General features: G+C 36.8%; 6 protein-coding genes and 1 long non-coding RNA gene across 7 annotated transcripts; 1 reads left to right on the top strand and 6 right to left on the bottom strand.

The window, feature by feature from the left end:
* Positions 1-10,552: 10,552 nt before the first annotated feature.
* On the bottom strand, positions 10,553-13,637 carry LOC140154719 (uncharacterized). The gene is made up of 2 exons (XM_072177286.1): positions 12,270-13,637; positions 10,553-10,669 (listed from the first exon to the last, which is right to left on the bottom strand). The coding sequence occupies exons 1-2, from the start codon at positions 13,635-13,637 to the stop codon at positions 10,553-10,555; spliced, it is 1,485 nt and encodes a 494-aa protein (XP_072033387.1).
* Positions 13,638-14,988: 1,351 nt separating this feature from the next.
* On the bottom strand, positions 14,989-15,957 carry LOC140154718 (melatonin receptor type 1B-B-like). Its single transcript, XM_072177285.1, has one exon. The coding sequence runs from the start codon at positions 15,955-15,957 to the stop codon at positions 14,989-14,991; it is 969 nt and encodes a 322-aa protein (XP_072033386.1).
* Positions 15,958-27,137: 11,180 nt separating this feature from the next.
* On the bottom strand, positions 27,138-31,993 carry LOC140154321 (alkaline ceramidase 3-like). The gene is made up of 5 exons (XM_072176892.1): positions 31,961-31,993; positions 29,602-29,703; positions 29,336-29,440; positions 27,778-27,823; positions 27,138-27,654 (listed from the first exon to the last, which is right to left on the bottom strand). Exons 1-5 carry the CDS (start codon positions 31,978-31,980, stop codon positions 27,595-27,597), a joined length of 333 nt encoding a protein of 110 aa, XP_072032993.1. The 5' UTR covers positions 31,981-31,993; the 3' UTR covers positions 27,138-27,594.
* Positions 31,994-33,836: 1,843 nt separating this feature from the next.
* Positions 33,837-49,363, bottom strand: LOC140154717 (alkaline ceramidase 3-like). The gene is made up of 5 exons (XM_072177283.1): positions 49,237-49,363; positions 37,261-37,371; positions 36,879-36,931; positions 34,785-34,837; positions 33,837-33,999 (listed from the first exon to the last, which is right to left on the bottom strand). Exons 1-5 carry the CDS (start codon positions 49,361-49,363, stop codon positions 33,837-33,839), a joined length of 507 nt encoding a protein of 168 aa, XP_072033384.1.
* An 11,793-nt stretch (positions 49,364-61,156) lies between these two features.
* On the top strand, positions 61,157-62,959 carry LOC140154320 (uncharacterized). Its single transcript, XR_011859306.1, has 3 exons — positions 61,157-61,239; positions 61,497-61,604; positions 62,915-62,959. It is a non-coding gene; the product is annotated as an uncharacterized lncRNA (long non-coding RNA).
* A 1,730-nt stretch (positions 62,960-64,689) lies between these two features.
* LOC140155896 (alkaline ceramidase 3-like) lies at positions 64,690-105,185 on the bottom strand. The gene is made up of 11 exons (XM_072178899.1): positions 104,546-105,185; positions 103,989-104,297; positions 90,237-90,347; positions 87,149-87,201; positions 78,612-78,664; positions 76,541-76,658; positions 75,704-75,759; positions 74,626-74,727; positions 72,611-72,715; positions 71,534-71,579; positions 64,690-69,622 (listed from the first exon to the last, which is right to left on the bottom strand). The coding sequence occupies exons 2-11, from the start codon at positions 104,092-104,094 to the stop codon at positions 69,563-69,565; spliced, it is 810 nt and encodes a 269-aa protein (XP_072035000.1). The 5' UTR covers positions 104,095-104,297; positions 104,546-105,185; the 3' UTR covers positions 64,690-69,562.
* A 5,850-nt stretch (positions 105,186-111,035) lies between these two features.
* LOC140155894 (thialysine N-epsilon-acetyltransferase-like) lies at positions 111,036-126,616 on the bottom strand. The gene is made up of 5 exons (XM_072178897.1): positions 126,503-126,616; positions 123,404-123,547; positions 121,488-121,700; positions 118,480-118,520; positions 111,036-113,358 (listed from the first exon to the last, which is right to left on the bottom strand). The coding sequence occupies exons 1-5, from the start codon at positions 126,507-126,509 to the stop codon at positions 113,149-113,151; spliced, it is 615 nt and encodes a 204-aa protein (XP_072034998.1). The 5' UTR covers positions 126,510-126,616; the 3' UTR covers positions 111,036-113,148.
* Positions 126,617-128,926: the final 2,310 nt, after the last annotated feature.

Genomic DNA, 128,926 nt, shown 5'->3' with positions numbered 1-128,926 from the left:
ATTATAGGCCTACATCATAGTAGTAGGCCTACATGATTGTGAGGCAGTCTTATTCGTCTTACACACGGTGATGGTAAACCTGACACGAAGGCCATCACATTACCTCATTAATATTCATAACCTGCTCTACGTGGTGCCGAAAAGTGCTTCCCGTCCTTGGTGGAGCCCGAGGGAATGGGTTCCCCCTGGAGTTGAGAAAATTGGGCAAAAATGTATGTCGAAATCGCCCATTTTTACAATACCTGATAATTTTCTTCTGTATATGCTTTATTTACCAGTCCAGGGGAGGAGTTGCCTGAGGGTTCCCCTGGGAGTCAAAAATGTCAAAATCGCCCATTTTCACAATACTAGTATTTAATTTCTGTACTCGTGGTAAAAATTCTTGTTTTTCGAAGTTAATTAACTGAAATTAATTTAATTGGAAAGGGACACAATAAGACAAATTGTACAGACCTCCAATTTGTTTCTACTTTCACTTGAAATAACAACATGTGTGCACCTATACCATTATACTCTCTTAACCCTATTAAAGGGCATATCTATTGCAAAAATAAGTTTAACCCATTCGAAGAGAATAATTATTAACATTACAAGTTGACACTCGTTGTAATTTTTTTTATTCGTATTTCTCCTGAAAAAAGAGAATTTGTGTTGGTAAAAATAATGCTCGCTCGTACGGGGAGCCCTGATTTTTTTTTTATCCCTCTGAAGGGGGGGGGGGGCTCGTAGAATTTGATTTTACACTATTTTCATGACCCCATATTGTCTTTTTATATTATATTATACCGAACACCCCTTACTGTGAAAGTGTCTGTCCTCCAATGTGGGTCCTCTCGCTATTCCGAAGATCCGCTATTCCGAAGATTCGCTATTCCGAAGGTTCGCTTTTCCGAACGTGTAATTTTACCATTCGCTATTCCGAATGTAATTAAAGGTTCGCTATTCCGAAAAAACGGTTCTCTATTCCGAAGGTTCTCTATTCCGAAAATTCCCAAAACACAAACAGGTTCTCTATTCCGAAAACAGAAAGGTTCTCTATTCCAAATATTCCGAATATTCAAATGTGTGTTCGCTATTCTAAAAACGAATAAAGTTTCATTATTCCGAAACAAGTCACCGTGTTCTCTACTCCGAATATGAAAAATGGTTCTCTATTCCGAATATGTTATATGCAGTGGAATTCGTAACATTATGGCTAACAAAAAAACTTTACTTGGTTTCTTTTAGGGCCTTTTCCTCCGTCAAACAATCATTATGTCAAGGCTAACTACAAAGGCCCTAGAGTCCAATAGGGCCCGTTAGTGTACCACATATTATGTGGTACACTAACGGGCCCTACCCCGTAGATTTATCCATTGCCCGTCTTGGCCCCAGAGGTCAAAGGTCACGGGCCCCAGATTTCGGAATGGAGAACCTTTTTTTCATATTCGGAATAGAGAACCTTTTTCATTTTCGGAGTAGAGAACACGGTGGCTTATATCGGAATAAAGAATCTTCTTTCGTTTTCGGAATAGAGAACCCATTTTTTCATATTCGGAATAGAGAACCCTTTTTCATATTCGGAATAGAGAACCTTTTCCGTTTTCGGAATAGAGAACCTTCGTAATAGAGAACTTTTTTGATTTCCGGAATTTCAAGTAGGGGCCTATACATAATTCTTGGCAACACTGATTACTAGTGATTAATGTATTCTACGCTGGGCTATTTTCACGAGCTACTCCCGCCTATGCTGAAGTACCTCTACACCCGGGGGGGCACTCAACTTTAGAAGTGACGGGTATGTGCCTACCGGAGTCGCGAAGTAGGGGCCTATCGGGTACAAAACGTTATTTTAAAAAAGGGGGTCATTGGGTACAAACAAAATAAATTTTGAAAAAGGGGGGTCATTGAGTATAATATTTCAAAAAGAGGGTCATCGGGTAGAAACATTTGAAAAATGGAGCAAAATTTTGAAAATTTCGGCATAATTTTGAAAAAATGGAGCAAAATTTGAAAGTTTCGGCATTTTTTGTTGCATTTTGATGTTGCATTTCTAGAAAATCTAGAAAAATAGGGGGTCATTGGGTAGCCGCAACTAAAAAAAAGGGGGTCATCGGGTATAGTCGACTTCAAAAGAGGGGGCCCATTGACAGGCACATACCGTCGCTTCCAAAGATGAGAGCCCCCCGGGCTCTAATAATAATAATAATAATAATAGCGACAAGGCACATATCCACTCAATTAAGAGCGCTCAAGGCACTAAAACAAAAACAAACAAACAAAAACTAACAAGACAAAGAAAACTGGAACTAAATTAAGAAACATAACTTAAGAATTACAGAATGTCTCTGACATAAGATGAGTTTTTAACAACTTTTTAAACACAGTTACATTTTTAGCAGTTCTGATATAAATGGGCAGTTCATTCCATAGACGTGGAGCTGCGATTGCAAATGATCTGTCACCCCATGTGCGGTTGGATTTTCTTTCTTGAAGAAGTTGCATGTTTCCAGATCGAAGCGTACGGGTGGGAACATAATGTAAAAGGAGTTCAGATAAATATAACGGAGCAATATCATTAATACATTTATATACAATCAACATAAGTTTAAAAACAATTCTTTGTGTGACAGGAAGCCAATGCAGTTCCTTTAGGATTGGCGTGATATGGCAATATTTTCTGGTGAAAGTAAGAATTCGAGCGGCAGTGTTTTGAATTTTCTGAAGGCGATAGAGTTGGTTTGCTGGTAATCCATAAAGAAGTGCATTGTTGTTATCCAAACGAGAAGAGATGAATGAGTGAATAATTTGCTCAGTAGCATCGCGACTTAGGTATTTGCGGATCCGGCTGATGTTACGTAGTTGAAGCGCTGAACAACGAATGACATTAGAGATATGAGGTTGCATGGTCATGTGAGTGTCAAAAAATGCACCTAAATTGCGTGCTTTGGAAGATAAGGCAATTGCAGAGTCACCGATGCAAACATTTTCAATGTTGATTTTAGAGAGCTGTTGGTGGGATCCAAACAGAAGAAATTCTGTTTTATCATCATTTAATTTCAAGAAGTTTGATTTCATCCAATTACGGATTTCACTGATACAGATTTCAAGAGAAGCAATTGCAGAATTAGCACTATGTTGAGAAGATTCAAATGATAAATAAAGTTGCGTGTCGTCCGCATAAACATGATAATTCAATTGATGGCGAAGAATGATATTCCGTACAGAGTAGGTGTAAATGGTAAACCACTGAGGTCCAAGTACAGAGCCTTGAGGCACAGAATAATCAAGAATGGTAGAATGAGAAGTAGCATTGCCAATGCGAACATATTGCGGCCTATTTGTAAGGTATGATTTACACCAGTCCAGGGCAAGATCTTGAATGCCAAGATAATAGTGAAGACGGGAAAGAAGAATATTGTGGTCAACAGTGTCAAATGCAGCACTTAAATCGAGAAGAATCAAAGCTGTGATTTGGCCATTGTCAAGTGATGTGAGAATGTCATTATTAACTCGAAGAAGTTTTCTGTTCCATGGTAGTGTTTATAAGCTGATTGATAGGGATCTGATAGGGAAAATTTATTGATATGGTTTGAAATTCTGTTAGAAACAATTCTTTCAATTGTCTTTCCAAGAAATTTGATATAGGTCGGTAGTTTTTGAAGATTTCTTTATCCAAAGTAGGTTTTTTAATAAGAGGACGAACATAAGCAGTTTTTTGACTTTGTGGAAAAATTCCTGTAAGAAGCGATTTGTTGACAATGTCTACACCCAACGCAAGTCAATTGAAGCCGTACAATTTATCGCGAATTTACGACCGTAAATATTTAGACACTTCTTAATTCTTTTGTCTAGATTAGCATCAACCCTCTCATCTCCCGTTTTTCATGTCAGAAATTAACATAACTCCCGAAACCGACAGAAGTTATCTTCGTTCAACTTTTCTGTAGGCAACAAAATACTAGAATAAAAGGATTGTTCACACACTCATAGAAATTGTTCGTTGGCATTACTCAGTAAGTTGATGTAAGTCGTTGCGTCAACTTTCCGAGTAATGCCAACGCGTACAATTTTGAGTAACGCTGACTCGATATCATTATGTTGGTCGCACTCATTTGCACTTACTTTATTGAGTTGTTATAACTCAGAAAATAAAACTAGGTTAGCATAATTTTCTAGAGGTGTGCTATAGTATACAAAATTTTGCACTGATTACAAAAAATAAATATTTGAATACTGCTAATTGTGCAGAAAATGATCCAATTACGTGAATTAAGTAACAAAGTACTAAATTGGAATAACTCAAAACAGTAAGTACCAGTAACTTAATATGAACGAGTTACATCAACTTACATGTTGAGTTACAATAACTCAACTAATTGGTTCTTTGAACCTTGTTTATTTTCTAAGTTCCCTGAACTTGAATTCAGAAGTTGGCATTACTTAAAAAGTTGACGCAACGACTTACATCAACTTTTTCAGTAATGCCAACAAAGTTGATTTGTTGACGGAACTTTTGAGCTTTTTCAGCATTTTTAAGTTCGGATAACTAAAATGAATTTTGTTTTGGCAACTTTTACACTATTTTTGAGTTGTCCAAACTTACTCCTTTTGAATTGCGCCAACAAGGCGAACAAGTCATTTCTATGAGTGCACGTACCATGCTAACACTTCAAAATAACAATGAGATCCAAAACCGAAAACTGAAACCGAAACAGAAACCGAAAAGATAAAACGACGGTAAGTGTAGTCAGTAAACTAATGCGCTTGTCGACAAATTTCAATGCGTCGTAGAAATGTGGAATGTGCGTTCCTGAGTGAATAAGATGCTGTCGTTGAGAAGGGGTCACACACTTTCACAATTACTTAAGTATTTCAGCCGGGAAAGAAGGATTTCAATCCGCAAAAAAGGGCTAACTCCTCCCGCTCCATTATTCCGAATAGCGAAGGTCATGTGCGCAAGATACAAAAGAGGTGCGTGGGGAAGGGGTCCGACATTCCCTCCCATGCGTATATTTGATGCAAAATGATTGAAATTGAGTTTAAACGACAGCAATGGGGGGAGGGGGGGGTCAATTTACAGGGGCGGGCAACCGGGGGAAAATCCAGCCATATTTTGACATGGGGGGATTCATGTTGAATATAATATTGTGTATATTTTCCCTCAAAAGTGGAAACTTTTCCTCAAGACTGAGTTGGCAAATAGCTGCAAATGCCCATTCCACCAAGGCTTTGTGTTTCCCCTATTTAAAAGGGGACTCTTGCGTCAAAGTCCATAAATGAGAGACACTACCCCATTGTCTCCTTCGTTCCGTCCCTATTTGACAGTGCATGAGGGTACTGGGGTAAGCCCAAGACATTCGTGATTTCCGAAAATTGTCATATATAATAGAATTGACAGGGGCAACTGGCGGCAAAGCTCAAGACCGTGGAGGGGGGATACCCCGATGCCCCTTCGTGTTCTTTTCTTTCTTTCCTTGGATAGTTGCCGGGGCAGCTGATCCCTTGCAATCCCTGGATCCACCACTAAATCTATAGAATCATCTAAACTTGATATGGTGAATAAAAAATTAACCAAAGCATAAACAGAAGGTCCCTTACAAGACAATGTATGCCTATATTTTTCACTTATTGCATATGTACATGAATTTCGTATTTTGTATACGTGTATAAATACTAATAAAAGAAGTGTTTGTCTTTTTCTTTCATACAAGCACAACTTTAAATTTCCATACGTATCCGCGGTGGTAGGGAATATTCCGTTGTAATAGTTGTTCCATATCTGAGCATTCAAAATATCCAGATTGATTACCAGGAATGAGACCGATTAAATTGGGTACTAAACGACTGGTAATAAAGACTAAGTACTACTCAAAATACTGAAATTCAATAAGTGTAAGTCTGCAGAAAAGTTATAAGATGTTTAAAATGGTTCTCTTCGCATGATCGCATCTTTCTGCTTGCCGTTACATATTAAGTGCTAACACTCTTACGTTTCTTTTCTGAAAAACTGTTACTTTCGTCAGAAATTTATTTACGCAAATACCGGTATTTTATACGGGTGCATGGCGAGATGATGATAATATTATTTATCTCACCATGTCAACTTCCTGGCCTTTTCAAGTCGACAAGGAGAGTTATTTATAATGTTCTCTTTTCAAAATGAGGATGTCGTTATGTTGATGTCAGAAAAGTGATCGTTAAAAAAAAGGGGTCGTTTTCAAAGTTACACGACAAGCTAGACTACCCGCGAATACACGGAGTAAAATATTATCATATGAAAAAAAAGCTTAAGGGATCTGATAGCAACTTTAACACAGTATTTTGTGGGACCTGAGAGCACATTAGACACAGCAAATTGCATTTTAAAAACGAGGAATGTCCTTCTGATGTCAAATAATTCCTTGAAGTAAACGTTAAAAAACAAATGACATAGAGTATGTAGTTGGGAAGAAACCCGAAAATTTTGACGCTTTCAAGTATTGAAGTTGAAGATATAGCTTTTCCCCCCAAAAGACCTAAAATTGTCGGTGTAGAAAAGTGTATTATTTTTGTTAATATAAAAATTTTCTAATGTCTAAAAAATGGTGTCAAAAGACTGCCTGACACGTGATCGGTGTAGAAAAGTGGATTTTAGATCGAAATCCTGCGGAATAACGAATGTCTAATTTCTAATCTCGAATGTCTAAAAATGCAATTTTTTGGATCAAAAATTTTAAGAAGGTCAAAAATGGTGTCATATTACTCCAGGACACGTGATCTGTGTAGAAAAGTGGTTTTTAGATCGAAATTCTGCGAAATAACGACAGGGCCGGATTTACCATAGGGCCAGATGGGCCCGGGCCCAGGGCCCCCAAATTTTGGGGGCCCCCAAAATTGCCCTGTGCAGAGTGCATCTTCCATTTTAGCCGAAAAACACCATGTTTTGGGCCAAAATAGCCTCCAAAAATTGCACAATTTTGCTCGCTTCGCGCGCACTGGCCTGTAATATAGCAATATTCACCTTGAATTCGGACTAAAACAGTCTAAAATTGAATTTTTTCGCGCTTCGCGGGCAAACATCCTAGTAGAATCTCAAAACTTGGCCACTTTAGTGCATAATGCCTTCTACACGATGCGTTTGGGGTCTCCAAATTTTGGCCTGGCCCGGGGCCCCAAAAAGGTAAATCCGTCCCTGAATAACGAATGTCTCAAATTTGAGAATTTTTGGTCAAAATTGTTGGAATGTCTAAAGTGGTGTCGAATGTCTAAAAATGATGTCAAATGACTCCATGACACGTGATCGGTGTTGAAAAATGGATTTTAGATCGAAATTCTGCGGAATAACGAATGTCTAATTTCTAATCTCGAATGTCTAAAAATTAAATTTTTTGGGTCCAAAATTTTTTGATGTCAAAAAGTGGTGTCAGATGACTCCATGGCACTTGATCGGTGTAGAAAAGTGGTTTTTATATGACAATTTTCGGAAATCACGAATGTCTAATTTCTAATCTCGAATGTCTAAAAACAATTTTTTGGGTAAAAAATTTTCAGGAAGGTCAAAAATGGTGTCATATTACTCCAGGACACGTGATCTGTATAGAAAAGTGGTTTTCAGATCGAAATTCTGCGAAATAACGAATATCTAAAAATTGAGATTTTTTGGTCAAAATTTTTGGAATGTCTAAAGTGGTGTCGAATGTCTAAAAAATGTCATATGACTCCATGACACGTGATCGGTGTTGAAAAGTGGATTTTAGATCGAAATTCTGCAGAATAACGAATGTCTAATTTCTAATTTTGAATGTCTAAAAATTAAATTTTTTGGGTCAAAAATTTTTTGATGTCAAAAAGTGGTGTCAGATGACTCCATGGCACTTGATCGGTATAGAAAAGTGGTTTTTATATGACAATTTTCGGAAATCACGAATGTCTAATTTCTAATCTCGAATGTCTAAAAATGCAATTTTTTGGGTCAAAAATTTTTTGATGTCAAAAAGTGGTGTCAGATGACTCCATGGCACTTGATCGGTGTAGAAAAGCGGTTTTTATATGACAATTTTTGGAAATCACGAATGTCTAATTTCTAATCTCGAATGTCTCAAAATGCAATTTTTGGGGTCAACAATTTTCAGGAAGGTCAAACATGGTGTCATATTACTCCAGGACACGTGATCTGTGTCTAATCTCGAACGTCTAAAAATGCAATTTTTTTGGCTCAAAAATGTTTTGATGTCAAAAAATAACGAAGTTGCAAAATTGAAATTTTTTGCCAAATTTTTCGGATGTCCAAAAATGGGGTCACAAGATTGTAGAAGACTTTAACTATACATAAGAGTTGTTTTAGGTCGAAATTTGGCCAAATAACGAAGATACAAAATTATGATATTTTTGGCCAATTTTTTTTAATGCTCCAAAATGGTGTCAAAAGACTTAAGAAGACTTTTAAACTACACACAATTTGGCCAGATTACGAAGATCCAAAATTTTGAGTATTTTGGCCAACATTTTCGGATGTCCAAAACTGGTGTCAAAATAATTTAGAAGACTTAAACTATACATAAGAGTTGTTTTAGGTAGAAATTTGGCCAAATAACGAAGATATAATATTTTGAATTTTCCCCCAAATTTTTTGAATACTTCAAAGAGTGTGTCAAAAGACTTAAGAAGACTTAAACTATACATAACAGTTGTTTTTAGGTCAAAATTTGGCCAGATAAGGAAGATACAAAATTTATTTTGGCCAAATTTTCGGATGTCCAAAAATGGTGTCAAAAGATTGTAGAAGACTTAAACTATACATAACAGTTGATTTGAGGTCGAAATTTGGCCAAATAAAGAAGATCCAAAATTTTGAATATTTTGGTAAAAATTTCCGATGTTCAAAAATAGTGTCAAAAAATTGTAGAAGACTTGAACTATACATGACAGTTGTTTTTAGGTCGAAATTTGGCCAGATAACGAAGACACAAAATTTTGAGTATTTTGGCCAAAATTTTCGGATGTCCAAAAATGGTGTCAAAAGACTTAAGAAGACTTGAGCTATACATAACAATTGTTTTTAGGTCGAAATTTGGCCAGTTAACGAAGATACAAAATGTTGAGTATTTTGGCCAAAATTTTCGGATGTCCAAAAATGGTGTCAAAAGACTTAAGAAGACTTAAACTATACATAACAGTTGTTTTTAGATCGAAATTTGGTCAGATAACGAAGATACAAAATTTTGACATTTTTGGCCAAATTTTTCGGATGTCCAAAAATGGTGTCAAAAGATTGTAGACTTAAACTATACATATAAGTTGATTTGAGGTCGAAATTTGGCCAAATAACGAAGATCCAAAATTTTGAATATTTTGGCAAAAATTTTCCGATGTCCAAAAATAGTGTCAAAACATTGTAGAAGACTTGAACTATACATGACAGTTGTTTTTAGGTCGAAATTTGGCCAGATAACGAAGATACAAAATTTTGAGTATTTTGGCCAAAAATTTCGGATGTCCAAAAATGGTGTCAAAAGACTTAAGAAGACTTGTATTATACATAACAGTTGTTTTTAGATCGAAATTTGGTCAGATAACGAAGATACAAAATTTTGACATTTTTGGCCAAATTTTTCGGATGTCCAAAAATGGTGTCAAAAGATTGTAGAAGACTTAAACTATACATATAAGTTGATTTGAGGTCGAAATTTGACCAAATAACGAAGATCTAAAATTTTGAATATTTATTTTGGCAAAAATTTTCCAATGTCCAAAAAATAGTGTCAAAAAACTGTAGAAGACTTGAACTATACATATAAGTTGTTTTTAGGTCGAAATTCATAAAAATAACGAATTTCAAAAACTTTATATTCAACGTATAGAATTATTCAATTGCGAATGTCTAATCTCTAATCTCTAATATCGAGCCAACTTCACCTCGCTACTGAATTCCGATCTGGTGAATAAAAGAACCATAAGAAATAGATTCATTGTGTACCAAGAACTACGCTTGGGGAAGAAGATCCATTAGCCCCACGATTCAGAGTCAAGTAGGATAATATATTGTATGCATGGATATCAGATTAAATACTAACACACCCCACCGACTTTGTACACACCTTCAGATATATCGCAAACGCAAATTAAGCGTAGATTTATATGGAAATCAAGTTTAACCCCAGAGTTTACCATGAACTCCACAATCGCAAACTGTTCTCAAAAATATGTATAATAATGTGGATTCAGGTCAAAACATCGATCTCATTCGATGGGTTGTATCTCAAAAGTTGGCATTGACTATACTATGTTTTAAAATCTTTTATGACTACCACGATCTTGTATTTTAGAGAATATACTTTAGTATACATGTACATTTGAATCAACCAGTTGCTTTATAGCTGAGAAAATTAAATTTGAATGCATGGCTGCCTTTTTACGCAGTGACGTATAGGGCAATGTATTTGTGGTGTGGACTTTCAGAGTATTTTAAAATGTACCCATCTTCAAGAAAGGAAGCCGCTCAACTGCTTCAAACTACAGACCAATCACACGCACATCAATCCTCAGCAAGCGTTTGGAGTACATCGTCCACTTCCATTTCATCCGCCATCTGTCAGAAAATAACATCCACACCGACGCCCGACAGATTGGCCAGATCTTGTTTGACTACGCCAAGGTCTCCCATCGCCATCTTCTCCTGAAGGCTGAGTACTACGGTATACGGGATACCCTATTAGAGTGGACAAGAGACGTCCTGAGTGAACGCACACAAGAATTTCTGCTTGAAGGCCAGACAAGTTCAACGTCCAAAGTAACATCACGTATGCCACAGGGCAGTGTGCTTGAACCTCTGCTGTTTTTGATCTTTATAAATGACATGCTGGAATGTGCTACCAGATCCACTATCATTGCCGACGATAGTGTCTTGTACAAGCGCATCTCAATCCACCCACTGACAGCAAACATCTTCAGGAGGATCTTGGCTCCTTAGTAAACTGGGAAACCCGCTGGTTGATGCACGTCAATGCTTCTAAGTATCGGGTGTTATGAATCACCAACAAGCAAGCGGAAACAATCCTGGCTTCATATACCATCCATGGCCACGAGCTGGAGCTTGACGACTCTGCCAGGTATCTTGGAGTCCACCTCGACTCGAAGCCGAACTTCAACATGCATGTTGACACTGTGGCAAAGAAAGCCAATTCAACCAGAGCCTTCCTTACTATAAATATCGGCCAAAAACGGTCACCTGATGAAGTGTAGACTGATTATAGCGGTAATTAGTATCTTAGTAGGGCTAATAATAGCTATTTTGAAAAATTAACACAGGTTTTGTGTTTAAATCTCAAAATAATTTTAACAATAAGCTTACTATATCCTTATTGTGTACTGTGTGATATTTACCCTGCTCCGAAGTTGCAACTGAACTTCAATGAAATAAATATGGCAAATGTTATAAAACGATTCATCACTTTCAAATAGCAACAGTTGATTTCAAGAGATATTATGATACTATAATTTAATGATTATCTTATTGTATGGTACTCATTTTTCTTTGGGCAAATATATTTACTGGGTTGGCATTTTTGGGCAATGTGCATGTTGAATTTGCTGAGTGTGCAAAATAATTGACCGGGTGGTTAATTAACCACCAGTTGACCTGTTATTGTGCGCGAAGCACGCGAACATTTTGGACGGGGTGCAGAATTGATATATAGGGGTGCTGGATTTGTCGACTCTAAGACGGCCCCAGGGTACGTGCCCTCCCTTGCCGCCCTAGTTACGCCACCGCCTGAAAGTGAATGTGAATTCTCTACTGCATATATTTTGAGCACGGATATTTAATCTCATCAGGGATCTCACTGCACGAACGTGCAGGAGTATCACGTTAAAGTAGCCACTGGGGGTTATACAGTTTCTAAAAGTGTTGCTAGAATGAAATTGAATAACACTGATCGTTAAAAAAATATATATAACCTTTATACCATTATAGAAAAACCCACAGACAGACCATTTTTAACCAGTATACATGTAGAAGGTTTGCTATAGAATAAAAGTATAGAACAACCGGTCGAAGAAATACAGCATTGCAGATTGTTAATGTTAATGAGAAAAATAGGATCTGTCATTTGATATCAATTTATTGTATGATCATGATGACTATCATTAATATAAACAATGTAGACTACCAATTCAAACTTTTTAGCTTGACAAATCCATTAAATGAGTACTCACGACTTTAGCTTTCGCGGAAGTGAAGATGTTTTTGTTTTGAGCAATGGATCGTACACGTGATCGAGAGATACGAGACCTTCGTCGCGGTTGATTGCTTTGGCCCCCTTTTTGCGAATGAAGATTGCTTCCCTAATTCTCCTGCTGAAGGCATTTGAGTCCTTGTCGAGTATAGACGCCCCCTCCCATTCTATGATATGGTTTTCTTGTGATATGTGGTCTGTAATGGCTGATTTGTGCTGTTCTGAGGTGGATTCTTTTCTGTTTGCTCTCGTGAACTTTCTTTCTGCAATAGTTTCAGAGTCCTTTTTATGCTCTTTTAGCCTTGTACCAAACTGTCGCCCAGTCTCCCCTACATAAGACTTGTCGCATCCTTTGCACGGAATATTATATACCACATCACTAGTCTGCTCAATGTCCTTCTTGTCCTTTGGGTGGACCAGCAGACTTTTCAGAGTGTTGGTGGGTCTCATGGCTGTGGAAATATTATGTTTCCTGAAAATTCTTTGTATTTGCTCCGCCAAGCCTTCTACGTAGGGTATGACAACCATGCCTTTAGATGGTGTGGCATCCTTCTTTTTCTGTCTAACTTTCGGCTGTTTGTCATTCATTTGCTGCTTCACTCTGTCCAGCGACCATTTGGGGTAACCACATTCACTTAGCGCTTTCCTGATCTTATTCTCCTCCTCTTTCTTATCTTCTTCCTCTGTAACTATGTTCTCCATTCTATCCATCAATGTTCGGATGACCCCAAGTTTTTGGTGCAAGGGGTGCTGTGACTGAAAATTCAAATACTGGTCCGTGTGTGTTTTTTTGCGGTATACCAGCAGTTTTACGGAGCCGTCTTCTTTGCGCACGATTAGCGTGTCCAGGAACGGGATCTTGCCCTGATCTTCTTCCTCAAACGTAAATTTGATATTTCCAGTCGTGTCAACTGAATTCAAGTGGTCTGTGAGTTTTTGAGTGCTGTCTCTCTGTATTATCTCTAGAACATCATCGACGTATCTTCCACACATCTTCGGTTTGCAATCAAGAGGTGCTGTAGCTACCGCTTCCTTCTCTAGCCACTCCATAAACAAATTGGCGACGATTGCGCTGACTGGGCTGCCCATTGCAGCCCCAAAAATCTGCTTGTAAATTTGTCCCCTAAAACTGAAGTATGTCGTGGTGAGGACAAACCGAAGAAGCTGGATGATGTCGTCAGCGCTCAATTTTGTCCTATCTTTAAGAGATTTGTCACTTTCAAGTCTGGATTTGATAATGTCGAGTGATTTGTCGATTGGGGTGTTTGTGAAGAGGGATACGACATCGTGGGAGTTCAAAATATCACCATCATCTATCATAACTGCCGTCATCTCCTCTGCCAATGCCTTAGAATTAATCACATGATGTTCGGACTTGCCGACTAACGGAGCGAGTATTTCTGCGAGAGCCTTGGAGTATTTCTGCGAGAGCCTTGGAGGCATTTGAGTCCTTGTGTATACTCGACAAGGATTCAAATGCCTTCAGCAGGAGAATTAGGGAAGCAATCTACATTCGCAAAACGGGGGCCAAAGCAATCAACCGCGACGAAGGTCTCGTATCTCTCGATCACGTGTACGATCCACTGCTCAAAACAAAAATATCTTCACTTCCGGGAAATGTCAACAAGCCGTTTCGCGGGAAAAGCAGTGGACCAATTCACTTGTGATCAAGCCATCAGCCCTGATGGCGAAAGCTAAAGTCGTGAGTACTCATTTAATGGATTTGTCAAGCTAAAAAGTTTGAATTATTTATCTACAATCCTACAAATGCATCTATTTAATGTAGACTACCAGTTTTACGCTGTATTAAATGTCAGTAATTCCATAAAGAATTAGTCGCATTTACAAGGAACATTTACATGATCTTTTTGCATGATGTTTGAAAGGGACAGCAAGTTTTAAAGCATTTGATTTTCCAAATATATCAGGTCTCCTTTCTTTAATTGGAATGATATTTTTACTTTTTTGGCACATTAAATATAAAATTATATTTATGTAGCCAACTTTGGAAAATAAACCCGCATGTCTGGAATTCATTTATAAAAGCGAACTTGATAACTCTTCTTGAGCAGTATTAATATGCGTTATTGATTGCTACAAAATACAGTATCAACAATAACAATAATGGAATCTGGATGATTGAACGTGCAGAATTGTACATGCGCTATTTATTGGAAATACAAATTTTATTTATACATTTTAATATTTACACTTTCAGGTATAAAGTGAACATGTAATATACAGTAGTTAGCATTCGTTATTTTCCAAATTAAACTTTAAGATGAGACAAAAACGTCACGACTATGATATGATTATATTTGATTACCGTTACAGCTACGTATATAATTACTAATAAATGAGCAAGAAAGTTCGACATAACTTGTTATAACTACAGTAACCTTTTCATTTATGTACGTTCCTGAAGTCGAAATGTTGGCCATTTACCTCTGGTATTTAGTAGAAAGAGACTGTTCATAAATTATAGTCGACAGTCAAAAGAAAATATAATGAGTAAGCACTATAATGATCGAGCAAGACAATTCTAACTATTTTACAGTCACCATTTCCCTTATCTACATAACAATCTCGAAATCGAACTATTTGCCATTTGCAATGTCTTATTATTTACACAGCACTTCTGGTAGATTCTGCTTTTAACACAGAGAGATTGTTCATCAATAAATGTACATCGAATGTGCAGCACGAACAATAAAAAAATATATTCACATAGCAAGTTGTTTTATACAGTAACATTTTCATTGACCTACAATCCCGGAGTTGTAATGTTTACGGTTTACGATGGTCTCGACTCAACAGAAACAGATTGCTCATCAATAGTCGACAGCGTTAACGATTTACGCATCGCCAACTTAAATTCCTTATTTCGCAAAGACAAAATCATTGGATTCCAAACCGAATTACTCCACATGGACACCCCAATCAGACTGTGTACATACGTTGGAATGATTTCTTGATTGCCGTCCATAGCTTGTGCTATTGCATATGGTATGGTACAAAAACAAAAGACACCGTACATGACAAACAGATCTTTGGTCAGTTTTATATCAGCCTTTCTTCGGCCTTTGTCGGGTCCCCCAGGCTGTCCTGTTGTTTCTTGTTGTACCTTCAAACGTGCAGCACGAACAACCAAGAAAATCTTGACATAGCAATACAAAGTAACAAATTGTGGTATTATAATTCCAAAGGCAAGAAGCACCAAGTAACCTTGAGATGATAATTTGTCAGTAGGTACAAACATACACGCATTGAGGCCTTCGTTGTAGCCCAGTTCTCCGAATCCAACGAGAGGAGGTACTATAAATACAAGACCCCACATCCATGAAAGCAGCAGCATCAATCCTGTGTTCAGTGGTGTAAAAATGCGTCGAGATGTTGGGACTCCTCGTACTATCAAACAGTACCTGTTCAAACCAATGAAAGTCATGCAGATGTTAGATACCATCACTGAAGAACTAACCACAACGGCAAGAAATACGCAAAATGTGTGACCTAACGTCCAACCACCTTTGTAAGAACTATGTATCAAGAAAGCACCGTAGATGCCAGTCACGATGATATCGGCGAAGGCGAGATTGAGCACAAAGACGTTGTAAGTTTTGTGAAGACGTTTTACACGTAAAATGGTGACAATTACAAGACCATTGACCACTGTTCCTAAGCTCGATAGAATAATTAGGATTGGCATGAAAATAATGTTAAGGTTGATTGGTGAAACTGGTGCATTGGTAGTGTTGTAATCCATAATGTTTGCGGAGTCTGAAACATTCATGTGTGCCCGTCAAATTCAATGTGTAAATGCTGAAATCGTTGAAACGTAACAAAAGGTATGCAATGCTACCAATATATCAGCAGCAACAACTCACTCCTACGAGCTACAGTCACTGACGACCAATGTAATAAATACACAAATTGAAATTCTTCTTCGTATACTTATTATGCATTAAATTGAGAATTGAGATTAGAATGGAGGTAGTCTCCAAGCATGGTTGTGTGACGTGTAATGCATTCTGGGATATGCGGGGGTGAAAAGTGAACTGCAAACTAACTTTATTGGATTCGTTATAAGTTTGGAGTACATCAGGAGAGGGTGGGGTTTTGGTAAGGATTTGTACACGTTCGGAGGAGGTTAGGTTGGGCATTGTGGTAATTTTTGGAGGAGGATGGGCATTCCGGCAATTTTAGGCACTCAATTATGGAAACATTACTTCGCTATACCATTTTCACCCTGATTTGATTTGATTTGAGTTTATTCAGCATATCATCATACACAAAATGTGTGACCTAACGTACAATCACCTTTGTAAGTACTATGTTTCAAGAAAGAATATTACATTAGCATGTAGGCAAATATCACCAATATTGCCACAAGATTACAAGGTAAGATTTTCATAACAAACTGTTAATGCTTTCCCAGTGGCAGTGACGTCAGTGCGAATTTCTTTGGGCGCAGGGTCAAATTGCTAGAGTTCTCGCAAAGCGCTGGCGTATACAAGTACGCGCTTAAAAGACGTCGCATAGATGCGCGGGCGAAACAGTTGCCTCAACGAGTTCACTGCCACATCAGAGCGAAAAGTGGTATAGTGCCAATCGATATATACACCAATCCGAGAAGCGTTTACTGTATTTGGCCCTCTATTGACGGAACCACAATTGTACCAGTGCGGGAGATTTAATTTGTTCAATCAATTCATGGTCGTGTATTGAAAATTACTGTTGTGTACAATTCTGTATAGCACACTAACAAGTAATTGATTGAACCCCCGACCTTGGGACACCGCAGTTTTACGTCGGGGACACCGCAGGAATGGCCTAGTCGGATTGGTGTATATTGTTTTCTGTTAATAGTACTCAAGTTCTTTACAAGGTTTGTCGTTTTCCACATTACTCCTCAACAGCGTGTTGGCAAAAGGACACACTCGTTCGAATTATTCGGTATTGATACGCAATTTTAATTTACTACATTAATTTAGATAATTAAGCAACATCGGAATTTGCTTAGCAGCATCGATATAACAACTTACAAGGCTTGCTGAAATTTACATTCGTGTAAAAAACCACAAAAAAACCAAAACAAAAAGAAAAAAAACCATGTCGCTCACTGTCTAGTAAAAAGGATGTACTCAGCCAGCAATCTTGAGATAAAGAATGTGTCTCCCCTGGGGCCAGGGTTTATCCAGCTTGCAAATTCTACGGATCACGTTTGAACCTGGCTTCAGTTGGGAATTGTGTAATGCTTTGTCCTTCGTTTTATTTGACAAGACGATGAGACGAGATGTTGTCATGGAGATATTGAGACTTCTATTGTATTTTATTTCATTGTTTACCATGTTTACTATTAATGAAACCATTCATATTCCGGTCGATGGTGAGTTTTAGTATATTAGGGCCCCTAGGGAAGGATCAAATGGGGGTGGGGGAGACGGTGGCAAGATTATTTTGGCAATCAGATAGGGGCAATCAATTTTCAGCATGCCGAGAGATAAGCAGTATTTTGGCATGCCATTTGGCATTTTAACCCACCGGGCTCATAATTATTGACAGTCCCTTAGCATATCGACTGGCAAAAATACGAAATTCGAGGCCCTTTAGATCACAGACAATCAAAGAGATGGAATGAAGGAGTGAATAAATTTCAACGCCCGAAATGACTTCTTTTGCATGATTCAATCACAAGTTCTTCAGATATTTCAATATAGATGGTAAATCTTTACATTATAACACGCACCTTCTTGACATTTGAGTTGAAGCAATAAATACAGGCAATGTGATAATCAGAGGCTTATTCTTGCCATGCATACTTTATTGTTCCCATTGAGGATTACCAACATTTAAAATTTTTATGAACTCTGTTTATTGGATGAAATTGACAAAAGGCCTTCAAAATTCGATTCTAAATCAAATTAAATTATTCAATCTATTTATTGTGAATAGTGTTGGCAAGAGACCTGTATTTATTAATATTCGTTCCCGGTACTATACCGTATATAATATTTCAAAATTTAATTTAAGAAATAACAATAAAGTTTTTGATCAAGGACAGTCTGCAAAATATTTTTGTATGGGTGGTGCTTCTTGTTGGTTGGCCTAAAGATTTATATCTTTTTTCACCTTTGCATCAATTCGAGACTGAAATAATCAGATAAAATAAATAATTCAGTATTTAAAACATTGTGTCGTTCGAGCACATGGAAGATGGTTTCTACATATTTCTATCGCCCTAAAATGTATGATATACTACTGTGTTAAATGCAGGAAGAACAGAAAAAAGAGTAAATGCGTATTCCAAAATCAGGATACTTCTCTAAAGAAAGATTTTAAATAGTCTCAAGAAGCATACAAACATCCTTAGACAAACGTTGTTATGTTGTGTTACATCAAAAACAATACGGTGTAAAGCTTACACACTTTTGAGTGACTAAAAAAATTATCAGAGATCCAACCAAGAATCATCAAGCCAATTAATCAAATTACTCAAGGATTTCAAAAAATCTGGTAACTTGAGTGAAGCGGAGTAGTACCAACTGTACCCCACATTCTGCTGCATACCTCATTTCTACTGGCTATCAAAGTGACTCTAGCTGGAAAGGGAAAACAAATTTTAAGTAGTTGAACTGTCAGACCTCTACCTTAATAGCCCCTACTTGCAGGCCAAAGCACAAATCTACCAACAAAGCGAGTGTTGTACCAATCTGTTTATCAATTCCCATCGCCCGGTCTCTCGTAGACTTGGGGTTGTTGTCAGAACATTGGCACGTGGAGCTCAGGCAGCCGTCGCTGGTCAGCAGGAAGGATTTCACATTGGAGGTGCTCTGGGAGGCTGCAGTTATCGTCGGTGGCCGGTAGTCAGGGAGGGCCTTCTTCCTTTCATTGATGGTCTGTCGTAGAAACTACAACGCGTTTTCCGGGGTATCAACATCCTTTAATCACTGTAATGTGTTCTGTAACCGCGTCCACCAAGGGCAGTAGATCTGTGTTTTTAACATTGCCCCAGCCGCCCAGTTTGCCCTATGTAAGACCCTGGGCAGTCAGTACAATTGATTTGATACACACAACCTACCCGTGAAAGAAATACCATTTTTTTAGATTGTCACTGCGCAAGAAGTTAAGTGTTTGGAGAACTACGCAACGAGTTAAATATTTGGAGAACGACGCAAGGAGTTAACTGTTTAGAGAACGGCGCAAGGAATCAAGTGTTTGGAGAAAGCAGCACCATTTTTTTGTGCGAGGATTTTATACGCAAAGGATTATAAATGCAAATGTACAGTGGACTTCGCTGAACAGTGATTTTCGCAGAACAAGTGATTAAGGCTATATACATCAGCCGTCCAGAACATTGCAACAGAACTCTATGATCACCAAGAAGAAGACTGCTGGTTAAGTACTGATTAGTTAAAGCTGTGATTGTGTGATTATATTGTATGTGCAATTGTTGCCATGTACCAAGCATATTTTACTTTCAATTAAAGACTTAAATACAGTGTATTTTTGTTGTGCATTCGGGTGAATTCGGGTAAAAGGTGATTTTGGCCTTGAGTCATTACAACTCGTAACAATGTATTTTCGACATGTCCAAAAGAAAACGTCAGCAGTACTCTTACGCCGACGACTCAGCAGTCGGAGTAGCCCATCATTCTTTTGAAGCTATTGAGGCATTCCTTGAGAAGGAACGCAACAAGTTAGTCAGCTACTTCCACCGATGGCACCTTAAGCTCGGCATGCCAAAGACCGTCTGCTCAGTTTTCCATCTTGCGAATTGCACTTTGACCCAACGCCGGAGTACATTGGTGTCACGCTTGACCGCATCTTGTCTCACCATATGAAGAACGTTGCTGCTAAGACCAAAGCCCGAGTGAACCTTTTCAAAAACAATTGCTGGCAATGATGGAGCTACAGCGCCACAGTGACATCGTCTATATGTCGTCCTCAATGATGCTATGAAACTCATCAGTGGTACATCCCTCCAGCAAAGCTGAGAAGAGATCTACAGACCCTGAAGCTAGCCCAGAGCGTGACCAGGATGATAGCCTTGTACCCCAATCCATCACCCACCGTCCTTGTAGATAAACGGCCTCCTAGAAGACACTTTGCAACGCAAGTCGCAAATCTGGAGCGGAGTTACCTCCTTCCAGCCAATGCTTCTGAATGTTCCACCACCCTGAAATCATTCATCACTGAGTCCTTTTCTAATCCAAGTGGTTGACGTTGGGGCCTTCCAAGGAAGGCCTGGGTGAAACATGGAGTCGGACGCACCAAGTACTTATTACACACGATTGGCGCAACGTCATCGCCCAACTGATGTGAATGGTGAAACTCAATCGATGGAGCACACCATCGATGTCTTAATTTTTAAAAACTAGATAAAAATATCTAGGAGCCGTTTTTTTATTTTTTTGAATTTTGACCAACTTCCTCAAAAATATTTTAAATTTGGGCGAAAATCTGGCTTTTTTATGATTTTTTTGAAAATTCAGCATTTTTTGACCATTTTTGGTGCAAATTTCTCGAAGTTGGTCGAAATTAAAAAAAACGGCTCCTAGATATTTTCGCTAATGTACTAGTATACCTTTATACAGAGTTTGTTTTTTAAAATCCCATGCCATCCCCTGGAAAATCTAATGGTCTAGCATTGAAGAAGCCTCAGAGCAAGGCTGGGGACAACAAGTATAATGGTATCTTGGGCATGTTTTTGAGAGTTTGTAAATTACCTGATGAAAGGTGTCTTTAATAAATAATTGCTTCAAAATGTTGAGTGTGAATATAATTTATATAAACACTCAATACACTATAATAATTTCTATGAAAGACACAGTAATATATTATGCAACTGAAATAACGAGTATATTGATCTGGCAGTGCAGATTGAAAATGAAGTTGCTTTTACTTGTGCTAAGGGCTTGATTATTGCAGTTCAAAATTCTAATGAAATTACGACTATTTCTCATATAGCCATACGTGAATGCCCGGCACGAATGATTGGTATCTACGAAGATGGAATAAATTGGAATCAAATTACAAATTACACTCAGGAGTACGTGATAATTGTACAATTGTCGCGAAAAAGCATTACTTGTGTCTAGACATAAATTAAAATCGATTTTCATTATCAAAAGCAATTTAGAAAATGCTCGAGAGAAACTGTTCAGTTCACGATGATTTGTTTTTGCCAGGGTTGTCCCCCACCATTTCCGATCTTGGGGTCTAAAGAACTCATCAGCCGTTATTCCTTCATGTAATTTTACACGAAATTAGGGTTAGGGTTAGGGTTAAGGTTAGGGTTAGTTTAGGGTTAGGATTAGGGTTAGGATTAACTGGGTGGGCATTTGCCCAGTAAATTATTTTTGCCCAAGCCGGTAAATGAATTTACTAGCAACTTTACCCTGAATTATTGACCTATTTCAAAACTATAATTAACATATTTATTTCACCAATATTTTTATATTAAAGTATATACATAGGTTCAAATGTTGCACAAAATAATAGAGACCCATGTAGATTCACAGTCGCAAGGTGTAAAAAGTAATAAACATCTCCAAAAAAGTAACAAACCCCCTCTAAATAATGGCCATTATTCAAAAAGGGGCTATTATATTACAAACCTGTAAAATGCGTTGGAAGCGAAATTTATTTCTGCGCATTTTGACACCTCATTTGATACGATAGCTCAGAAAACAATAAAACACCGGTCAATTTAATGTAGTGAGGTCCAGAATTGAAAGTTACACTTACATACAATTCAAAAACACTCAGATATCATTACACAGATTTCCTTACATTTTTACTGAATACTAAATCAATACAATTTACTGCAACTTTCAAATCTTGGGTTACATTGATTTAAATGTAAGCTGTGACGTCAATATTTAGCCAATTGCTACAAATGAGGTGTCAAAATGTGCAGAAATAAATTCTGCTTCCAACGCATTTTACATTTTGTGAATAATGGCCATTATTTAAGGGGGTTAGTTACTTATTTGAGATGTTTACATTAACCAACGATAGCCAATTAGTCGCATAGAACTTGCTTAGGAGTGTAAAGTTAGGTATGACTAGCATGTTTTGCTTTAATATTGATATCTGAGGTATATTGAGTAAAAATATAAGGGATGCCCAGTGGACACCCTTGAGCATTCCGAGAAATTCAGGGTCAAAACTCAAAATTGTTCCGATTTTGTTAAAACCTATTACAAAATATTCCCCATATTACAAGGATTTAGAAAATACATACAGCCTGTCTCAAAAAAATTGTGCAAGTGAAAATCACCCTCTATGGCAATTAGAAAATACCGTTGTGACATGATGCTTAAATCAACGTCAGGGGCGCAGTCTTAACTCTCAAATGCCGTTTGTTCTGTTCAATTTGCTTGTTTTAATCTCGAGATATGTTTAGCTAACAACGATTGTGCCACATTTACTAAGGAAGAGGGCTGCACATGTAAATCAATGATAGCTGATGTTGATGCGTCTAATGCACTCCCCCTTCGGGGCTCGTGCATAAGACGCATCAACATCAGCGCGCATGCATTATTTTGTCTAATTTCTCTCCAACAAATAATACGCGTTCATTACCCTATAAGTTTGCAATATTTGTTTGTCTTTTAACATGTCGTGAGTGACAAAGAAAACAGTATCAGTATTAACCATGATAAAATCATTGACATCCACAATGTGGATGTCAATGATTTTATCACGTGGATTCCACATGTATTTAATTTTACAGCAGAATGTGAAATATCTATTTCTCTTTTATTCTGTTTTAAGTGGGAAAAGAGAATCATATATAAAACAGTAAAAACTATTTTTCATGAAAGTTCATCTGTGTTGGTATAAATCATGATTTTGATTTAAACTTTTGATCCAAACACAAAGAATTAATTCCTATCTCGGAAAATCACGACCTGATACAGTCACTCACTCGATGGTGAAAGATGGAGTACGTACCATCTGAAAAGTCCGAGGAATTCTTTGTGTTTGGATGAAAAGTTTAAATCAAAATCAAAAACTATTTTTATTGTTGTATAATTGATGCGTTCTTTTTCACGAAGGAACTCTTAATAAACTTGATGCTATCATTGATTTACATGTACAGTCCTCTTGATCGTCCCTAGTAAAAGTGGCACAATTGTGATTTTACCCTTTCGTTTTTAACTAAACATATCTCGAGATTAAAACAAGCAAATTGAACAGAACAAACGGCATTTGTGAGCTAAGACTACGCCCTTGACGTTGATGTAAGCATCATGTCACAACGGTATTTTCGAATTGCCATAGAGGGTGATTTTCACTTGCACAATTTTATTTGAGACAGGCTGTAGTTTGACCTATAGTAGGTCATGGTAATTACAGAGGTGTGAATACTGATGTGATAAGACTGATATGGCTCATACTGCAGTTACTGTCCGTTTTCCTATACACAATACACAGTGCTCTCACCATTGACGCGTGACCCCTACAAATGATGTACGTTGCAAGAATGGGCACATGCCTAGTTAACATCACTGTGTGAAAAATAACCAGCCAATATGTTAGGTATTCTCCAAACTTCTAGCAAATATATTTCTCTAACATGACCTAAAATTACAGCTAGGTTAGATGTTCAGAAATAGTCGCACTTTTGTAAAATATGAGTGAGGGCAAGGCATAGCTAGCCAACTCCCCGTGTTAATTGAATGGAGATTTGACCGAAAATATTGGTATCGGACCGCTCACTTCTGAAGTATGCCACAAAAAAACGGTACAAGCTACATCTTAACTATTCTCTGGCAATCATTATGATGAGTTTCTTATATAGTATGCCGAAATTGGGTACTGTAGGTGATTGACAAAGGGTCGCACTTTTCTGATAAATAAGTGACAGTGAACATGAAATATCAGCGCCCATAAACCCAAGTTAGTAGCTAGTTAGTGGAGGCCGTCACGGGACTGATTATTGATTATTGAAGTGCCTTATTAATAGATACGCACGATTTAGGGCAAGAAAAACAAACCGGGACACTTTTGGAGACATCATCATCATCATCATCATCATCATCATCATCATCATCATCATCGACATCATCATCATCATCACTTTCTACATTTTTCTAAACAACATAGGGCCTACCGTTTTAATAAGATTTTTTCTTGAAATGCATGTAACTATAATTATTGTTTAGAGCGTGATGAAATAAAACATCACGATTTTCATCACAAAACAAATATAATGCATAAGAAATCGTTTGTTTTAGAGCGTGATGATGAAATAAAACATCACGATTTTCATCCCGAAACAAAGTAATACATAAGAAATCAATTTTTCGTGAGTGATGAAATAAAACATCAAAATTGTCATCACGAAACAAAGTAATACATGAGAAATCGTTTGTTTTAAAGCGTGATGAAATAAAACATCACGATTTCCATCACAAAACAAAGTAATAGGCCTACAAAAGAAATACATTTTTCGAGAGTGATTAAATAAAACATCACGATTTTCATCACGGAACAAAGTAATACATAAGACATCGTTTGTTTGATTGCTATCAACCGCGACAGTTCGTCTCACACACATAACAATGCACTGCGATCAAATAGGTTGATGACAACATTTGATTGAATGGACTGCACTGCGCCATGATTACGTGCACCGGTTCAAATCCTTTGTTTGGAGCCAATCAATAATTTCACATACAGCCTCTATGCAAATTAGAGTTTACACACGCTGCAGCTGGGGTAATCGACCGAAGCTGGTTGCCGTTAGTGATCGAATGCATGAGCTTATTTGCTTTACTGAATCGATTTACTGGATTAATTTCCTGTTAACTGGGTTTAATGCCACAAAGGTCGAATCGCCTTTGCCATGGACCATGACTGCATCATGTTACCACAAATCCCCTTTGAGACACTGACCAATTAACAGCCCTCTTGGCATACAAGGCAAGTTTATCAGTGAGAGGGGGGTTAGTGACACTGGGATTATACCCAGCAGTGAATCTGGCCAGGAGGGCTATTATCAATTAGTGAGCGATTACTGGTTTCTGCTTTCATAGACTGGACCTACTATACTTACGACGACTCAGTCTGGAGTTATTGGCGAAAAGGTCAAAGGTTGGATTTGGGCTCCATAGGGGTCAAACATAAAAGTTTTCCAATTTTGATGAAAATGGTCTTAAAATGTTTTTACTGTTATAATGATTCAGAATAGAAATAGTTTGCACTATCTACAATGTTTCGTTACTATGGTAACACACCAGAAGGAGTTACTGCCCATTGAGTCTAATCTAATTGAAGTTGACGTATTTTCCCGCGTTTACCTTGGTAACGAAATGTACATATTGAAAACTATTCTTTTTCTGAATTATTATAATCAGACAAACATTTTGAGACCATTTTTTTAAATCAAAATCGGATAAACAAATTTGAACTTTTGACCTTTTCGCTAATAACTCCAGACTGATTTGTCGTAGGTAGGTCAAACTATATATTTTCTGAAACCTTGTGACCTGAGGAATATTGAGGTTTGAGTTTTGACCCCTGTATAACCTTTGACCTCGTATTTCTGTTATTGCTCAAGAGTTCCCACTGTGCACCTGTAATTTTTGACCTCTCAGCATGTTACCCAGCAAACACAAAACGTTTTCGACATCATTCGCAAAAGGTTATAAAAGGTTGTCAGAAAACGTTTAAATGTCGGGTTATATAAAGGGTATATTAAGAGTATAAAACGTTTTCATAACCTTAATAAAAATTGTTTGATAATATACTGCTAAGCAAACAAAAATGTTTTATAGAAAACGTTTAAATGTCGGGTTATATAAAGGGTATAAAAACGATTTAATAACATTCCAAAAACATTCTTGAAAACTTGATACAAAACATTCTAAACAGAATGTTATTTTGGGGTTGAAAAAATATTTTGCGAAAAATGTTTGCCTAAAATATTTTCAATGTTTTAAAAACGTTTTCATGACATTTATATAACCCGACATTTAAATGTTATTAAAAGGTTTTGAAAAAAACATTTTAAGAACATTTCTGTGTTTGCTGGGTTCAAATATTTTAACATAATGTTATTTAAGTATTGACACAATATTTGGCAAAAATGTTTGCAAAAATAGTTTACAATAACATTTTTGGAAACATTTAAAAATATTGTTGTAGTGTGGTTTTCATACAAAACGTTTTAAAACGTTATCGTGACCTTTATATAACCCGACATTTTAATGTTATTAAAACGTTTTACCTAAACCAAAAGCCAAAATATAACTTATTTAAAACGTTTTTAAAACGTTTTTGTGTTTGCTGGTAGGCATCAACTTTAAACAAGAAAATGTTAGTCATACTCAACTTTACACTAAACATGCTAAAGGAAGAAGAACAAAAGGCATCTAATCGACTAAATGTAATCATAACCTTCAACATTTATAATGTAGATTGATTGCAGAATAAACTGTTATAATTATTCTTCCCGCAAAAGGTTCAAATTTGGGGAGAATCAGGGAGGGGTAAAGTAAACTACATTTTAGAAAATCTAAACGTCGGAATGCATGCCATTAATCAAAGAGCTGCTCACCCAGTAAATTATTTTCCCTGATTTGAGGGCAAAAATAAATTTATTTGCCATCCCAGTAAATTATCCTTATTTACCTCCCTCCGCCGCTTATGACCAATGATGTCCATGTCAATTGCTCCTCTCGTCATCAGGATTCAGATAGTTTCACCTGTATAAATTATCGTTGATGATGACCTACCGGTACTAATGAATGGTTACCTAGGTAACGAGTTATCACAGATAGTTATAACTGTATATTATTTATTAGAATTAAGACAACAGTACCAACAATGAGATAATTTTCATCAAAATTGGAGCATTTGATGCGGGCATTTGATCTATTTCAGCCCCTGTTGACATTTTAGCTTATAACTCCGGAGGAAGGTCACACTATATATTTTCTGAATCCTCATGATCTGAGGAACATTATAGATGAGTTTTAAAAGAAATTGAGCAGTTTTGAATTTTGACCATAAACTTTGGAATATTCTGACCTTGGAAATCTTGAATTTCGCAGGGGAGATAATTCTACACCCCCATAATCTCACGTATAGCATCTATAGAATAATAATCAGTGAAGAAAAACATTTAAACTGGAAGAATCTAATCTGATAAAACAATTTTACAGCCGGACTATAATGGGGGCAATGGATGAACCCACAAGAAGCTTTGTATATCATTACAGAAATTACAGGTAATCTTAGCGTTTGAAAGCGACGTACGGTTAATTAATCTTGTTGAGACCATTAAAGCTTTTAGTCTTTTTCCTCTTCATGTTGATATCTCTATATATTGTTAGATTGGTCCCATCTGAGCATTTGTATTCAATGTGGATTGTAATAGAAGCTGTCCCTACGGCATATCCTTTTGTGTAACGTCGACTTCCATGTATGGAAACAGACCCCATTTCAGCTGCAAAGTAAGTAAATAACGATGAAGTAAATACTACAATAGTAAGAGAGTGACAACACACTTTTTGAAGAGCCATATAACAGTAAAAGTGACGAACTGATTCATCAAAACGTAAAGGTTTACCTTAGATTTAGTTTTATGACGTAGGTAGCGACTCCTCATATCGTACCTAAACAGATAAATAAATTAAACAAGGATGTCATGAGTTAACCTATTAATAACAAGGGGAATCTGTTTTGAACATTCCCTTACTTTTATAAACACTTCATTTGCAATCAATCTACTAATTGATTAAATTTTACATCAAAAATTAAAAGAATTAAAAACTCACACAACTTCTTCAATGTCACAATGGTCACTTTGAACTTTTCTTGATAACTGCTTTATTTTAAATATTGTCATAATTCCATATGTGGCTTTAATGGACCCAATCCTTTACAAAGCTATATACCCTGTAGCTCCCTGTCCTTCTATGTTGCATTGCAAAGACGGAGGGAAGTGAGACATCCCTGTCCTTATAGGAATGATCCGAGTACTCAATACCCAACCCCGACTAGCATGACTAGAAATTGCGTCGAATGAATCAGGTGTAGCTCTAGGGTCCACAACAAAGTATCCCCCTAATACTTTTAAAATAATGTATGTTTTACACATGTGGACCAATTTATAGCTTCACGCATCATTGCGTTCAATCACAATGGTCAATTGTGTCAGAAAAGAGGCCGTTTTAAAAGTCCATAGCACACAGCGTCAACACCCATGTTATAAATATTTTTCATACAGGATCCATACTCCGTTGGTGAAATCAATATTCTATTATTGACATAGATAAAGAAAGTTTACATATGCATTGTGATATACACGTGTGATCGAATATTATAATACAAGCACCTGTATTTTAGGTGAATGGGCTAAATGTGTTCCTTTATAATAATTGTAATTCTCAAAATTAAATATATCACAATTTTAACTTACGATTTAAAAATCGTTACGCCAAAAATGCAGTAAAAATGTATCCAGAGCAAACAGCAATGGCCGCTAATTAGTGTATTTAATTTCAAGTTAGTGTATTTAAAAACAAAACCTGGGTTTACCTGAAAACAAATCGAATTTCCTCGTAATAGCAACACCATATGGGATACTAGAGCATGCGCAAATCGTATATAACGTGTAGAATAGAACTTGGCCGTATCTCATATGATAGTCGTACTATGCTTAGCCTGAGTCGCTCCTATCTCGAACAAAATCGCCATGCGTAGCTATTGAAAAACGAGAGGATTCGCCGTACTATCACGGCAATTTTTGACACGAAGATATAGGGATGATGACGCTGTGTAGCAGTCAGGTTTTCTTTATCAAACACACGAATAGACCTGGCCTACTGTATTGTTTGAGAGTTGACTCCTACAGACTCAGATGCAACTTTCAGCACTGTTTAAAACAGTCTCTTTATTTTATAGAATGAATCATTGTGACCGAGTCCATATGTGTAAAACAAATAAGGCTACCCATACCTTTTTACACATTTCCACGCCGTCGTATTTTAGAAAGTATCTAGGGGCAACTTTAAAGTTGTGGACCTATTATTATGTTTGCAGCATTAACAACATTACCATGATTATAGCGATTTTTTTTGTGTCTGATACCAGGATCAGGAAATATCTCAAAAATAGATACTCACATAAACAAAATACAAAAAGCGCAACCAAGGTTTGAGAAGATGTGCCACCATGCGTGAAACTGTAGTAAGAATTGGATGTTACGTGGTAGTCCATAACGGACAGATCTGAAATAAATGCAAAATCAAAGGCGTCATTGAATTTGATCAAGCTATACTTATTCATCAAATTAACAAATAATTTTGAATACTTTCTAATTCTAAAAGTATAACGGGTATGTGGTGAACTTCCTTATGATATTGTGTCGGTAATTTAGTTTGTTGCCTACCTTAATTCAGGACAATAGTTTCTGTCCACGATCCACACAGAATATGCCATCAGCAGCCAGAAACCTGCTAGCTTTAGATACCGAGGATTGCAATCTTTAGTCCTGAAAAAAATATTTGTTTGAAGGTATTCTTAACTTTCAAAATAAACAAACAAAACACTCCACCAACCATCTAAACAACAACATGAAGAAAACACCACCACCAACATCAAACAAGAAAGAGCAAAAATCAAACAAACAAAAGACGAATAAACAACCAAAGACTCCTAAACAAACAAACAAAAAGCAACAACACAAAAATAACAGTTACATAAATAAAAATGTAAAATGATATGTAAAAACCTCCCATAAATTCTTCAGCGATAGTTTTGTGAGGAGGTATTCTAGATTAGAAGAGTATGAAAAAGGTCTTGGTAATTTGAACCTCAACAAGTGTGTGCGCGCGAGTTTATAGGTTGTGCACGTCTGCAAATGAGGGGTAGTTCATTGATAGATCACCAGCGGTCATCTTCGGAGTCTAATTTCACCCTTCTTAAGATGAGCACTCCTGGTGTAGTTCTCTCTTGGAAGATGACAAAATTGGAAAATCACCTTGTTGCAGTCTAACTAACAAACAAACAAAATCAGCTTGTACTTAAGCCTATGAATAACACGAATAACAGGGCTTAAGCTACACTAGCAAGTGCCACACCGTTGCAACGGTCCACCTGGGGTGATGTAAGGCAGCAGGCAGGACTAGTGTATAGCTATGAAAAGTGTCGTTGAGGAATGGTCGTTGGTAAAACATCAACACCATCGAAGCCTATTTTCACAGTACAGTGTGCACTGGGGTCTCTGGACTTAGGACCAGACTTTGGCGGGTTAACCGGTTTATGAGCTCAACCTTCCCCATTCCCCCAGTGCATATCGATGGTGTTGGTATAAACTCTATCTGTCGGAATGCCTTTGTATTTCTGCATAGCCAGATGATGATGTAGCTGGCTTTCAGAGCTCTTTTGGAGGTAGTGTCTAGGATTGGTTTTCTTTGGTTGGTTGACTCCTAAGGCAGTTAAACACTTGATTAATGATGTGTTGTAGAAGCCTCTGCTTCCCACTTCTACTGGGAAGTAAAACACAGTCCATCCTCTGTTTTCACATTTGGCTACCAGGTCGTCATATTTACACTTTTTCCTGGCGTACGCATTGGCTAGGTTCTCCTCCGATGGTACTGTCAATTCTATGGTGGTGGCTGAATAGATCGTAATATCAGGCCGCTTGGCAGTTTCTGCTATTTCTGGAGGGAACACTATTGGCTTGTGCTCCTCATCCATCAGGAAGGTTCAGTCTCTAGCCTTTTTCAGGATGTTTTATTTTTTACTTCTGTCTTTGGAGTACGTAGAGCTGGATTCCTGTATATTGTGCCATCGACTGTACGGAAAGCAGTGGTAGGGATGAAGTCTGGAGTATACTCTTTGTTTTGCTGTCTGTTGTTAGCCTCATCAATATATGGTGACAGGCCCTTGCTCTTAGTGTTTGGTCATGGCGCCAGTTGTACCTTCCATTCTCAAGCGAGTAGCTGCAACAATTCAGGATGTGGAGCAGAGTACAGTTACGGTAGTTGCAGAATTGGCACAGTCCAAGATTGGTCCCCCCCCCCCCAGTTTCAGATTAGCAGGTGAAGGAAGTTGGTCATGGATTGCATTGATATGGAAAGACAGGAGCTCTCAGTGTCCAGACATATAGGAGCTTCTTTCATGAGGTGTCAGTCTACATGGCGGAGTCCCATCTCAACCACTGTCCTTGTTTAGCACATCCGTAGAGGTAAACCAGCATATCTTCTTCATTCACTTCCTTCACCAGATTAGTGAGGCATTTTCTGTGCTCTTTCTGGCTCATGTCCTTAATAAGCTTTTGGGTTTTCTTGAAACCCCAACCTGCCCGGTCAGTTTGACCTCGGCCCATCTCATTTAAGATGAGGTGGCGCTCTCTCTTTCGAGCTCTTTAACTCCATTCCACCTCTTCTTGGTTTTGGGTCTTTCCATCTCTGGAGTATTTGTTCAGCTAGTATTTGATGACCTGCATGCATTTGACAGCAGTGGTGAGCTTTTTCAACTGTAGGCCATGATTTCCTTTACTTCTTTACTTTATTACTTATAATAATCTCCTTAGATTTATTTCCATCTTGAACATGTTGACAGAATATACTGTAAGCTTAGGAATTATAACATCGTACATTGAATGTGTACTGGAATTTAGACACTACTTAAATTGTACCGGCGGATTCAAAGCAGTAGACAGCTATGGGCTACAGTCATATTCAAGTGTCATATGTAAAACGTTGGTGAAAATTATCCAGGTCAAACAACTTTGATATACTCACATAACAGCATGAACACTCATCAGCAAAAAGGTAGACATGTAGATGCCAAATATTATCTGTAGGAATATGAAAGGAATATATAGATCAAGTCAGATTTTTTTGATCGACAAATCCTAAAATTATTCACATACTTTAGACTTTCGCCATCGTGGTTGATTGCTTCTTCAGAATGGCCACTGGTGATCTACTTTAGTTCCCGGCGATTTTCGCATCCGTCGTTTGCTGAATTCTTATGAGTGAATCACAATCATATACGTGATCAAGAGAGTAACTACCGGGAGTAACTACCGATGTCCTGGTTGACTGTGTTGTCCCTCCCCCCCCGCCTTCTAATCCAAATTGATCGTATACGATCCACTCATACGAACTAAGCAACCGAGGGATGCGAACATTGCCGGAAGTAGCGGCCAATTCCGCAGGAAAAGTGGATCCCCAGTGGTCATTCTGAAGAAGCCATCAGCCAAGATGGCGAAAGTCTAAAATTTGTAAGTAATTTTTGGATTTGAACAATCAAAAAATCCAACCTGATTTAATCTAGGCTTACAATCCTACAAATGCATATATTTCAGGAATAGATAAAGTTTCACTGCTTACACTGCAAACTTCTCAGAACACCTCAAACGCGTTCAGGATTCGTCCGTAGTGTTCAAGAGGAAAATCATCTAATGTCGATTTTATAATCGAGCTCAGCAGGAATCAGCAACTTATTTGACGTAAGTCTTTGTGGGTTGCGGAGTCTGCAGGGACTAGAAAATACCACCGATGTTTGAATAAATGTTTCCAAAGACGATAAAAACAACAAAAACACAAAACTTACACACAAATACACCCCCACAAAAAAAAACCCACACACCCAAAAACACCCCACAAGCACAAAAAAAACCCAAAACGACCCAAAAAACAGTACGCGTCCGACGTGTTCAAATGTAACATTTAACACCTCCAGAACGCGTCCCATGTGTTAAAAATCTGTTGCATAATTGAACACATCGGACGCGATCTGGTTTTTTTTTTATCGTCTTTGGAAACATTTACCTAGACATTTGTAGTATTTATCTAGACATTCCACCATCGAAACCCGTGATTCACCTCTTGTTGAATGTACAGTTAAACTTAAAAGTTTTTAAAACCATGGCGACATTTTTAACATGGCGACTTTTTGCGAGCAGTTTACATTGTACTGCTGCATGTGCCCCAGTAATTAAAATGCAACATATTGGTTCTAAGAATGAGGTCAAAAACCTGATCGGCAATTCGCACGTAGCCCAATATGAACTGAACGTCGGACTTGGTTTTTATCGACAATAAAAGCATGCTAACATGTACAAAATACATATGGGCAGTAAAAGAAAAAGAAACATGTTATTATAACGAATACATATCATGATATCTCACACTACTAGGGTCCACAACTTATAAGTTACCCCCTAATACTTTTTAAAATAAGTCGAAAAATATTTTACGAAATGTAAAAATGTAAAAAGGTTGCGTTCAGTCACAATGGTTAATTATGTAAGAAAAGAGGCCGTTTTAAATGTTGTACCTGAGTCCATCTAAGCAGGGACGTTTTCTTTAACAAACACATGAATAGACATGGCCTACTGTATTGTTTGAGAATTTACTCCTATGGACTCAGATCATGAGATGCAACACTGTTTAAAACGAGCTCTTTTTTACATAATGAACCATTGTGACAGAACGCAATGACGTGTGACGCTATAATTTGGTTCATATTATGTATAAAACAAATAAGGCTACACATATCCAATACACGTACACGTTTGCATTTCGTCAAATATTTTCGATTTATTTAAAAAGTATATTGTGGAACCTATAGTATTACATTTCCATGGCAAATCTATCGTGAACTACTTTCCTACATCAGTTCAAGTTCAAATACAACAGCGTTCATTCTACTCACTTGGAAATATATAACTTTGGCGAACAATAAAGTTGCTATTGATGCTCCTGTTGTAGCAATTAGTAGCGACATAAAAACAGCGACATTCAATTTCCTGGGGGAGGCATTTACTTCCCAGCTAGCAAAAAAATCAATATTACAAGAGTCAATCAAAAGAAAATATTGTTATACATGTTTATACTGGGGTTATACATTCGATGTTTGATTGGCATGTTTGATTGTTATGATAAAACCTGTGGCCAAATTCATACATTTCTTGATATTCCTTAAAGGGTTTAACCAAATCGATTTAACAAAAAATGTAACAATAAAAGAAATTATTAAAACAGAAAGAAAAAAGAAAGAACAATAATAACAACAAACAACAAAACCACCATAAAGCTTCTACATTAGCTATATTTTCCTGTTGGTTATTATTAAGTTATACGAAATTAGAAAATGACCTCTCTTATTTTTAAAAGGGAAACAATAGAAAACTGCAACAATTGAATACCTGAATACAAAACCCACCCAAGTCCATACTTTGAACAAATTCAGTTAAGCATGGAAAACCCGAGAGCAAAGGGTAAAGAATATACTAACTATGTGCTTCTAAAAACAACGCAAGTCCGACATACAATATGAAACCCCACAAAGTCCACGAAATGCTAATCGTCATACCTCACATAGTTTAACCCACTCATTTGCATGTAAAACTTGCCCTATTTACCAGGTAAACCTAACTGAAGGAATTAAAATGAGGTATTTTTTTAGTTTTCTCAAAACCACTTTCCATGGACTTGGGTGGGTTTTGTATTCATAATATTTAATTACCAATAATAAAATCAACAATTACAACACGATATTATGTAAGCGGACGATTTAAAATTGACAAATCACAGATCCCGGCTCTACTAAACTTACATTGAATAGATACCTACAGCCGCCAGCCATAACATTGGAATCTCATCCGCCATCTATAGGTACACACGGTAAAATTTTGTTAACAGATACTAAAAGATATAATACAATCGTCACAAAAGAAATAAGAATTGTATTTATTAATAAGTAAAATAATGATCAAAGTAGTTGCCATATTCTAGTGTTCTTCTCTGAATAAAACGTAAACGAGTGAAATTAAGAGTGAAATTATGTATTGCATACAATGCATACAGTCATCACTCTAATAGAGTGTTCCAGGGTGAAATTGCACTCTTTTATGTATTGCATACAGTGATCACTCTAATAGAGTGTACCAGGGTGAAATTGCACTCTTTTATGTATTGCATACAGTGATCACTCCAATAGAGTGTACCAGGGTGAAATTATTGCATACAGTGATCTCTCCGAATTTCATTCTTGTCATTTCTCTCCATTACAACGTGATCATTTCAGGCAATCTTTTATCACTCGTTTACTATTGTTTACCCTTTTTATTTTCATTTAGAGAGTTATTAAAAGGCATTGATGTGACAAATGTAAACTCACATGCATCGTATAACGGAGAGTCATATGGTAACCCCATGATCCAACTCCAACGGCTAAACAGTAAAGAACGAAATATACCAAGTTTGTTTTGCAAATAATGTTATATAAGGATGCACACATGCAGGATCACGTTTTGGCAGGAAATTGACTTCATTATCACCATTATATTTTAATGCGACAAAGATATGAAAGGAATACTTGGTAATGGAAAGAATGCAACTTTAACTTTAGGGGCTGTGCAATAATTATGAGCCGGGGGATAAATCCTCCTCGTCTGCTTCCTGTTGGAGCTTGACGCTGGTGGTGCTGTTTTGGGCTATAGGAGCTGGTCATAGATATGCGGCATGAAGCGATTTCCTTCATCTCGGTTTAGTGTGTTGGGCCCCAATTTTTCCGTATCCAAATCGCTTCTTTTATGTCTATTCTGTTTCTATTATGTTTTCTGTCTTGGATACTCGCGTCTTCCCAGCCAATGACATGATTGTCCTGCGCCACGTGATTCTTAATGGCCAATTTATAGACCTTTCCGGTTACCGAGGCTCTGTAGCCTTAGTGGAGGCTTTTTCCACTTCGGTTTTATATCTTTTAATCGCGTACCAAGTAGGTCATCACAATAAATGCGACATGGGATCTCAGCCGTTTGTAATGCATGGCGTTTGTTCTTCGGATGGACCAGAATGTTTTTTAGTGTCTGATGTTTGAATGCCATGCTTATTAAATATCCTCCTGGCACGCTGCAAAAGCCCCTCTTTGTAGGGGAGGACTACCATACCTCTGGTGATTGACTGTGATTGTTCCTGTTTTGAGATTTCTTTTTACTCACGTCTTTGTAACACCATCCCGGGTACCCATACAATTTCAGGGCTTTCTTGATTTCGCTTTCTTCCATACGCTCATTGTCTTCCTCCTCCTCTGTGATGACTTTATCCTTTCTATCTATTGAAGTTCGAATGACGCTGAGTTTATGCTGAAGTGGATGATATGAATGAAAGTGGAGATACTGATCTGTGTGTGTCATTTCCGGGTACACTAACAGTTTGATGGAGCTATCCGGTTTCTTCACAATGAGGGTGTCAAGGAACGCGATTGGTTGGTTTTCCTCTTCTTCACAAGAGAATTTGATGTTGCCGGGACCGTGGCAATGAATTCTTTTTTCGAGCCATGCAATATACAGGTTAGCAATTATTGGGCTAACCGGGGAGCCCATCGCGGTACCAAATTTACGGTTAAAATCACTTCCTGTCGCACATCTATGACCAGCTTCTAAAGCCCAAGAAAGCTCCACCAACGTGAAGTTCCAACAGGAAACAGACGAGGAGGATTGGGAGAATTGGTCAGTCGATTTGAGAAAGTTCTACGATGTAGCACGAAACGTCATTGTAGTATGTTTAACGTCATTTTACCCAATATTCACTTGGATTTGTTTACTTATTTATGTCTTTGTTACTTTAAAATAGTTAATGAAAATAAAGTTTTCCCGTCAAACGCGATCAATAGTGCATCCTGAAATAGAAAATAATAATAACTCACTTGTAATGTATGTCGAAGTGTCATGTGGAATAACCAAGACCCAATTCCAACGGCTACAAAAATCAAATTATGCATTTTTAAATGAAAATATTTGTCATGTTTAATTCAATGATTTGATCAGTATCTAAAAGTATTATCTGTATTATTTTGTTTGTTTACAAAGAAGACTCTTTCCGCGCGGACATTTTTGCATGTGTATACCTTTCTCATAATTATTCAATTCAGAGGAATTCAATTTCATGGGATAGGGTATATTGTCATCACCGCAAACGCGTGCAACAATATGCATAATATTTGAAAAATCAGACAGAAATTCAACAGATGATACCTGTTCATGTTTATTGGCGATACATTTTGAAATATGTGATTTCCAGGTATTTACCAAGCAGAGTAAGGTAGATGTTAAAATTCCTCCTTTCAGATCGGTCTTTGTACGTTTGTCTCAATCCAATGAGTGCATTAATGATGAAAGTAATGTTGGTAATGGTGTTCCCTAGAAAACAAACAAAGAAAGAAAAAATACAATCCTGTCTAGGCTAATGTTCTTTACTAGTATACTAAAGGTCCCGGGTTCCAATCTCAACAATGGTCAGTACATATATGCCTACTCCCTGATTGGCTGACACCTGTATAAGGGAAGATAAAAATATCTTCATGGTTCAATCAACACCATCAAATTGAGAGTTTGATATTAGTGGAAAGCAATCTTTTCCCTGTGAAAATGTAAGGGCGTAAATGTTGGTATAAGCCAAAAATATGTCAGTGGTATTCTATATGGCTACAACTATAAATTTTGTCTCTCATATCAAAAGGGATTGAAATACCAGAATGAAACTTCATATGTGACTCGCTGAGTGGGGGTTAAGGTCATCCTCTGATCACCCCCTTTTATATGAAGCAAGGGTGCCCTCGGAGTCACAAACACCCATTTTCCCTCTATTTTATCGCAATTTTTAAACTTCACCTAGGATTATTGGGGGGCTGAAAGGTATTCCAGCCCCGCACCAAAATGATTGAGGGGGCTGAGCCCCCAAAGCCCACCGGTTCCTAAGCCGATGCCAATATTTCAAACTTTTGAAAAGTAACGACATAATAATAAGACTGAATCAATGATTTCCTTCAAGAACCATCCCATGATCCTAACTAATTCGGGATTGAACAAATTCATCAAGATCGGTGGAGTAAACTCAGTAAACAATGTTCGTTGTATCTGATCCAGTAAATGCACTTACTTGTGTATGTTTTAGCAAACACTGTTGCCTCTGTCACTTGATGAGGAGTGACTGCATCTTAGACTCATTCCAATCAGCCGTCTACACTTCGCATGTACAGTGTATGCTCCAGACGGTTGACGACTGAGGGCAGCAGTCTAGACTGCATCTACTGACAACCAGGCGGTGATGGAAGCGATATCGCCAATTTTGAGGTCGCCATTGGATTAACACATAATCATGAAATCTTCACAAACAATTCTAAATTTGTTATGTGGTGTCAAAGCAAAATGATCTTACTATAAAACCGTCGGGGTTCTGCAAAGTACCCCACTGCAAGTATGTTAATTTTCCATTTGTAATTGCTAACCGTGTATTTTGAATGGGGCTGTCAGCCCTGTATCTTCGTCAGCCTCGTCCCGGAGCCTCGTACGTCACGGTGGGTGCACTACACTAAATCCTTCCGCATTTGGTGTAACCCTTGATAGTTCCGGTAAAAAATAGCACCTATGCGAAATATATCGGCGTCCCGAGGGCATAGGGCCTGCACTTTGGCTCGTTTTTTGCAGGTTTACATGGTCCAATAATCACAAGATGACTGACATGTGGTAACAAAGGAAGCAGTCACTGCAATTTGATTATGTCCCATATGATTGGCCATTCAAGACACCCCTGTGAATATACTATAGCGGCCTTTTCAAAATATAATACCTGTTTGCTTGACTGCATTGACAATACCCGGGAACAATACACACAGTATATGCATTGGACAAACTTTTTACAATAAGCATGATAAGTGATAATGTGACCTCCAGATTTATACATCGTTCGTCTCGCACACTGACAACATTTGATTGAATGGACTGTAGGCTACTGCGCCGTGATTACGGTGAAGGACACAGGTTCAAATCCTTTGTTTGGAGCCAATCGATAAAAGCATGCAGGGCCTCTATACCCATGTACAGTTTATCCCTACATAACCTATGTCTTGAATACGCTGGCAAAGTTATGTAATAATCGGATTAATGCTATATAGCAGTAGGTAAAAACAAGTTTTGAATAATCCGCGCTATAAAGTCCCATTCAGTGATCCCAGCGAAAAAAAAAAAAAAATCAAATTGTTACGTTTGTAAATTTTTTTAATGAAAAACAAATGGCAAAAAAACAAAACAGGAAAACGACAGTATTGACGAAGTTGAAGCCCCATTCAAATACATGTAGCTAATTTATATACTGTCAGTACCGGTATATAAATTACAGACTCACGTAAATGCATTATTTTTGTCTTAGACACACGGCTTTCGGCTGAACCACTGCACTAGCAAGCTATGTTAGCACATCTATGACAATGACGAAAGGTACAAAATCAGCCATAGGCCTTTAGATAGCAGAAGACACCAAAGTGGTGTTTTATGACCTTTGACATTCTTTTGTGGCGAGTGACATGGTCTTTCAATTCACGCCGAGTGTCCTTGACAGGTTTGACTATGATTCAGTGGTCATGAAAGAATTCAAAAGATAACCTCTGCCCCAATAATCCCAAGCAATTGTCTGAAACTGCTCCTCGGATCATAAGAACTCAGTCCTCAAATGATAGTCATAATAATGTCCAAAATATAAAAATTACTGACTATCATTGAAGACTGAGTTCCGCAGTCTAGTATCCAAAATCTGAATTTTGATGATTTTTACGATCGCCGGGATGAAAAAAAATCAAAAAATCACTGAATGGGCCTTTAGTTCCTCCTCTCCTTACCCTGGCAATATAAATCAAAGAAAAATAAAGAAAGAAAAAAATAAAACAAGAAAAGAAAAAAAAAGACAGAAAATTAACCAAATTAAGGGATCTGGAATGAGCGTTTTGAGCGTTTCGATAGTATTTTTTTGTGGGACATGAGAGCACATCAGACATATCGAATTGCATTCTGAATACGAAGAATGTCTTTCTGATATCAAATAAATTTCATTGTTTGAAATTCACGATATAATACAAATTTTATGACAAATTATTAAAATTTGATATTTTTCACATTTTTGATATATAACAGTCCTCGAAGTAAATATCATAAATCTAATGTTATATTCTTAAACAGTCCTTGGCATACCATACATGTATAGGCCTATGTATAGTAAATTTGTCTGATTTATCTGTTTTGTGCTGTTTAAGCAAATAGTTAAACATAATTTCCATAAAATGTAAGCTTTTACTGTCAGATATGTCCCTTTTAATTTTGAGCAGAACAAGTGAGGTAAAGCAAAGAAAATTGGAATTTACTACTACTAGCGCCAATGAATGTTATACGATTGTAAAACGGTACGATCCTCTGGGGGTGGGTGGGTGTGTGTGTGGGGGGGGGGGGGTGTGTCCTGCACGCGTATTTTTTTCTGCAACTATAACGGGACGCAATACGATACCGGTATGTTATAAGAATCAAACTTACAAGAAAGATGGCTCTTGTCAAATCCTACAATTCTGTCAGAGAAATATGCATATTTGCATTAAATTTTTAATTAATTTACATAATTGATTAACTAATAAATATTTTATTTAATTTACCATAATTCCAAATATGTCAAACAATATGTCAAATTAAAGCTAATGAAATGCTTTATAAATTGGTCAGAGCGCATTTTGCAGAATGCATTTAGTATTTTAGTTACATGATTTTTGCTATACACGCATAGGAGCTGTACTTTTAAAATCCGCGCCTAATCAATAATAATAGTCTTTCACTCCATTGTCAAAGTACTGTGCTCCCTGTAGCATTATGGAGTGACCAGGTCCTAGAGTGTGATGGTTTTGTAGCAGATGACAGTGCTCATTCAAGCCTGTCAAGGTCAGTTAGTAGCCACTTGCTGAATGGATGGCCATTATCAACTATCAAAGAGATGCATTGTGCAGCTGCCAATCACAGTAGAGGTTTGATAACATTTTGTTAAAAACCCAAATGTGATATAAGGACAATGCTGTGCATGTTGGTACTTAATTGTTTGGATTCTTACGTTGAAATTCCCTTGTATTATTATTTTTATGTGTAGTGTATAGTGGTCATAAATTATATAGCTTTTAAATTTTGGGCATTTTTGCTCTGTTGCACTGTACCATTATGGAATTTGAGTAAATCAATTACCGACACAAGCAGGTATACAGTGTATTATTTTATTTTTATTTCGTATCTCAGGAGCACAGCTCACTTGGTAAGGCATCAGAATTTGGTACACTAGCGCTTCGAACTTTAAATCGGAAGGTGGTGAGTTCGAGCCTCATCACGGTCACATTAATTTTATAAACCAAATATTTTCATATTTGTTTTTCTTTTATTGTTTCTTTTCTTTGTCTTTTTTTTCTTTTCTTGTTTTCTTTTTTTTTTCTTTTTTTTTCTTTGATTCATATTGCCAGTGTAAGGAGAGGAGGGAACTAACGGCCCATTCAGTGATTTTTTTTCATCCGGACGATCGTAAAAATCATCAAAATTCAGATTTTGTACAAGACTGCGGAACTCAGTCTTCAATGATATAGTCAGTAATAATCTTTTGGTCATTATATGACTATCATCATTTGACGACTGAGTTCTGCTCCGAAGAGCAGTTTCAGCCAATTGCTTGGGATAGTTGGGGCAGAGGTTATCTTTTGAATTCTTTCATGACCACTGAAGCAGAGTTAAACCTGTCAAGGACACTCGGCGTGAATTGAACTGACCATGTCACTCGCCACAAAAGAATGTCAAAGGTCATAAAACATCAACTTGGTGTCTTCTTACAGTGGTTCAGCCCTAAGCCGTGTAGGCCTATTTAAGACAAAAATAATGCATTTACGTGAATCTGTAATTTATATACTGACAGTATATAAATTAGCTACATGTATTTGAATGGGGCTTCAACTTCAACTTCGTCGATACTGCCGTTTTCTTGGGTTTTTGCCAATTGTTTTCATTAAATTTTTTTATAAAAGTAACAATTTGATTTTTTTTTCACTTTCGCTGGGATCACTGAATGGGGCTTTGCAACGCGATATATTCAAAACTTGTATTCACCTACTGTTATAGCATTAATCCGATTATTACACAACCTCGCCAGCGTATTCAAGACATCCAATGCAAATAATCACCTAGATTGTGACGTATCATACCGTAAATATGGCGGAGTACTCAAATTCATTCAACAAAAGCATGATTACAAGCTATTGCAATCTACCGCGACAGCTCGTCTCACACACATAACAAATGCACTATACGATCAAATAGGTTGACGAAAACGTTTGATTGAATGCACTGCATTGTGCCATGATTACGGTGAAGGACACCGGTTCAATTCCTTTGTATGGAGCCAATCAATAATTTCACGCACATCCTCTATTATTGCCCAATTATTTCCCGGGATGATTGCACACTGTAAAAAGAGCTATTGTTATAATGTTTGATGAAATCGTGTTTAACTACCGTATTTGCTTAAGAACGGCACAATACAGATAAAGCAGGCAGATTTACTACATGTGGTACATGTATATACATAGAGCGTGTTTATAGTGGTGTACGGTATTTATACGGTATCCTTATACGCATATGGGATTAGGATGGAATGTGACTTATCCGTTATCTCGGCTGTTTATAGTGGCAACCAATAGCGCTATTCTGAATCCGAGGTGGTTGAACTCTGCGTGTTCGAGGTCACCGCAATGCAATGTGGGAGGCACAAATATTTTCCCAGTTTCAAATAGTTTGCCGTCGAAACGATACCGGCCTATTTTTTATCATTATTGCTACAGTACTGTACCATATTTGTAGGTGATGTGTAATTACAGTGACAAATTGAGCTGGGAGAGTTATATAACCCTGCTCCACTTCCTTTAATAACGGTATCGTTAATCCCTGTCTGTTTATAGTGGCCGTATACGGAATGAATATACTGCAATATCCATCGATATCGAAGGATATCAGTTCCGTATAATATGTGCGGCAAATAGCGCTATTGGTCTGTTTATAGTGGCGACCAATACCGTATAAGATGTACTTATACGCTAAATACCGGATAATCTGGCTCACTATAAACACGCTCATAGGGAATGTGAGTCGAGTATTACCTAATTATAATTGGGGCGTATCCAAAAATGAATTCACGCCCCTTTCAAATGTCGAGCCAAAGTGCAGGCCCTATGAACCAAATTTGAGTGACTCTTGGTTGTTTTGATAAAAAAGATAGAATAGGAGCTCAACATTACATATCTGTTCAGAAAATTGTCTGAATCGAATGTGCATGGATAGGCCCTCGGAACAATATCATGGCCGGAACTGGTAAGGAGGCGAGCGTGTCGGCTGAAATTCGGGATGGCGCTGTTCAGGAGTTCGTATCTCTCAAGTTTGTCTTAACTTGTCCCAAAAAATTAAATTTAAATAAAAGTTTAATCTTTATTTAAGACGTTGATTCGATCAAAATATTAAAAATGTTGTTACATGGGGTAGAAAAACAAACTTACTTTCTTGTATTTTCCCGTGTATTTCAATGGGACGATTATTTAGTGGTGTGTGCCCTCACGGTCGCGCTTCCTATGGCGCCTGCTGACAACCCGGGCTGACAACCGACGCTAGAGGGATTTTCAGCGTGATTTTTTGGTTTGCCAGTTGGTTTTACTTCTGGAGGGATTTTCTTGATTGCTGTTGCAGAAACTCATTGAAAATGTGGGACTGCAAGCAAAAATATGATCCAAAGTGCCATCAACACCCTAACAGCAGACAAAGTGAAATATTATACGGTGGTGTCAGATAAGGTAGTATATGAGGAGAAAGTTACGATCATGCTCGACGACAAGAAGACGTACGAAGAATTACCGGCTGATCCAACTCCAAAGCACAAGCGAAAACTCGTCTCAGTGTTGTCCAGCTTTAAAAAGGAAGGTAAGATCAGTGAAGTGAAGTACAAACAACTGTACACCTTTGTTTCATAACCACTTAGGTATAGGATTTTTTAAAATTATATTTGTACTTGCTCAAGTTGCATTTTGTGCAAATTTAATTACACAATTTGTTGCCGTTCTTTTTTTATGAGCATTTAAGTGCCTAAAACGGCCTAAAATGAGGTTATAGCGCCCTTTCCAGCCTTCTCTAATATTAATCTCCATAAACTTTACATGTAAAATGAAAAGGTCCATAAAAAGGGCAACAAATTATGTAATAAAATTTGCACAAAATGCTAATTGGGCAAGTACGTATGCAATGCACTAGTTTTCGTGAGGGGCTATACGAAATATTTTTATGTATTGTATGTATGGTTTTTTCAAAAATAAAATGTCCATCTGAAACATAGGTGTGTATCCTACGGCTGAAAACGTACACAGGTTATAATGTACGAAATAAATTCACAAGCCAAACACCCCGTTGCGTCCTAATTTGTTGATTATACGGCGACCATTGGGTATATAGTACTTTCAGATGGATGGCGGATATTTTGGGTGGATTAGTATGCAACACGCAGCATCATGTAAAGAATTCCCAGCATTTATCTGAGAAGCTTGTCAAAGTAATCACCGAGGAAGAGGATATTCTCAACTCTCATGATGTGGTCAGTCTGTTCACAAATACTCACATTGACCAAGTTTTAGACATCGTAAGAAATAGACTTGAGAAAGAGAATGCGCTTCGGGCATACAACAAAAGACATGGTTCAAATTAACCAGTGATGATGTTGTCCAACTGCTTGAATTCATCCTTACGACTACCTATTTTACATTCAGAGGGAAAATCTATCGCCAGCTCTTCGATACAGCCATAGGCAGCCCTGTTTTCCCCGTGGGAACAACATGCGTTTGCTCCGGCTCCACTCGACTGTAGACCGAGTTGTGGCTCCGTTACGTGGATGATGTGTTAGAAGTGATAAACAAAGACAGCATTCAGCAGTTGACTGACCACATCAATCGGTTCGACATTAAAGTCTGGCTCCATCAAGTTTACTCTTGAGCAAGAAACGTAAGGTTCTCTACATTTTCTGGATACATTGATTAGAAGACGGTACTGTCAAGCTTATGGTCTACCGCAAACCAACGCACACTAACCAATACCTCAATTACCAGTCCCATGACCCTTTGTATCAAAAACCTGGGGTCATACGATCATGTACTACAGAAAGGACACCATAGTGACAGAAGAGGCGGATAAAGTGGAAGAAGAAAAGAAAGTCCAGAAAGCCCTCCAAACCTGCGGTTATTCCAATTGGACATTTGAAAACGTGAAAGACCAAGGAAAGTGACTAAAACGACTGAGGAAAACAACAAGAGTAAAGGTATGGTTGTTCTACTTTACATGCCTTGTGTCAAGGGCGTCACGGGGAAAGTCTCCAGAGTGATGAAGAACTATAATATTTCCACAGCTATGTGACCGCATAACACCCTCAGAAAACAACTCGTCCATGTAAAAGATAAGCGCGACTCGCACAACACCAGGTAGTGTATAAAATCCCCTACATGAACTTCAACCTATCTTACATTGGAGAAACAGGCAGGAAATTTGGTACGCGGTTGGAAGAACACAAAAGCGAAGTTGAGAAAGTCAGCAGCCAGCACAGTGGTCACTAGAGCAGGGAGAAAAGAGTCGTTAACTACCACGCACAAGTCGGCTATCACAGATCATGTTGTTGACAAGAATCACGTTATTGGGTGGGGGAAGCTGAGGTCATTGGCACAGAGCAAGATAGATACAAACGCTGGATCAAGGAAGCTGTAGAAATAAGAAAGGGAGGCGTACGACTATGAACAGAGATGAGATTTGTTTCTGCAACAGGGATCAAGAAAATCCCCAGAAGGAAAACCAACTGTCAACCCAAAATATCACGCTAGAAATCCCTCAAGCGTCGGTTGTCATTAGATGCAGTCACTCCTCATTAAGTGTTGACTAAGGCAACAGTGTTTGCTGAAACGTACACAAGTAAGTGCGTTTACTGGATCAGATACAACGAACACTGTTAACTAATTCGGGTATATTTTGTTTTTCATTTATTACCGATTGACACTATCACTTCGCCAAACCATGAAAATTAAACTAAACAAATGAACCGTTGATTTTATTCTTATTCTATACTAGACTAGTCCGGCTGCCAGTGCGCATGGATATTGCTTCTCAAGACCACCAACTTCAAAAATAAGTTTACTGGACCTCTGTCAGCATTGGGCATTTTGAGATATGACAGTTCAAAGTTCATATAGAGGTCAAAATTCAAACTGCTAAATGCTGTTGAAAAGAACTATTGTGGAGAAGACCCCAGGAGAGAGTCCCCGTTGTAGTAATCCACTAATAAATGCAAACTTGTACGTTCTGGCTCGGACCAAGTCGCACCAATTTTGAGGGCCATGTGACCTGTCAGTTTTGAGAATAAGGGCGGTACAGATAGACAGACTCACAGACAGATTACCGGTATTATTTTATAGACTACATGGGCACTGGCTCGAAATATAGCGATAAAATTGACACAAAGTTGTAATGTGCACCTTCCTTTGGCCCTGCTTTCTGCGCATTATTTTGTATTGCCTTTTAAATAAAAAATTTACAGGATTCAAAATATGAAATCCGAAAACCCTGCTGCTTGGTATAGAGAGATCAAGTTCATTACTTCGGGCCAGAAGAGTTCGCCAACTATAGCTCCTCCACCTGGAGTTGACCCCACTAATGTTTCTGCGGTTGCTGACAGCGTCAACCAGCATTTTGCTTCCATCACAAAAGACATTGACGTTTTGGAACGGTCTTCCCTACCAGTGTTTCTTCCAGCGCCGGATTCTTGTCCCACAATTTATGAATGATAATCGCCGGAAAGCAGGGGTCCGGATGGCATTCCTGCGAACCTAATTCGCGAATTCGCCTACGAACTCAGCAAACCGTTAGCTGATCTTCTCAATTGTTCTTACCAGAATGGTGTTGTCCCTATACAATGGAAAAAAACTACTGTAATACCTTGCCTAAAACTTCGCCGCCTTCGGTCTCATTAACTGACCATTTCGCGAAGTTAGCTGAGGGATTTGTCACCGAATGGATTATGTCGGATATTGAACACAATCTTGACCCAAATCAATTTGGTAACCGCAAGGGTGTTTCAACTTCACATTATCTAGTCAAACTGGTTAACAATTTGTGTTCTCATACGGACCAATTGAAATCAAAGTGTTCGGTTGTCATAACCGACTTCAGTAAGGCTTTTGACCTTATCAATCATAATATCGTCATAAAGGACCTTCTTAACTTGGGAACTCGTTCATCAGTGATCCCTTGGGTGTGCAGTTTCTTAGAAGAACGAATGCAGTGTGTTCGTTATCAAAATCACAGTTCTGAATTTGTTACCCTAAAAGGTGGTCTTCCGCAGGGTACCAAGTTTGGCCCTCTTGGTTTTCTGGCCAAATTTAATGAAGCTGTCCGCACAAATGTCACCGATGGCCAGGTTCAGAGTTTAAAGTATGTTGATGACATGACAATTGTTGAGAAAACCCGTATTGGCGATACTGAATCTTTGCAAAATGTTCTTGATGGTTTTTGTGACTGGGCAAAGCAAAATGATATGAAATTAAATCCTGACAAGTGTGTTAACATGAATATTACCTTTATGAGGAACCCACCAGTGCACCTGTTCAAATGTGTTCCGAGAATTTGGCTATTGTGGACAAAGTGAAAATTTTAGATGTTACAATTTCTTCCGACTTGAAATGGGATCTTCATTTGTCTCAAGTCAAGCGTAAGGCTAGCAATAAGTTGTACATGCTTAAAGTGCTTAAGAAATTTAGCCTTTCTGTTGATGATTTGATTACTATTTACAGATGTTATATGCGGCCTTTATTAGAGTATGCCGTACCTGTGTGGAATGCAGGAATAACCGAATCTCAGGTCTTAATGCTAGAGAGGGTGCAAAAAGAGCCATCAGGATCATTCTTGGTCCAGATTATCTGTCGTATGACCATGCTCTTGAACTGTGCAACCTCACCAGCCTTCAGGAAAGGCGTAAAACACTGTGTGTTAAATTTGCAATGGATATCTACAAGTCAGATGAGTTCAGTGCCTGGTTGCCTTTAAAAGCTAAAGTGCAATATTCTCTGAGAAATGCAAACCATTTTAACAAAATCAAGTGCAGAACCAATAGGTTTCAAAATAGTGCAATTCCTTATTTTGTCGATTTGCTCAATGAACTCATGTAATGTGCTCTAATTTTAATCATGTTGCTAGCTAACTGTTTTTATATTGATGTGTTTATTTTTCCAAATTCTTGATATTATATTATTGTATTGTTGTATTGAAAGTATAGGGGGGGGGGGAGGAGAATAGACTATGATATGTGAGTTTTGTTGGTGTGAGGACTCTGATTGTGGTATAATTCAGGATGTGTCTTGTGTCAAGCTGAGTGGTGTGGGTGTGTATCTGTTGTGAGTGGTTATGTGCCCTTCCAGTGTGCTGTAAGTGGCTTGTGCTGTGCAAATGTTGTGTGCTTGTGAGTGTTGGATTTCTTGGGGTGGAATATTAACTTGTTTTGCTTTCGTATGGTTTGTGCTATAGGGTTTGCTGCAATATTTTGTTTATTTATTTTGTTGTTCACTTGCATTTTGTCATAATTCTTTATTGTGTACATTATATATGTCTTTTAATGTAAACTTTGCTGTAATTTAGGGCTACAATGCATTGTGTTAATAAACCATAAATGAATGAATGAATGATCGAATGAATGACATTGTGACTTGTGCACAAATAGGGATAAAGGTTATAAATGACGGAAACGTTTACAATATAATCACAATATTGAACAAAATATACAATTTTGCTGCACAGTAGTCTCCTGTTGTTCCGCCTTTGCATTCAAAGTATAGGAAGACCACCCGCTATGAAGAAGTATTTATTTACTGTTATGGCAGCGCGGAGGTGGTCACGTGCGTATTCATAAAAGCGAATTTATAAATATAACCGAAGTACACTGTTTATATTAAGTTAAATACCCCCAGAACACTCCAAACTTTTGTCCTTATTCACTTCCATGCCCCATTTCACGGTATTGATTTTATCAGGTTTAGGAACAATAACACGAATCTACTCATTATTTTGTCACCATACTGATTAAGTGACCCGTGAGATATATTTTCTAGTTTAAGTACTAAGTACTAATTTTCTAGTAGTACTTAGCTACATACTTACAGAATTCTGCCACATAAAACGTCGTATCATAGTTTTCCTCACACCAATCATTATGTGCAGTCAGAGGAGACCACATTCCTGATGCGTCCTTTGCTTTATCCAAATTCATATTCTGCATGATTCTCATTAGTTTCACAATTTAAAGAAAAACGGTATAAATTACCATTGAAAGCTATTGAATACCAATGCAATATGTGAACGACCTTCCAAATCTGGCTTTCTGTGTTGAACGAACAAGTGGCATATATTTATATACATAGGCCTATATATATCTATCTAGATATATATAATCATAAGCGTGATAACGATTTAAAGTTAATATTGACTGCTACCGATCGACAGCCTCACTCACGATCACTCAACTGAGATTTTGGTATCATTTCCTCATCATCCCCGGTAAAATTTAACCCCCGAGATATGCCTCTTTCTATGTTGTGAACAAAACGCAGGGCTTTGTTAAACACACGTTTTTTTGATTGTTTATCATGTATGATAAACAAGAACTGTCTTTAAAAAAGACAGCGCAGTTTATATTAAAATAAATCTTAATTTAATATTAAAATATTCAATTAAACAGGCATCAGAATTTTCAGGTTACAACTTGAATTCAAGTTTTTTTTGTTGTTGACCAAATCTACGCACCCCCACCAAATCTACGCATTTTTTAACTACTGTAGCGAAGGGGTTAACTACCTATATCATATCTCATGATATCCCAGTGGGCACAACTGACGTTGAAATCACGTTGAAATCAGGTTGAAATTTCGACGTCCAAATCAATTTCGACGTTGAAATCAGGTTGAAATCACGTTGTATTTGCAAATGGACCTCAACCTGATGGACTTCAACCTGATTTCAACCCGATTTCAACCTAGAGGTTAGTTGAAATCAGGTTGAAATTTCAACGTTGTATCAACGTTGAAATTTCAACCGGATTTCAACTAACGTCTAGGTTGAAATCAGGTTGAAATCAGGTTAGGTTGAAACTTCGACGTTGTATCAACGTTGATTCAACGTCGAAATCCTAACCTGTGCCCACTGGGATGTTTGTGGGCCAACTTTCTGAAAAAAATTGAGCGATTTTAATGAATTACATATTAATTTGTACTAAAATTGTTTGAAAAACACGTTTGAAAAGACATTGGTCCACAAACATTTTAAGAGGACATTTTCGATGTATAGTCTAACTGCAACCAATAATGTAAGCCACATGGGACTGAAGTGTAAGGCCAATAGCTCAGGTTAGGGTGTTTACAAACAATCACTACATCTCTGGTATAGTGTACTGGGTTAAGTTTTATGGATTTTCTCTAATACCGCGTATGTCCGAAGGCTTTTATTACGGCGTCTGTGATTGGTCAGTGAAGGAGACTGGTTTATTACAATCTTTTGACCATCTCTAGGAGTACAATGCCCTACTGAACTGGGTCATGTTTTTATGGCTTTTCCCCCAAAATGTCCACATTTAGTAGCCAAATAGTATCAGCTAGTATCCTGCTGCAAATAAACCTAGCATGGTTTGGGAATTTCATCAGCACTCTAGCATGTTTAGTTGGGCGATATATTCCTCTCTCATAGATGCAGATAGTGTAAAATAAATTGACAGTCCAATACACCTTTGAGTGCAATTGGAATTATTAAATCAATGCAATTTGTTTCAAACTACTTCTCATACACAGTAAACTGCGAAAAACGGAACATAAAAAAATCGGAACACGCCTCTTTAATTCTGATGATTCGACCCGACCAGTACCTGGTGGTCGTTGGACCAGGTACAAATCTAGATATATTTTACAACGTTCAAACTAGGTATCCAAGTTTACTTTGGAAACAAAGATAACCATGATAAAAGTTTAATGACCTTGCAAGCTTAAAGATTGAAGTGCAAAGACCTTTTTGCTTGCACTTAATACAATATGTAGGCCAAGGCCTAATTTTACGCACTGTATACATGGTATAAGCTGGTCTAAATCGTGAAAACACCATAACATACGCGTTGTTATCATCATAGCAGAGAAGTTCTTGTGAATCTATCATGGATCTTAGACTAGACAAAGCTAATGACAATACGGGATTTTGGAGCCCTCGAACTTCAGCTGTCGATTGGTGTGAAGAAAATTACTTGGTGTCATTTTACTTCGCCGAATTCTGTAGGTATTGGTGTGGATACGACCGTGTATGCGAGCTTATGCGAGGAGGTGTGGGGTGCGTGTGCTGAGCACTATGTTGTATTAATGGTATAACATGTGTATGGAAGCATAAGTGTATAATTTTAAAGCAAAACCAAAGAACATCGGTCGCTATACCCGGGTTTCGCCAGCCCATTCTTGGGTTTTGCTCCCCAAAGTACTAAGGAACAGCACAGCAAAAATCAATTCTGGTAGCGATTCTAGGGTTTTGCAGTCCATTCCTAAGAATGGGCAGCAATGCCATAGCCCGGTGCCATAGCTTCCGAATCTTGGATTTATCCAGGCAAAACTCAAATACGATCAGCGATTCTAGGGTTTTGAAGCCCATAACTCAAATCGGGAGCAATTCTAGAGTATTGAAGCCCATTCCTAGGACTAGCCCACAAAACCAGGGTATAGCCCCCGAATCTTAGGTTTAGCTCGGTAAAACTCAATCGGGTAGCGCAAAAAAAGAAAGAAAAAAAAAGAGATATGAAAACGTTTTAAAAACGTGATGCAAAACATTCTAACAGAATAACTGTATTGACAAAATATTTTACAATAACGTTTTAAAAACGTGTTCACGATCTTCATCACATACATCGCTGGGTTATCTGAAAGGCTTAAGAACTCTTTCAAGCCCTTCGGCATCACTACATGCTTCAAACCTACTAACATCCTACGGGGGAAGCTCGTCAAGGACAAACCCCCCAGAGATAAACAGTGCAATCTAGTTTATGGCATTACCTGTGCTGCCCCGGACCCCGGCCCCGGACTGTGCATACTGCAGTTACAGTTCATTTTCCTATACATAATACACAGTACTCTCACCATTGACGCGTGACCTCTACAAACAGTGATATAAAATTGGATCGGTTGAGCCCATATTTATTGGTCAAGCTATGAGTTTTAAAATATTGGATGAGACGTAGTCGAGTCCAATATTTTACAACTCATAGCGAGACCAATAAATATTGGGCGTAAAGCATCCAATTTTATCATTATTATGTTTTGGATCCAATATTATCACAACTTGGATCCATCAAAACATAATAATGTATGTTATTGCCTAGTCAACGTCATTGTGTGAAAAATAACCGGCCAACATTTAAAGTACTCTCTGAAATTCTAGAAAATATAGTTTTTTAACATGTCCTAAATTTTTAGCTAATTTAGGTGTTTGGAAATATTCGAAATTTGGTGTTTTAGGAAGGATATGTAAACGACAGATAACAAAAAAAAATATGAAGAAATTATTTCCAAACCGTGTTATGTCTATACACCAATCCGAGAAGCGTTTACTGTATTTGGCCCTCTATTGACGGAACCACAATTGTACCAGTGCGGGAGATTTAATTTGTTCAATCAATTCATGGTCGTGTATTGAAAATTACTGTTGTGTACAATTCTGTATAGCACACTAACAAGTAATTGATGGAACCCCCGACCTTGGGACACCGCAGTTTTACGTCGGGGACACCGCAGGAATGGCCTAGTCGGATTGGTGTATAACCATTATGTTTCTCATTTTCAAGAATGCTGGTTAACAATATGCAGACTATTGTCTCATTTCGGAAACAAAGGCCCACACAGTATTGTTACCTTGCGTTTGTTTATAAACGTTCACCCAACTGAAACTATAATACAAGCTCATTGCAATATCGCACAGGTAAAACAGAAACATGTGTAGTGTGGATTTAACCAGCGAAGATGAGTGTTATCTTGGTTTAATAGCTTTTAATGGGGTTTAAGTCCTGCAAAGGTCGGGATGAATTCTACTGTAGACAAAACTGCATCATGGGAGACTCTTATGTAGGTGAGACAAAACAATCTCTACGAGCGCGCTTGAACCAACACATGCGCCCAAGCTCCAGCGAAGCCCAAAACTCCGCTGTTTATAACCACTGTAACAAGAACACTGAACACTTCTTCAACCCTGAGGAAGCCATTATCCTAGATTAGGAGGAGAGGTGGTTCGAGAGAGGAGTTAGAGAATCCATATGGAAAATCTAAAATTCGATCTCAATGGGCCACACATCGTGCGAAATGCACGCTAATATGTTTTGTACACAGATTTAGGTTAAGTATACGCATCGTAAATTGAAGAAGGTTAACGATGTTACGTACTTTGAGTAATATTGGCGACGCGTCGTAAATTGAACAACGTTTATGATGGATACGTACTTTGAGTAATATAGGCGACGCGTCATAAATTGAAGAACGTTTACGATGGATACGTACTTTGAGTAATATTGGAGACGTGTCGTAAATTGAACGTTTACGATGGATACATACTTTGAGTAATATAGACGACGCGTCGTAAGTGCCAATATGGTTTTGGACTTTGATGATGGGTTAAAAAGTTTTCAGAGGTTTGTAATAAAATAAAATAAAAATGTATATTTGACCCTTGTTTTCGCCAAGGTTTCTGTGACGAATTGCATGAACATGCTTGTGTATAAAAACGTACAGCTCGTTGTGTTGCCCGTGCTTCTCTTTCGTGCGCAACAAAATTTCAGATTTAGATTGAGATATGTTTTCTAGAAATTCACACAAAATTGCAGGACGATACGTGTCAGCCAACGAAAAGGAAGCACTTTTGACTACCGCTATGGAAAATCTAAAATTTGATCTCAATGGGCCACACAACGTGCGAAATGCACGCTAATACGTTTTGTAAACAGATTTAGGACTTGTTCAAGAAATTCACAGAAAATTGCCCGTATTTGTGAGCGAAAGAGAAGGACTTTTTACTATCGCTATGGAATATCTAGACACAGTAAAATTCGAACACACGAAGTAAATTTCTGGGGGTTGTACTACACTTGTTAACTGTATCTGGTTACGTTCACAAAAAAGTGTAAAAATATTGAAAATGTGTGTAGCATTGTTGTCTTTCTGACATTTTGTGAGTTATTACAAAGATATTTGTTTGAATTATTTTTCCAAAATACACATATCTTCTGGAAAGTGATAAACACAAAGCAGTATTTTTATCTCCTGTTATATTTACGTGGCGTGACACCCCAATTAATACCGAGAGTAAAATGTCTCTTTTGCATATTAACAAGAAACAACTTTAATAAGTTGTGGCTTGAAGCAGAGAACGTATCTTACACTATCCCATAATAGGCCTACATTTCTTCCATTTCAATTTTCTGTATCGATTTGCTATGTTGTGCTACATTGGTAGATAGTGACGAAATATATATCAGTGAACAGGGCACATCCAGATCTTGCAAAATATGTTTATTTCTTGACTAGCAACCCATGTTCAGCCAGTCTATTCTTACAATGAAAACAAAGTAATGGGAGCGTCATTTGTTGAAATAAGGGGATTTATTTAATGTGTCTTGATAACACGGGGACGGGAGTTTTTGCGCAAGCGAGCGAAGCAGGTTTCTAAACGACTCTGTCAAAATTTAATTTGTATGATTTTTTAAACCACAGTTCGGGGAAATCTTACAGGATATTTCACCTATAAGAAACCAAATCTAATCTGGAGCTTGTCATTCAAAATTAAAACCACCTTCACAATAGGAAATGGCCCTAGCAACCGACAGACTGGATGTGTTAACATTTTATGACATCCACCCCTGTTCATACAGTTTGTTTGTGTAAGATTCGATGATAATGGCATTACTCCCAATTGTCTGGTATTTTGCCTTCTCGGATACACTGTGTGAAGAGATCAGCTAGCTTACTTATTACAACTGCACCTCCCTCCTTCAACACATCAGTCAGTATCTGATCCTCTCCTGGTGCTTACTTCATCTGTGTTGATGGGTGGTATATTGGGATCGCTGGTTGAGACTAAATGTGGGCCTCCTACTGGGATCTTGCTGCTGTAGAGGTTCTGGTAAAAATGTTCAACTCTGGATACAATTCCATCCCGGTCTGTTATTACTTTCCCATCCTCATCTTGCAGGGCAACCATCTGTGATCTCTCAAGTGTTAATGCTTGTTTTGTCTTTTTGTAGCTTATGCCTGCTTCCAGGGTTTGCTAGCTTTTGCTGTATTCTTTTGACACCGTATTCTCTTAGTTCTGCCTTCATTCGTCAACACTTATATAACATTATGTTAGAATATATGTAGTAGGTTATCAACAAATGTTTTTGAATGATATGAATGATATGAAAACGTTTTATACCCTTTATATGTCCTTTTTATATAACCCCAGCAACCACAAAACGTTTTCGACATCATTCGCAAAAGGTTATAAAAGGTTGTCAGAAAACGTTTAAATGTCGGGTTATATAAAGGGTATATTAAGAGTATAAAACGTTTTCATAACCTTAAAAAACATTTTTTGAGAATCTACTGCTCAGCAAACAAAAATGTTTTACAGAAAACGTTTATTTGTCGGGTTATATAAAGGGTATAAAAACGTTTTAATAACATTCCAAAAACATTCTTGAAAACTTGATACAAAACATTCTAAACAGAATGTTATTTTGGGGTTGAAAAATATTTTGTGAAAAATGTTTGCCCAAAATATTTTCAATAACGTTTTAAAAACGTTTTCATGACCTTTATATAACCCGACATTTAAATGTTATTAAAGGTTTTGAAAAAACATTTTAAGAACATTTCTGTGTTTGCTGGGTTCAAATATTTTAACATAATGTTATTTAAGTATTGACACAATATTTGGCAAAAATGTTTGCAAAAATAGTTTACAATAACATTTTTGAAAACATTTAAAAATATTGTTGTAGTGTGTTTTCATACAAAACATTTTAAAACGTTATCATGACCTTTATATAACCCGACATTTTAATGTTATTAAAACGTTTTTACCTAAACCAAAAGCCAAAATATAACTTATTTAAAACGTTTTTAAAACGTTTTTGTGTTTGCTGGGACCCGACATTTATTTGTTTGCTGGATATTTTTCTAACATATAAGGCATAATGTTGTGCTTGCCGGAGTGTTCCTTTAAAAAGGATACTACTGTTGATAAAACCACATTCTTTGTGTTTTCCATTGGATATTCATCGTTGCAAGTAATTCACCTGTCAAACATCACCGGATCGGCCCAACGTACAAGAAACGGAATCCGATGAACTATTTTAGTAAATCCATTGTTGTGCGTTTTATGTTCTGCTATTATCCACCAAATGCGTTTCGTGTTAGTTGATGTTCGTTGAGTTCGTCGGCAAGTTTTGTGCATGCACAAAACTTGAAACGGAGTGTGCCGAATACATATGTTCGGTAGTTGTCCGATGTGTGTTCGTATTGTCCTGTATATTAACTGAATTTGCTCCGGTACCAATTAGAAACGCCCATTATTGTTTATATACTGATTATGTGCACCAGAATTGTTTTTCTTTCTTTTCAAAATATAAAAGGTTATTCGAATTTCTGATAATGTTCCTCTGTATCTCTCTTTTTTTCAGGGAATACAGTAACTAACTTATTCTTTGTTGTCCTTGGGCTGCATGGAATGATACAAGCTTTGAGAGACAAGGCGGAATTCCGTGCTGTTGTTAGTTATGGCGTTCTAGTATGTAAGTTGCCATGTGTTTTGTCTCCATTGCGATTTTTGACGCTGCAATTTCCCGCTAGTTGAAGATTTATTCTTCTCCCCCAAAGTTTTGGAAAACATTTGTTGCCGCAGCGGGGAAACACCGAGGTTCAAATTGCCGTTGCGTTTTTCACGACAGAAAACCTTCATATTGCTATAGTCACCATTTCAACAGAGCGAATATTTTCAGTGTAGACAAAACGAGAGCCGAAGTGTACTATCTCGGTCTTCTCATCGTTGAATTAGAGCTTGATGTTTATGGCCCACGCTTTGATGTCCTTGATACAGGCTTCAAGACGAATTACAGACACCCTTTCCTGAGGCTTAAGAGGACGTAAAATTTGGTGTCCTCAACTTACATAACGTGCAAGATATTGTGTTTCGCGATAATTTTGCTCAGGGGGCGGTATAGAATGTATACAGAGGTGCCACGCATACCGATCCTTGAGGTACTCCCTATAAACAAGTTGTGATATCTTGATTCAAAGTCTCCAATGGTGACGGATTGTGAGGGCTCTTCAAGGTATGTGGTAAACGTGGTGCCAGAAATAACATTTCTTTTTGGAGATGGATGCATGTGGAATGGATTCTGTCGCAATTAGTGGTTGGTGAATTCATTTGACTGGGCTATAAATGACACCCTCTCTTTCGTTCCCATGGATTAAGGCTAATTTATTACAATAAATCGAATACATTAAAGTGCTGAAACTTGAATGTAAATCGCCTCAAACGGCAAGGCCTGAAGTGCACAAAGTGGGGATGGCCACTTTCTGTCGCTGGAAAAAATAACCTTTACAGTTGTTTCCCCAGAAATCAAGTTCACTTTTATTTTTTTACATGCAATGTATAATGTGTAAATTCCCCAGAAAAAGGGATCCTCCAGAAAAGGAAATCGTACAAAACTGAGAATTATTATAACAATGTTGTAAAAGACAAACCTTACAACATGTATTACAGCCAAGTGTTAAATTCACGCAATTGTATAATAATAAATAATACTAATAGCAACTTAGCAATAGCAATATTCTTGTCTATATCTGATAATCGTGCAACGCAAACGATAATAATAATTATTGGGGTTTTTTCGTTTACAGGTTTAGGAGTGGGCTCTTTTGTCTATCACATGACGCTGTTATTTTCAACACAGGTATATGAATGAGATATTATCACAAATCTAGCATTAATGTAATTGATATAAACATGCAGTAGTCTATAATATATCTGATTGGTTTGTGCTCTCTCTTTCACTCTTTCTTTTGCTATTTTCACACAGATGATGGATCGAGTTCCTATGATGTGGACAATTGTCGTTCTTATTTACTGCGTGTAAGCTATTTATACGTAATACTTTAATACTAATATTGACCACAAAAAATTTCAAATCTTAAGTAAGGTTGGAATAATTTAGTAATCCTGAAAAAAAACCACCCAAAAACCTATTTATAATTGAATATGTGCGATTGCCAATGCGGCGTTGTTGTACTCGCTGCAACATTTTATGAATAAATCATCATTCGAAATGACCTGCCCGGGATGACCTGCAAGTTACATAAGAGTACTTATCCTCTAGGCCAACGATACTTGCACTCCAAGGATCTTCATTGCATAGTATTTCTAATACAATCAGACGAATGTTCATCATGATAACAGTCAATTTCAAAGGCGTATTGTTTTAATCACTATCACATTTTTCCCGCACTTTTGTCGACAAGGTACGTCAGTTTGCATGTTTTCTCAATTGTGTCATTAAAAGGGATGCCTTATCGTGCTTTACACAAACTCAGGCGCCTTTCCGAGTAACATCTGGGGTTATGCGGGGTGACGTTCTTGTCCATCATTATTTGTACATGTGCAGACTATTTCTATACTGAAGAATTCCTCTTCTCGACTCGAGTCTGGACACTGGTCGAGTAAATAAAATAGGGCAACTTTCTGTCGCTGGAAAAAGTAACTTTTAGTGTCCATTTTCATATGCAATACATGCGTAAATTCCCCCAAATAGAGATCCTCTTATCGAACTGTGTATGTATCGATATATCGGAACACCACAATTTACCTTGATTATGAGTAAAAGTAATGCCCAATAGGCCTATTATTCCCCGTGTGTTCTATACCTTTCTTCCAGGTGGGAATCGCAATCGCCACCCCGCTCATCTAATCCAGTAGGTGCTATCATACTATTTGTAGTTATGATGATGTTAACATGGATCACTGCCGATGATGACTTTTATTTTTTCGTAAGTAATTTCTTTATCATTTCCAGGGCAATGTGGTATAGGTACTATATAGCTTCTTTTTGCGGATGAGTCTAATTCTACCTTTTCGTACAGCTGTGTACGTTCGTAGGTACAGGTAACATACTAAAAGAAAATTTTACACTTTCGTCTAAACTCACTAGATTATTTTCCTAGATAATTTCGGGTTGTGGGCAGTGTATGTTCCTCTATGAGTAAGGAGTTACCAGTTGGTTTCTCTAATCTCATTAAACAGTTGTATTATGGAGATAGTTCGTGTCCGATATCCCTGCGAGGTGTTGATTTGGGGTTGCGGGTTACCCCTATAAACATTTTGTGAATCGCTAGGATTCAAACAAAATACGACCGCCACATTGTGGAGATCCAGTTTTACCAACGACATGCAATCTATGAATCTGTTTGAGCCCTGTATGAAACTGTATTAGCCCTTGAATTATCTCCATCCAAAGTCTGGTTTCGCTATGTTGATGACACATTCGTAATATTTCAACGGGAGAATGATGTCGGTCTAAGAACAAAATCGGTCTCTAATTTTAATCTAAAGGGAGATGTAAACAACTATCTATTAATAAAATTAATCTGGCGTCTCAAAAAATAAAGAAATGTTCAAATGCGGTGCTCGGATATCACTGATCCAGTTCGTTCTATGTGGGTAAACAAAGTTTAGGTCACAAAATTGAATATAATACAATAATATTTTTATCCAAATTGCTTTTCAGATTGTATTTGCGCTGTGCTTAATAGTTGGGATATTATTTACCATTGTGTCGTTAAGGTAATTCTGCTTTATTACGTTAACGCTATAAAGAATCTGATACATATCCAAGCCTCAAAATAAGCATGACCAGGAGCCACACATTTGGAAAAGGCAGCTCCTGGTCCTGAGATTATCTAGTGAACCAGGAACCATTTTTAAAGAGCTAAGAGTCATTTAAATTTCAATAGTACAAGGCAGGGAGGTAAAATTTCCAAATCTATCCGCCACTAAAATGACTTTATTGCACTGATAGCCAGAATGGAGTCAAGTGACTCTATAAGTGGAGTAAACTAGCACTGACTCTCCAAACTCCAAAGGAATCACCTGATTATCACGGGAGAGTCAGTTGACTCTACCTGTGGGGTCAATTGACTCTACATTCAGAGTCGTCGACGGAGTCAAGAAATTTATGACTCTTCAAGGGAGTCAGACTCTGTAATTGCTTGGTTCTTGACACCATGGAATGTATATTCTCCCATTCCAAGGGGATGGTGGTCAAGCCAAATTGTCTCCATCGTGTCGTCTGACAATCGCCAATGGCGTGAAACTCAGAGTAAAGTCTCCTATTCCGGTAGGTCTATACTTTTTATCTTGATGTACATCTATGTTGTATCATTATTTTGTCTTTTTTCGGACAATCGGAGTGACTCTATATTAATGAAGTCTGGGTTACTCTAGGAGCAGAGTCCAGCCGCTACGCGACTCTATGTCTAAAATGACTCTATATTGGGAGTAAAATGACTCCTGTGTAGAGTCATCAACAATGACTCTTCAGCGGAGTCAAGAAATTTTGACTCTTCAAGGGAGTCAATGACTCCCAATATGGAGTCATTTTAGACATAGAGTCGCAGAGTGGCTGGACTCTACTTTTAGAGTCACCTAGACTCCAGTTTGGCTTTCAGTGTGGGTCAAATGCCCGAAGGTCGCGAAAATATTCAAATTTTATGCTAAAATGCCTGGGTCAAAATTAGAACTGAAAGCGGACCAAAGGAAGATGCACATTACAACTTTTGGGCAATTTTGTCCCGGAATTTCGAGCCGGGGGGCAACTTGGCCCCTCCCCCTGCCCGATAACTGAGCCTCTGCCCTTGAAGTCCGGTTCAAACCGTTTAATTTGTTAGCCGAAGCCATTAACAGTGTTAACAAAAATAATTTAACTTACATTTAATTTCATTAATACTCTACCACCCACAGTAAATACGATTGCAATCCCTGGTACATGAAGATGGCCTGCTTATTTTACGTGATAGCAGTGTGCTGTTGGTTGACTGACAATTACCAATGCAACACTGTAAGGTTAGTATAACTTAACACATTGATAATATTATAAGTTCCCCAAAATACTTTTTTTTAAATAAATCGAAAAATATTTGACAAAATGCAAACGTGTAAAAAGCAGTTGCAGGTTCCTGTCTATACGCGTCACGTCGTCAATTTGAAAATCCGTGACAAATCAGCAATGGATGTTACACACAATTCTGAGTAGGTCTGTATTTTCAAAAACGTTACTATTCTTCCCTATTTTGTTACTATTTTATTTTCTGCCATTTTAGATCTGTACGTTACCAATTTCCTGTGTTCCTGTGGTGGCCCATATTACAGCTTCATGCATGGTGGCATATATTTACGTCTCTTGCTGCAGCATTTCATATGGTGTTTGTGTAAGTATATTGTTTAGTGGTAATTTTAGGTAAAATGCCACTATGGTAAGAACCAAAATAATGCTTTGATGTAAAGATGGCGGAAAGAAAATACGAAGCCTCCGATACTAAACATCCACTCTGTATTCAGTCTCCCCGTTGCTAGGGCCATTTCCTATTGTGAAGGTGGTGTTTAATATGTGTCATGCAATTTTCTGTGAATTTCTTGAAAACATGTCTCAACCTAAATCTGAAATTGGGAGGAGTATTATAAAAGAGAAAGTGACTTTTGAGGGTTGTTTTCACCACTGTTTCTATGCTCGAATTGAATAGGTTTGTGTATAAAACGTATTCACATGAACACGAATCTCGCTCGTTGTGAGGCGAATTAGGATCGAATTGTAATCATATCATGGTAATGGGTATAGCGGTAGTCATGGTAGTAAAACGTGCTTCTGCTTCGTTCGCAATATCACATCTCCATGCGATTTTCAGTGAACTTCTAGAAAACACGTCTCAACCTAAATCTGAAATTTGGAGGGGCACAATTCAACAAAAAGTGAATTTTCAGCGTTATTTTCGCCAATGTATCTGTGCCGAATTGAACAGGTTTGTGTACAAAACGTACCCGGATGCATTTCGGCAGTTGTGTGGCCGATTGGGATGATTTAAAGTCGGGGTACAGGTTTACGTTGTTGATAATCAAAATTTCAAGGATTTTTTTTATCATTACTTTTTAACCATAGGCCTTCAAAACAAGGCCTATGTTTTAACTTAATTTAGTCCCCAAAATGTATTGCGTGATTGCACTGGTCAGCGTCAAGGGAGCAGGCCAGTTACGTAATCTGATTAAAATGTGCTTAACAACAGGAGACCTTAAAAGGTCTTAGCAACCGGCAGAATGTATTATGCAAACTTTGAGACGGCAACCGCCAACACGGCGTGAACAAAAAGGTGTAAGAGGGCGGCATCACGATTCAAGGTGTCCCCTGTCCAAAGCTTCAATTGTTTCTGGTTCCTTGAAATACTTGACATATTTTTTCGGTTTAAGAACTTTTTATGATTAATTTAATAGGCTTGTTATGTTGTCTTGATTTACTGAGGATTAGACTAGTTAGAAAAGCTCGTTAACCAAAACACAAAACAAAACAAAAAGATAATAAGGGTCAGATAAAGAACCTCTATTTTTATTAAAAGGTTCCTGTATACGAAATTAAACCGTGGGTTTTGAAGTTGAACCTAAGAGTGATCCAATGTTACTGGTATACATGGAAGCAAACTACACATGCAGTTGTCATTTATACATTAGGCCCTATATTTAATATTTGCAGATTGGATATGCGATATCGGTTCCTTCATCGTAACACGACATACATCAAGGTAAGCAAAACATTCACACGCATTTATTGGCTTGAGATTGGACATTCGTTATTCCATTGAATGCAGTGGCGTAGCCACGTTTCAGAGGGGAGGGGAGGCAACTTTCAAGGGGGCTAAAAAGTAAGCTTATACGGTCTACAATTCGTAAATATCTAGGCGGCCAGCACCCGTGGTGGTAGGTGGGACCATAGACCCTAGAAAAGAAGGGTCAAGGGTGGGACAGACTTCTTATGCAGCTCCGGGCCCTGGCTACGACACCGATTGAATGCCATTAATCTTTAAACCATTTTCTGCACTGATCATATAACTTATTAAACCATAGTGCAGTTACGTCCACGGCAAATTCACCGTGACCTTTCCAGCCATAAACCCGCTTATTGAAGATTAAACCGATATAGGCCTATGCAGTACTAAACCATTATATAGTAATCTATTGTCCAATGCAAATTTATTACCACATGATAATATTAATCCAATGAGCGACCGAATTGTCCGTTACGGACGACTAATCCAATCGATAATGACGCTATTGACATGTACGAGTGGAGCTCCACTGACCTAGTTTTGGGGTATTTTTCACTGGTTTGCTGTCATTTACTCATCAAGGCGGACCACCGTTATTATAAGGACTATGCTAATTATTTAAAGATTGACATGTAGAGAATAAGCCATACTTGATTGACAGAAAGTACTAAATGTGTACCTATTACGGTTTTATGACACCAATCTTCCAAATACGACCAAACCCGGGCTGCCCGGTGAAGCAAAATGTGCATTGGAATAACACGGCGAGTTTGGATAGATGGTAGGATTTCTTTTTCATAAAAATGTATGTTCCCCCGTTATTAAAGCTTGTACCGGGTTGAAAATTCAGATATTTGGAAAAGAATAAGTAATTGAAACATAGAGCAAGTACTAAAATCATAGCTTTTATACTTTTTGATATATGACGCTAACTAGTTCATCCCCTATAGCTACAACACAGCGCTACCAGTAGGGTTCAATTGCCTATTGTGAGTGCCCCTGTGTTGTGTGCATACACGTAGTTAACAATAACTGCATGATGCATTCCTTATTTCGGCAAGTTTCACCCTAAAACACATATTTCTGCACAGATCACGTGTCCTGAAGTAATTTGATACCATATTATTTTGGACATTCAAAAATTAGAATTTCGTTCTATTAAGCCATTTGTCTGCATCAAAATCTGTATGTCAGAGTATTCAAAGAGTGTAAGAATTCCAAAGAATGGAACCTCTTGTACATATGGTATGATCAGAAGTTTTTCTTATTTTTGGTTAAATTTAGGTCATTTACATATCTTGTCTTGTAGTCATAATGTCAAAATGTTTAGTAAAATAATTATCAAATGAACAGGGCAGCTCATTTATGGAATACCTGTACATGAATGTACCTAATTCCAGTGTGTAATGATCATCGTTCGTCGTAGCCCATCTAATGTGGGAGGCTACGTTGTTTTATGAGAATCGTTTGCATTGTAGCCCATCTAATGGGTAGCTTGGCATGCATGTTGTACGCTATCTCTTATGAGAATCGTTCATATTGTAGCCCATGATGGGGTATACGGTTTATGAGAATTGTATTAGCCCAACGGTGGGTACATGTTCGTTTTATGGCCCGTTGGTATGTGTAAAAGTGTCTGTATATTAGCAAAGGTGATATCTATACTTTTTTCACAACACGAAAGCAACATGCAGACGATATATTTGTTATTTTAGACTTCATTTATTGCGTATACGTTACATGATTCACTTTTAACGTACAATACACTTTCCAAACACAATACAATCAACAATATAACATCGCTTATTGTATATTTCACTCATTTAAGATCGTAATTTTGTTTGTATTATGATGTAACAGGATTAACTACCATAGCAATAGGTTATAAATTTTTTTTCATATATCGCACCGCACTAGTACGTTCACGCGATACCTCTGCATTGAACCATAGATGTCAAAGAACAGAGATAAAGACCTGGGTCGTAGTTCTGTAGAATACTAGTTGGCCTGCCGCCTATTCATATCACGCTGATCACTCGCATCTGCAAGATTAGGATCTTTGAAAAGGGCGGTATTGTATCTATCTATGATTGCAGACATACACAAATGATGTATATGGGGCAACTTGCTTGTAATGCACAGCGCCGGATTTACCATAGGGCCAGATGGGCCCGGGCCCAGGACCCCCAAATTTTTGGGGCCCCCAAAATTGCCCTGTGCAGTGTGCATCTTCCCGGGCATCTTCCATTTTAGCCGAAAAACACCATGTTTTGGGCCAAAATAGGGTACAAAAATTGCAAGCGCTCACTGGCCTATGGTATAGCAAAATTCAGCTTTAATTTGGGCTACAATAGTCTAAAATTGAAATTTTTCGCGCGCTTCGAGCGCAAATGTCTTAGTAAAATCTAAAAACTTGGCCACTTGAGTGCACATGCCTTCCTTACGGTACGTTAGGGGCCTCCAAATGTTGGCCTGGCCCAGGGCCCCCAAAAAGGTAAATCCGGCCCTGGTAATGCAGGGCGATATATTCAAAAATTGTTCTAACCATTGATATATATGGTAGTGATGGTTACCATGGTTACAAGTTCTACGGCGAATAGTGTTGCGGTCACTAACGGACTTGTGTTCACTGGTTTTTCACAATCATACAAGTTTGATCCGTATGTAATAAAACATCATAGATAGTGTGAACTTCTTTATTTTAAATGGTTTTGCAAGAAGAGCAGTTTGAGATATTTTTGTAACCCATGTATAAAACTGTAAAAAATTGCAATAGTTAAATCATGGAATTCTTATGTATAAAATTTCACCATTATCTGTCGGATTAGTTGTAGCACCATAGTGAATTTCAAGATGATTATTGGAAGTCGTCTAAACTCCGGTCTTCCTCCCTATCACTGATCATCATCAGTTCAGTATCATGTGTTACTTGTGCATGACTGAAACCGATAAGTGGAATACATTAGCTACATTACTGAAAGCAAAACTGTGTATATTACTTATAAAGAAAACTACTATAAAACCATAACAAATGAGCAACAACAAAAAAATAAAAGAAAGAAAACACACACACACACACACACACAAACAAACAAACAAAAAACACCACAAGCTCACACCAAACGTACTTTACATCGGACATTGCATCCAAATTACAAACACAATTACGCGTTGAAATGTCCTGCTTTTGAGGCACGAAACTTATAATGCTGTTGAATTATTTAATGATATTAAAAAAGCAGTAATTTGCATGTTTCTTAAACTCACTCAGGAAACATGCTTTATTGTATAATTAACTGTATCTGGAACTGTACGAATTGGCAGATATTTTTTGATTTTTACAATATTCAGACTGTTCCTTTTCAATCCATCATTTGATTCTCTGCTGGACAGTTGGAACATATTTTCTGTTTTGATATACTATTCAGACAATAATCAAGATGTTTAAAAATCAGAAAAGGTATCGAGGTTTTAATAAACTGTGGTGGTTATGAATACATATATAAACTGCGGTTATGTATGCATATTTATAAATATATAACAACACCTATACGAAACAGTGCTGTATCGAATGATGGTTTAAAATAATACCACGATTCACTACATTTAAATATATTTAAATATATTTATAAATATATATATATATATATATTTCTAGTAGTGCAGTTATATTTTCACAATGCTGAATTGAAACATTCAATGTATTCAATAATAAAACTGTTTTTGCAGACTTGAAATTTAATTTCAAAGAAGATTCCATTTCCTCCCAACTACCACAAAACAATTAAAAACAAATTAAACAATTAAGCAAGAAATTATATTTTTAATCAATGTTGGATTTATCCGTCATTATAAATCTTAGACATGTTAGATTAACTTTCAAATCTTACGCCTTCATATACAGCACGTTCAGAGTGAAAAAAAGAAAGAAAGGCGCGTAATTTCGACTACAGCTGATTCCATCATGATTACTACTGAACGACTTCTACATAAGACCCCGGGACATATAAGATCGTGTAGACAACGGATTAAAAACAATGACTTTCAAAAGACTAACAAAATCTTTACTGTGTAATACCATTTATCTCACAGAGATGGGGGATTTTTCCGTATCTACAAGTGGACACGAACATCAAAGAAGTGCCGTAGAATACCATGGTTACTGGATTTAGACATGTATAATACCGTTCATGATAGACATGGTAGAGAATTTATACTATATGTAATATTTCTGAGCGTGCGGTATTAATTGTTGCATCATCGCCAAGACGAAACCAGCATCATAAAACAAAGAGCTTGCGTCAACTCGCCGAAGAAATGTATACGATAATCAACAGGATTCTGATACATATTTAGCTCAAACCAGGACAAAACAGCAAATAATTCCATGACTTCTCAGTGTAAAATAGAAAGTTTCTATAACTTCCTGAAGTAAAGCATAATAGGAAAGTACTTAACATTTCAGTGATCAATAGGATACTATTATATACATTTTTACAGCATAGATTACACATGTAAACTCACAACAAAACAGTTGTAAGTATAGTAAATACTTAGATTTAAAATAATTAAATATTCTACACTGTAAGAAATAGTGTCTTGGCAAGTTTTTGGCAAAAGTGTTTGGTAAATTGACATGTCAACAATAGAAAACTTGAAAGGTATACAACTGTCTTGGCTGAAGACGCAAGCTATATTAAAGACACAATACTCAACTGAGGTTGGAAGTATCTTGCGAAGTGACTTATGGATAAACATCTCAAACCGGCTTCACCTGACGTGCTTTCAGGTAAGACACATGATTCTATAATGTTATCTATTGTCGAATGCGTGACAATACACAATTGCTAAGACACCATTTGTACAGCACTTGCTGCAAAAACAGCAGAGCAGCACTTAAAAACACGTTATTGGCTAGGGTTTGTATATACAGAGAATGTTATTGACACTAAACGCGTGAAAATGTTTATGTTATTATTAACACAAGATTATGTTAAAATCACAGATAAAATCACGCTTTTACCACGTTCGTTTGTTAACAATTATAACATCTTCGTATTTTCAAGCGTTTAGGTGTTAATGAACACTGCCTTCACTGTACACATTTATAATACTTGGCCATATAAGGTGTTCATGTTTATCAAATGTTGTTCTGCTGTTTGCAATGAATGTAGAGTTTTAACATGTGATCAAGGCACTACAATTAAGGCCACTAGTAATAATAAGGCTATGATAGAACTAGAATAGAAAGTGATACACACACATTTGTAATATATTAGAATGATTTATATCAAAGACACTAACGGTGCAAGAACTTGGTAAACACAAATGTTTTCAAAACGTATTCCTGAAGTTTCATGACCTTTACTATTATTATAGCACGTTTGGTATCATTGTTATTTGTTTCCCGAAATGTGTTGGGGGAAAAAAATAAATAAAAAAACAACTATAACATTGGAAAAATATAAACTGTGTTTTCTTTAAATTTAAACATTTTTTATTCCTATTTAAGAACCCATGATACAACACCGGGAAAACGTTTACATGAATTAAAAAATATATTTACTGGGACGATTGAAATCTGAAAATACTTCAGACAAAATAAGGCGGTTCCAAATCCAAGCCCAAATTAAAACGTTTTTCATAATTCCATTACTGAATTAACAAACGTGAATAATAAAAATGTTTCAAGCATTCATTTTTTTCTTTGGCTATGTTAAATAATAAAATATTACTCAAGTGATCCTGTTTAAACAGCACCGGCGTCTACAATATATTACATATTGAAATGAAACGCGCTATACGCAGGCTGTATCAAAGTGTAGGACATCCATGATCAGTCTTGATGTTTATTGAAAACCCCGGTGAAAAGTCTGCCAAATGCACTATTAGATCCTCTCGAACATGTTGAAATTAACATAATTTATAGCCTCACTATCTTATACATGTATAACATTAAGCTACAAATTAAGTGAGTCCCGATAATCATTGGAAACGGATAGGGTACCAATCATTTTGATACAGCCTGTATACTATGTATATTGACCCGAGTCAAAATCAGCGTCAGCTGCATCGTGACGTTACACGTTCAACCGAATAAAACAAAAGGCCCCAAACTGATTGACAACTAACATTAGATGACATTATAGTTTCCACATTACTTTTCCCGTGGAAGTTTTTCAGCAAGTTTGCAAAATGCACATAATGGTAAAAAATACTTGTGCGTAAATGGCAAATGACCATCACGAACAAAATTGTCTTATATAAGGGCAACAGGTTAAAAAAGATAAAACTATTTATATAAATACTATATAACACTGCTGTATCTCTTCTTTGAGAAGTAACTTATAGTACACCATACATTGCAATCCGCATAAATAATAATAAATACACCGATACAAAAGCATGCAAATAAACATTATAAGCATTATAAACATTTTGCTAATTATGAAAGTTTAATAATCACTTATACATGTATGTAGGTGGGTGGGTTCAAGTCTTGGAAAGTCCTTCGTAGTTGAGAATAACTTATCTGGAATTGTCGAAAGAAAACTTACTGCTTGCTGCTGCAGGTTTTAAACCTCCTTTCGCATCTTGGTGTTTACTTTCATATATGGTATGCAGTACCATTTCCACTATTGAAAAAACAGAATAGAAAATGATAAATTATTAAAAAGCATACAAATTCAACAATTTTCACCCAATTCAATATCATTAGTTTGTTTAACTCCAGTAGACGAATAGGCTAAACACGAAGGGGTGGGGTGGGGTAGGTACTGGTAAACATGCAATAAGGTTAATACCCCGGGGTTAATACATAATATACTGAGTCCTGGCTTTGATCTACTACACACTTTGGGTTGGAGAGCTGCATGATTTGGGCAAGGAATATATACGACCTGGAAACGGCACAAAAATGTTCTGGGCATGGGGGGTGGGGGTGCTTCAGTTTCTATATACGTGACCCACGAGTAGTACAGTTGGTCTGGGTTACCTATACAGAAAATGTACAAATCAAATTGCAGGGCGTGTAATGATTATTTACATGTTTCATTTAAAAAATAAAGTGCCCACGTGTACGTGGTCCGACAACTTTAGATTTAGATTTTTGTTATTCGTTTTTATGGTACCAGTGCAGCTTTGCCCCGTAGCACCTCACATGATGCCGGACTCACCCACTATTTTTAAGCCTATCCATAAGCTAACCTTTAAAATATTCAGTTCAGTTCAAATTTATTTCAGTTTCAGTTTTAATTTTGCTACACATCACGATGAATAATACATGACAGTATATCATTTATATAATTATATTAGATATGACACGTGTGCCTATAATGACAAATAAATAATTCTGGGAATGGTAATATAATAAAAAATTATTAATTATATGCCTATTTATCATATTACATGTATCACAATCACGTTGTAAATTATAGGTATATTCGTACAATTATTAGGTTTACACTGGCAAAGCACGTACTTTTTAATTGTTTATTTATACTATTTTTATTATTTGTTTATGTTTCTTAATTTTAATTGATAAATTCATTTTTACTTAATCACTAATAATAATATAATACCATTGTACTTAGCTTTATTTATCTACTTCATTTGTTTATAATTAGGTACTGTTCATATGTTATTATTCATTTTGATTTCTTTATCATTTTATGGGTATTTCGTATATGTATTTTTTTTTATTTAACTGCTTTCATGTTGTCAGACTTTTGTCTAATTTTCTTGCTTGAAAATCAATGGAATGTGTGACAGGTTTGCGTTGGCATATGCACTACCTGCCTTATCAGGCACTTGCAGCTATACATGAAATTCCAGCAACTACTAGTATGTTCGTATTAAATATATTTAAAAGGTCATTTTAATTTTCAAATAAGACAGACCACACAATGGAATATTCACTCTCTATTACTCCAAGTCTAATCCGAACGAATCCTATGATCCTAACTACGTCGCCCAACTGAACTTATATAATTGGTATAATTATATAACCACAATCTCATTTTATGTATTCACAAGTTCACATTCCTTCCCTGACATTAGGCCTATATATTGCACTCAATGATTGATAAAAATTAGACCAAGCATATAACAACAAATGCTCGTTCGTGAGATTTGTTCACTAAAATGTGCCTTTTAACACTATCTTGTGTTAAAAAAACATACACATCTTCATATTTTTAGGTGTTTTAGTGTTTATAAATTAACACCCTATACCTTCAGTGTACAAACCTTAGCCATTAAAGTGTTCAAGTGTTTATTAAGTCTGCTCTTTTTGCAGTTTAGAACCACTTGAAAATCCTTATATTTCCCAAATTTCTTCCCGTTGTTTGTCCCATCGGGTTGCAGGGTGGGGATTACAAAATTGCACGCCCTACCCCTGGAGCACACCAAGGCGTTTTAATTGTAATCCCACCTTACAATCCCCACCAGTGTGCCCACATTTCACGGAATTGAGGGGGTGAGTACTTGAATATACGATAGTGCATAATTTATGATAAATACCAAATATTACTCCTAGTCATACTTACTCCTATTTTGTACGGATATTTCAACTCTCTGCACCTAATGTCATATCTGAAACAGCCAAAGTCAAATAATTATGATCATATCAAAGTACATGCTATATTATAAGAATCACTCGAATACACTACAAAATATTAAAAAAACTATATTATATATTGATTACAAAAATCTTTTCTCAGTATAATCATAATGCACTCAAGTGTACCCAGGATTCTGTGAATTATTCTCAACTGAAACCATCTGAGTTTAGTACTTCTTGTGCATTTAAAGGGGGTGCATTAAAGATAACAGACCATCTTGAAGGATCGAATGAAGAATCAAGCTTATCTTCCCATATTTGTACATATTTGCGAACAACTGGTTTCAATTAATCAATGAACTACTTTATTGCTTTGTTTGTTATGGAAACCGAAAATTAAATGCGTTGAAATATCAGAAAAACGCCATCGCCAGTGTGTCAATTTGTCTCGTGTGGAATAATGTGTTTGTAATCATTCAACCAGTATAACGTAGAGTCAAAATAAAATCACAAAATTGAACCCGGGGGGGGGGCACTCAACTGAAATTTTGGTAGTGGGTGTGCGGCGCGGAGCGCCGAACTTTGGGAACAAAGAACTGATTTTGGGAAAAATAGGGGCTTGATGAACTGAAATTTCAACATTTTTGGTGGGTCTTGTGAACTAAAATTGGGCTAAATTATAAGCTTTGGAGCTAAAAATATTCCAAATTTTGGCTAAAGAGCTACAATTGCCAGAGTTTGAGGCTCAAAGAACTGGAGCATGATCCAAATGTGGGTCTTAAGGAACTGCCGGGGAGCCTGAAAAAGGGACCCTTGACCGCCGCAAATACCCTTACCCCATTTACATGCGAGTACCCCCTCCGGGAATTGAACCCTCAACATAATCTTGAAAGTTTAAAAGTATGCCATGACATGAGTCTTTGCTACGAATTACGGCAGAAGTTCGTGTAAAATAGATTTTAGATGGCACAACACTTGTCGGGGTCCGCTAGGGCTAGGCAACCTGTACACGTGATCATTGTACAACATCTAGCAAATAGGTAAATTAAAAATTACAACTTACATGAATAGAATAATGGTAGAACTGGCGCTACCTGCAAAAACATGCCACCATCCATGAAGTTGCAGCAGGGGTTGGATGGCAGGAGGAAAGACGTTGCGAACATGACTGTATTTTAAAGAAAGAAAAAAAAAAAAATCATTTTGCATTTATTTATAATGTGGTATAAAGTGCAGTGGTACTGTATTATTATTTTTGAAATAAACTATTAGATATCTATGACGCCAGTAAATTCTCATATTGACACCAACAAATGATTGGAGCATGGAGGTATGGTTGGAGCCAATAAAACTAGACACCAGACTTGAAAAATTAGCTATTGGTATACCTGTAGATCTAAATTAATGCCTCTTGGTTTGTACTCATGCTACGTGTCAGAATGTAATTTCCTGCAAATGGAATCTTGCGGGAGTTCTTGGAATAACGTGACACTTTGCTAATTACTCATTATGTTGCTTTTGTTAAGTTGTCGAAACTCTGCGTATGTACCACGTTGCCTTTATTTCATGACAATTACTACCTCGTGCTGTGATGTATACCCAAGACATTCAAAACTTATTAATGTGCAGTCAGCATCAAAGAACTAGTATCAGCTTTAAGCTGCTTTAAGACCTGGGGTTTGAGATCCTAGTGCATGTAAGATAATTCATTATTGAAATGAGAATATGAACGAGCATTTATTTTATTAATATAACAAGACTCTTTGTATTGCTTAAGCATCATTATTATATGACGGTAATTAGAATTCATTGTCTCTCCTCCTCAGGTCTCCCAGGTTTCCTGAGGCGAGTTTCCGATGGGGGGGGGCGAGTTGGATCAAAACACCTCATTTTTTAACGACCTAATGGTCGTATAAGTTTAATATAAATATTTCCCAGGATAATTTCATGTAGAATTGTACTACTTTTAGTATCTTATAAACAATTCAAACCTGGTGACAGTCATTTCCATAAATCTACACCCAGATGTTGTGATTTGTCTTCAAAATAACAAATTATTATTTATATTATTTTGGATCGACCTTTCGATGAATGCTTGGCCGAAACCCTTGACCGCGTAGGTTGTAAATATTTTGGCGGCATTGTATAAGCATAGGCGAGTCAAATAGATGAAATTGACCTCGACCGTGAAAGTGAATCTGGTGCAACACAGTATGAAGACCCATTAGCAACTCGGTTCATTTATCAGGATAAAATTGCAATACGGTGTGAAGTTTCTTGTTTGTCAAGTTACACAGTCTTGACCAGTGTGTAGTATATAGCCATTAAAAAATCGAATTACATAAGGAAAGAAACAGATTCAGAATTATCTGTTAAAAAAAGAAGAAAAAGGAATCCACATCGGAAAGAAAAACAATTGCGCATGCAGGTGGGATGGTGGTATCCAGGAATTGGCAGGCATACTGCCTTGACAACTGAGTTTATTGAATAGTATATATCACCTGGCAGGACGTTTGCCAGCTCACAAAATATTGATTCCGAATAAAGCAGGGGTCATGCACTACTGCTAATATTATTAACAATAATTAAAAATATATTAAATAAATCCACATGTAGTGTGGGAAATAATATTAAATAATATTAAAATGGACACCGGCGGACGGCACATCCATAATTTGTCCGTGGTAACTGCCCTTGCAACAATTCATTTTTTTATTTAGACGCCGGTTTAGACGTTTAGAATTAGCTCTTTCCAATGATTTCTCCATTTACCGAGGATTCCTTATAGATTTGTAGTTACAACCCCTCTAGTTTACTTCTTTTTTAATCAGCTTGTATTACTGGGAAAGTTAGAATTGAGAGTAGGCCAACTGACTGCCACATTATTACCGTCAAGAATAACGATTTCCCAATACATATACGCCTCTCTAATATTTTGAAAATCCTTTTATATGCGGTGCACCCGATAACAAAGGAATTTCAAAGCGCAAATCACAAAGCGTAAATAAGAGGTTTTACACCCGGAATACTACACATGATTGATGACAAATCGCAAGATCTCCAATTTTTTAGTCTTACCTGAGTAACTGACACTGGTTTCTATCTATGATCCACATGACAGAACCAATGAAGTAGATAATCAGAGCCATCTTCATTAAGCGAGGGTCGCATTTTTGGTTTCTGTGACATAAAATCAACAAAATTAATTAGTTTGCTGACCACAGCAAGAGAATATTCATCCCATCCCATGAAAGCCCGAGAGCTGCAAGGGGAACATCTCTAAGTCATTTAAGTTAAACTGGAAAAATAATAATACATCCATAAATATATATAAATCTTTTAAACCAAGTAAAATTATTGAACAAAATTGTTTGGGTAAGAAACGTAGACAGCTTAATCAAGTTGTACATGAATAGTTGAAGGATTGAGATATACATTTATATCTTGATGGCTGAAGCAAGTATTCTAAGGACGGACAAAAAATACACCTTTACTCGACAAAAAAACCCTGTTCTACGGGCGGGCGGACCTTTCAAGTGGGTCGGTAGGTCAGGCGGTTTTTTCTGGAGGCTAAAATTATCCTAACATTTCACCAAAAGCTGAAAAAAAAATCTGATGATTTTTTGCAAACATATTAATTCTGTCGGTCCGTGTCACGTCACTTCCGGTTGATGATGTTCGAGTGAAAACAAGTCCCTGATTCGATTTTTGTTGATGATTTCTGTCATTGGTGTTATGTAAATTTCGACCGCAAATAGTCAGTGGAATCAAACAACCGTTTCTAAGTCTTCAGAGTGGAAGAAACTTACTTGATTTACCGTTTATATACTGACAAACTTACAATTAAATTCCATGGTCGAGTGTCGTTTTTTCCGAAATTGAATGTCACTCCAACAACATATCGCTATGTGCCTATGTAGCCTCCTGTTTTTCCTACCCAGTCGGTTTCTGTTGTTCATAACAAACCGTGAGCCACATGCAGTTTGGGCCCGAGACTAGAGATAGCCCAGATGTTGGACCGACAGAATAAAAACTTTTCAGCCAAAATTAATCAATTTTGGCCCCAAAACGTCTGATTTTAGCAAAATAAAACAAATTCTCCAAAACACAAATTCTGGGTAGGTCGGACCCGTAGAACAGGTTATTTTATACTTACCTTACTGCGATGATACACTGTATTGTGAGGACCAAAACGAAAGCACCAAAACATAGCTAGAGAAATAATGTAGAAAAACAGTCAACTTTAAGGAGCTGTTTATGATATGCTGAAAACGCTAATAAAAAACATTGACTTCAGTTGGATAGTCCGAACTCTCTGCACGAACTGTGTCGGGTATTTATCTTTACTTTACATATTATATGAAGGCCATCGATTTAGCTTTAAACTATTTCAAATAGAGATATGTACTAAATTTGCCTTAAGAAAACATAATTTTTTCTTCGCAGGAGCGACTCAGTTCTTAGCGACAGATAGGCTATGATGGTTGAAATTAGCCCTAGCCTAATCCCTCTGACTGGGGAAAATAGGTTGACCTTCATTATTTTATACGACTGGCCCTCGAAGTCTATGTCTGGGAATTATCTAATTTACATGCAAAATCATGCCAGTGTTTCTGTATAGAAAAGGCTGCTTAAAATCATTTAAAAAATACTCAATCTCTCCCATCAGCAGTGCCGCCGACCGTCAAGGGGGGTTAAGGGGGTGCGTTACCCCCGGGCTCGGGGTCCTAGGGGGCCCGTAAAAAATAAAGAAAGCATCCATAAAAGCAAAGAAAAAATACCTCAGGGTGCCCGTAAAAAAGGGGCCCGTGCGGTCATTTTACCCGCCCGGGCCCGTAATGGCTCTCGGCAGCACTGCCCATCTGTGGTACACTTAATTGCAGGATTTGATATTACTAATCATGACCAATCCAAAATTAGGCTAAATTTCTGCTCGTTTTAATGCTTACTTATAGGCGTATATGAGTTTTTCTGAAAATGCAGGCCTACTTACTGGAAATATCCGTGGATCACGGGTTGTTGCACACACTCCAGTAACTGCGCACGTTACTAACAACTGACTTGCAGCTAGTCGTTTGTTGAATGATTCCAGGGGTGCTCTGCTTTCCCATCTGCGGTATACAGAATGTAAAATGTTATACACAAATTGAGTTACATAATATAATAATGTCAGGCATTGAGCTCAAGCCATATAATTTTTCAAATACATGAAGGCATAATTACAATATTATTATGTTTACAGTTCTGCAAACAATAATAATAATAGTAATATTAATAATAGCGTTTTGTTGATCGATTTGGAGTTTTGGAGAAGGTATGTCTGCTAAATCAGAGATGTCAGTCAGTTTCACTCAAAACACCTGAAAACCGCATGAATGCAGGCCGAAAACAGGCTGAAAATAAATAAAAATGCGGGAATTTGAAACCTGAAACTGGCATCTCTGTAAATCAGCCCCCTCCCCAGCAAGGAGTTACCTTAACATTGTTGGCATGATGTTAAGGGTATAAAATAAGGATTTCAAATCTGGAATATTTCTGAAAGGGAGTTATTTCGCCAACTTTATTTTCATTTTGTGAGAGCTGGTCGGCTTTCTGACCGAAATGTATACATTTTTATGCTACGATCATTACGGTTAGAGAAAATATTGAAATTACTGCCTCGATGAAGGCATACATACTATTAGTATGTCATTGAACTTGGGTTTACTATGGATAGTATTTACTTTCACGCACCATTAATTTCACTGCCTTTGTTTATTGTCAAGACTTCGTTGCTTTGTATTTATAGAAATATCGGTCATGCTTTGTAAGTTTGTATACAGCGGCAAAGTTGGAAGGTTTGTAGTCAAAAATAAAACTTAACAGAGTGTAAATTGAAACACCATCTCCAGGTATAGTTGGCTTTTTTTACTTAAGTTATGTGCCTAAATTAATTTGCAATAGGCAACACGGACGGTACGATCATGTTCAGAGCCGTGGGTGGGGGGGGCTTGGATCGTGACAAACAAATACAACCGGGAAGAAAATTTTAATCATTCCCCCCAACCAGAGATGCCAGTGGGGTTGTCTAAAAAAAGAGGAAACAACTTATTCCAGTGACCAATCAAAGCGTAGCGTCAACGGCCGGGTGTCCGGGGGCTGCCTTAGGCCCCCTGGCGGGGTCCATGGCCATCGATTTCAAATTTCTTTTTACAAGTTTTTTAATGATTTTCCTACCCGTACACAAACTCTAATCCACCCCAAACCTTACTACATATATACAAACCTACCCAAGCCCAACTAGCTTAAACCCTTTGCCCCAAACTGGAATTAGGGGTGAAATTGATTTCACCCCAAAATCGGACCTATATTTAGCATGTTTAGTAAATGCATGAATAGGCCTATTTATATATTAATCAAGTTTTTTATGGCTAATTATAGGAAGGAGAAACCTTTCACATAAATTTTAGAAATAAAAAAATACCAAAAAATACATTGGAGTGCAAAAGCTGTTTTCTTCTGGATAAGAATTCTTTTCTTACATGCAACAGCTTTTTCCTTGCAGGTTAGAAATTTGATAAATACGTCCATGCATGCATTTTGTATATGATGACTTACGTATCAAATTTCTAACCTGCAATTAAAAAACTGTTGCATGTAAGAAAAACATTCTTACCTAGAAGAAAAAAGCTTGTGCACTCGAATGTATTGTTTTGGTATTTTATAGAATTTTAGGATTTTCTTTTTAATTTCCCAAATTATGTGATAGGGATCTCTTTTATTTTGTTAGCGATAAAAACAACAATTTCGATTAAATGAGGCAAAATAAAGTAATTAAAACGTTATTAACACATTCATGCATTCAAAAACATTAAATATAGGTCCGATTTTCAGGTGAAATCAATTTCTCTCCTAATTCCTTTTTGGCGGTAAGGGCAATGATTTTGGGTTAGGTTAAAGGTTAGTTGGGCTTGGGTGGGTTTATATACATGTAGTAAGGTTTGGGGTGGGTTAGAGTTTTGTAAGGGTAGGAAAAACATAAAGAATAACAGGAATATAAAAATGAAAAACGAAATTTTACTCACAGGCAGTAGGTAAACACAGCAACTCCCCATAGCATAGGCACTTCATCACACATCTGAAAAACAACAACAACAAAAACTAGAGTTAAGTTGTGCTCCGAGATAGAAGTGGACTGATATGTCTTATGGGTTAAGTAAAGTTGGAAGTTTGATTAAATGGTTGCTCCGTGCAGAGACACACTTGGGTCCTGATGGAACCAGGCTCAAATAACCCGGGACTTCCGATTGCAATTGGAAGTGTAAGTATAGTTTTGGATATCTGTGCAGAAAGGGCTGCACCTGGCGAATGGGTATTAAATTTCATGAAATACAACAATGTAAACGTGATATCATGTACATTATTTAGCATTGGGTTAGAGCTTTACTTCCCTTTATTGTTTTTTGTGTTTGATAGGAAATTAATTTACTATTTAAATAGGTTAAAGGGTTTGGGCAAAGGGTTAATTTGGAAAATAAAGAAAAAATCAAGCGTAAATTTTTACTTAAAAACACATTAAAAATGATAATATTATAATCGGTCGAAATTAAATGTTTTAGTTAATTTAGCTGTAGTGTTTAATTTGTCAGCCCTGTATTCTGGGACAGCCAATGTCATGCCAAATTGACAAATTTGTAAGAAATGCTATAAATTACTATTTTTCCATATAATTAAATACAAGCACAAATTATTACTCCATGTTGAGTAAAAGGGGAACAGAGCAACAAAATAAGTGAATGCTGGTTAAATTGTACTCAAATTGAATACAAATTAATCAATATAAAATATATAATGAAGGGTTATTGGGTTTGGGCATGGCTTTTTTTGTATTACAATAATGGTACTGTGTGTATAAGCTTATGAGAAAAAAGGGGTTATTTAGTATTACCCGGGGTTATTGGGTGGCCAACTTGCCCCAGATCGGGTCTGAAGACTTTTTCTATATTCTTTGTCGATTAAAACGATTAAAATGAATTTCCTTGCTGCTTGACTCTATCCAAATCACTCTGTATTGTTCCTGGCAACAGACACCTAGCTTCCATTTACGCCGATGATAAACTACGGGCAAGATGGATTTTGTTTAATATTTAACTTTCCGCCGGTACAAAATGTGTCAATATTTGGATAGAGGGGGATGCCTTCATTATAATCATAAATGCGCGGGAACATTTTGCTATTATTAGTACTTCGATAAGATAATGGTTTGTTCTAGTACAAAAATATATTGACATGCATCAAACTTCTAAAAGCTCAAAAGTGAAGAAATGACGTGATGACGTTAAGGTGCAGCATTCAGCGTATGTCATCCGATCGGGTGTTGGAAGAGCTTGGGTGTTGGGGTGGCAACCATCATGATTGTATGACATTCTGGCTCGTACGCAAGATATTTTTGGGAGGGAATGGAGGGCGTCCAATATTTTCGGAGGAAAAGTGCGCTTGCATAGATTTTTTTAAAGTGCGCATGGGGCCTTTTTAGGACCTTTTGTCTTTCACCAAAAAGTGACTTTTGTTAATTTCTCCCACTTTTGGGCCGTTGTATTTTTTTTTAATTGCATGCGTATAGACCTGGATGATGATTAAGGGCTTGCAAGCGTTTATATTTGGTTGACCAATTTTCAGTCCCCCACTGCATGCGAATTTGCCGCCCAATAATAAGCTGTGTTTGAGGGTTTGTTTTCTTCCGCTAAAAATCGCAGCCTAGGCATTTGAAAACGCACGAAACGTGGACTACTTTATACTCCATGATAATTTTGTAAAAATAATAATAATGGAAACACCACTCTCTGCCACTAAAACATTTCCTTCTACTTTTCCCGTTTGTTGCAATTAAATTTATATTTGTTTACTAGGTCTATATTTTGTCATCTGAACAGAATTAAATTCAATTGGACATAGGTCTAGCAATAGGCTACTATCATGAATATCCACAATAAACTCCCATGTGAAAATGAAACTTCGGTAAACATAATTATTATACCTGCGATCATTGATAGTTTTCAATTAATTCCGCATGAAACATGTACAATGTAGCTATACATTTTGACATAATTAAACTTGACCTTCCTTTATTTGCTAATTGCTTCGTATTTGAACGATGATTATGGGATTATGCAATTGATAAAGCTTGAGTTGGAAATGGCCATGTGCGTCTTTCTATATCATGTATACGATCTACTATATAGGGTAAAGCGGGGCATTAAGTACCATGGGGCATTAAGTACCACCCAATAAACAAGTAATTATTATGCAAATTAGGGAATTCTGACCATTATTTTAAAAATGCCTTGCAAGAGTGGTTTATAATAGCTACTCATTAAAAATGATCAGTGCTTATGTAACACTCATGTTAGTTGCTCATCACAGTTTGACCCAAACATCATCTTGGCAGACATCTTCAAAGTACACGGTGAATTTTTTAGTATCTCGGACTAGATAAAATACATCATTTAACATACTTTTTTTCCACATGAGGTATATATCAACAACTTTTGATAGTTTCATCTGAAAGAGGACATACTTGCAAGCATATATCAAGATTTATTTGTCTCATTAAATGATTTGAAGAGAAAAAATGTCATGTTGAAAGTGGACTTCCGATTGATATCACCACTTTCGCTAGGCCTCTTTAGTAAATTACAGATTATGGTATATGCTTATTTAAAGATTGCACTAAGACCACAATTGTATAACAAATTACATTATATTTGCTTATTAGTAGTATAAAAAAAGATGGTGAACAGAAAATAAACCCTATATGTACTTTTAAAGAAAATTTTGCAATTATATGATTTTAGCGATATCTGGTGGTAATGCCCCGTACTACGTTTTCAGTGAAATATCTGTGATTGCCCATGTATGAATCGGTTGTCCGACAACAACTTTTAAAGTTTGTGCTTATTTTATGTCATAATGGGCTTATTATAGTAAGTTAAATTACCCAACTATGACATTTTAGGGTCAAATCATAGCCATATAATGAAGTTAGAAGTGGTCCTTAAAGGAGGATTTCGTGATCCTAGCATCCTCATTTTATGACATTTTTCAGTAGATATCCACGAAAAAAGCTTATTTCCAAAATTTCAGTTGATTCCGCTTTTGCGTTAGCGAGTTATGCATGATTATGTGTATTACACTGCTCCATAGACAATGTGTTGTAATTTCGTTCTGGTGCACCAGAACGATATTTTTGCTAAACGAATTAATCTGCAAGAAATATTTGGTACATAAACATTATGTAGCCAGAGGTATCCAGTGGTGTAAAAATCTCAACTTTTTGGGGAAAAGTGGGGGATGAGGCTGTGGATCACGAAATGCCCCTTTAATGCCCCATATGTACAATATGTTGCTGAACAAGAAGTCAAAACCAACCAACAAAAGTAACAAGAACCCTAAAACCAAGCCAATAAAAGAAGACAAAGAAGCAAAAAGTCAGACAATGAAGATGATCGTGACAAAATATGTCCTAATTGTTGACTGGAGGACATTGGTCAAGTTGGTTGTGGTTGACTCCAGTGCATGTTTTGTAAAGTTTTCTGGCATATTGCATATGGAGAAGTTGTGGGTTCGGAAGAGGACTGAAAAGACAAGGACTGCATGTGTCAGTTGTTCCTCACATAAAATAAACACCATACTGATATAAGACTTTAAAAAAGAAACTCTTAAGAATGATTAAAGGTCTCAAAATGGTCAACAAACATGATACTTGTTGGTGGTACCTAATGCCCCACCATTGGGGCAATAAGGACCACTTGACGTCACTGTAAATAAATGCATGGCGTTTGAAAATGAACACATTTTTGGCACATTTTTTTCCTGTGCTACATAGCTGAATAACAGCTCTATCAAGTGAAACCATTAAAAACAGAAACAAGTATTAAATAAAAGTCAGCTATGATGAAATCTAAAAATGGGGGTCCCTAATGCCCCACTTTACCCTATAGTTTTATGCTCATAGCTTTTGTTTTTATTTAACACCTGTCATGCATGTTGATATCTCAGATTATGATTTCAAAGACATGAAGATATACATGAAGTTTTATAAATATAAAAGACCAACAAATTTTAGTTTTTTTTGGAAACTTCAATACGAAAGGTCAACATTTTCATTTTGGTCGGCTTTTCAGCCTACATAGCTATAGGCCTAGGCCTACACCTTGAGTACATTATCATTATAGATTTCTAAAGTTTACTTCGAGGACCGTTAAATTATCAAAAATGTTAGTTTTTAATAATTTGCCACGCAAATTGTATCGCGAATTTAAAAAAAAATCAAAATTATTTGATCTCAGAAGGACATTCCTCGTATTCAGAATGCAATTTTGGTGTGTCCGATGTGTTCTCAGGTTCCACAGAAGATCATATGAAATATACCTGGCCTACTGTATTGATTGAGAGTTCACTCAGATGCAACTTTTAAAACGGCCTTGTTTTTGGGCGGGTGCGGCGTGCCGCACCCGCCCTGTATTCTCTGACTATTGACCTACTTTCTCACATGCCGCAGTGTTGAGAAAATATTCGTGCCGGTTATATCCCAAACACCCACAGAGGTGATAGTTTACGGCGAGTTTTGTAATTATTACTTGATTTTGATATGTAAGTAATACGATAAAGTCATCATAGGCAGTAATGTGTTTGTATTAAAAGAAATAACAAAAATTATTATTTAAGTAATAGAAATACTATTTGGAAATTGCAGCAAGATTTGCAGATGTTTTTATTTGAACAGTACCAGTTCACCAGTTTTGCTAGTTTTCCTAATCTTTGGGCTAAATTAATAGCATCGTGAAGGTCATATATATCATTGTATGCTGATAGCTTCGGCATGTACTTAAATACAGCTTGTATGTGCATTGTGTTCAGTGTGTACATAGGCTATTTATTTTTCAAATCTTGTGACAAATAGTGCTTGCCGATGCTTGTATAAGGTATTATAGACAAATTATTAGAATGCATGTGCACCAGTAGAAATGGCCCAGGTTGAATAAAATAAATAAACATATGAATGAATATTTTATTCCCTGGATTATTTTTGTTGGGACAAAATAATGATATAGTTTGACGCTTTGAAATATAGTTATGTTAATCATAATAAAGTTACAAAGTTAAAAAATAATATCGAAATATTGTAAAATCAAACTTTTCCCCTCATAAGTTGTATCAAAACAACATATTGAGGAAATTGATATGACAGATTTTAAAACTTTGATATGGAAAGATACCCCAGCCCTGTTGTCTCACCAGAGAAGATGAGCAGAAGTCTTTCTATCTGATGATAAAAAAAACTCTAGGTATGATTACGAAAATGTTTTAAATAACTATTATCTACAAAAGTTTTATAACAATGTTTTATATAAAATTTTAACATAAAACGTCTTCTGTTATGATGTGAAGGGTTAATATAAAAACAGGGAAAATCTGTTCCAACTGACCAGCAGAGAACAAAGGATAAGCAATAGATATAAGATTAAAATCAAGGAAAATATGACACAACCTCCAATGGGGGAATAACAAACGTATAAACGTATAAAGTTAAAAACTCTTTTAACTTTGTTTATACTTTTGTGTTATTCCCCATTGAAATCGATGTTGTGTCATATTTTCCTGTTTTAATTGTGAACTTGACTTACTCATTCTTTCATTTCTCTTGACAATTTTTCATTTGCCCGCCCTATTCCTTTTAAAGGAATTTTTATTTACATAATGAACCAGTGACCGACGCATTGATGTGTAATGACGCTATAAATGAGTCCATAAACAAGTAGCCTAAACATCAGTACCATTTTACATTTTGTAAAATATTATTAGAGGGAACTTCTAGTTGTGGATCTTATAACGACCTATTCAAATCCTGCTCCCGCCACTGATTACATTACTTACATAATTAATATTTAACTAACAGCGTGGAGAACAAAAAATTGTCAATATTTAGACAGCGAGTATTTTAAATACGGGAATATGCGTATGGATTCAGAGTGTTGATTTAATGGCTTTATTGATTTCATCGTCAACATTAGTGGTTTGAATGATCATTCAATAAAGACAATTACTCCGTGTAATGTTTAATTCGGTTATGCTGCGTCATGTCGAAAACAAGAAACATGCCGAAGAAGAAATGAAACTCAAAGAGTGACTCCCGGGGAGGGATAAGTAGAAAGAGAGATAAGGGGGTGTACCATGTGGCGTAGATTTCTTTTTGACATGGGGGGATTTCTTGAAGTATAGTGAATCCAGCACCTTTCGGCGACCAAATAAGCTTATGGTACAAATGCGCGTGAAGCGCGCGAAAAATTTCCCCATATCGAAGCAATAAAATGATGAAATATGGTGCAAAAGTTGAATATATTAGCGCAAAGCGCGCAAAAATGGGCACCCTTTGGGCTAAAATGGCCAAATGAGGTTAATTTGGTCAGTGGTCAGAAACCCACATACAGTACAGGCGTCAACATTTGAGGGGGGATGATTGTATGGACCACTCCCCTGACAAAATATTGGGGGGAGGAAAGACCCTTAATATAAGCTAAATTGCATTCCTCACATTTCTGGTTTTTCAGGCAATTTTCATCCAGAATGCCAAGAAAGACCCCAGAGGATGATTTAAGCACTTCCCAGCAAGTCTTGCGGTTAGCACAGCTGTGTGAGTGAACATGACACCACTGCCCGCCCACTGCATACACACGTGCATGGTTAAATTTGAATTTGGACTGATATATTTACAATAAATACACATTCAAAATGCCAGTCGATTTCACATTTTATGTTATCTACAGAAGGTGTGAATTATCCTTCATGCATACATCACTTTCGATCTGAAATCGACCAAGTAATAATGATTCACGGGCAATTCTAAAACAACATCTTTTGCACAGAGTTCAATGGGATTTGAAAAGTAAAGTGGCAATTGAAACTCTAGTGATAACACTTTTACAGTGCATGATGGGGCTTCCTTAAATCATCCTCTGGAAAGACCCTGAATTGCTTTTGACTGTTCGCAGCTCCAAAAGACCTCCTTTTACTTGTTCCCAGCACCAAAAGACCCCCTTTTACCGCTACTCCGCCAGCTCCCAAAGACCCACCACTTCAAAATTCCGGGGGAACATACGCTGACGAAGTGATATATAATCATGATAATAACCAGATTATTAACTACATGCATAGCAATAGGTGAAAACAAATTTTGAATAATATCGCGCTGCGCTGTACTGGTACGTTCCCGCGGTACCTCTGCTTTGAACCATATCATCCTGATCACTCGCACCTGTAAGATTAGTATCTTTGAAAAGACCGGTAAACACTTATATTACTTCTCATTTTCTGTCGTATAGAGGAAAATATAAAGCGATAGTATTTTGTGTTTTCTGTTGCCAAGCGATATGCATATGGATGGCGAAACTATTATGCAAAGCGCCAGGCTACAATAGATCAATAACAGAATAATTGCTTGATGAACTTTCTTCATCGATCGTTGGAGCTTTTTGAAGGTTCGGGCTATAGTTCAATCTTCAATCTTGATTGCAGATATAATCAGGGACCGTGTTATATAGAACTTTTAAAGTGAAATATGAATATAAAATATGTAACTATGTGCAGGGACATATGAGGACCATGTTAATAAGTTAATTTTAACAGAAAAAAACCCAAATCCCGGGCCCAAATCCCAGGATATAAATACAGAAGCAGTATAGGTCCAACCCTTAACGTCGTCGATTTGTTCCTCGGGCAACACAAAGTTGCCCTAGCCATGCATCAACGAAAATAATGTTTGCAATGGATTCTGTTATATAATCAAAGATGAAGTAAAGCAAATTTGACATCACTTTGTAAAGCCATTGTAAAGATGAGAACCTCTGCAGTGTAAGTCTATAGACATAAAGTTGTGTTGACTGAATGCTTATTTGTTGTCGTTATTTAACGTCAGATTGTCGATAGTTATTTTGCAGTTCAGAGTAGGTCATTCTACTAACTTGAAAGCATCTTGAACTAATAAGATATATCTTTCACAAACACTTGTAAGGGGGGGCCTGATGCAAAAAAAATTTATCGCGAAAATTTTTCGGGGCCCCCCTTTACAGACCTCGAAAATGTCAGCCCCCCTTTTTGAAATGAAAATTATCGGTCAACCCCATAGAAAAGCATATAAACTCAATTTGTGGCCATTTTTTCAGGGCCCCCCTTAGGAGGGTCAAAACATTTCAAGGCCCCCCATCAGCCCCCCCCCCCTTACAAGTGTTTGTGAACGGTCCCTTAGTACAGTAATAATATGACTATATAACAGCATGGATGAAACGTCTCGGCAACAACATTCACTTTTTTCTTCTTTTTAATATCCAACCCTAGTGTTCATGGGCTCAGTTTGTACATCGACATGATCGAGGTAAGAAAATACTAATGTACAAAGACGATTTTACCAGTGGTGTAGATTTCTTTTTATGGGGGGGGGGATGTGGTTGGAAAAAATTGGAATGATTGTATGGACCGTCCCCCTGGCAAAATATGGGGGGGTACCCCCCGGTCTACGCCTATGAACTTTACCAATTACCCCATGCAACCCAAGGGGTTTACTTACTTGCATAGTATACAGCAGAGTCATATGGAACAACCAAGAGCCACAGCCTACAACTGAAAAAAAATAAAAAGTCATAAATTACGATAAGAATTAACGAAGGTAACTTTGTGAGGGGATAACTAAAAGGTCACTTAGCGATTTGCGAAAAATCACCAAATTCAGTCATTGCACCTTGAATAGTATAGGCCTAGTATATTGTGCAACATAGCCGGCTAAGGCATTTTACACGAAACTGCATGTAATATATATGCCTACATGTATACTGCGCCAATAAAGTATCCTTACAGTTGGAAAAATAATCACAATTCCCAAACTGAACAATATTGGGTTAAATTTGTTATTTTTAATAGATGCACTATCTAATCCTGCACATTTATGACACCACATTGAATCCAATGTGACCTCAGGAAGTAAAGTTACAAGCAATTGAATAGACGAAGGTCCAGTTTTAAAAGCGACAAACTGGCCTATACAAGGCGCAAAAATATTCCAACAAGCAAAACAAAGAGACAACACAGTTTCTTCAATTAACCGGTATTTAAAGCAGTTTTTATTTCAGTTTTTTACTTCACTGTACTTTTCATAACTTTCATGTTATTTGTCAGTTCTTTTGTTTCAGTTTTCTTTTGTTCCTTTTGTTTTAAATTAAAGCCAAACGCATAAATTAGCCATTCACCACTCTCAAACCACATGTCTAGTCTGTGGATTTTGAATAGGCCAGTTTGTCACTTTCAAAACTGGACATTCGTCTAATCAAATTCTTGAAGTCACATTGGATTCAATGTGGTGTCATAATGTGCAGGATTAGCTAGTGCATCTATTAAAAAAACAAATTTACCCCAATATTGTTCAGTTTGGGAATTGTGATTATTTTTCCAACTGTAAGGATACTTTATTGGCGCAGTATATTTGAATGGGAGTTTCACTTTTTAATGACAAATGTTTCATTTTAAAAATAACTAATGACAATATTTTAATGAAATATCCCTCACTCACAAGCAATTTATACACAATTTCATTTGTTACACTTGCGATGGGATCTTTGAATGGGGCCCTTAAAAATATTGTCCCTTTTCCCACATTTAAACAATTGTCTACACCAAATTGGGAACGCCAAAATTTTGCATGTACAAGGTGGGGGGGGGGGCAAAATGTTTTGGCAGACCGAGAGGGAGGGGGGCACCAATTTTTGGCAGGCCGAATAGTGGAGGGGAGGCAATTTTTGGCATGCCAAATTTTACCCCGGGGCTCGTAATTATTGTACATTCCCTTATAAAAACTGTCCTAAAACTAAAACCCCTTCAATTCCAGAGAACTTATTTCCAACATGGCGTATCTACTACATAACTCTTTATGCAGCACATTGCTGGGTTGTCATCCATCAGGCAGGTAAGTAAACATATTATGTATTGCCTCAACATATTTCAAATCCTGGATTTGCGTACGGAGGCACTATTAAAGAATAGGCGTACACAATATATGCAAACTCGGCTCACACTTGCAATGGCGCGGTATTACGAAACCTTTCCAAATAAGGTTAAAAGTACTATTTCAGAACACACAAAAGGCATGAAACCCGCATATTTCACAAATTGGTTTCTCTTTCTAAATGTTAAAGGTTCTTCAGAATTAATGTTACCAAATTAAAACCACATTTTTTACATGGCTTTCTATTATCATCCATACAGCTCATGTTAGTTTCATTTTGCTTTCCAATTATCGAATCCAATTCCATGGCTGCACCTTTTCTTTAATATATTTTAGCCATTATATCTAAAATCAAGATTATACATTGAAACTTTTATAACATACCGGAATATATTTTGTCTTGAAGAACTCACGGACCAGATTAAAAAAATGTGAAACATGGCACTTATGTTTTTATATCATTTGCGATTAAAATAAACATTGAAATGTTGTGCAAAACAAAAATCATGGCAGGCTCAAACACATACATATAACAAAGAGTAAAATAAAACCATGGACTTCAGGAATCGGATAGCAAAGTTTGCACAGTATTTTAACGTCACTATCCGAGCCCTTATAAAAGAAAAAAAAATGATAAGATACCGTCCTGATTTGCCAAATGAAGATTAGCTCAATCCTAATCCTTTAGAACTATAACTAGCAGTTAAAGTCCATTTCTTATAGCAAACATTTAAAAACCAAGACCATGCGTTTCCAGTTTTTTTTATTATGCTGCGACAACAAGTCTTAAAGATTTGTACATTTGACGTCTAATCAGTCTATGTACTACAATGTTTAAGAAATACATTTTCTCTTCTATTTTTAATAATATAAAATAGTAAGATTCTGAATACATAAACTGAGCTCAAAAAGAAACTTATAATTTTTCACAAGGTCATATCTTGAAATCCTGTCCATCAAATTGAACCAAAATTCCACACAGATTTACTTCAATACTCTACTCTTAACACATGTCAGTAACCAAGCAGTTATCCAACTGACACAACAGCAAAATGCACTGACATGGGACAGCTTCCTGGACCACATTCACAGCCCAGCCCTGTTTCATGAAAAAAGTGTATGAAAAGCAGAAAGCAGCACCGTTTTATCATCTGTGCAAGGATCTTGTGTGCATTCTCACAGATTTTTTGTCCTGGGTGCCAAATGTTGGGCTGTGAAAGTGAAGGAAGTCCAGGAAGCTGTCCCATGACAGTGCATTTTGCTGTTGTGTCAGTTGGATAACTGCTTGGTTACTGACATGTGTTTTGAGTAGAGTATTAAAATAATCCTGTGTGTAATTTTGTTCATTTTGATTGACAGTATTTTAAGATATGACCTTGTGATTCACAAGTTGTAAAAAATTATAAGTTTCTTTTTGAGCTCAGTTTAGATATGTGTCAAGTTTTTGGTTTTTGATTTTTGTGCAAAATGTGTAGTTTTGCCCCTTTTGCCCAAAAAATTACAAATTATAAAATAATTGACCGTTTCATTTGGAAAAACAGGATAATATACTAGTATTCAATTTCAAAAATTTAGTTCTGTATTTTCCTAGAATTGAGTAATGGTTCTCCAACACAACCATGACAACAAAATTAAAAGTGAGTGAGGAGAATTTATTTACCTAGAAGCATCAGATATCCACACACAAATCGTTTTTCTGTGTCATCCTTAAGAGCTTGTCTCAATCCAACACATGCTGGGATGATGATTGCCAAGTTACTCAAAGTGTTCCCTGGAAACAAGAGGAAAATAATGATCAATCATAATTGTAATAGCAAACTGTTATAACTAAACACCCATCAAAATAAACACACACAATTATAAATACAGAATTGTGAGAATTGAATTAAATAACGTGATATGATCAGAGCGTTTTTGAATTTTGATTATGACAGCATTTCTCAAAATTAAGTTTTAAATTACATACAGACATAATATATGATTGATGCCGCTGGAGAAGGTGTGAACACACTTTTAGGGCTGAGAACCTATAAATTACGCAAGTGCTTGCTTTTCCTAAATGGGTGCCAAATCTCACAAGCGTTAGTAGTTTTTCTGGTATACCCAAATATCTTTCAATCAATACGAATTACAGTTGCGAAGCAGGACAATAGATTATAATTATTGAGGTTAAAAACGGAAATTTGAACAGGCCCATTGTATGTTTAAATTGAGAATAAGCTTATTCAGGTTCTAAATCTTATAGTTTTCTACTATTTGTGACCAGTCTTTTTCATTAAACATGCACGACTAAAAACTTCAATTGGACATGTATTTAAGACGAGTGGTGTCCCGGGGTTGGTGTCACGAGTTAAGTACCGTCTGAACTATATGGCGGTTAAAATCTAAGAGTTCTTTATTGTCCCCGTTATTGTCGTAAATAGTTCTCCATTGTCGTCTACAAGCCAAGTGTAGAATGCGGGGTAGAATGTAATGAAATGATTTCTGTGTATCATGACAAAAGATTTGATCAAAATGACAATCAGCGAATCTGCCATTGAGTTTATAGTTTATGCGTATAGGCCTATTATACTGATTTATTTTAAGTTCAATGTATATAGGTACACTTGTATACAAATAAATTATTCAAATTTGTATGTATACGAAAGAACTTCTTTTCCATTTTATTCACCTGTACTTGGGCCGGGACTTGGGCCTGGTGTAAGGAAAGAAGTTGCTATTTGCACTGTAAAATGTTACCGTTATCAAACGGCACATTCCCGTAAACTTTGCGGTAATTTATCGTAAACATGGTAAAGTTGAATAACTATTTCAGAATTGTTCAGTATTGAAGTGAGCCATTATAATTATTCAAGATATGTTGCATTCATTAAATTTTATTGTCACTAATTATATAAACTCTTTATGACCATTTTACTACTGAACACTTTAATTTTAATAAACATCAGTATAATTTGCAACGGAATGCGTTCATCATGATTAATAACACATTTTCAAAATTCGACTATGGCATAGTCTAAGGAATTGAATACCTGAGTGGAAGAAGGGCCCAACTCCATCAAAACTGTTTTTGAGATATTAAGAAAAAACTTAATATTTGGAAAAGTTTTATAGGCAGAACGTTTTTATCTTCAGGGGACCTTTAATACATGAACATACAATAGTACATACATTCGAAATTATATATGATGTTTCCATGGCAACGGTACAGGTCTTAATACGAGCTGGAGTTGGGCCCTTCTTCCACTAATATACCACAAGTACCAGTTCTGTGTTATAAATAGCTACAGAAATTAGATAATCACCATTAATTGCACAAGTAGAACTCATGTAATAGATTGGCAAGAAAATTTATTGTAGTAAAAAGCAGATTTCATGGATGAACAAAATTCCTCTTTAACACTATATTTGTGGAAGAAGGGCCCAACTCCATGGAGTTGGGCCTTTCTTCCATGAAAACCATGATTAAGTGTACGTGGAAGACTATTTGGAGAGTGGATTTTGGCTCATCCTTCACACACAAGGAAGATCAGTCTGCTGGCAATAAAATGCTGGGTCTAACTCATTTTTGTAAAAAATTGGAGTTGGGCCCTTCTTCCACTCAGGTATTCAATTGGTTGCGTGTTTTGTTTAGCAACTTAGTAAAAGTAAAGCGGTGTAACAATTTTCAGCCATTTCTTTGCTTTTATCATGTTTAGTTGCACCCCATCTGTTTTTGTTTTGTTGCTTTTTTTTTTACTGTCTTTATTTGTTATGTTTTTATGACTGAAAATAAATGAATATATGAAATTGGCACTACTATATAGGCCTACAGGTACGCCTTACCAGTATTACCAGATTACTGGCTGGGAAGTGAGCTGAATTAATTAGCAGTAGGCCTAATCGGGTTACTGATATTTCAAAATAATTAATTCAAATTATGAAAATTTTACAAACTGAACAATAATTAAAATAAATGTAGATAATAATATAAGGCTGTCGCGACAATACACGTGTTTGTATTTTGCAAAGCTGTAGACTTCTCCGTAGTCCACTTGCCCATTTTGCATATTCTGATTATTCAAGCATAAAACTCTAATTTGTATTAATTTGTGTGCAATTGATAGACTTTCACATTTGATCTTTTCAGTCACCGTACTCCCTCTGTTTGCTAGCTTCCCAAGTGCACTACTTACTTAATTTGGATTGCGGTTAACTTGCTTAACACGGTTGTCTATGTATGAGATTGTCAAATTTCTGGCCTACTAAAATTGGCCATGATGTATAATGCATCTTTAAATGGATCTGGCTTGTGATTGGTCGCCCAGATCTCACCATGGTTTAAATCCTCCTGACACGTGTCATTACCATTCACTACATTGAACACAACAATCTGTGGAATTTGTGGCGCATTTGTGCTGGCGCGAAAGTTTAAGGGCTGGGGTATGAACGTTTGGACAGTATTTATTTTGGGACATAGAGCACATCAGACATATCGAATTGCATTCTGAATACGAAGAATGTCATTCTGATATCAAATAATTTTGATTTTTGAAATTCGCAATTTAATACACATTTTATGGCAAATCATTAAAATTGATATTTTTGGTATTTAACAGTACTTGAAGTAAACTTTATAAATCTGATGATTTATACTTAATGTGTACGTAGGTGGGATGAAAAGCCGACGATCAATTGAAAATTTTGACCTTTCGTATTGAAGATATGGATTTTTGTTCCCAAAACACCAAAAAAAAAAATAAGGTCTTTTTGGGAAAAAATCCATATCTTCAATATGAAAGGTCAAAATTTCAATTGACCGTCGGCTTTTCCTCCCGGCTACATACACTTTAAGAATATATCATTAGATTTATATAATTTACTTCGAGGACTGTTACATATCAAAAATTTGAAAAATATCAAATTTTTATAATTTGTCATAAAATTTGTATTATATTGTGATTTTAAAAAATGAAAATTATTTGATATCAGAAAGACATGCTTCGTATTCAGAATGCAATTCGATAGGTCTGAGATGCTCTCATGTCCCACAAAAAATACTGTCGAAACGCAATAAACGCTCATTTTGGATCCCTTAACTCTCACTTGGTGCATTTACGTACGTTTAGCGCGTTTTGTTCTACTTAGCATTTGTGGTTTAATTGGATTGATAAACAAGTATGATTGACAGTTGTATGTTAGAGACAAAGTCCCGAGGTAAAGTTCTGCTTAAAATCCAAAGTACATAGTTGGATTTTTCACTCGGGCTTTCGCGATCAATAAACTGTAGATTCCAAAATCAGAATTGTTCAGTATTGAAGTGAGCCATTATAATTATGCAAGATATGTTGCATTCAATAACATTGCCCTATACGTATACTTTACCTTTTCTGTCACTAATTATATAAACTCTTCATGACCATTTTACTATTGAACATGCATACTTTTTAATAAACATCAGTATATAATTTTGAGTTCAACGGAATGCGTTCATCATGATTTATAATAATAACATATTTTTATTTATCAAAATTCGACTACGGCATAGTCTAGCAAAGCTGTAGATTATACCTCCTTTGTTTAGAAAAAAAGCAGATAAATATGTTAATATTCAAATACATTTTTAACTCCCCGTTCCATGAAATAAATTGAGCTGCTAGGTTCTTTTATTAGAATCAAACGAGTATGTTTTTTTTATTACTATTAATTTGTTTTCCGGGTGAAAGGGTCAAGCAGCATTCAACTATCAAAGGAGATTGGACCAGGTACCTCTACCTCATCAATCAGTCGCACTATTTAACACCTGCATGCATGATACGTGATGTGATACAGCCGTATTGCTATATTGGTATAATATCGCCGTATGGTTATAGAATTCTTTCTCATAAATAAATTCAAAATTGTAACACAGCTGAAAGGTGAGTTACAAGTTTTAATTAAAAAAAAATCTCAACAACTCTCGGTATGAGTGACTCCCCTCCCCCTTCAGCAAGGTGGGGCTGCCAAATGGGCACTTCGTTACAAAACCACCAGAGGACCTTAAAGTTACGATAAATTGAAATGTGATCTGCCTCTGCTTGAAAATCAGTCGGAAAATTTTCCCTCATTTTCTTTTTTCGATAAATTTATGGAATGATTTGAATATAATTGATAAGCCGCACTGCCGCAAGAACAGTTTCATTTAATAATTGTCTTCAGTCGAATAATTTTAAGATTTTGAAATAATGTCTTATGTTAATTTTTACAAAATGTGCGCAATGACGTTTCCACTTGCAGTGTCACAGTCCAGAATATAATTATATGATGATAGTAGGCCTACTCTTGATTTCTATACACGACGTCTGGGGTAAAATAAAAGTTAATAATAATATGACTTTTTCAAAGGTTGCCATAATTTTAAATAAATCACATTTACGCTTATAGAACACATGGGAGTCGTTACATCAAGCAAACCGTCTTATATTGCTTATTTGTCATGTTTGTATACTGACTGCGACCTGCGAATACAACAATTCAAAAATAGACCCGGGTGCATTGGAATACTAGCATATGACCTGTTAAAATATGTGGGAAATACGATGCAAAAGCCCATCCCTGATCTCCAGATTGCCGTATCGCGTCATCGCCACTGCCAAACGTGCAAAAATGCTTCACTTCCCCCATCAAAATCGCAATTCCCCGGATGTTTAAACAAAATATAGGCCTAAGTAAATATAACGAACAACAAATAGGTTCTGCCAAAAATCGGGCACCTTTGCCCATAAATCCCCCCCTTTCCGACTAGCTAAGACATTTTTGGCCCCTTTACTATTCATTTCATTTCACTGCGGAGCAGGCGACTACAAAGTTTCTCAAGCATCACGCTATGACGTAATGCAATAGCATCTGGTTGTAAATCGTAGTTTGTGAACATAAAGAGCATAATCTTTTCTTCTACATGACTCCTCCACTGGCATCGTCAGGATGTTACGGCCCAAGGAAGCGAAGTTGACGCTTCCTTACTAGCTTAATCAGGAGATGTGCAATAATTATGAGCCCTGGGGAGGATAAAATGGTGGAGGGCAAGAAATTTTTGGCGAGCTGAAAGGGGGGAAGCAATTTTTGGCAAGCCGAGGGGGGGGGCAAGCGATTTTTGGCACACATTCTTGGGGCGCCTTTGAAATAAAACGCTCTAAAAAGGCTTAGGAAAACCGTACGGAAACGCTTAAATATGCAAATTTTCATGCTCGCTGCGCTCGCAACATGTATTTAAAGTTTGCAAATTGGGATCCCAAAAATTTGGCATGTACAAGGGGGGGGGGGGGCAAGCAATTTTTGGCGGGCCGAGGGGGGGGACAAGCAATTTTTGGCGAGCTGTTTGGAAATGAACATGTCAATAGTTATTGGTGCATGCATTTTAGTGAACCATGCATCGGTATGCATCAGCTCGATCTGAGTTGTGTTGGTCTGAACCCTGGAATTATGGAAACTTTCGGGCCTCATCACTGCTAAATTGTTGGTCTAAAGTATATAAAAGTATACATATTTAGAATGGCAAAGACTTGATAAGTTCATCTATGAGGTCAAATTTGGGCCAAAATGCTCATTTTTGGCCCAAAATACCAAAAAACCGTTTTTTTAATTAATTTTTAAAAACTAAATAAAAATATCTAGGAGCCGTTTTTCATTTTTTTGAATTTCGACCAACTTTCGAAATTTGCACCAAAAATGTCAAAAAATGCTGAATTTTCAAAAAAATCATAAAAAAGCCCGATTTTCGCCCAAATTTCAAATATTTTTTGGTAAGGGTGTCTACGTTTAAACGTTTCACGTGTAACCGCCCGTTAAATGCACTATCCGTTTAGAAAAATCGCTAAACGTTTAAACGTAAAAACCCAAAAAAACAAAACAAAAAATCGATTTATTTTTTATTTTATTAAAATTTTTTTTTTTATATAAAGTTTTTCAATGTAACCCACCCCAAGCCTTGCTATATCTATACAAGCCTACCCTAGCCCAACTAACCTTTAACCTATACCCAAAACCCTTGCCCTTACCCCAAAAGGGAATTAGGGGAGAAATTGATTTCACCTGAAAATCGGACCTATATTTAATGTTTTTAAATGCATGAATGTGTTAATAATGTTTTAATTACTTTATTTTGACTCATTTCATCGAAATTGTTATTTTTATTGCTAACAAAATAAAAGAGAAACATCTCACATAATTTTGGAAATTTAATTTTTTTTTCTAAAATTCTAAAAATACCAAAAAAATACATTAGAGTGCAGAAGCTTTTTTTTTCTTCTGGGTAAGAATTATTTTCTTACATGCAACAGTTTTTTATTGCAGGTTAGAAATTTGATAAATAGGTCATCATATACAAAATGCATGCATGGGCCTATTGATCAAATCTCTAACCTGCAAGCTTTTATGTTGCATGCAAGAAAAAATTCTTACCCAGAAGAAAAAAGCTTGTGCACTTAAATGTATTTTTTCCAAAATTATGTGAAAGGATTCTCCTTCCTATAATTAGCCATAAAAATAGCCATAAAAAAATAGCCATTTTGATGAGATGATACAAAAATAAAGCAATTGAAACTTTATTAATATATATTAATGCATTTACTAAACATGCTATAAATACAGGTCCGATTTTGAGGTTCCCTTTGGGGGTTGGGACAAGGGTGTTAGGCTAGTTGGGCTTGGGTGGGTTTGTATACATGTAGTAAGGTTTGGGAAGGGGTTAGAGTTTGTGTAAGGGCAGGACAAACATTATAAAACTTTCCTTTTTTTAAAAATTAAAAAAAAATACAAAATGCATGCATGGGCCTATTGATCAAATCTCTAACCTGCAAGAAAAAAGCTGTTGCATGCAAGAAAAAAATTCTTCCCCAGAAGAAAAAAGCTTGTGCACTTAAATGTATTTTTTCCAAAATTATGTGAAAGGATTCTCCTTCCTATAATTAGCCATAAAAATAGCCATAAAAAAATAGCCATTTTGATGAGATGATACAAAAATAAAGCAATTGAAACTTTATTAATATATATTAATGCATTTACTTAAATGTATTTTTTCTGTATTTTCAGAATTTTAGATTTTTTTTTAATTTCCAAAATTATGTGAAAGGGTTCTCCTTCCTATAATTAGCCATAAAAATAGCCATAAAAAAATAGCCATTTTGATGAGATGATACAAAAATAAAGCAATTGAAACTTTATTAATATATATTAATGCATTTACTAAACATGCTATAAATACAGGTCCGATTTTGAGGTTCCCTTTTGGGGGTTGGGACAAGGGTGTTAGGCTAGTTGGGCTTGGGTGGGTTTGTATACATGTAGTAAGGTTTGGGAAGGGGTTAGAGTTTGTGTAAGGGCAGGACAAACATTATAAAACTTTCCTTTTTTTTTAAATTAAAAAAAAAAAATTGTGGTCCGTTTAAGGTGGTACGAAAGGCAAAATCAAGTTGCTCTGATTGAGATTAAAATAGACTTGTTACAAAGAGATATGCAAAATAATCTTAATTCTAAAATTTGAGCCAAATCGGACAAACGGTTTTTGAGATATTGCTGTTGAAAGATTCTTTGTATTCTATTGTTTTTGCCAATATATTGATGAAGTTAATGAAGAAAATTGGCAAAATGTGCTCATTAATATTAATTTTGCCAATATTTTGCCAATATTTTATGAATAAACCTTCATACTACTTTTACCGTTAAAATTTTGACCTGAAACTTTGCCAATGTGTCTCTATGACCTAAACCTTTAACATGTGATTTTCCCGCAAATCTAATTTGCATATTTGCATAATTAATTAGCCTTAAGTATAATGCTAATTAATTATGCAAATATGCAAATTAGATGGGTGGGAAAATCACATGGTAATGTTTTAGGCCATAGAAACACATTGGCAAAGTTTCATGTCAAAATCATATAAAATAAAAGTAGTATGAAGGTTTATTCATAAGATATTGGTATAATATTGGCAAACATGAATATTCATGAGCACATTTTGCCAATTTTCCTCATTAACTTCATCAATATATTGGCAAAAACAATAGAATACAAAGAAACTAAAAAACATGCATATCTTGACAACCGTATGTCCGATTTCCTTCAAACAAAAACTATTTTGCTCAGTGTATGTAGGTTCTAAATTCAGTTTCTGTTTTCCAGAAACATCGTTTCGAACCCCCTTAAACGGTTAGACAAATAACCGTGAATTTACACCCTTAATTTTTGGTGAAGTTGGTCAAAATTATTTTTAAAAAACCGCTCCTAGATATTTTTATCTAGTTTTTAAAAATTAAAAAAAAAAAAAATTTGGCCAAAGAATTTTTTTGTTATGTTGAATGAAAAAGAAGTACACCAAAAAAACCAGTTTTTTAGGATTTTGGGCCAAAAATGAGCATTTTGGCCCAAATTTGACCTCACAGATGAACAGATGAAGTCTTTGCCATTCTAAATATGTACACTTTTATATACTTTAGACCAAGAATTTAGCAGTTATGAGGCCCGAAAGCTTCCATAATTCCAGGGTTCAGACCAACACAACTCAGATCGAGCTGATGCATACCGATGGTTCACTAAAATGCATGCACCAATAACTATTGACATATTCAGGACATAATTGATCAACTACATTAATGTGATCAATGGATACAGAATTGCAGGAGCATCTATTATACACCGGGATTATAGATGTATCGGTGTTGTTCCAGACATTCGATGACTTTGGCGATTTATTATACCGGGCTAAATTACGCACTTATTTTGCTTATGAAGCATAACAGGCCTGGGCAACGGTATTTATACTGCGCCAATAAAGTATCCTTACAGTTGGAAAAATAATCACAATTTCAAAACTGAACAATATTGGGGTAAATTTTTAGACGAAGGTCCAGTTTTAAAAGTGACAAACTGGCCTATACAAGGCGAAAAAAAGATTCCAACAAGCGCAACAAAGAGACAACACAGTTTCTTCAATGGAGCGTTATTTAAAGCAGTTTTTTTATTTCAGTTTTTACTTCTCTGTACTTTTCATAACTTTAATTTTATTTGTCAGTTCTTTTGTTGTTCAGTTTTCTTTTGTTCCTTTTGTATTAAATTAAAGCCAAACGCATAAATTAGCCATTCATCACTCTCAAACCAGATTTGTGGTCTGTGGCGTTTTGAATAGGCCAGTTTGTCACTTTTGAAACTGGACCTTCGTCTAATCAAATGCTTGTAATTTTACTTCTTGAAGTCACATTGGATTCAATGTGGTGTCATAATGTGCAGGATTAGATAGTGCATCTATTAAAAAAACAAATTTACTTCAATATTGTTCAGTTTGGAAATTGTGATTATTTTTCCAAGTGTAAGGATACTTTATTGGCGCAGTATATTATAATTGAAGTGATCTTGCATCTGATCATATATTCTGTTCAGGCCCAGCTCCTTTGTGAATTACCTTATATCAGTGTGGAAAAATGACAGGTGCATAATCATGGGGATACGGTCGATTATTATCTTCAGTTTCTCTGCTAGAATATCACTATGCATCAACGATAAGATTAGACTGTCCCTCATAATATCATCCTTGTGCAAGTATATACAGTGGGCCTATACCATCTCGGTTCCGGTTCCGGCACTCCGTATATCCGCGGGTTCTCATGCTCGTCGTAAATTTCGCGAAATTAGTGTACTTCAGATAAAGAAACGCGATTCGCGAAACACATTAAAAAGGGATTATTTTTCATACCACTTATTCGCGAAATTCAAAAAAAGGGTGCTCTTCATTTACGAATCATATAAATCATCGTTGTTTCACTATTCTTCAATTTATGAAAATCATCTCAGTTTCATTATTCCGATCGGCGCACATCGCATTAATTATACGACGCATCGCCGGTACCGCTAGACTATGCCATATTAGTTGATTTTTGATAAATAAAAGCATGTTATTAATGTTAATCATGATGAAAGCATTCAGTTGAACTCGAAATTATACTGATATTTATTACATCAAAATACTAGTATAAAATTGTTATGAAAAAGTTTATATAATTATATTAGTGACAGTAAAAGTAAAGTGTACGTACTAGGCTTATATTATTGAATGCAACATATCATAATGTCATAATTGTATTGGCACTTCAATACTGAACAATTCTGATTTTAGAATCTGCCAGTTTATTAATCGCGAAATTCCAGGTTAAAAATCTATAACAAACAGAGAGAGCAGGTTGACTGAAAAGATCAGATGTGGAAATCTATCAATTGTGCACACATTAATTAAATCAGAGTTTTAAGCTTTAAAAATACAATATCCAGAGTATGCACAATGGGCAAGTGGACTACGGGGTAGTCTAGGGTACCGCCAGGGGTATCGTGCATCGTAGGGCCTATCCTACGCGTTTCCATCAGAAAGGAGTACCGGTATTTTAGCAAAAAAGGGCCATTTTTGAAAGGCAACAAAGTCGCGAACACGCTCAATATTGGGGCGTTTATGTCCTGAAAAGGCTTCGCGAAATGAGATGCAAAAGGGGGTGTTTTCAAAGTTCGCCGACGCCGCGGGTATACCATTATCTAGGCCTATAGGCCTACTAATGTATAGGCCTGGCCAAAATAGTTCATACTAAACTCCTGATAAGTCCATTTGTTCTTTGATGAATTTATGACATATCCACTACAATGTATGTCAAATATAGGGGGGGGGGTATTTAGAAAAATGTTGCCATGGTATATATTTTCATAGTAATATAGTTTACCTGGTAGGCCCTACCCGTGTTTTTGTCGGCCACTTAATTGTGCAAGAGTTATGATGTAGCCCTATATCACTATATGACTATAATGGTTTATAATAGCACAAGGTTGTTTGGTTTTATACACGCCTCCGGGATACGCCTATACATGTAGGCCTAGGACTTTAAAATAATCATGTATCTTAATACCTGTACAAATTTCGCCAGCTAATTAAAACAAAACGAAATAAATTAATGGTTTCACGAAAAGTAACGCAGCTGTTATAAATATGCAAATAGCTTCAGAACTATTAATCGTATTCACAATAATTTAACATATAGAAAGAATAGGCCCTAATGTTTTATAATAGGCCTACTTACTCGCACATTTTGATTCCCCATTTATGTTCAATATTAACAAAACCATTAAAGAAAAATACCCGAATTAAAAAGTAGCAGTTTATTCAACGATATCATGTATTGGTTATCAGTTTAGGCCCTACCGTACGCAAGCATCATTACCCTGCCACGGCTTCGCGCTGAATCCGGGGTCACCCAAGGGTCATCTGAGGTCAAATTACTAAAAAATATCGTATGGGCATATGACACTTGATGGGTACCGGTAGCCTACAGTCAACATTTAGAGCCAAATTTTTGGAAGGTCATAACAGGGGTTAGCTTAGATCAAATTAGTAAATACTGTCGTATGGGCATGAAACTTGGTGGGTAGGCCTACAGTCACCATTTCAAGCAACATTTTGGGAAGGTCATTTAAAGGTCACCAGGGGTCATATGAGGTCAAATAAGTAAAAATTGTCGGATGGGCATGAAACTTGGTGGGTACAGTCACCATCAGCCAGGTAAATCGCGCCCAGCCGAGAACCGCCAAATACGGGTAGGCCCTAACGGCGCCTAGTATACAGAAATAGGCCTAATATCTAAGTCGATTTACATAGGGCACGAAGACATGCATGCATGAGTTGTTAACCGGAACGTAATTTAAGTATTAAAAGTGACGATAATGCAACAGAAAGGTGCGTGTTTACAGTAAACACGCATGCATGAATACGTTTTGAGCACATCTTACAGGCCACATAAAAATAACCCCGTTCATATAAGATTTTACGTTTTAATACTTTAGTAAAACGTTAATGCTGAACAACCTTCCTCCCTCCTCACTTTTCCAAAAAGGTGGGGAGCACTGGGGACGTGAAACAAATTTTTAATTTTATGTAGGCCTATCACTGCACTGCCTCTTCCAACGACAAGGGGCCTTGAAAACTCAAAGAAATGCACCGAGTTCTGATTTCTTCTTGCAGTTGGCCGTTTGTTAACGAAAAATAGTTGAAGTGTTGAAAAAAATTCGTGTCGCGATTTTCAGCGCGGACAAAAAAAACAAACAAAACAACAAAACAAAAAACCGAAGGCACCATTGCACAAATGCTGCTGGGTATAAAAGGGAGTCCTGATACTCAGGACCCGTTATTACCCTCTTATCTATTTTTATGTCTTACATTAGTTCTGAATGTTTACTTCAAATGCGAAAATATCCATCATAATAATTTATGCCACTACTTGCAGATAGCGTGCACTTTTGGATCTAAGTTTTACCTGAAACATTTCTGGTTATACATGTAGGCTATTATTATAGTACCAGATAATCATAATACCATTGACCTTTTTGATTAATATTTTATTGTCTATTGAAATCCTCCTGTTGGTCAGTCTATTGTATGGCTACACAGCCTGGATAAACATGATAAAATAAAATCAAACAATATAAATATAATATAAAAACTTCCTCAATGGACCTATAGAAATACTCTATCCCAAGCACGTGATGGTATCGGGGATGGTATCAATTTCGATTTCCAATGGCATAGATACCCATTTTCTTGCAGAATATTGATTATTGATCATAATTTCCCGCAACGGAATATTATTGATACATTTTATCCAATTGAATATACTTTCAAGAGAATTATTATACTGCTATTCTCCTGCGCTATTCTGTTGTCATGGATGTATTTTGTAACCAAGTCCAATTTTGAGATAGGGATTGTATAATTATGTGACTAGAATTGAATTCTAGGTGGTTTTTAAAGTTAAATTTTCATATTTTTGGTATAAAATTCGTAACTGTTTTCCCTGTTTACTGTTTGCAATTCGTATTTTGTACGCATAGGCATAAGTCTGATGCATTCCAAACACAAACCTCGTCTGTGCTGTGAATACTGTTGTATTTTGCGGGAAAAACTGCGTTTTTAATATTTTCTGTGGCAAAATATTAAAAAGAAAATAATTGGAAAAAAAATACAGAAATCGACCGACCGATCCTGAATTCGACTTTTGTTCCATTTTAGTGACACTTTACTATTTGCCGTCAAATATCGGGGGGGGGGGGGGCACTTTTTCTCCCGGCTCCCCCTCACGGCTATGCCTCTGAGCCAGAAGTAACTTTCACTTATTTTCCCCCTTATTTATATACGTAAGCATATAGGGCATTCACTGACACTCCATAGCCCTAAACTTCAGCGCAGCTCTTTTGGACTTTTCAAACTGCCCGCTCTTTTCACTTTCGTTTCACTCACCATACTCACAGCACTTGGAAGTAATAAATTGTCGAGATGAAAGAAATATCTAAAATAATTATTAAAAAAGAAATGTACAAAAAAGACAAGTATAGGGCCTATATATATCAAAATAGCATTAATAGTTGACTTACAGAATTCTGCAATATATTTTGACATCACATAGTTTTCTTCACACCAATCTATAGATGCAGTCCTGTCCCCCCAGAATGACTGGGTGTGCTCATACTGGGTATCCATGATTGAATCTGTCACATCAGTTAACCACCAACTGGTAGCAGCTCAGCTAAAACACACATTTGCATCGGAGCCTGGCAAAACTGTGATCGATGAACATGTAGTGCCCACACACAAGTACACATGTAGGCAACACTATTCATCTAGTCAGTTGGTGTAATTATGTATACACCTAGACCATGCATAGCTACGCGTACTTTAATTACCTGCAAATGGTATACAAATTGAAAGATCAGTAAATAGTCAACAAATTATGTAAGGTTTGCTGGTTCTACTCTAGTATTTTTTTACAAGTCCAAATAAATGTATACATGTAGGCCTAATACTTTTTATAGTGAATACTTGGACACGACCCAACAAATAAAACTCCATAGTAAATATTATGGAACTGGTATCACTACAATCACTGTATAAATAGAATTTCACTCTCGTCCAGTTGGAATGCAGTACTTACCGAGGTGGGCGTGTCTGACGTTTGTGTTTACATTCACTTCAAGCCGCGCCGTGTAGAGTGTAGAGGACCTTTATTTTTACGACAGTCTTTCATTTGTAGACTACATTCTGTACACGGAATGCAGAGTAAACGAAGAGAGAGCTTAGCTTTGCCCGGCAATTTACTGTGATGTTCTATCTGTGTTGTACGTGCAATATCAGCTAATATTGCACCAAGGCACTTTCTGTGTCTGCTCGAATATGATATCGTTCCAGCCGGTGTATCACACGCGTTTACGGCTGTGTTGCACGCTCTCGACGGTTGACCCAAAGCTCGGTCAGAATCGGTCATATATACCAAACATACCAGGCCAACTGTTGCATAAATACAGCAATACGCCCTCTGCAATATTACCCGTAGCAATATAAATTTCAGTTTCCAAACCACCTGACAAGCTTGGCATATTTAGCATCATAAATCACCCCGGATAAATCACCCGTATGTAATTATGGCTATAACTCTAAGTTGGAAGCCCAGTAGCTAGTAGTATGGTCTGCAAGTTTTCATACCTCATTTGATTTCCCCGACGGTGTATTTTAAAGCACAGATAATGTGTTCCAAGATATGTGTTTAAAGGGGCATTTTAATAGTTATCATGCATGCCCCCGGGTGCATGCCTCACTGATCACAGCCTCATCCCCAGGGGCGTAGCCAGCTTTCTTGGTCGGGGGGGGGGGGCAAAAAAAATTCAGGGGCACAGCTGAAGAAAATTGCAGTTGCAACCTGAAATTGTTGTTTTTAGAGAGACTGTACATGTTTTCGAGTTTCCAAAAAAGGCTTTATTAGGGCGATATGCGCGCGTAGCGCGCAAAAAAATTTGAATTTGACACTATTTTTGCCCATCATCGAGACGAAATTTGCTTTATTGTGACAATGTGCGCGCGCAGCGCGGAAAATTTTTGTATTTTACACTATTTGGGCCCATGATCGGGGTGAATTTTGATGCAAAAGGGGCTCCTTGCCCTTTTTCTTTTCCTTTGCCCTTTGGTCAGAGGGGCACTTTTTTCTTTCATTTTTTTTCAGGGGCGCAGTCCTCCCCCCCTGCCCCCCTGCTGGCTACGCTACTGCTCATCCCCCACTTTTCCCCAAAACAAGTTGAGATTTGTATACCACTGGACGTCATGGTGGTGGTATAAAGAATTATTGAAGAAGAAAGGGCGGAAAATTTAACTAACACTGAATATTTTTCGTTCAAACTTGAACCCCGACTTCAAATCGTCGCAATCGGCCACACAACGGCCGGTATGCGAATAGCCTACGTTTTGTACACAAACTTGATCATCGGTACAGAAACAGTGGCGAAAACAGAACTCAATAATCACTTTTTATTGAATTGTGCCCCTCCAGATTTCAGATTTAGACAAGTGTTCTAGAAACAGCTGTAGAAATTCAGAGAAATTTGCAGGACAAGATTTTGTTGCGAATGAAAGAGAAGCACGTTTTACTATCGATATAGGAAATCTCAGCCCAGTAAAATCATCGATCTCAATGAGCCACACAGCGCGAGATGCATGCTATACGTTTTGTACACAAAACATGTTCAATTTGGCACAGAAGCCGTGGCGAAAACAAGGGTAAAAAAATACCTGTTTTATTTAATAATAAACCTAAAATTTAATTTTAGATTTAGGTTGAGATGTTTTCAAGAAATTCACAGAAAATTGCAAAACGACACGTATTTGTGAGCGAAAAAGAAGCTCCTTTTACTCATCGCTATGGAAAATCTAAAATTCGATCTCACTGGGCAACACAACGAGCGTCTGCGCATTCTAATACGTTTTGTATATTGTACCTAAACTGTTAATTCGGCACAGTAACCGTGGCACAAGGGTCAAAAATACCTTTTTCTTCACTGAGACGAATATATATTTACGTATATTCGTCTCAGTTTATTCAATCATATACCTCCAGATTTTGGATTTAGGTTAAGACATGTTTTCAAGAAATTAAGAGAAAATTGCAGAACGAAACGCACTATTTACTATCGCTATAAACTTCTCCGTAGTCCACTTGCCAACTGTGCATATGAGAAGAAGACTATTATGTAGAGTTCGTGACCAACTCATAGAACAAAGATTTGAAAGTTATTTTGGGATCTTTGATTGATTCTGAATCAATTTAGCTTGGGCTCACCTCCTGAAACTTCCGGGCATTCCGGGGAGGGGTCAATCAAGGTTACATGGGGGTCAAATTTTCAGAATGCTCCAATTATGTCAAGTAATATATCAAATTACTTGTGTGGTCATGAGGATTCCAAAAATGTATAGTTTGTTATGTGTCAGACCTTTCAAGAAGGCGCTATGACGAAAAATGTTCATAGGTCAGTCACCGTACTCCCTCCATGTAACCTTGATTGACCCCTCCCCGGAATGCCCGGAAGTTTCAGGAGGTGCCCAAGCTAAATTTGATTCAGAATCAATCAAAGATCCCAAAATAACTTTCATGAGTAACTGTTCTATGAGTTGGTCACGAACTCTTCATAATAGTCTTTTACTATATTGCATTTAAGCTTAGAACTCTGATTCAATTAATTTGAGCACAATTGATAGAATTTCACATCTGATCTTTTCAGTAATTAGTACTCCCTCTGTTTGTTAGCTTCCCAAGCGGACTACTGACTTTGGATTGCGGTTTACATGCTTAACACGGCTGTCTATCATGTCTATGGATGAGATTGTCGGATTTCTGGCCTACTAAAATTGGCCATGATGTAATGCATCTTTAAATGGATCTGGCTTGTGATTGGTCGCCCAGATGTCGTTATGGTCTCCTGGAATAGATGGCATCCCGGCAGAGCTCCTAAAGATATCCGGGACAGCAGGCCGGCAGATGCTTTGGAATATCGGATATGGGAAACAGGAGAGTGGCCAGAAGACTGGGTCTCATCTGTTTTCATCACAATCCCAAAAAAGCGGGATTTAACCAACTGTGACAATTATAGAACAATAATTGCCCTCATTCATGTCATTTCACATGCCAGCAAAATTTTGCTGAACATCGTGCTGAACCGCATATAATGATATAGAACCTCTTGAACTGTGAAAATGCAGAGGGACAAGCAGGTTTCCGCAAAGGAAGGTGAACGCGAGACCAAATCGTCAACCCACAGATGATATTACAGTAGAAATTGGAAACAAACACACCAGTCTACATAGCCTTTATCGACTACAAAAAGGCCTTTGACTCAGTCAGCCATCAGATGATGGTGCGTTCATTGCTTGATATGGGAATTCCCAGACACATAGTAGCACTTATCCAGTCACTATACAACACAGAGAGAGATGCAATGGGCTATTCCATTTGAAATCCACACCCCCCCCCCCCCCTGTGGAAGATTTAAAATGCTACCTAAATTCCATTTGGGCCAAATGCACAATCCGGTTGGAAATATTCCCATGCTTCATTGGAATTCCAGTTGAACCATGTAGAAGATTTAAAAATTTAACTTAATTCCAGCTGGATACCTTGTGGAAGGTTTGCACTTCGACCTCAATTCCAGTTGGAAACATTTACATGTTTTGTGTGGAATTCCAGCTAAAAACTTCATTCCAGTCAGATAGCCTGTGGAAGATTTTCATGTCGACTTCAATTCCAGTTGGAAACATTATGGGTGGAACTTTCAGTGGGATACCCTGTGGAAGATGTTCACTTTGACCTCAATTCCAGTTGAAATGTCAACTTCAATTCCAGATCTGGAATGACTCAAACTGTTGATTTTGGTTGGAATTCCAAAATCTTCCACACCCTTGCCGTACTATTACAGATGAAATCTGACCTCAATTCCAGTTGGAATGTCGACGACTCAAACTGATGATTTTGGTTGGAATTCCAAAATCTTCCACAGGGGGTGTGTGGATTTCAAATGGAATAGCCCAATGCAAGTAAAATCATCGAATGGTTTAAATTCAAAAGAGGAGTACGACAAGGTTGTATAATCTCACCGGCCCTGTTTAATGTCTACTCAGAGATCATCATGAGAAAGGCAATCACTGAACAACACAATGGCATCAGCATTGGTGGAGTGAAAATTACAGAACTGAGGTTTGCAGATGATGTGGCTCCTTGCTGAAAATGAAGATAATATACAGATGCTGCTGCAAGACGTCTGCAAGGAAAGTCAAACATACCACCTCCAAATGAATGTAAAGAAAACCACACTCCTGGTGTGTTCCAAACAGTAGATAAATATGAACATGTAGCTAAATGGTGAACCTGTGGAACAAGTTATGATTTCACATATTAAGGTGCTAGCTGCTCTAACAACAACGACACCTCAAACATGTCAAAGGAGATCTGAAGGCGGTTTGCAATAGCAAGAATCAAATTCAGTCAAATCCAAAACCTACTCAAAGACCGGTCTCTCACAATGAAAGTCAAAACCAGACTGCTTCAGGCACTCATATTCCCCATAGCAACCTATGGATGTGAAGCCTGGACCTGGAAAAAGGCAGACACCAAAAAGATCTCAGCTTTCGAACTATGGTGCTACCGTCGATCTTGCGTGTCACTTGGCAAGACAAACACACTGATGAATGGGCCCTTGCCCAGATTGATCCAAAAGTCCGACTTCACAAGCCAAACACCCCATTGCGTCCCATTGTTGATTATACGCCGACTTGGCTATAGCACTTCCAGATGGCTGGCAGCTATTCTAGTGGATTAGTAGGCAACACGCACTGTCGCAGCATCATATAAAGAACTCCCAGCATTTATCTGAGGAACTTGGCAAACAAGTCATCGAGGAAGAGGATATTCTCAACTCTCATGATGTGGTCAGTTTGTTTACAAATACTCCTGTTGACCAAGTGTTGGATATCATAAAAAATAGACTTGAGAAAGAGAATGTGCTTCGTGTATACCCGGGGGTGTATACAACAAAGAGACAGGGTTCAGTTTAACCATGTTAACTGGTGATGATGTCGTACAACTAATTGAATTCATCCTAACGACAACATATTTCATTCAGAGGAACAATCTGTCGCCAACTCTTCGGTACAGCCATGGGCAGCCCTGTTTCGTCGATAGTACCTAACATATTTATGGAAACGTTGGAACAACAGGCAATCGCTACAGCTCCCCTCGACTGTAAACCGAAGTTGTGGCTTTATTACGTACCGGTAGATAATGTGATAGAAGTGATAAACAAAGACGGCGTTCTAGCTGACTAACCACTTCAATCAGGTTGATAAGTCTGGCTCCATGAGCAAGAAACGCAAGGTTCTCTACCTTTCTGGATACATTAAGGAAGGAAGATGGTACGGTTAAAACTCCTGGTCTATACCGCAAACCAACGCACACCGACCAATACCTTAATTACCAGTCCCCTCACTCTATGCACCAAAAACATGGGGTCATACGATTGTTGTACTACAGAAAGGACACCATAGTGACAGAAGAGGAGGCCAAAGTTGAAGAAGAAAGGGAAAGTCAAGAAAGCCCTTGAAACTTGTGGTTATCCTAATTGGACATTTGAAAAAGTGAAATATCAAATGCAAAGTGTTAAACCAAAGAAAATGACAAAAAAGACAGAGGAAAACAACAAGAGGGAAGGTATGGTTGTTCTACCATATGTAGAGGGTGTCACGGAAAGAGTGTGAGTTATGAAGAACTATCTCCACAGCGATGAGACCGCACAACACCCTCAGAAAGCAACTGGTCCATCAAAAAAATAACCAAGACTCTCACAACACCACTCAGTGTATAAAATCCCCTGCAAGAACTGTAACTTGTCTTATATTGGTGAAACAGGAAGGATATTAGGTACGCGATTAGAAGAACACAGAAGTGAAGTGGAGAAAGTCAGCAGCGCAGTGGTCACTGCAGCAGGGAGAGAAGAGTCGTTAAGTGCCACGCACAAGTCGGCCATAACAGATCATGTTGTTGACAAGAACCATGTCATTGGGTGGGGGGGGGGGACGCTGAGGTCATTGGTACAGAGCAAGACAAACACTGGATTAAGGAAGCTGTAATAAGAATGATGGGGTGTACGACTATGAAGAGAGACGATGGGCAGTCAGCTTTCTCACATTTACGATGAGTTTCTGCAGCAGGGACTAAGAAAATCCTTAGAAGGAAAACCAACTGGCAACCCGAAAAATCATGCTGGAAAGCCCCCTAGCGTCAGTTGTCAGTAGATGCAGCCATTCCTCATCAAGTGTTGACAAAGGCAACAGTGGTTGCTGAAATGTTCACTAGTGCATAATTGGATCAGATACAATGAACTTTGGTTATTGAGTTTACTCAGATCCTGATGAATTTGTTCAATCATCTTTATATTAATTGTATTGTTTGAAACTATGATTAAACACAGCACATATTTCCTTCTTTATATTTCAAAGGTTACATTTACCTATTCATGATCACTTTTTGCATCAAAACTCTGCAACTTCAAAAGACAAACATGATAAAGGAACGGGTAGTGCTGCAAAAATAGAATGCTCTAGCTCTACAGATTTAATTTCATTACGATTCAATTAAAACCATAATGTATGATTTGGGTACAATTTTAATTGTATCATTCTTTGCCAAAATTATTACATAATATTAGTAACCGTCAAGGAGATTTTCAGGACATTTTAAGCCTAAATAATGAGGTAAAGCAAACCACTTATCTGCTTAAATGTGAAGCTCTATAGGGTAGAGCCATAAGTTTTCCATTTTCTACTTTTGAAATACCGTTTTGTCAATGTCACTTTCCATGTTTTTTGTTTGTTTGCTTGTGGCTTTCCGTGTTTTGTCCGTTTTACATGAAGTTTAATAATAATAATAATAATAAACAGGCTTTTGCTATAGCGGCCAATACCTGAAGACTTAAAAGTAAACACATAATAGTAAGTTAAACATAATTTAAAACCACCAATAGTTAAACATGATTAAATAAAGATATATTACAAACTTAACCACACTTTTCATACATTTATTTTATTGAAAACAACAACAGACACACATTTATGTTTCTTATTTGTATTTTATTCATTTTTTTTTCCAATTATTTCAATTTTATTTTTTCAAACTATATGAAATCCTGCTTTCTACTTCCAATTCCGTGAAGTTCGTTCGTTTTCCGTATCACAGAAAACTTATGGCTCTGGGGAATTTGCAAATAACTGAAATAAAATTCCCAGTTTTGGTCAAAAACTCAAAATCAAAAATACAGCTTTCACAGGATACCGTATTTAAGTACACCATTGTGTATTACAATCATGAAAAACGTAAAAATTAAAAAAACCATAGAGGGTATCCTTATGAGCAAATCACAAATATATATGCAAAAACAAACTATGATACACATACATTCTCAAATTCCACTAATTTATGTGGGGGTGTGCATAATTATGAAACCGATGACACAGACAAGACTTTCACATTCAAACCGTGGACATAGCTGCAAACAAGCACCATGCCCGGTTTGTTGAGGTCTACAGTAGAGCCAAATGCATTCAAGATACTTAGTATACGTCAGCTATTCATGCAAGATGTTCTTGGTTGTCTGGCTATACACAATATGTGTGGTTGGCAGCAGGGTGGAGTACTTCTATTTAAAGGTATTTCTGTAGTAGGGCATGTAACTTGATTAAAATACGGGCCAAACTAAGTACTGTATGAAAACATCCAGCCCTGAATACCCATAATAGGGGTCTTGAGAATACAACAAACTGCATTGCATAGAAATTTAAAAGTACCATGGCATGAACTGGGGTCTTGAAGAACTGTCATCTTGGATTGATCTGGTACTGACTAGGTAGTCTTGATGGCTGCACATAAAACCTGATGGAGCAATTTACCCATGTTTCCTACATTTAATCCTGATTAGTCCAACACTCATTAAGTCAATAAGTGGGTGAGCCTGATACCAGGTTGGGAGCCCTGGATGGGAGGTACCAGTGGGGAGAGAGAACAATGTTTTGGCTCCACAGGGGTCAAAAACATATAAATGTTCCGATTTTGATGAGTCATTATTTGAAATGTTATATATATCAAAACAGTAATTTGCCACCTCTTTCAACAAATTCAAATTTTTATATTTCAGAAAACAGCACAGAACCATTCATTTGCTGAATCCTTATGACTAGAAGAATACATTTTGAGGGGTGTACCTCAATAGCCAGTAGCCAGGGGATGCGGGATGTGATGCACCCCCTAAAAAAATTTGCAAAAGTATACAAAAAGTCCCAAAATGTAAGAATTTGCAAGCATAGAGCCAAAAAAAATTGGATTTTTACTTTTTTGGTCAAGAAAGGTCCAAATTTGGAGAAGAAAGTCCACTTCTCACAAAATTGCCCCCCTCCCTTGGATAAAAGGTCCACTTTGTCAAAATCAGCACCCCCACAAAAAATCCTGGCTACAGTCCTGGGTACCTCACCCACTTTTAGTGAACTTGGTCTCCATGAGTGACAATCCAATAAGTCAGATTTCCCATTATGCATGAAGCTATATTCAGTCCAAGTTCTCTCAATCTGATTTCCTTGCAAAAACTACAAATTTGGTCAAAATCAAATTATAATGATATTATCTATTTAGATCTATAATATTAAAATACTGAGCTATGTCTATCAAATTATCTGTCAAACTATAAGGATACTATTAGTATTATTACTACTTGTTTCATCATCTGTCACAAATGTATCAAATTTGTCTTTCCTTAGAGTAACCACATGCCACTCTTCTGAATCTGTTAAATCTTGTGCTCCTAGTCTTTTGTACAGTCTTCTGGCATCTGTGTTCCAACCAAGTACAGCCCACTGCATTCTATTGCAGCCTGTGTCTGCTCCTATCTGCAAATAAATAAACATATAAATAAAAAAAATATAATAATAATAATAATAATAATAATATATAATACAACAAACAAGGCAAACCACAAGTCTTGTCTGCTTTCACAAGAACATTGTAAAGCTAAATTTCATGAAAACTGTGATCCCAACAATATTTACCGTACTCATTTGGCCTCAGATGACCTGCATAGAAGTACTACTATTAAAGTGTCATAAAATTCAACATTTACTGATTTGACCCCTGATGACCATTAAATGACCATGACATTTTACCACATTTAGTCATTTTACCAAGTATTTAGTAAGTGGTGGTGCAATAATTATGTGTACCCTGGGGTGAATTCTCAAAATGGTCTGCCAAAAATCGCTGTTCCCCCCCTTTGGCCGTGCCAAAAATCTTAGCCCCCCTTTCGACGTGCAAAAAACCTTTGCCCCCCCTTTTGACGTGCCAAAAATCTTTGCCCCCCCTTACACATGCAAGATTTTGGGGAACCCGAATTTAAAACCTTAAATTGTCTTATCATATAATGCGAGCGCAGTGAGCAGGAAATTTTGCATATTTGAACGTGTTCATAACATTTTCCTACGCCTTTTTAGGGCGTAATATAAAATGGTACCCAAAATATCTGTGCCAAAATTGCTTGCCCCCCCTTTCGACCTGCCAAAAATCGCTTGACCCCCTTTGACCTGCCAAAAATGCTTGCCCCCCTTTTGGCCTGCCAAAAATCTTTGCCCCCCTATAATTCACCCCGGGGTACACATAATTATTGCACCACCCCTAAGTTTCATGAACATCCAATGTTATCAACTAATTTGACCTCAGACGACCCAAGTTACATGAAACTCCAACAAGTTGATCTCACATGATGAGTAATAGTACCAAGTTGACCTGATGACCCTGAAATGGTTTAGTCAAAGGAATATAAAACTATACATATTTGGACAGGAAATGAGTGGAGAAATCTTATGAATATGGAGTGCCAGATTTAGACAACCTAAAAAGTTGTATTTTATCAGTTTCAAGTGAAAGAATACAGTGATTATTATAAAGTGCAATTACCCACTGTAAAATTTCTTAATTGGATATTATTTTATATTGCATTATTCATGCAGCAAAATGATATGAATCTAAACAAAAATGAAAGTTACAGCTGCATTCATTCAGTAATTAAAATATGCTTAAAAGGGCATTTCGTGATCCACAGCCTCATCCCCCCACTTTTCTCAAAAAAAAGTTGAGATTTTTATATCAATGGAAACCTCTGGCTACATAATGTTTATGTACAAAATATTTCTTGCAGATTAATTCGTTTAGCAAAGATATCATTAAATTTGAATTTCGTTCTGGTGCACCAGAACGAAATTACAACACATTGTCTTATGAGCAGTGTAATACACATAATCATGCATAACTTGCAAACGCAAAATCAGAATCAACTGAAATTTTGGGAATATGCTTTTTTCGTGGATATGTACTGAAAAATGTCATAAAAAGAGGATGCTAGGATCACGAAACACTCCTTTAAGTTAATAGAAGTGGAAGATAATTGAATTCCAAATTTGGGAATCAATAATACCCCCTATATTAAACATGCATAATATGCTTATGTGAACCATTCTCACAAATTCCAGAGCATGTCAAAACTTGACCTTCAGGCTTTCACAATTATACCTGAGAAGATTAGAAAACAGACTTTGAAAAAAGAAAGAAAAATAACCTTCCTTTTCTTAAACATTTGCATTGTTTTCAAAAGTAATATGGGTATCACTTTCAAAAACACTTTTTTTTCTGGACATCAAAACATACATGCAGTCAAATTGCTCCCAAAAAGTGCTCACACCCCAATATTTGAATTCTTTCCTATTTCAAATGTTTTAATAAAATCCCCTACATTGATTAACAAATTCCATTGTACAGGCCATGCTCCATTTTCATTTCAATAATTAAGCATGTAATTGTTGATTTTGCTCACTTAATTCAAAATTCCTTTTAAAAACACAACTAGCATTTATAACGACTTTTAAATTAATATGAAAAAAGCACTACTTCAGCTACTATGCGGCTCTATATGCATTTATATGACTGGTGTCACGACCTGGTGCTGGCTTCAATACAACCACCTAAGGATGAAAGTCCACTTTTGACAAAAAGCCTGAATAAGCCTGCAAAAACAGTGTGATAATGCCCAGAATGACCCTAAAACGGACTGAAAATAAGAGAAATTACGTAAATTGGGTCTACAGAAAAGACTGAATTCAGGCAAAAGTCTGAAAACCTACATCCCTGAACCACTCAAATTTCTTTCACAACTATTACACTAGCCTACAGTTTGATTATCATGATTATATGAATATGTACTAAATATACTGAATATGTACTTATTAGGGTGCATCAGATGCCCCTCATGTCAATGGATTCATCTGTCCCTAGTCTTAAAATGTTCCTATTGTCACAAAACTAACATGTGCCAAGTTTGAATTAATTCGGAGGTCGTCCTGGGGGGCCACCGAGAGCCTAAAGTTACAATGTGTGTTCCTATGTAGTAAAGTTCGTTGACCCCTGTACAATTCCAATTAGAAGCCGATCAAACAATTTAAAGTAGCTGCCATATCAAAACCGTTAGGACTTAGAAGCTCAAATCTTTTGCGCTTATAGTACTGATAATCATCTTGGATTCGGTGATAAAATTAATCACCAACAAAATGAGCATGTGTGGAATTGGCACAAGCGCCCTCGATACAAAATTTCAGTGAAATAGGCATTTTGTGGTAATTTTTACCTCAAATTTTACAAATGTTGATGTCCTGGTTGTCATTACACTTTTACAAAGCAGATTTTCTGAACTTTAGATCAATATATAATACATATTAACAACTTTCAGTGTGAAATAAAGTATTATAGCACTTGGTTAAGACAGGAATTATAGATTTTCCCAAGAATATGGACTGTGGGGGCGCTTTTGACAATAAAACACACACGGTCATTTCTTTGGAGATGGATTTTCATCACAGATTCAAAGATGATTATCAGTACGCTTAGCTCCCAAGATTTGAGCTTCTAAATCCAAACGGTTTTGATATGGCAGCTACTTTAAATTGTTCGATCGGCTTCTAATTGGAATTGTACAGGGGTCAACGAACTTTACTACATAGGAACACACATTGTAACTTTAGGCTCTCGGTGGCCCCTCATCAGGACGACCTCCGAATTAATTCAAACTTGGCACATGTTAGTTTTGTGACAATAGGAACATTTTAAGACTAGGGACAGATGAATCCATTGACATGAGGGGCATCTGATGCACCCTAGTACTTATTATAAGTTGAGAATAAATTTATATCATATACCATACTTAATATATCATTGAAAGCTTTATTCCAAGCCCAGGATTCAAGAACCTGCTATACCATACATGTACTGTGCATTGCTATGAGGACTACACAATGGCAAATTTCTATATTATCAACATAAATACTTGTTGACCTTAATCATAATTATTTCAAAATGCATGTACACAAATTGGATCTTTGCTAAATGGGAGTCATCAACTTAAGTGGAAATTGTGTACTATATCAGGCAGCATGAAAATTAATGTTTTGGTTCTCATCCCCACTCGCACTGTATTCTAGAGTTGGTCCATATTTGTTTTTCTTTCCCAATTTTTAAAATATAACTTTTGATATCAAAGGTTCAGCAATTCGTTTTGATGATAATAATGTTAATTAAGCAACATGAATCACTTTTAAAATGAATCCCTTTAAAGAGTTTTTTGTAGTTTATCCGGGGGCACTCACATGTTAAGGTGGTACGCCTACGGGTATGTGCTGCGGTCAAGGGTCCCTTTTTCAGGCTCTCCGGCAGTTCCTTAAGCCCCACATTTGGATCTGCTCCAGTTCTTTGAGCCTCAAATACTGACAATTGTAGCTCTTTAAGCTCAAATTTGGAAATACTTTGGAAATTTTTAGCTCAACAGCCTATAATTTGGCCCTAATTTCAGTTCTTCAAGCCCGTATTTTGCCCGAAAATGAGTTCTTAGTTCCACCGCACACCCCTACCAAAATTAAAGTTGAGTGCCCCCGAGTCCCGGAGTTTATCATACCCTGCAGAGCCTTAAAATAAAAAGTACCACATCTTTTTCCAAAGAATGCATCAAAAAAGATTTACATCTGCAGGCTATATGTCAGTTTCATATTGCAAAAAATAGTAATTAAAAAAAAAGAAAAAAAGGCCTCCTGCCCTTGTCAATGAAAATCCTCTGAAAGGAGAACCACAAATTAATTTCATGCAGCCTAAGGTTGATGGTAATGCTGGTGCTCAATCACCATTATGACAATATCATATAGCAATTTACAGGGCCTGGCAGTTTAAATTCAAGCAGCAAGTGGGTCAATTAAAGGTACTTGTTGGCAGTGTTGGTGCTCACTCCAGTAGTGGTGCAAGACACAGGGGTGTGAGTGACCACAGATAAAAAAATCTGAAAAAATCTAAAAAAGTCTGAAATTTGGAAAGCTCCTATACTTTTGTACAGAGGAAGAGCAGAAAAAGAGATCAAAATTGAGATCAAAAAATCTGAATTCAGATTTTAATCTGAACTCTCTCACACCCCTGAAGACACCTTAAAACTGGGTGAATGTAGACACAGAGGTGAATAGATAAATCATAGCAAAATATTTTTAAAACTTAAACCTATAAATCCTGTTACCTTTTTTTCCTGTGATAGTTAAGTGTCCAAGAGTTGGGGTGGGGTTCTGTATGGACCCAACATTTGGTATTTCCATCATAGACCCTTTTTTTTAAGAGTCTATGTTTCCATACACACAAATTTAATTGCATGATGTGTTAATGAAATAATTATGTTGGGTCCACTGGCCCCCTGGCCACCAGTGAGCAGGTGACAATTAGAGAATGATGGTGATCGATATTAAAAAGATACAAACTGTGGTCCCAGATAGGTTGTCCGAAGAACACAACGCATATTCATATGAGATTTTATTTTATTATACAAGTTGACCTCAAATGACCTTTGACTTGACCTCAGTGTGTGACCTATCACTACTTTCAGGTTACAACCTAAACATGACCAAAATCATCCTACTCACCCCATTATTACAGTAACTTACCCTGGCAACTCTCTTCATCATTGCTGTACCAAGACCGGCATCTAGGAGAAAAAATTTAATTGGATAGAAACATGTTTGTTTCCCGTAGCAGGTTTAAAAAGTCAAATGCAAAAATATTTGTTTGTTTTTTTAGTTTTTAATCCATGTATTGAACTGATTAATTTTTTGAATAAATTAGAATTTACAGTGGATCTCTCCAACACACATACGCACACACAAAAATCATATTTCATATTCCGGCAGATTAAAAAAGGTATTTAAAAAAACTGTTTTATAGACACTTGGAAAGAGTAGCATTTGTGGAAGGAGTAGCATTTGTAGTAAAAATAACAGGAAATCACATTTTTGGCCATAACGACCTTTGTTTGACCTTTGACCTTGAGGTCACTTGACATTATTTTGTGCCAACATCCTATCATTCTAGTGACCAACTGGCATCATTGTACTAGATGTAATTTGCAGGAGCATCATTTTGAAGGCATTTGGTTACCATGGTTACATTCTTTAAATGATCCCCTGGGCCCTAAATGACCTTAGACGCCAATTCTTTGTACAACTTCTAGATACTAGGTATAGCCAATGCATGTGTGCAAGTGACGCCTGTGTTAAAAAATGACCTCAAATGACCTTTGACCTGTGACATTTGACCTACAACATACAACATTTGACCTACTTCCCTAATACCTCTTTACTCATGGACACTTTGGTGTTTGGTCCAAGTTGCATGAAGAGGTTTTACAGCGAGACCAATAAATATTGGGCATAAAGCATCCAATTTAATCATTATGATTATTATGTTTTGGATCCAATATTTTCACACACTTGGATTCCTCAAAACATAATAATGTGAAAAGTGGATCTTCTTCCCAAAAGCTGGACCTCGCTTTGACCCAAACAGAATAAACATTTTTGGCTCCCTATGCTCAGAAATTGGCTTTTGGGGGGTATGGGCCTGGGTGTAGCTTATGGCTGTAAAGTTACAGTAAATATATTACAGAAGAATACAGAAAACCACAACGCCTCAACCTTATTTTGGTGGCGAGTTTAAAACATGTGGCTATATAAATGTAGACCGACAGGCAGACAGGGAGGTTGTGTGTGGAAAGAGATGCAGATGCAGATGCAGATGCATGGAGAGAGAAATGTGTTTTTTAATAAAGATGAAGTCTTAGTTTATTTCCATTGTTTTTCAGTTACCAACGGTGCTGTTCAATAAAGCCAAACTAAAATGTTTCAGGTTTCTTTTTTGTACATGAAGTATGATACCAACCATAATATGATATGCAGCCTGTTTTAACCATTATTCTATTAAAAATTACTGCCATAACTACACATGGTTGCATGTCATAAGTTGGGTACAATTTCCATTACATGGTCAAAAATGACAAAGAATGTATTTTTTGATATGTTGTATATATTGACAATCTCTAATAATTAACACCATTTTTAACCTTAACACCTGCTTAATTTTTGAGATAATGCTTAATTACTAATTAATTAATACACAGGCGTCTATATAAATCTCAATTTTCAAATGCGTTTTTCTCAAATCGGACCTCAATTACAAAAATGACTGTAAAATTTTTATTTTATGCAAGAATGTCATCAGATTTTGAGGATATGTTCTCAATACATTAATGCTTCATATGAACTATTTAAAATAATTGTATGTATGTTAATTACATTGTGAAGGTCAATGACCTTTTTACAAGTAATTAGCGAGTTGGTTATTTTATTATTGAGAAAATGAATATCAAGAAGAGAAATGTACATTAGCATATTGCTAAAAATACTAAAATTCAACTAGGATTTCATTAAAAATGAAAAAATGGAACATATAACCCTCTTAAGGTGGTACTACACACCTTAATAAATTTGACTATTTTTGCATTTTTCTCAAAAAATAATATCACACTGGTAACAAAAATTATGTATATTATAGGGGTAAGGAATCCAGTTACTACGCTGCAATTTCAGTGACTCAAGACAAGCTGTAAGCTATTTATGATAAGAAAAGATGTACCGCTAGAATGTACCTCATTTCTTAGCATATATAATGAACCCCTTGTCTTGAATCATTGAACTTTCAGTGAAGTAATTGGATTCCTTGCCCCTATAATATACATATAACTTTTGTTACCAGTGTATAGTTACTTATTGAGAAAAATGCAAAATTATATAGTCACAAAATTTATCAGGGGGTGTAGTACCACCTTAAGTAGTCAGTTATTGTTTTAGTTGTACAAATTTAACATTCAAAGCTGTCAATACATCATACCATCCCTAGATTTGAAAAAAGTAACCAGTAGTTTTGACATGCTGACATCTGAATTTTCACATAGGCCCTATTGCACACTCCCGCATCCGCCTGCTCCACATCCGCCTGCTCCTCCACCCCTGGCATTTTTCATTTCAACTGATGTGATTTTTTTACTGAATAATGTATAATTATATGCTTCAGTAGACTGAAAGAGTATAATATTAGGCTTAAAATGAGGTATCAACCACTGCTGTAGGATGGGGTTATGGATAGCCAATCAAATTTGTATCGCAATTTTCAGAAAAGTGTAATCCCTCCACCCTTTTAGCATACCCAACTTATGACATGCGACCACATAACTATAAAGTTATACGAGCTAGCGATAGTGGTTTTATGCTTAATGTAGAAATATACTACCTGCACAGCCATTTTACAAACTGTCTTTCTTTATGAAAATTATTATACTTAGTTCTCTGGGTTAATAAGATGAACGAAATTTAATCTTTCCCCAGAGTGTACATAAACGTTGAAAAACAAAAACAAAAAAACAGTGCATATGTCCAGGTTCCAATATTAAAACTGTGGAAAGATTAAATTTGTTCATGTCTTTCTTTATCAACAAATATTTGTCAATTTTGTCAAGAATCAAATCACTATACGGATGGACGGACGGAATGACAGACAACCAGGAAACATAATACATAAAAAAGAAACACAGTCAATTATTATTCAATAAAGAAACTCCTACCCCTATGATCAGGTGTGACGTATAAATCTTCCAAATAGACAAGCTTTCCATTCCATGTGCTGTACCCAAAAAAGTAGAGAGCATAACCTATCACTTCCTTGTCTCCATGCTTTCCTTTTGAATTAGGCAAGTCATTTTGAGTATTCTCTGGTATAGTTTCAGCTACTAAACATTTAAAGAATGCACTGTCTCCAAAACCATCTTCTTTGAGACCTAACAACAAAAGTATAAAAAATTAAAATTAAAATTAATAACCTGCCTGAGTACTACAAAATACTACAATTTACAAACAACTTCACTTCACATGCGTGTGATGATGCAATCACCTTTACCTAAGCTTTTGTTGGCCCAGAGAGTGTAAGACCTGTGGCTAAGTGTCGGCGACTATAGTGCTTAGCATGCGAGGGGTGTCGGGTTCGAATCCCACCCAGAGCAAAGTAGCAAACAATTTCTTTGTTTGTTTTCTCTCTTTATTCCTCCCTTGTTTCCCTTCCAGTTGCCAAAAAGCCCTTCAGGCGTTAGTGTTAAAAAGAACAAGTACAGGTTTTGTCCAAACTTGTGTGCCTAACTTGATGTTCAAATTAAAGCTTCTTTAAATTAAAGCTATGGCAAGTTAAATGACCCTTTGCACAGTCATCTCAAAATGAGGGTCTACCCCCAAACTGCAGTACATTCAAGTTGACAGTGGTGCAGGGTGCAAGGTACATCATTGAAATATGTGCGCTCCAATCGATTGCAAAATTTAGAAAATCCCATAGGAAAATTGCCAAAAAACGGATTGTGCCCCCCAAGTGATGACCCACACTACGCAACTGTTAGGGTTAGTGTATTGCGGCACTTTATATTATAGTTGGTAAAACATGCATTTATTAGGTTTTGTGATATGGTGATTATAGTGACAGGTGCATGCACATTCCTCCAGATGAGTAAATCACTGAATAGGTCTTTAAGTATATCTACAATGTACTTGGCATATATTGGCAATTACCAAAAATATGTAGCAAAGTTCCTTTTAATTATCCCACCATTTTCCACTTTTAATGGATGCACATTGTTTGTTGCTAAGCGACAGGAAAGCAAATTCAAGCTAATAATACATACCGTATTGTTTGTAATAGACGCTCCCCCTCTAATAAACGCCCCCCTCCAATTTTTCTGTGAAAAATTGATAAAAAAACCCATGCTATATCGTGTGAGTAAGCTTAAAACTGGCATCCAGTCAGTCAGTCTTGTCAGAGACGATCGGTAAATTGCATGGACAAAACCTGTTATGACTCACACTTCCATCCATTCCATTGCCTAATTATGGTAGAATTTCACTAGATTCTTGCTTGATGATGTACTTACGGGTGTAATTTTGATTTATTTACCACGAAAATGATATTTTCCATGGGCGTTGGCATTAGTATAGCCGTAAACTCCTTTCTACAGGAGCACCATCGGGGAATTTAACCCGATTTTAAAGTTTTTTTCACTGACAATTCACCTTCAATAAACGCCCCCCTTTTGGAAAAATGCAACGCCCCCCGTAGAAGTATCACAGACAGCTATACAGTGCTCGATACCAATAAATGGTAGAGCTATTTTAAAATATAAACACAGATTTTATAACATGACATTATACACTGTGTTTCACGCAAAAAATGCAGTATTTTAAGTCTGCCAGACATGTATGTCAAATAAAGTAAGATTTACCTTGAATTTGTCTTTGGTGGAGGTCACTGTGGTCAGTGAGTGTTTTACATACATACTTCACTATACTTTTGGTACTTGAAAAAAAGATATAAGAAAAAAAAAAAACTTTTCCCGACCGATCAACCCAACTTCTGAAAGTGATCTATGGACAAGCAAACAATTTATTTTTTGGCCTTATCTGCTAGCAGCAACCAAAGCAGGTACAGCTTTTTGTATAATACCTTGCACTGTGTTGGCTACTTGATCCTCTCCTTTCTCAAATCTAGCTAGTTCTGTAATGAGTCTATGGATGGCTTCACAGTCTTCTTGTGTGGCCGAACGGATTACATATTTGTGAGACATTGTTGAGTCGTCGGTTGTTTGTTCTGAAAAATAAATATATGGTTTCTCAACGTCATTTCCATCATATCTGCAACATGATGGGTTTCTCTCATTACTTTAATTAATGGTATATTTGTCAAGGGATTCATGTTACTGAGGGATCCATGTTTACGGAGCGGTTTATGATAATATATGGATTAATTTTGTTTTTGCCAGTTTTCCTTTATTAATATCATGGCAAAGGTATCACTTGTTTATTTCGAAAAAAAACCCCAATGATTTTCCAAGAACATATTTTATGACATCCTGTGACAATTGATTTCATTTCACTTTTAAAAGGAGGATACTTTTTGGACAATATTTCCAAAATGCATAAGCTACTACATTATACATTCAACGTCATTCTCGTATTCACAAATTCCCCAGTGCAGTTGGTATCAATCATTACCAATAATCTTCGATGCACAGTTTTTGAGCTATAGGCATAAAGGTCAAATGTCAAATTTTGGTCTCTATAATTGTCCACATCGGTCAAAAATAAAAAAATGCTTAGAGTTTGATCAAAGTAGTCTCAAATTGTCTCGCTTAGAAAAACATTGGATTAAAATAAACTACAGAATGATTGACCATATCTCAGGTGTTTTGTTACCTGGGTATTAGGGCAAAAAAGTCAAAGTCCACTTGAATCATGTAATTCATGTTAACCTTTTTGGTGATGTTACCCAGGTAACCAAACACCTGAGATATACCAAACTCTTTTGTTTTAAATTTATATAGTTCCAAGCAGAACATTTTGAGCTCACTTTGAATGATCAAAATCAAAGCATATTTTTCATTGTAGTACCCTTGCGGACAATGGCGGAGACCAAAATTGACTTCATGCCTGTAACTCTTTCTGAATCCTAATGATGAGAGGAAATAATACAATTAGATGGTTTTATCCATATATGCCCAATTGTGAAATTTGAACCCTGCATTTTGAAAATTCTCTGTCCCGCACTTTTTGATCTGCTCTGGATGATCTCATCACTTAAAATATATGTGAAACTTTTGATCATAGTTGTACAATCACCTTCATGTGGTTGTAAACTACATCTGTAAACTACAAGTAGAGACTGACCGATCTGATCGGTAGCTTCCGAATCGGGCCGATTATTAGCTTATCGGTAGTGATCTGCATCGGCCGATTTTTCCTTCATCCGCCGATGTAATGCACCGATCACCCAATATCATGAAAGTAGTTGTTGAAGCTTAACAAGTATTCATTTATTGGTATATTTCTTCGAAATAAACTAGTTAAATCAAGCGAAATTTAGCAAAAGAACAAGCTTTGTAGGCGATAAACTTATAATCATACCGTTCAAGTCAGTGTGAGTTTTGCACACGGCCGTAGCTCTCTCAATCTGACATGCACAATGGTCACAGTGCTGTGCTTCCGGGTTAAACACGTGCATGTCAGATTGGAGAGAGCTACGGGCTGTGTGCAAAACTCACACTGACTTGAACGTAAACACAATATTAAAATGGGGCGATCGATCAAATGATTCGACGGACTCGGACATCAGGGGGAAAAGGTAAATTGAACTGATAATAATCATGGTCAAATTAAGTATTTTAAATGAATACGGGAGTGTGATTTTTGTGCTCAGAGCATACATAATTATATGGTAATACTTTGCGTATCGTACATGTACAAGTACCCTTTCAACAAACGGGTGAAATTTACTCAAGGCGATGGCAGCCATTGTTAATACAATTGGGGAATTGGTAATCGGTGATCGGTGATCGAATCGGCAGATCAAAGAGGGAATTGATTGGTCAATCGGCCGATTCAGATAAGGACCTGATCGGTCAGACACTATACATGAGTAGTTTAATATTGGTTTACACCTGTAACAGATAATGAAATGGTATAAAATAATGAATATGTGTTGAAAGAATATTATGATAAGCGTTACTGTGAGTAGGGCCTATTGAAATTACACTCTGCGCTTGAAAACAAAAAAAAACTGATGAAAAATCTAATTTTCTTGCAACATTAAACTTTAAAGAGGATAATGAGCATGCGCAGATCATTAAAATTAGTCATTTCAGCTGATAAATGGCAACACGGATTCGTAATGGGTAAAAGCGCACATATTTTTATGGTAATCTGTGATTTGCTTAGGGGCTGTGCAATAATTATGAGCCCCGGGGGTAAAAGTTTCAAACAGCTTGCCAAAAATCGCTTGCCCCCCCCCCTCCTCTCGGCCCGCCAAAAATTCTTTGCCCCCACTTGCACATGCCAAAATTTTTGGGATCCCAATTTGCAAACTTTAAATGGTCTATATACATGTTGCGAGTGCAGCGAGCAGGAAATTTGCACATTTAAGCATTTCTGTATGGTTTTCCTAAGCCTTTTTAGAGTGTTTTATTTAAAAGGCGTCCCAAGAATGCGTGCCAAAAATCACTTAATTGCCCCCCCTATCGGCTTGCCAAAAATTTCTTTCCCCCCTTTTGGCTTGCCAAAATTTCTTGCCCCCCCCCCAATTTTACCCTCCCCCCCAGGGCTCATAATTATTGCACAGCCCCTTAAGCCTAAGTAGATCAGCCTATCCGGGAGCCTATCTCGAACAAACTCGCCATGCATGGCTGTTGAAGAACTAGTGGATTCGCCCTACTATGCCTACTTGGACTTTGGTTTATACTAGCTATCATGGCAATTTCTGACACGAACAGTGATGATATAAAGGTCAAGGATCGATGACGCTGTGTGACACACAACCCTAGTACGGTACAAGGAACTTATACGTTGTCCTCATTCACAAACTGATACTATATCCCATATCTGTTATGGCGAGCGGTCCGAATTTTGAGCCATACATACAAGTGTACTAACACAACCCCAAGTTTTATTTTGCCGCCCCCATGATTCATGAACAATTTCACAAAATGTTCTCTCCCAGGCAGGAACATCTTTCATGGACGTATATATGCTATATAATCAGCTATAGGCTTACCATTCATGAAGATAATTTTACATTTGGTTCTTTTAGATGAATAATTATTCAGTCAGTTTGTATTAAGTTTGTATCGCCCAATTTGTGTAATTCCGTGCAATAACCAGGGCATTAGGGCAATAACCTTGTTTGCTCATTATATACAGCTCGTCTCTAAGGGTCCGTCTAAACATAATTAAAATGTCCCCCCCCCCCCGACTCAAGCCCGATGTCCCTTTCGAGTCAATCCCAGAAATCGAAGTCCCAAAGAAAGTTTTTTGAATATTTTATGTTGCCATAACTTAAAAAAGGGTATTTCGTTATCCACAGCCTCATCCCCCCACTTTTCTCAAAAAAAGTTGAGATTTTTATATCACTGGAAACCTACCGTAAAATGGGGTAACTTTGGGCACTTTTCAGAGTTTTTGAACCACTGCTTCCAAACAAAACCAATTATATTTCTAATTAACCCTTTTTATTACATTAGGGTTCCTTCTACACCTTGAAGTTGAAACAGATTTTTTTATTAATTTTGTAAGGGTGCCCTAGGGGTTAAAAATAGCCTGACCAAAGTTACCCCGCATTTGGGGCAACTTTGGTCAGAGTATTACATTCCATGAAGAAAAAAAATCAAAAAAATTGATCTTCGCTGTATATGGACAAGTTGTTGTTTTTTGTGACATTTGACCCCTTGCAAAATTAATCAAGACACATCCTTGCTCACAAAGATCGATTTTTATTTTTTCAGAAAAAAATGTAAAAAAATGCTCATTTTTGGTCAAAAATCCTGAATTTTTCGTAAATTTTGAGGAAATTAGACATGAGCGACTATTATTTCTTCCAAATATATTTCTTAACAAATTGACACCAAATATGACTAAAAACAATATTGCTGTACGAAAATATTACCATTTAAAAAAATATATTTGACCGACCAAAGTTACCCCGCTGACCGAAGTTACCCCATTTTAGTATGGCTACATAATGTTTATATACAAAAAATTTCTTGCAGATTATTTCGTTTAGCAAAGATATCGTGAAATTTGAATTTCGTTTTGGTATACCAGAACGAAATTACAACACATTGTCTATGGGGCAGTGTAATACACATAATCACGCATAACTCGCAAACGCAAATCGAAACAACTGAAATTTTGGGAATAAGCTTTTAGTCGTGGATATCTACTGAAAAATGTCATAAAAGAGATGCTAGGATCACGAAATACTCTTTAAAGGAGTATTTCGTGATCCTAGCATCCTTTTTTATGATATTTTTCAGTAGATATTCAAAAAAGCTTATTCCCAAAATTTCAGTTGCCAATCCCATTTTCCGTTTGCGAGTTATGCATGATTATGTGTAATACACGGCTCCATAGACAATGTGTTGTAATTTCGGGGATGGATAGGGATTGGGAAGAGGGATTGGGTGCTAAAAAAGCAATTTCTGGAATTTCTGTTATGATCATACTTTTAACATTCAGCTTTCTTTTACTTTTTATTTGATACAACTCGCACATTGAGTTCAAAAGTTGCGGGTGATACTTTCAACAGACCACGCAACAAACAGCTACAAACTGTCAGAATGAGCCTTTATCCTATAATACAATGCATTAATATATTTCTTATGTATTCTATTGTTTTCAAACAGTGTTATTAAAGTAATAAAAATTAATTACAGGCCAAAATATATCAATAGAAAAGAACAAATTGTTGCATATATATAAAGTTCAAGTGATATGTCAGTAAAAATAATAATTTCTAATCATAATATTATGCTAATTAGCTAATTGGTATATTCATATTTCAACATTATAACTTTAAAGTAGATTTTCTCCTATTTCATATTTTACCGAAAATGCTTTTTTTTAAATGTGGAAGCAAAACTACACCCCCTATTGACCTTAAATTTGGCCAGAATTAGCTTTAAACCCTAAGCTATATGTTTTGGACCTAACAATGAGTTCAGGTAAGAAATCACTTTTTTTTATCAGTTTCAGTAAAATGCAGAAGGGTCACTAGTCCTTGCTTTTCTCAAATAGTATCATGACCTCACCACCCCCCCCCCCCTAAGTAGGCCTATCTTTGAAAGAGCAATAATTTGACACCTCAACCAACTTTGTAGCATGTTCAGAAGTTGATCTACATTTTTTCAAAAAATATGTCATTAACGCTAATTAAATATGAAATTAGCTATACGTGTATTATTAATATAATATAAAGAAATATGGGAAAGTACTTCTTGTCATACGCTTCATAGCTGGTGATAGTATGAAGTTGCTTCGATATATGGTTACTGAGATGTTGTAATCCCTGGTATTCTACCTAGAATTCCTACTCATTTATTTTTGATCCCGTAGGCCTAACTATTCGTATATTTTATGAGATATACCATTCATTTTGATTACGGTATATCACTTTGAACGGACAATCTTATCAAAATGAATA

Source organism: Amphiura filiformis, chromosome 6, assembly GCF_039555335.1.
Source record: "Amphiura filiformis chromosome 6, Afil_fr2py, whole genome shotgun sequence".
Classification (NCBI taxonomy): Eukaryota; Metazoa; Echinodermata; class Ophiuroidea; order Amphilepidida; family Amphiuridae; genus Amphiura; species Amphiura filiformis.
This window is presented reverse-complemented; position numbering and strand designations above follow the sequence as displayed.

Bases quoted from the DNA above. Each gene is read 5' to 3' on its own strand.
- LOC140154717 (XM_072177283.1), bottom strand. From the start codon at position 49,363: ATGAGAATCATGCAGAATATGAATTTGGATAAAGCAAAGGACGCATCA. The intron at 36,932-37,260 runs GTAAATACCTGG...TGATTTTTGTAG, and splicing joins CATCTACCTTACTCTGCTTG to CCGTTGGAATTGGGTCTTGG. The intron at 34,000-34,784 runs GTAAGTTTAGTA...TTTTTTTGCTAG, and splicing joins GCTGTAGGTATCTATTCAAT to CTGGGAAGTAAATGCCTCCC.
- LOC140154321 (XM_072176892.1), bottom strand. From the start codon at position 31,980: ATGAGTGTTCATGCTGTTAT. The intron at 29,441-29,601 runs GTAGGCAACAAA...CATTTATTTCAG, and splicing joins AACTATTGTCCTGAATTAAG to ATCTGTCCGTTATGGACTAC. The intron at 27,824-29,335 runs GTGAGTATCTAT...TTATCTGTTTAG, and splicing joins GCTTTTTGTATTTTGTTTAT to GTACGATATGAGGAGTCGCT.
- LOC140155894 (XM_072178897.1), bottom strand. The intron at 118,521-121,487 runs GTAGGAGTTTCT...TTTTTCTCCTAG, and splicing joins CGTCACACCTGATCATAGGG to ATGCCGGTCTTGGTACAGCA. The intron at 113,359-118,479 runs GTAAGTTACTGT...ATTTATTTGCAG, and splicing joins TGATGAAGAGAGTTGCCAGG to ATAGGAGCAGACACAGGCTG.
- LOC140155896 (XM_072178899.1), bottom strand. From the start codon at position 104,094: ATGGATACCCAGTATGAGCACACCCAGTCATTCTGGGGGGACAGGACT. The intron at 90,348-103,988 runs GTAAGTCAACTA...TCTTGTTTCCAG, and splicing joins AAAATATATTGCAGAATTCT to GGAACACTTTGAGTAACTTG. The intron at 78,665-87,148 runs GTAAGTAAACCC...GTTGTTTTTCAG, and splicing joins CTCTGCTGTATACTATGCAA to ATGTGTGATGAAGTGCCTAT.
- LOC140154718 (XM_072177285.1), bottom strand. From the start codon at position 15,957: ATGGATTACAACACTACCAATGCACCAGTTTCACCAATCAACCTTAAC.
- LOC140154719 (XM_072177286.1), bottom strand. From the start codon at position 13,637: ATGCCTCCAAGGCTCTCGCAGAAATACTCCAAGGCTCTCGCAGAAATA. The intron at 10,670-12,269 runs GCAATCAACCGC...CCACTCTAATAG, and splicing joins TTCGCAAAAAGGGGGCCAAA to GGTATCCCGTATACCGTAGT.